At 37.6% G+C, this 144,179-nt stretch overlaps 1 long non-coding RNA gene across 2 annotated transcripts; it reads right to left on the reverse strand.

Annotated features, from left to right (window-relative positions):
- Nucleotides 1-11,920: 11,920 nt before the first annotated feature.
- Nucleotides 11,921-95,804, reverse strand: LOC109459784 (uncharacterized). 2 transcript variants are annotated; one of them, XR_012491776.1, is made up of 6 exons: nt 95,710-95,804; nt 82,304-82,361; nt 39,250-39,346; nt 23,624-23,709; nt 14,130-16,471; nt 11,921-12,195 (listed from the first exon to the last, which is right to left on the reverse strand). It is a non-coding gene; the product is annotated as an uncharacterized LOC109459784 (long non-coding RNA). The 2 variants fall into 2 exon arrangements; XR_002139438.2 differs by lacking the exon at nt 39,250-39,346.
- Between the last annotated feature and the right edge of the window lie 48,375 nt (nt 95,805-144,179).

Raw genomic sequence — 144,179 nt, forward strand, 5'->3', positions numbered from 1 at the left:
TATTCACTAACAGAACCCTGTGAAAATTGAAAAGGACCGAGCAGTTTCATTGTCTCTCTAACCCTCCTGCTATTATAGTTTTCAATTAGAAGTACCTTTTAATTTAGATCAGGAAAGCTCTCCTAAAGTGACAGCTCGCCCTTCACACTGCATATCTATTTATTTCGAAAGTCAACACACCATTCAATAACCTGAGAACAGCCCTGATTGCTATGCTAATCGTATTCAGAAATATGTCTACACCGATGGAAACAAGTAAACTAAGGCTAATTCATAAAGTGAATAATAAAAGGCAGAGGGAAGCCTTTCATACCTTCTACTACTTCAGCTGGAATCTTAAGCTTACAAATTTAATTTTTTCCCTCCCTTAGGGAAATGAACACTATATGATAACCAAACTGAAATTAGATTTTCCCTAATATTACAGCCTTGCCTATTTGACGCGGCTTGTTTTATTACATAAAGCTGCAGTGGGAAGCAGTGGAGACAATGACCATGTATGTTAATGCTCGTGTGATCCTGGAGATGCTTGCTTCAGCCTCAGCTTCCTTCAGCTCAAAGCTAAGTGCATTTCGCTTTTCCAGGTGGGGGGAGGAGAGGGAAAGCCATAAGAATTTTAAATGTCTGCCCACATTAAAACACAACAACACATGTTAGGTAACCGTGTTCTTCATAGTACAAGCCCAAACCACCAATATCCACAGCGATTCCTGCCAATTAGGACTAAATCAGATTGTATCAGCAATAAGAGATATGAACATTTACGTGTTGAAGTTCGAACTCTTAAAAAACAGAGAATCGACAAAAGCCTTTTGTTTCCAACTCTTACATTAGCATTAGCATCAGCAAAAAAAAAAGTAGATTTACCACTAAATAAAACATTAAAAGTAGATTAGGAATAAATTAAATCAGATAGTTTAAAAACTCCATTCATTAGTACATGTATATATTCCTGCATATGTGTGTGTAGTCTGAAATTGATTATATTTAATTCACATTAAAATTAGCCTTCTCTCTATATCCAAGTATGGGTTATCCAGAAAAATTGAACTATGTCTGCATATTTTACTTACTCATAAAATGACAATCACCTTTAACAATAAACATCATATTTTGCATCTTGTTTATACTTTCATTCATATGATTATCAATTAGTTACTCCACCCAATTCACTAGCTCCCTCCAAAAATCTATAGAGCATTTTCATATATTTTAAACTAAGCAAATACATATATATGTTGATAAAATTTAACAAAACAGATAACTGAAGATAATACGTTAATATTGCTAAATGAGTCAAAGAACTGTAGAAATCAAGCTATACTGAAGTCAAGATTTCATACGCTTGATTAATAACCCTTAAAAGCGACCATAAAAGCTTCTGAAAGCAAGCATAACCTAGTGTGTGCTTTTTGAGAATACCTAAAGATCGCTGTTAAGTAAGTGAATCTTGGGGAGGGTGGAGTGGGGCGGCGAGATGGGGTCAGACACCGAGGTCACCAGGGTGATTAGGCAAAGAAAGCAAAGAAAGTAAGTCGTTCAAGCAGCAAGCATATTACCACCTGGGATGTCATTTATTTCCTAGAGATAGAGTCTTAGTTAGGTCCCTGTATTGTAAAACCATGAATTAATTATATCCCTCCCCGCCACTCTCAGTGAGCATAAAGTGCTCAAATTTTCTTTTTGGGTGATAAGGGGAAAGATGACTTATCATTCACGGTTGGATGTTAAAATCCCAGAGGAGAAAGCCAATAAAAGCAGCTCCTAGTGACAAAAATCCAGGAGCTGTACCATCACTATCCATCAAACTGAAATGTTTTAGGATTCATATTTATTTGCACCACTTTGCCACTGAGGAAAATGTCTAGTCAACTAGAGAATGTATAAATTCATAGGTTTTGATGCTTAAAAGAAAGGTGAAAAGACATTAGTGCCTTGGGATTTCCTTCAGTGCAGACTGGGTTCCTTTTGAGGCTGGCCAATGGGACAGACAGGCTTACACACCCACACAGGGGGCCTCAGGTATAGTTCCCAGCCCCCTGCGTCAGTTCCCCAGGACAACACCCACCACACCCTTGACAGAAGGGGCCAGCCAGGCTCCCCTCCTTAGAGTGTCAAGGGTGAAGTAAGAAGATAATGTTTCTCTGGGCTTTTATTCAGTGACCCTTGGGCAGTGGATCTTTTTCCAGTTTAATTATGAGAAATCAGAAAAGGAAATAGATGACTTGCTCCCAGATTAGGAAATAGCAAGTAAGTGTAACAGAGTGGGGCCAGATAAGAGAAAATGGATTCTGATCCAACTGAAAAAAGATGTTCCAGGGAGAAAAGTGTAGGAAGAGGAAGAAAACAAGGAGAAATTCAGCTAAGCAGCTGCCACAAACAAAAAGTATTCACCTACTCTACTCCTTCTAATACCTTCTTTGCTGATTTTTCTTCCATGTACAATTAACACAGGCAAATGTGTTCCTTTTAACTGTCAGTTGCCAGGACTCGATAAGCACTAAGTTTCTGGGCAGGACTGACTACAAAAATAAAGGAACAAAGGAGTCATTCCTGCAGTAGATAAAATGTGATCACTACATAAGAGGAGATCAAAGTATTTTAATGTGTTTATTTTTTCTCAAGCTCTATGTGTTATTTCAGTAAAATACTATATTGCTTATGTTTGAAAAACACAAATAATTCAAATACTTTAGTTTCTCCAATATAAGCATATAAAAAAGAATATAATTCTCTCTCTCTCTCTCTCTCTCTCTCTCTCTTTCTTTTATTTTATCAGTGCATCAGCAAAACACTCATTCACTCTGGAAAACACTCATTTCCAGAGGCTAATCAGCAATGCTTATAATTTGTTTCGTTTTTAACACTACTTGAAGTTTAAAAATGAAAAATCACCAGTACCAACACATGTTTGTTTGAATCTCCCTGTCTGGCTGATAGAAAGAATTCCTTGGAGACTCCACCTATTGCAAACATGGGCACACGTGTTCCCCACTAGCAAGTGGCTTACATTCTGTTCCAGAGACAATGCACTTTTTGTTGTTGTTGTTTTTTTTGTTTTTTTTCTGTTGGGGTCACTGGAGCTCAAGAGGAGCTGTCCAGGCCAGCGCTGTGCGGAGATCTACGCTTCCTCACTTGAGAGGTGAGCCAGCGTGGTGAGCCAGGCCCAGAACGCCTGTAGCCAGGCCTTAGGCCGAGCCTTCTACCACAGAGGAAGAGGATGGGAACCCCAGAGGGAACATACAAAGCCATTAAACATACACGGTGCTTACTGCAAAGCAATGTGTCAACCAGTAAATGCTCTCAGACTCAGGTAAGGGTGGGGTGCTTAGTGAGGGCTGGGATTACCAGTGGCTTGAACTTGGACTGCAAGGAAGGGTAGGTTTCACTCATGGAAGAAAGATGCAGAAATATATTTGACAAATCTGAAAATTATGGTCACCTGGATTAGATAGTTTATATAGATGGGAAAAAAGCAGGGAGACTAGAGGGTGTTGACTGATTGACTGAGTTTGAGATTATTGTATTGTAATAGGCATTAAAAAGTACTTCTAAATAAAAGATATGGCTTGTGTTTTAAGGAAAAAATAAGTTGAAAATCATGTCCAGAAGACAAAAATGAGGAGACTTTGGCAAAAAAGCCAGTTAGAGACTCTTATACTCCTACACACAGGAGTTTTATACTAGAGTGTTCATAGAGAGCGGAAAAAGAAATGAGCATATGAAAGAGAAATAAGAGGAACACATTATGTGAGGAGAGGAGAAGAAAAAGGGTGAATCCAAGCGACCAAGTTAAAGTTACAAAGTCACCAATGATGATGCCTTGGTATAGTTTTTTTGGGGGGGAGAGGGAGTGAGAGAGAAAGCTTGATTGTTGACTTATTGTTGGAGGCTGCGATGAAGACCAGCGGGCAGTAGGACTAAAGATCAGCAAATTATCTTAAGATAATTTTAAGGTCCTTAATTTTTTCTCATGGTCGTGAACATGGTTATTACTTTGTATTTCAAAAGAGCAAGTAGGTGAATGAGCACGAACGAATAAGAAGAATTGAGCTGTACATGTGATATTTGACATATAAGAATGAATAAAACCTACAAGAAGATGTAGAAAGAGAAAGGTAAATAAACAAGAATTGAATCTTATGATTGTCATCCATCTATAGACAAAGAAGGAAGCAAAATAAGAAAGAAAGGAAATAGGAGTCACAAAAGTGAAAAGAGAACAAAAACAATAGGATGTCAAGAAGAGAGAAAAACAGAGGTATAGCCTAAGGTGAGTATCAAGGCTGAAAGTTTAGTGATGTTGAATGTGTGTGTGTGTGTGTGTGTGTGTGTGTGTGTGTGTATAAAATAAGAGAAAACTGAGCACCTCTGAAGTCACAAGAGAAGACACCAATGAGAAAAAGACAGATTAAATGTTCTACTGTGAGGAGCATTAGTTGATGCTCCCAGAGGTGAAAGCAGAGGAGGGAAAGTTGGGAGAATGTCAGGAAAATTTTAGACTTAGAAATGGAGGGCCCTCTTTCTTCTTCTAAAAAGGAAAGGAGACAAAATAGGTGATAATCCCACAGATATTTCGAGGTTTAGACACAATATACCGGGGGTACCAAAAAATGTACATATTTAAAGAGATGTTATCTATGTATTACTTTTTGAAGTTTAATTGAATTACAGTAGCAATGTGTAGTATGACAGTAGCTCAAAAGATGGCGTTCATGAAATGAATGCTAGCGTCATTCATTGTGTTACAATTTTAGTACAGTTTTTTCCTTTCTTAAAATGTGTATACATTTTTTTGGCACCCTCTGTATATACAAAGATATAAGGAGGGAAGAAAGAATACATGCCAGATCGCTTTAAACCAGAAACAAAATCAGTGAGTAAACCAGGCTTTAAAGAACCGACTCAATGAGGCCAAAAAGTAAAATTAATGTTGAAGAGCAAAGGGTCAGGGGCCTAGTATTGCTGCTGTGAAAAAAAGTTACTTGGATTTTTACTGCCAAGTAAAGCATTCGTCTGCAAATCTTGGAGGACTACCATGTAGAAACAGTCAGGCAAACAAAACTGTCAGAAAAAAAGAACGTGACGGGGCGGGGGGGACCATCTTAAAACTCAATTTAATTAAAAATATATTTCTCGAGCATTGATTACATGCCAGGCACTATAGTAGCTATTAGCAGGAAAATTTAATTGAATTCCAGGACCTGGAAGCTTGCAAAAAAGTGAAAATAAAATTTGTGCTAGTTTCTTAAAACTAAAAATGAGCGTCTTCTAATCAGGATGATTCTGATGACGTGCCACTGGCCGCAGATTGTCCCTCCATTCTTTTCCATGCTAGCTTATTGGAAGAACTCTGTATTTCCAGCACAGGAAAAGAAAAAAATGGAAAATCGAGGATTAGACAAACAAAGATGCTACTGCTAATACTATTAGTGTGCCACCAAAAGCCAGAGAGCAACACTCTGGGTCCATTCCTGGATGTCCTCCCTCTCTCACCCATCCCCATGGCTGTAGGTTTCCTCATGTCCTGTCACAAAGCATCCACAGGGAGCACAATGCATGTCCTACAATAGTTGACCCCTTAAATGACCACTGGGTTTGCAATGGTATCTACGTCATCTCATTTAATCTTCGCATATTTATGAAGCAGGGATCATCCTCATTTTACAGGTGAGGAAACTAAAGTTAAGAGACAGTAAGTAACTGTCCATGGTGACTAAGTCAGGAAGCAAACAATCACAGATCGAATTTAGTTGCATCTTTTCGCAGTTCTGTAAGTTTTCCCTATGCTAGTGATACTCAGTCCTGGCTGCATATCAGTATAACGTGGAGAAGTTTCAATGCCTGAGCCTCATACACACCACTTAAGTCAGGATGTCTCTGAGTGTGGGGCCGGCACCTGTGGGCTGAACTATTCCTGAGTGATTTTAAGATGCCTTCACTATAGACAACCACTCTTCCTCATCAGGCTGCTGTAATTCAGTCACCTTTCATCCCTGTTTTTTTCCTGACTTCCTCAGTCTGTCTACTTTTTATATTAGTGTTTACACTGGACAATAAGAGCAAAAACTATGCCTTAGTGAGCTGATATTTTCAAATTCCTGGTTTTCTTGTAAGTTGTTGTCCTTTCTAGATGAGAGTTTATGATTCTGTGATTGATATGTATAACATGTCTTTTCTTTTAAATCTAAATTGAGTTACATATATATTATACACATTCATTATTCTTAGAAAATCATTTATCAAGTGCCTATTATTTTTCAAGCAATTTTCTGCGGCAAGAAAAAGGTAACACAGGAAAATAAGAGAAGTCAGGATTTGAATCCAACCTTTTAACTCTAGCTTCAGTCCTCTTTTTACTCCCTTATACTCATATAAAATATATTTATGTAGCTGAAATTATTAGGGCAAAAGCTATTGTAATCCTAGGGTTGCCTAGAATTACACTTTATGCAAACACAATGTATGTTACATTATGTATTCTGCATATGACTCCATCTGACCCCAAACATTGATCTACTATTCTGGCTATTCTAGTTCTCCTTCCAACATAAAACTTGAAATTCCCACTACTCTTTTGAAATAGACATCAAATATAAAAAAGATGACTCTTCACTAAGGATTATTATTACCTGCCAGTTAATAGGAGGTGCTTAAGAGCAGCTTAAGCAAATCAGTTCTTTCCTACCAATAAATCTGAAGACAGGTGGCTATTAACATTGGTTCAGTGGGTCACAGATGTCAGAGTCAGTATCTCTGTAATTCTCGTGAGCAGAGTGGCAACATGGCTACAAGAAGGGTGCTGCAGTGCCATCGCTCACATCTACATTCAAGGTAGGATAAAAGAAAAAGGGCTGTCCATGCCAGCTGTGTGTGCCCCTTCGATCAAGAAAGCAAAAACATACCCTGAATCCCCTGCTCACATCAGCCTACGCCTCCTATAAACCGTGTTCCCCAGTCATCCTTAACTGCAAGGGAGAATTGAGAAGTGTGTTCTTAGCTTCTCTTGTCTCTTTAGAGACAACATCTAGGCTTGTCACACAGTCTTTGGAAGCCATATTTAAAATGTACCGCATGTGGGAGTTGATGTGAACCATAAGAAGTTCTAGCCTTTTCTTGTCTTTCATCCAGATTAGTTTATTAAATAAACTGCATGTTTTCTTTGAAAACACAGAGCTTCACACCAAGGAAACCAGGAGTTTTTAGATAAGAAGAGGTCAAATGCCAATGATAGTTCTATGCATCTGAAACCATCAAAAGGGACTAAGTAGTAGGAGAGGCAGCTGCTCCTGAAAGGAGCTCCAAAGAGGTCTGGAAAGGTCCTGGAAACAGGAAGATACAGTTTGGATGAGGCTGGCCCTCTCTCCATGTAAACTGATTCTAATATTGTGAAAATAATTTCATTTTTAACAACTTTATTTCGCTGTAATTTAAATACCATGTAATTCACAGACTTAAAATGTACACTTCAATGGTTTTTAGCACATTCATGGATATGTGCACAGACAATTTTAGAACATTTTTGTCATCTCAAAAAAAAACTGCATAATATCACCTGTCTATCCTCTATCCCCTCCAGCCCTAAGCAACCAGTAATCTTCTTTGTCTCTCCATAGACTTGCTTATTCTGGACATTTCATTTAAATGGAAGCATTACATATGTAGCCTTTTATGATTGACTTCTTTCACTTAGCCGTATGTTTTCAAGATTCATTTATGCTGTAGAATGTATCAGTAACCTATTCCTTTTCATGGCTGAATAATATTCTATTGTGTGGACATACTACATTTTGTTTATCCAGTCATTAGTTGAGGGACATTTGGATTATTTCTACTTTTCGTCATTCTGAATATATTGCCATAAATATTTGTGTACATGCTTTGTGTGAACATGTGTTTTTATTTCTCTTGGGAATATATGTGGGAATGGAATTTCTGGGTCACAGGGTAACTCTGTATTAATCATTTAAGGAATCACCACAGTGTTTTCCAAAATAACTGCATCATTTTTCATTTCCACAAGTATTGTATGAGGGTTCTGATTTTTACACATGCTCTCCAACACTTATCTGACTCTTTTTCATTTTCGCCATCCTAGTCAGTGTGAGGTGATATCTCATTGTGATGCTGATTTGCATTTCCCTGGATTTTAATGCCATCGAGTATCTTCTCATGAGCTTATTGGCCATTTATATGTCTTCATTGGAGAAGTATCTATTCAGGTTTTTTGCCCAGATTAATTGGGTTATTTGTCTTTTTATTATTGAGTTGTAAGGGTTCTTTATATATTATTGTACATGTCTAATGTTACACATATGATTTATAAATATTTTCTCCTATGTTTTGGGTTCTCTTTTCATTTTGTTGGTAGTGTCCTTTGATGTACTAATGTTTTTAATTTGTATCTTATCCAATTTATCTGTTTTTCTTTTGTTGCTCATGCTTTTTTAGTGTCATAGCTAAGAGTTTACTGCCAAATCTGAGGTCATGAATTTTACTCCTATGTTTTATTCTAAGAGTTTTATAGTTTTAGCTCTTACATTTGAGTGCTTGATCTATTATGAATTGATTTTTGTATATGGTGTGAGGTAAGGGTCCAACTTTATTCTTCTTTATGTGGCTATCCATTTGTTCAAAAGACAATTTTTTTGCCCAGTCAATGGTTTTAGCACCCTTTTTGAAAATCAGTTGACCGTGAGTTTATTTCTGGGCTTTGAATTCTAGTCCATCAATCTACATGGCCATCCTTGTGCCGGTCCCAGACTGTCTTGATTACTATTGCTTTGTTGTTAGGTTTTCAAACCAGGAACTGTGAGTCCTCCAATTTGTTCTTTTTCAGGCTTGTTTTGGTTATTTTGAATCTCTTGCAATTCTACATGAATTTTATATATAATGAATTTTAAAATCAGCTTGTTGACGTCTGCAAAGATGCCAGATGGAATTCTTATAGGGATTGCACTGTATCTGTAGATCAATTTGAGGAGCATTGCCATTCTAATAATATTAAGCTTTCTGATCCATAAACTGTTTCTATTATCGTAAAAAAAAAAAATTCTTACCAGCCTTTTTTGCCTTTGTTCAGTCCATTTTCATGTTGTTGGTCAAGTGTAATAAAGGAGTACATGGGGAAATAGAGAATTGAAATACAGTGGTATGGACAAGGAACCATAATTAAGGAACAGAACATGGTTCCTGTGAAGATATCCAGGTAGAACAGTTCCCTGCAAGATCAATCTTTTGTGTTAGAGGGGAAATCCTAAAGGCATTCTATTCCAGCGCCTCATTTTGGGTGATATCTTTCGTCCACAAGCTGCAGCCCCCTGGGGTTCCCTTCCTTTTTATTGCTGTGGCTGCCATGGCAACAGTTCATATGCGCCTGAAGAGAGAAGATGAGGCCTCTCTGGAGCCATCATTAGTGCTACTCTGGCCAGCAGAGGGTGCCAAGGGGAGCAGCCACTCCCACCTCCTGTTTGTCACTATTCACACCCACCCCCACGAAAGCCCAGGACCTGGAACTAACTGAGAGGTAGTGTGCAAACTACTACAAAAGGAGATCATGGACTCTCCAGAGAGGTTTTGAAGAATCTGTGAGCATTCCACTAAGAATTCATGTCAGAACACAATTTAAGAGTGATTAACTGGATTGGAAAATTGAAACATTTAAATTCTAACTACAAAATATGATCTTTCCAGAAATCAAAGATCATCCTGTTATTTTTATTTACTTATTTTTGCTACACAGATTTAATTTTTACGTTTCTGCCCTGAGAAGATTCACACGTTAGCCTCTCTTCTCTTCGTGCACAGTGCATTGAACATCCTAGGGAATTAATAAATGTTTATTAAGTTGAATTCAAATGCCCAGTCTCTAGATGCCAAAGCAAATTCTGATTCCATTCAGTGTATAGCAGTGGATCACCCACCAATAATTTCCTCTCACCATGGTATGAATTTCAAGAGGACACAAAGTTCTTATTTTACAATTCTATTTCATGTATGCATCAGAATATTTTACCTCACACATATGCGCAGGTGAGCACCTAGTAAATTAAAATGTGCCAAATACCCTTTAAAAGAACTATGGAGAACAAGGTAATGGCGTCCTATCAGCCTCCCAGCATCGTGTGGATAGTCATGGATTTATACGTCTGGATTTATGATACGTGGAATAATTCACACATCTCTGGCTTGTGAGCTTGAAATCTCTAGATCTTTGATGCCTATGACTGGCAGTTTTCACCTTTGCAAATTTTTTTGTATGCAACCAATGCTACATGATACACATAGTTGACTAAATATTTATCAAATATTCGTACAGTTACTCAGTGGATTAATTATTGAACAAGATTCCACTGAACTATCCTTCTTTTTGCTACAGCTAATTCTCTGTTGCTCTGTTGACATATGTTCTGGGGAGTCAGGGAAATAGCCAACTCAGCAAATTTTATTGCTTTCAAGGTTATTCATTTAAGTCTGAGAAAGCAAGACACGCGTGAAAGCCCACATCACTGATTTAGCTTGCTTAAAAGATTATTTTAAAATATGAATGAATCACCTCATGCTTTGGGTTTGTTGTTTGTTAGTTTTGCTTTTTGAATAAACTTAGTTTTTAAAGTATATCTTTAATAATCTATTAACTGGGGAAAAAAAGATACCCTCTAATAGCTAAAAATTATTTCCATAGTGATTTATTATACAATATTCTCCTGTGCATTATTTCATTTGATTTTTTTTTTAAGATTGTGTCTATTCCCATTTAACAGAGCAGGTAAATGAGCTTCTAGGTTACTCACTGATTTCCCCATAGTCACACAATTGATAAGTGGCCAAATTGGCACTGGAATTTGTGTTCTGTTTCATCTAATATAGAATAACTATGAAAGAAAAAAATGGAAATATTTTGTTATTTAGATAGTTTTTTTTTTTTTTAATTTTAGCAATGTTTTCATCTTTCTCTGTGTTCAGAATTGGAATTACACTATACACAATTTTTCCCTTGTTTTTGATAGGCTATTCCAAAAAAAGTTACTGTTTCCATGCACCAGGTAAGAAGAAATGGGGGCTGGGAGGGGAGGTCTTTGGCCTTTCATAGAGTAGCTGTGCTATGGCATTGGGATAGTCAAAAGCAGGATGAGCTGGTCTCCAGTGATCAAGTGATCACATCGTCACCACCAATCAGTCATCAAAACTTGATAACTTTAGTGAGGATGGTAGAAATAAGAAGTGGGGTGGGAAAGGAAACCAATGTTTGTCACTATCCAACTGTGGCATAGTTTTAAATAATAGGAACTTTGGCTCTTTATATAGGATTTGCACTCCTCAGAAGAATATCAGTTCCTTTACGGAGTTTGAGTTCTGCTTTCAGTTAGATCTAGGTAATTTATGTCTCCTTCATAGAAGCACAGATCCCAAGCTACCATATATCATGCATCTCAGCATTTCTGTTCTCAAATCCAAAGCAGCGTTCTCATTTCTACTCCTTTTAATAGGGTCATCAAGTGTTTTGTTTTGTTTTGTTTTGTTTCATTTTGTTTCGTTTTGTTTTTCCATTAAACATTCTCAACAAAACATTATAGTTTACGTCTAAATGCGACATCTCTTAATTTTTCCCTAAAAACATCATTATCATAATCTGCCCATTTGGCAGTCTCCTTAAAACCTTAAAAATAGGAATTTAAACAATATTCTTGGTATCATAGTAAATCAATATATTGAAACAAAACACTTTTACGTGCTTCCAAATTATCCTTTTGTGAAGAAATGTTTAAAAGTAAACCCTGTTTAAAAGTAAACTATGTTTAAAAGTATATATGTGATAAGTAATATTTATTATTCATAGGTCAGGGTTTCAAGGTTGCTGACCAGCCATTAATTACTAACGTACTGTTTCAAATAAAGAAAAATACAGGTTGCACCATTATCAGCAGATGTGTTCATGTTGTGAAACACGGATGCTATATTTAATTAATTGTAAGTAGTACAAATACTTGGCATAAACTCTTGAGACTTAAGATGTGGTGATGTTTTGTGAAAAGCTTTGAAATCCACTGGCACACGCCATTCTTTCATTCAAGACAAATACGTGGGAGAATCAGCAGGAATCCATTCTGGCTTCCAGAGAGTGCCCTGGAGCTGTCCACAGGAAGGTGCTGGAAAAGGCAGTCGCAGATGGTCCAGGTACACAATGATTTCAGCCTGAAATGCAGCAGAATAATCAGACTCATGTTAGAGTATTGCTACTGTGTACCTGACCCGGAAACTGCTTCATGACGGTTGCAAGGCCACCTTCAATGTCCTTTGATAATTATAAAGATGTTTTCTCTACGAAATACAGACAGGATTCAAATAAGACTATGAACCATTTATTTGGTCTCAGAGATATAAATGACATCCCTAAAAGGCACTAGGCTGAATTGCTAAATAAGTGGCATTTTATCCCAGCGTATTTAAGTTCTTTATCAAAGAATGTAAGTTCCGACTTTATGGATTTTCCTAGTATTTCCAACTCCATATTGGAAAAGCAAACATCATTTTAAAAATCAGCTATTTACCCCCAATAGAACTACCCTCCTAGGCAAACTGAAAGGAAAGAGGACAAAAGGATTTGTAGGTTTAGCAATATACAAGAACTGACGTTCAGATCCGTGGTAAAGGTCAGGTGTAATATTCAAAAACAAATTAAAAGACAGCCACTCTATTGGACTCAGAAGATTTCAGCAAGCATTGGGCACCCATGGGCATTGGCTCAAAATGTGTTTATTGTGATCACACCCCAGATGATGCAGCAAGCACTATTAAGGACCCTATTCACTACCATCCTTCTTGCATTATGTATGCAGTTATTGTTTTGCATTATGCACTATCTAAAATGATACAAAAACATTTTGCTGAAAAATAAACCACTGGTTTTATGCTTAACACCAGGATTACAAAATGTGATGTCATGAATTATTCATATGATTCGATTTAATGTAATCATTTTCTCCCCAGTGCTAAGCCTCTGTGAATGGTTGTCCTATGCAGCCACTGTTTTGAAGAACTTAATACTAGGGGGAGAAACACCTGGCATTAACTGACAGTGAATTAGAGTCATTGTCACTTTGGAAAAAAATTGCAATTTAATCTTTGATCTTCTGTACATCCTAATTCCAAGGAGCATTTGTCAGCACTACAAAATGAGCCAACCTTAGAAATTTATAGAAATATTGACCTCAACATTTAGACAGAGACATATATACAAGTAAACACAAAAACATTTGAAATTTGAACTATAGAATGGAATTCATCTTTGTTTCTTTCAAAGCAATAATGGGATATATTTTGAATGTGTTTACACTAATAGCAAATAGATTTTGATACACATTTATAATTTATTTAGATCAAATCTTTCAAAGAAGTACTGACCTTAAGACAAAGCATGTTGAGAAAGATAGATACATCAATGCAACTTAGCCTACAGATTAAAGTAATTTATCTTCAAGGCAGTCCAAAAAAAAAAAAAAAAAAAAAAAAAAAGAAAGAAAAATCAAAACCAAGAGAAAAAGAGTGCTTCTTCTGAATGTTTGAAACTCTATAGAGAAAAGACAAGCATTGGCTTAAGACTCATAGATAGAAGCGACTTTTAAAAATCAGAATCCCCTTCTGGTGGCCTATTTTTAACTTTCAATCCATGTTTTAATATGACAAAGTTATACCAAAATGTTCCCGTTACCCTTAAATTAAAGGAGGCTTCATTCTGAGATTGAATATATGATCATGTTAGTGAGAAAAGCAGCAGAGATCCAGCAAACCTGATTTCTACTCTCAGTGCTTTCAATGCCCAGCTCCTGAGCTTCTAAAAGTGAGGATATCATGTACCGAAGCCCCCTCAGGATGGTGTAGGAAGACTCAAATGGCGTAAAGTGAAGTAAAACATCAAAAACTCCACAAACATGAGGAGTTATTATTTAAAACCCAAAATGTCTATGATCCATACAACTGTAATCTACAGAAGTCTTGGAATGGATAAGTAAAGAGACTTATAGGTCAGACAGGTTAAAAAGAAAAGGAAGGAATTCACTTCATGTGAAACAAGAACAACATGGCAATTTAAGAATTAAATGGTGCCCAAATCTATATGGAAAACTCACCCGTATAATTAGCGACAGGAAGAAAATGTGGACATAGTGTCGGGAAAGATCACAATTACATTCCAGAACAATTTTTCTCTCTCACGGCACCTACCACAGCGTCTTGCACTCAATCGGGTCTCAGCCACTGGGCCTGTTTGATAAAGAAAACAGTTACCGTGGCCAACCCGACAATGTTGAATGTTCCTTTTCTTATAAGATCAATGTAAAATCTGTCAACTGCTCCTCTGTGATAACCAATGTCTGGAAAACTTGAAACTCTGTCTTTCCCAAATAATAACAAATTGACAATGCTCACCACTTTCCCAAGCAGCAATGGGATTTTTTAAGTGGTGGTGATGGTGGGGTAGCAAGGGAAGCAAATCTGTGAATGGAAGCCATTCCTTAAGCTAATGACTTATTCAATTTACTTCTATACCAGACTGTCTTTTCCACTTAATAGCCTAGGTGAAGGCACATTTCTCTCCCCTAAATAAAAATTATTAGGTAGTCTGTCTATTAATCTTAAAAGCAGACTCCAACTAATCTCATTAACACTGTGAACTGGGCCAGAAGAAACAGAGTCATGTGATAAGATCTGCCTTCCTCTCATTTCAAGAGCACCTTGACCTTCTCCAACAGTCGCCATGTACTCTTATCATGGTTCTCAGTGCTTCCCAGGGTGGCCACCTGGTCTCCCAAAAGCCTGTAGGTGCAGGGTGGTCCCCAGAGACAATGGGCTGAGCTTTTCATTTGCTCCCTCACACTCACTCACAGTTTCAAAAAATGATCATGTATTCAAATCCAAAAAATGTTGGTGCTTTAAAAATAAATTCTGGAGAACCAAGAACACCAGAGCCGGTGCTTTAAGCCTCTCGGTGAAGCTACAGTCTAATTACTGCCTGCTGAGTGGCGCAGTTAAACACAATCAGTCAGAAAGCCTTAAAGATACAATATCCCTTTTCACAAACTGTCTGCTTGTCAATTCCAAGTCACCCCCCCTGCTTTAAATCAACCAACCACAGAGCTGTTATGAACAGCAACTGATTTTCCATGCAGTGCTGCAAAACAAAATCACACCGTATCCTATTTTTAATGGCCACAGTTTTTCAACTGCATAACAAGAGTTAGCTGGCACTGCTGAGCTGAACGGTATCAAAAAAATGGGTTCAAGTGGAAATAGCATGGAACCCTTGAAGTGAACAAGTACAGACCCAATTACAAGTGCATTGTGATGCTCAGTACCAATTACATCCAAATAACAGTGGAACAAATTTCCCCTTATTGTAGACATCAACTTCTTTTATTTTTATTCCTCCAGGATACAACTTAATATTTAAAGGGGAAAAGAAAAGGCTGACTCATAAATATTATTTTATTAACACACAGTCTATTTATGCACAAAATCTTTCCTATGATGTCAGCTTAGGGACCTGATACCTGGGTCACCACAGAGAGAAGACTTCTGCTTCTTTCCATAGAGTTCATGGGTTGTCAGGCATTTCACTCAGGAAAATCAGATTTTCTTCCTCGTATATTAATCATTAGAAACTACATTTCCTCAAACAATAGGCTTTTTAATTATTTGAGCCTTAGGGATATAAACAGGCAGTACCAGGATTTTTTTTTTTTCTTTTTAAGGAAACCTGGCCTCATCTCCAAATTAGTGGCTAAGTTAGGCATTCCATGACTTCAGAAAGCTGCCACTTGGGCCCGTGAGGGTTGACATATGACAGGTGCCTTAATAACTAGAAGGAAAAAAAAAGAGAAAAATGGGAAAATAAATGAGGCAAAGAACTGGAAAAGAAGGTGCATATAACAAATTGATCCCTCAAACCTGGGATCAAGATATGGGAAAAGAAGAGGCGAGGAAGACCAAATTAAACACAGCAAACATGTAGTCATTGAATATGTGTTGTGTTTTGTTGACTCTCGGAGAATCAGAGAAACAATGGCCCTTCAATGGCATCCTAGCTAACCCTGGGCCACACTCTACCCCAGTGGTCACTCTGCTGGGACATTCTGTCAGGCAGCCAGCTGCCATTTGTTCCGTGGTATTAGCTTCACTTTCAGTTTTTTCCAGGCCAGTGTGGGCACTATGGTGGTAGGACAGTGCCACATCTTCTCAAGGCTGACCACTCAAGTCTTGAGGAATGTAGCAAGAAGGATTAATGATGTCTCCAGGGCTTTATCACACGCTTCAGAGGATGGGACCACAATGTGAGCCAATACATCTTTAGCTGCCCCTTTGCTCTGACTGTTCCTCCTTATCTGGACCCTGAGATGGTGCCTGTGGTCCAATAGTTCTAGCCAGCTTCATATCGTTTGCGCTTTCCTCTTCTCCAATGTTGCGTGTGCTTCGTCTGGAAACATAATAGAACAAAATATCTTATTTGAGGTGCAAGATAAAATTTAAGTTGTTGAAAAGTGTTCATTTGGACTAAAAGATCAAGAGATCTTTTGCCATTGATTGCAAATAAATGTTAGAAAACTATGAACCCTCTGCATAGTTGAACCCTCGTGCAACCCTCTGATTTTAGAGGTGAAGAAACTGAGGCCTCAGGTGAACTTGAATTCTCCGCCAGGTTTCTCGCCAGCAGGCGGCGGCATTACCACCCGCCACAACTGGCCCTGATTCCAAGACTCGTGGTAGCAGTGGGAATGCTATTTATTGTACACAGTGACTCACAAATCTAGGTTATGTGAACTATAAAAAGCCTGATTCAGAACTCCGGAGAGTAAGGAGCTAATACTATTTGAAATATAGGCCATAGATTGCAGTATGAGGATGTTTGTAGATTATTTTTCAAGGCAAAATTATCCAAGCAGCGTTAGATATAGTCGTGCATCCACTAATCAATATCTGTCTGGAACTTTATAACATTAACCAAGATAACCTTTGATGACAATAGCATATATGGTGCTGGTGGGAGGAAGGGAGAATCAGAGGAATGGTTGAGGTGGGGGGAGGGGTGTGAGGTGAGGGGACAGAGTCCTGTAAGGAAAGGAAGAGGGACCCTGAGAAGGGTATGGACCTAGGGGAGGCCAGTGAGGGCAGTGGGAGCCCAGCTCCCAGAGCCACCAGCAACCCAGGACCAAGTCTCTGTCAATCTCTGCTGACTGTCTCTTTGTCCTTCTGGAAGGTCAGGGAGGTTCTGAACCCATTCACTGCCCAATTTCAACATGACCCCCAAATATTAAATGAAGTGCACCTTCAGGACCTATGGATGATTTCAGTCCATCCTGCCTTGCCTCAGATTTCCCCAAGCTTTGTCAACAGCTGACATTCCATTAGACACTGAGAGCTAAAATGACCTAAAATGCAAATGTGTGGATGAGGTAATGGTTAATCAGTGAAATAAAAAATAGAACCAATCCGTCAGACGGAAAAGACTGATGTGCGATCTTTTCCAATTTGGACCCAGGAGAGTGTCTGCAAACAGGAGGAGGAAGGTACTGGATACCTCAGGAGAAATACATTTTAAAAAAGAGGGAGCTGAAAACACAGAGAAAACTTAGAGGACATCACAACTCAGCAGGGGTGTGGAATGAGCCTTAGCATCAAGTGCGTTTTTATCTGCAGCTAAGAAAATGGAGTTTTATCCTCAGATGATTTAGGGAGATTTTGGGGGGGCAGAGAGGGGTGTCTGTAGATGTTATGGGGAGTTTTTTGTTGTTGTTGTTTTGTTTGTCGCTTCCGTTGTTTTTAACATCCCTTGCTTCCTGTAAAGAAATCCCTCCCCCCAGGGAATTCTATCCCTGTAACTATATTGACTTAGTTCTGAAGAACCAGTGCAATTAAAAGACTGTCCTAATGAATAGGCAACAGAATGGTTGTATGTAAAAGATTTCAGCAGTTTATGCTGTGTGCATGAAACAAATCTGAACAAAGTCACAAAAGGCATCAGGACTCCATTAGAATTTGTCAGCTGAGATGCTGGGAATATTTTCCACACCGTGTAGTCACAATGCTCCCTACATTTGGGATTGGGCTGAGAGAGAAAAAAGCTCAGCATATTTTTCTGTACTGGTGGCAGTAAAATGCCTTTTCATTTCAGCTGAGAAATGCCAACCACCAGAGCAAAAAAAAAGCATGTTTACTGCATGAATGGTACTCCTGACCCACCATAGGGACACCTGGGAGAATAAGTGTGTTTGATGTTGTAAACAGGCAGCTGAGCTGAGTGGGTCAGACTGCCAGGCTTCTAACCTGGCTCTGGCCACACACGAGACATGGAACCCTGGGTGGGTAACTTACTCTCTGTGCTTCAATGTCCTCATATGCAGAACAGGACAAAAACAGCCTTTCCTCTAAGACTGTTGTGAAGATTACATAAGTTAATTCACAGAAAACACTCGGGATGTTTTCTTACAGTGCAGTGAGCATTCAGTGAATTTTGTATTATGATGATGATCTAGGTCCATCATTTCCAACCCATGACGGTGTAAAAAAGCTGCATGACTCAGCATATCCCATATTCCATATGATTACATGCTGTCCCATGGATCTGGTCATGCATGGTCAGGGCTGCAGGGTGAGAAGACCTTAACTGTCATCTCCCAAAGAAATGAAGCTCTGCCGTGAGGTGCTGTCCAAACTGTGACAATTCTACAATCTCTTCTGTTAAGGCCAATGATTTCTGAGCACTTGAATAAAAAAGATGACCTCTGGTTAGCCACAGAGGCTAAACACAGTTATGGCTTAAATAAAGGTGTTGTCATTATCACTTACTTTTAAAAACAATATTCCTGATATTCTGACTGCTGCATGCCACTTGTATGTAAACTACCAAGAAAAAGGATTATTTGAAAACTGAAATATTTAACTCCCCACCTACCACAAGCCATCTTAGAAAACTAACAGATGTAGTGGGAGTTGGGCTCTTCGCATGAGTCTAACAGTGAGAAGGTAGGAAGGAAGGAAGGAAGGAAGGAAGGAAGGAAGGAAGGAAGGAAGGAAGGAAGGAAGGAAGGAAGGGGGCACCGACGGTCATTTCCTTAGTCTTGTTGGCTGCCCAGCTTCCAAACCCTCTGCCTAGAGAATCCTGCCCTTATTCAGCACCGCGTGCCATTCTCACAGCTGTGGCGTGGACACGAGACCTAGCCCTGCACCGAGCTTCAACGGGAAGGACTGGACAGCTTCTCGGCAGCATCCAGGCAGCGTTGGTGGCTGTGATCCTAGGGGCAGCTCCAGGCTTCAAGTTCTATGGTGTAGGAAGGCAAGTTCTGGGTTACAGTGCCCGGTGGCAGTGGTTTCCTTCACCAGGAACGTGACTTTGGGCTCCATTCCTGATTGCAAACATTCTCAGCCTGTTCTCTGAGCATTAGTTCTTTGGCCCTGGTGGAAATTTTGTAAGCTACCCAATGCCTTTTAAATAAATTTCTTTTCTTCATACATCAATCACAGTTGAGTTTCTGTTGCTTACAGCTAAGAACTCTGATTGACTGATAGAGTGACCACTGTGGGATTTTTAGAACTAGGTAGTCTCATCAATTTTAAAAAGTATGAATTGAAGTAAAATGACCTAAGCAGTATTCCCTGGACTCTTCTGATGGGGGCACACCTGCAAATTGCATTCATTTCTGGTTTTGAAAAAGATATTGTCAAACTAGAATTTGATCCCAGTGGGGCAAAGCTAGGACAACAGTGCTGGAAAACCTATGATAATAAGGAAGGTACTGGGGTTACCACTTCAGACTGCTGCTTCCAGGCTGGAATGACAGAGTAACTGCAAGCCTCTTTTTCCTTCAAGAATCCAATATGACCCTTTAAATGTTATGTTTCCTGGAGTGAAGGTCTTTGGGATTTCAGCATGGAGTAGCACGTTAGATTAGATTACATCTAAGATCTCTTCCCACTATATGATCTATTCATGCTTTAGAAGACACTGCCTAGGTATGTTTAGAGAATCTTCTAGCAATGTCCACTAGCAATGACTTTGCATCATCAGTGCCACCATCTTATATAAAGGAGGGAGACTATTTGACATCACAGGTAAAATATCATGGGTGTTCCCCATTTTTTCTTTCTTATGTTTTCAAAATTATGGGTGGACTCCATTCAACACCTAGCAGAAAATCAATCAGTACTGTACTGAATACAATTGAATTATGTCCAGGGCTTGATTCAGCCAAGGACATCTTTTCCAATTTCTCAGCTAATTACCCTCAGTGGTTCCCTGACTACATTCACCTTCTTCCTGACCCTAAGTTCATTGGCATTGCTTTAATCACTCCGTTTTCTTGTTCAATCCCCTGCAGACAAGCTCATCTCGGCTTCATCCTGACCCTGGATCACCAGCTTTCTTTGCCAACTTTGTTTTCTTTCCTTCCAATCCATCTAGTCCAACAACCCCGTCATCTCATACAGATGCCCAAGTACCTTTCTCAGGATAGAGGCTCAAGAAATATTTGTTGAATAAATGAATAATTCACTATCTCCTAATGACTTTTTAAAAACACTCATTAGCAAAAAAAAAAAAAAAAGTTTATCATTTTTCTGATGTTTCCTGTATGTTAATGAGCACATATTTTAAACTCTTCTCATAAAAGAAGATTATTAGATTTCAGGGCTTTCAAACATCACTTACATTTGTACTTATTTTTACTCTGGGTCAAAGAACATGCTTAGAGATAAGGCTTAAAAGGCTGTCTGTGGTAAACATTCTATAAACTTTGAAAACGATAGCTCATTTTCAACGCTATTGCTCACGGCTTATCATATTCTTAAAATTATGTGATATAATAATGATAATTAGCATTGCTGTAAGCAAAGCTCACAAATAAATGCCTCTTTCCAGAACACTAAATAAGTGTAGAGGACTGTGCCCTTTATTTAATGAACCAGGACCACTTTGACCTTATATAAAAAGGTACTGATATTAAGTGATTAAGCATGAGACTCTCCCAGTTTGCAGAGTCTTTCACTTTAAACATTTCATCAGAACATTTGGGGAAATAATGCTACTTCCACTTTCCTTACAACTGCCCAGTTGTTTGTTAAGATACAAAGAGCTGGATTCATCAAAGGAATGACAGTAAGTAGCTCTTAAAAATTTTAGCCACTAAAAAAGCATTTCTATTAATTTTTATCTTCCTTCAAATATTAATGAATAGTTCCAGTGATAATTAGCAATTTTCCCTAATTACAGAAAATTGGCACTTCACAAATAACAAACTCTGATATTATCTTTTATTGTGCCAGTTTTCCTATTAATTTGGAAATTCAGCAATTATCACCAGAACTATGTAGGTTAAAGTGTGTCAGATTCTAGATAAACAACTTAAAATACCCAGCAATATGAGGTTCAGTGTCAAGGAAAGTTAAATATCAGCATTCAAAGAAAAAAAATATTAGTGACCACCCATAATGCTACTATGCAAGTTTGTCATATTTCACCCCAGCCCCTGCAGGTGACATCAGATGCAGAATCTGGACAGTTTGACTCATTGTGAGCTCAAAGTAAACAACAACAAAAATGCAAATTCTCAAATTGGAAAATAGCATATATAAAAGTGCTGTTATAGATTCTTAAGTGGACATTAATATTAATTTTCTTCTAAACCCAGCAAAATTGAGGAAGAGAGAATTCTCCAGTATCCTTGTTGGGAGAGAAATCAACAACACATTTATGTACTTATCAATTCCTCTCATGCAAATATTTTTACTGAATGCAAAACAATCTATATATGAACTGTGTTCTTGAGGTTCACCTTGATGTTAAGAAATCAGGAGTTGGAAAAATGCTTATATCTTCATTCATTTTGGCATAGCTTGTTTAATGTTCACCCCAAGCCCATAATTAACTCTGGTTAACACCAGAAATCACAAAATCAACTATTATCTTTTTTTTTTTTTTATCTTAATATCAGGATTACTCTCAACACAATGTCACGTAGTTTTATTTGGAACAGATCTTCAGAAGTTCAACAGCTGAAAGCAAATGCTTGACTAGGCCGCCCAGTTTTCAGAAATCTTTCCTGATCTCAGCAATTCTGAGACCAAAATTCAGGCTACATTTGCATGTCACCAAAATAGCTGGTTTTCTGAAATGTATAAAATTCAGTCAACTGAATCAATCCACAGGAAGCCAACTCAGTTTGACAGGCTTTTTTTTTTTTCATTAAATTGATATGTGGTATGTGTGCTACTCAACCCTCCCTCAAAAAGGAAAAATGAGGTCAGGTGACAAGGGTGATCCGATTTCTATTACCATGATAAATAAAACTAGAGTTTCTAATAATGCCATTTAGAAATTAAGAACAGATTAAAAACCAAACTCTGACTATATTGAGAAATATTGCAATTGATTTTCCACCTTCATGGAGGAAAGACAAGAGAGGAAATGGCCTTAAATGCCAATAAAAGATACTTAAGTTAAACCAAAACAAAATATTCTAGTCTTTGGAGGTTAGGAAACAATGAAATGTATTAGAGAGCGGTAAATAGTAGAAAATGTTTTTTCCTGACATTGTTTCCAATCCACCAGCATTTAGAAGTGAGGGAGATTATTTTCTGTGTCATTTCCCTATGAAGAAAAGAAAATCACAATGGTTCTCCATTTTCCCCTCAGGCCAAGTTCAAATCAAGACCTTGACACCATGTAACCCATTCAAACATGCTTCCCACAGTTCTCGGCACTCCATCCACTCTTCTTTCCCCTCCATAGACTCCACAGCTATTCCTATTCATAGCACCTTCAACCAAGATGACCTCTCTCCTCTTTTCTCTACTAAATCCTGCCACATTTTCAGTCTACCTGTTAAAGTTATATAAAATATATAACCCAATTCTTCATTCAGTTGGACAGCCCAGCTGAACATATCTGAATCCTATCAGCATGTATTGTTCCATTTCAAATCCCACTTTTCTTGAAACTTTTTCTGATAACTGCAAGTAATAACGACCTCTCCTCTCTGACAATCTCATAATATCGCATACATTGTACCATAAGTTTCACACATGAATTTTATGTTGGAATTTTATTATTTCACTAACTAGTACCATTTTCTAATCATTGTAGCACATGAGACATGAATTCCTAATATGATTACAACGTCACTGAGAACAGGAATGAATCTCACATTTCGTTTGTGTCATCCACAGAGACTAGCAAGCACTTGACAGAAGAGGGTAATGATTTAGAGCAAGGTCCTGAAATTGGACCAAAGGTGATTCTAGTACTTTATCCCTGACCACCTAGGTTAGGTTGTACAAGTTGCTAAGCATGTACTAAGTATCATCAGTAAAAGGGACATAATTTCTACCTCAGTTATTTGTTAAGACAATTGAATAAAACAATCTCTAGAAATTCCTAAATGTAATAGAATATAGTGTATAATAGAAAGCTATTATTATTTCATCATTTTCTATGTCTTACATTATAATTTACATTTCTACTATAAATATTTGTGGTCTTACCTAAAAAGCAGAGGATTCAACCTGAAGTGTATTTTTTAAAAAATAAAAACCTAGAAACTCTATTTTATTGTATTTTTAAAAAATAAACACTTACCTCTGGTTTTTCCCTGTAAACCACTTTGTTTTTCCATTCAACCTCTGTTTTCCCTTCATTTAGTATGTGTAGTCACCCTGGTTTGTCTGGAATAGTGGAAAATGCCAGCATAATTAATCAACTTTCTCTAACTGTACTCAGCAATAGAGAACTCACCTTTTTTTCAAGGAAACCTAACACATTTACAAAAATTGATTATCATTAAGCTTATAAAGTAATAGTCAAAAACTTCAAAGAATTAATACTCCAATCATATATTCTGATCACAATTCTATTAAGTCAATAACAAAAAATAAATAAACTTTGAAACAACATATATTTGGAAATTTCAAAGCAATCCTGAGAAAAAAGAACAAAGCCAGAGGTATTACACTTCCTGACTTCAAATTATACTACAAAGTGACAATAATCAAAACAGCATGGAATTGGCAGAAAAACAGACACACAGACCAATGGAACAAAACTGAGAGCCTAGAAATAAACCCACATATATATGGGCAAATAATTTTTGACAAAGGAGCTAAAAACATACAACAGAGAAAAGAAAGCCTTTTAAATAAATAGTGCTGGGAAAATTGGAAAGCCACATGCAAACGAATTAAACTAGACTGCTAGCTGTTACCATCCACAAAAGTTAACTCAAAATATAAGACCCGAAACAATAAAATACATGGAAGAAAATATAGGTACTAAACTTATGGACCTCGGTCTTAGGGAAAATTTTATGAATTTGACTCAAAGGCAAGGGAAATAAAAGCAAAAATAAATGAATGGGACTATATCAAACCAAAGAGTTTCTGCACAGCAAAAGAAACCATCAACAAAACAAAGAGGCAACCGACTGAATGGTAGAAGATATTTGCAAACAACACCTATTAGGGGCTAATATACAAAATATAGAAAGAACCCATACAACTCAGAAATGAACAAACAAAAACCAAATAATCCAATGTAAAAAAATGGGCAGAGGACCTGAACAGACACTTCTCCCAAGAAGACATACAAACAGCCAATAGGTGCATGAAAAGATGCTCAATTCACTAGCTTTCAGGAAAATGCAAATCAAAACCACAATGAGATACCTCCTCAAAACTGTAGCATGGCTATTGTCAACAAGACAAGTAATAACAAGTGTGGAGAGGTTGTGGAGATAAAAGAACCCAAATACACTGCTGGAGGGAAAACAGTATGGAGTTTCCTAAAAAAATTAAGAATAGAGTTACCATATGACCCAGCAATCCCTCTTCTGGGTATCTACCAGAAAATTTTGAAAACATTTATTTGTAAAGATATATATACCCCTATGTTCATTGGAATGTTATTCACATTGGCCAAGATATGGAAACAACCAAAGTGACTTTGATAGATGATTGGATAAGGTAGATGTGGCACATACATACAATGGAACACTATTTGGCCATAAGAAAAGATCAAATACTATTTGCAACAACATGGATGGATATGGGATATAAAACTGAAAGCAACAAACAAATAAATAAGACAAACAAACAAACAAAAACTCATAGACACAGACAATAGTATGGTGGGTACCGGAGGGAAAGGGGAGTGGAGGAGAGCTAGAAAAGAGTAAACGGGGTCAAGTATATGATGATGGAAGGAGATTTGGCTTTGGGTGGTGAACACAAAATGCAATGTACAGATGATGTATTATTATAGAATTGTACACTTGAAATCTATATAATTTTATTAACCAATGTCACCCCAATAAATTTTTTTAAATGTTTAAATATAAAAAAACTATTAAATAACTCATGAGTCAAAGAAGAAATGATGATGGAAATACATGAAATTATCATAATTAAACTGTAACTAGATTTTACAACTGGAAGATAATAACGTATATAGTAACAGTGTCCACGGGAAAATTCAGAGTTTAAATTAGCATATTACAAAAGAGAAAATAATACTAATAAGCATACAATTTTTAAATCTTTAAAGTATAACAAAATATAATACATTTTTAAAGAAAGAAAAATAAAGTTAAAAATATCAATCAGTGAATATAAGAAAAGGAAGATTCAATAGAGATCAACCAAATCACATTTTTAATAAATACCAATAAAGTAGAAAAATCTTGATCTAGGTTGTTCAAGGGAAAAAAAGAAATAATAATGATAAACTGAATTAGAGTTGAAATCGTATAGATATAACACAAATTACAAAGATACTAATGCTTAAGAGAAAATTATGAGATTTTTTTGCCAGTAAATTTGAAACTATTGGTGAAATGAACAAAGTCCAAGACATATATAATGTACAACTGATTTAGGAAGAACGAGAAAGCCTGAAGAGTCCTGTAACTATTAAAGAAGTTGACATGTATATTTAAAATCTTCACGCAAAAAAGTACAGTTATATAGATTAGTTCCACCAAAGTTTAAAGATGAATACCTTTTATATCATGTTTGCTCTCTGAGAAGATAAAAAAGGGGGAACGCTTCCCAACTCATTTGTGAGGTTAGTGTAACCTTCCTTAATATCAGTATGAGAAATGCAAATTACCTGCCAATATCATTTACTGTGTAGATAACCTGTGTGAGTTAAATTTTTATCTTGTATAGTGCAATATCATCGGACAGTGTAGTATTTAAAAATCAAGAATAAGAGTATAACAATATTATCTAAGATTCTGGATATACAACCAATAAAGCTAACAGACACAAAAAGGTCACCTCTGGGGAGTAAGAGTAAAGTTGGTGGGTGGGAGAACTTCTTTATAAGCACTTTTGAACTACTTGACCTATAACCAAAAGATAAATTAAAATGTGTATCTTACCAAAAACAAAAGAATAAAATCTGTGGTTAAAAAGCAAAGATAGCAAATGGAATATAACATTTTCAAGAAGAGAAACGGGTATACCAGGCTGCTTTCTTCACTGTTGGCTGGGACAGGGGTGACCATGGAACCAGGGCCGGACAATTAAGTTTGCAAGCTCATCCTAGAAAAAGTGCTACACACCTTATTGCTGAATATCACTACAGTCACCTTCAAAGTACGCCCCTTGGGAAGCTACGCACCGATGCCAGCACCTAGTCTACAATTCAAAGCAATTTTGGAACTCTTTTTCTGGAATGGCCATCAGAGCTGTCGTCATATTACCCTTGATGTCCTAAATGTCACCAAAATGTCTTCCTTTCAATATGTCCTTTACCTTCAGGTAAAGAAAGAAGTCATTGGAGGCCAGATCAGGTGAGTAGGGAGGGTGTTCCAATACAGCTATTTGTTTACTGGCTAAAAAACCTCACAGACAGTGCCGTGTGAGCTGGTACATTGTCATGATGCAAGAGCCATGAATTGTTGGCGAAAAGTTAAGGATGTCTAACTTTTTCATGCAGCCTTTTCAGGACTTCCAAATGGTAAACTTGGTTAACTGTTTGTCCACTTGGCACAAATTCATAATGAATAACCCCTCTGATATCAAAAAAATGTTAGCAACATCGTTGCAACAAGTTCACGAACTTAATTGTCACACTTCGTATTATAAACATCATGTGGGTCAGTGTTCATATCTGTCATCTTTTTTCAAAATAGCTTTCAAGGTTTTGTCACAAATTATCTCCTTTCCCCATTTTGTTTTATGGTTTTTTAATTACTGGGATTAATTCATACAGTTCCCTCATTTGCATGTAAGTGATAAATATAAATGACCTGATATATGTAAAGTACCTAGAACATGGTGGCTTAGGCTTCAGAACTCACTCACTACTTCTCAATGGAAGATTTCAAGAGTAAAATATAATCAAATTGAATTTTGTAGACTGTAATGAAGCACTGCCATTTAAAAAACAAACAAACAAACAAACAAAACAAATGGCCCTTTATTACTGGAGCCCATAACTGATATTTGCTATTCCAGAATTTTTATTAATACATAATAAGTATTCCATTTTGTTTGCATATCCTCAGAGCACTAGAATGTTAGAATTATTTTAGTATATAAGATTCTGGAAAGCACATTGAGTTTCTGAGGAGTATTTAAGTGAATATCAAATTTGAGAAGCATCCAAATAATTACCATCTATTAAGGATCAAAGACACCATCATTATATTAGGACATTTGAGAAAACAAGGGGTAGGAATTCAGAGTTCTTAATACCTTTGTTCAGATGCTAATCTTACGGTATGCAGTGAAAAAGAAATTTTATTATTCAAACATTAATAAAACATTCTAAATAGCTCTCAGTGTCTTCAATTATGTGTATTTCTGAAAACATTGTTATTGTAGCTATTTTCTGAGCTATAGAGAGCTTTCTTTTTTTTCTTTTTTTTCTTTTTTTTTTTTAGCTACCAAAGCTAACAACACTTTCTTTTTGGCAGGAGATTAGGTAAATCCAATGGGTTCTGGGCAGAAATGATCCCTGCAAATATTTTCTAACATAAAAAAGATACCTCTCTTGCCCATTTATCCTTGTGGTAACAAAGTGATCTTAGTTTCCTTGAAAAATATTTTAAGAACAGCCAAGTTGAGGCTCAGTAGAGGAAGAAATAACATTGTATGTTCACATGTAACACTACAGTTCAAAATAAAACAGCAAATTTTGAAGCCAATACCCACTGGTCAGATGAATGAGGGCAGAAGATCAAAAGTGATGGTCTCCTTTCTTGCTAAAATTTGGCTATTGCGAAGGTTTGGAGGTAAGACATTAAATTCTTTGTTGTAGTTTATGACTGCTGCATAGCGTCCCAGAGACTCATATGTGAAGAAAGCTCATGAAAATAAAATATGCATACAATGCAATATACAGATGATGTATTATAGAATTTTACACATGAAACATACAATTTTATCAATGAATGACATCCCAATAAATTTACTAAATAATAAAATAAAATAAAATAAAAAGGAGACAAATGTGGAAATGTTGAAACACTTCATTTGAGTTTGTTTAAACTACTGGCCAGAGAAGTGATTACACATCTAGAGTTTATTGCAACCTTACGATTCAATGAATAAAGACATTAATGCATATGCTTTAGTTACAAAAGTACTAATAACAGGTGAACAAGACATCAGGATACTTGGCAGAATTTTTCTCATTTCTTCAGGCTTTCTGGAATCATGCAGATGTTGAAATAACCCCTTTGAATCAAGTTTATTCTACTCTCTGACAAGTGATGAGTTAGCATCTCCTTAAGAAGTTTACTTGAAAGAAATTTGATGAAAGATGTGATGTCTTGATCATCTCCTGTATCTTTCAGACTATACACATTTGGCAATGGATGGTAAAGCAGGGTCTTCACAGAGCATGAATCAAGCATCTGTACTATTTTTCACACCCACCTAAAATCTGAGCCCTTTGAAACATATTAAACTAATTTGATAAAACAGCTGATCTCAGTAGATCATAATCTAAAATATGTAGGGAAATAATAATAACTCTGAGAAATAAAAAGAAAGAAAGAAAGAAAACACACTCCCCAAGGCATTAGCATTATACTTGGTTTCCTTCAGTGTCATAGTTTATAAAGTGGGATATCTCTGCTTACACAGAGGTATTTCAATAAAGTTGTTGAAATTCAGATTGTGAACTTCACTAGTCACTTCCTTATGGAATTTTTTATTTATGTGTTCTGCTACAAAGGAGCTTTATTTGTGGAAAAGTGAGTGTGGGGACAGAGCCAGAAGTGCAGTTTCCAGGCTCTCGGCCTCACGTGGAAAGGTGCTGGCTCAGGTAGTAAATGGCCATCAACTGTGATTGGATGGCCATCCGCTGTGGCTAGTTGGCCGTCAGCTATAACTAGTGAGCCATTGGCCACTAATATAACTGCCGTGGCTACACTAGCAGAAAATGGGGGCTAGCAAGAAGATGGTGGCTGAGCTAGCAAGAGCGGATTGCAGCTAGCAAGTGAGGTCGGTTGGCAGGCAGAAAAGCGGACAGCAGGTCACATGACGTGTGAATCCAGCCTCCAGTGAGACTATAATGGTATGACTGCCCTACCTATGGCTCCGTGGGTGTTCCTTTTTGGCCTCACCATGTCCTGCGTTCTTATGCGGGGAGCGGGAGCTGAGACCCCACACGCTGCCCTGCAGGACAGCGAGTGCTGCCTATTTGTAAAGTCCCAAATGGATCTTCTTGTGCCAGAGTGTATTATGCTACCATTACAATTCCATGTCTCTGAGTCCTGAAAACTTTCTGTGTTCAGAAGTTCCTTATTATACTTGTACGCACAGCTCCTCAAGCTTGTGTTTCTAAAATTGCAGTAGATGTACCACCTGGCACATGCAGAACTGTGTCAAGGGAATGAGAATATATAATAAATATGACAACTCCTCCTGGGAAAAAAATTTTACTTGAAAAGTTTGAAGAAGAAAGTTAATTTAAATGAAAATTTAAACATGTTTTACATATATATATATATATATATATATATACATATATATCATGTTTAAATTTTCATTTAAATTAACTTTCTTCTTCAAACTTTTCAAATTATATATATATATATATATATATATATATATATATATATATATATAATGTTAAGTGTGAATTGTTATGCTAAATCCAAAAATTTCAGATAATTTCAAGGGTGTAGAGTTTGAGTTAGTGAATCAGTAAAGATTTTTGTTTGTTTCAAATGGCAGAAAGTGCCCAAGTGGCTTAAACACAAAAGGAATGTATTTGCTTGTACCTGTACAAGTGAAAAGTCCCCGGATGGGACTGGCCCTGGGTGTAGCTTGTCCAGAGGCTCAAAAGATGTCTCTGGTACATTGTTTTCCTTCATCCCATCTCACAATCTTCTCTCAACCATACTGACTTCATTATTATAACCAAAAGATGAGTGCCAAGCTTCAAATTTTGTATCTTCTCTATTTTAAATCACAGTGGAAAAAGCAAGAGCCTCTTTTGTAGAAGTCCCGAGGGGGGGCGGGGGGGAGTCTTTACAGGCTTCAGTTGTGTCACTGAACAAATCACTGTGGCCAATAATAGAACATTCTGATCGGCCAAACTTCACACCCACCTGGAACTTCAGAGAAATCAATACATTGAGAGTGGGGGCATCCCCTCCCCACTAGGTAAATCATGTTAATAGTATGTTAGGTAAATTGTAGTATGTCAATTCCAGAATAAAAATGAATAAGGCCAGGTGACATGCTTCACACACACACACACACACACACACACACACACACACACACTACCCTATGCACACACAATGCTTCCTAGGTTTAGTTCCATGTATCAGGGATACACTGATGGAAAAAATGAGAAACATTCCAGTACAACTTTACTCAGGATTGTAAGTTTGTAGAACCTAGCACCGCTCACTGGTAATAAGGCTAGAAGTACCCAGCTGAGAGGCTTTAGGGTTGGGCAGCGGCACACTAGAGGTTCCTGATTTCAATGAGTACCTGCCTCACCTAATGAGTTGCTGACTGGAGGTAAACCTAGCTGACTTAGCATAGGCAGAGCTGGACAAGTGTTTGCAGTATGAGAGGCTTTTTTTGAACCTGTCTTCAAGGTTGGCCAAGACAGTGGCAAAGAGTACAATGAACCATAATAATGACACTGCAGAAACCTATAAAACACAAGATGATCAGTGCTGAGGTCAGAAAGCATCTGATCCTCTGGGCAAACCACACAGCTGGGGAATTCCTCGCCAATGAACTTCATTTCTCTTACAACTTCAGTAGTAGCAGGATTTGTCACATGGGATAGCACTGCACCATAGTCTCCCACACCCCCTTTTCCCAAAGAGCAGAAATCCTGCTCTGCCTCAAGAGCTTATATTGAGAATATAGGTATGTAATTCATTGGCTACTTGTTACGTGTAAGCCAGGTAGTGGATATTGCTAGTTGTCTATCCATTATCCATTCTCCTCTTCTCCTTTCAGGAGAGAATCCAGATTTTGTTTAGGGGACCAGTCTGCCCAGAAAAATAAGCCCTCAATGGTCCAACATCAATCATATATAAGGGTGGCCTAGGAGCACACTTCTGGCCAGTGAGATGTAAGCAGAAGGTGTCTGTGGATTTCGGAAAATATTTTGATAGTGCGACCCCTTCATTTTTCCCACTTCTATGACTGCCTGACACACAGGTTGAGCGGAAGCAGCCATCTGTGACCGTGCAGTGACAAGCGTGAGGGTGAACACACACTAAGGATGGTACAGGGGAGGAAAGAGCCTGGAACAATAAAAGAATATGCTGGACAACTCTGGGTCCAGGCTTAATTGTTATATGAAAACAGTAACATATACAGAGGGCGCCAAAAAAATGAATACACATTTGAAGAAAGGAAAAAACTGTATTAATATATATCATTAACAAAAGATGAATACAAGTCACGTTTGACTTCTGCATTTACAAGAGGTGCTCAAAGTTTTTACCCTCAGCATCAGATACTTCTGATTATGACAAACTACTGCTTGAGCAATGTTGACCAAAGTGTCAACATCTCTTAAAATGTGTATACAATTTTTTGGCACCCCCAGTATTGTGTTAAGCTACTATTAATACATTTGAGTTCCCTTCTGCTGCAAGCAGCCAAACATGTTCTTAACTAATAAAGACCGCTTTTCAAAATTCTGCAAAGTCTATTGATTTCTCATAACAATAGCAGAATATTTGCCCCAAATAATTCATTCCACAGGAAGTTCACCCTGTAAAAGTTCTACCTACTTCTTCAAGGCCAGGTTAACAGCGGCATTTTGGACAAGTCCTTAACCTTTCTAAAACTCACTTTCTCCACCTCTAAAGTGGGATGAAAATATCACCTACTTCATAAGGTTGCTATGAGGATTAACTGAAATAATTTGTAAACATTTCTTGGCAAAAAATAAGCACTAAAACAAGTGAATCCATTGTTGTTTTTTTTTTAATTGTATAATCTTGACTGGAAACGACCATATCAAAGGCACATTGTAAAGTACTAATAGACATTAATTAATGAATAGCTAACAGTGGTTCTCTAGTTGCTGGGATTACGTTTTCCTCTTCTGAATTTTATAAATTTTGTTGAATAAACACATTGATTATTTTATAATGAAAAATCAGTTTTATAAAAAAAGAAACCTAAATGAGAGCTGGTGCTATATATTAAATATAAGAAAACTGTTTATTTTATTTTATTTTTTAATTAAATTTATTAGAATGACATTTGTTAGTAAAATTATATAGGTCTCAAGTGTATATTTCTATAATACATCATCTATATATTGTATTGTGAAAACCCTTATAATTAAAACCCAAACCTTATAATGTACATCTTCCCAGGTACCTCCTGACAATTGTATATTGATTACTTGTTTACAAGTACTATTATAAGCACTTCACATATTAACTTATTTAACTCATCCAATGCCCTTAGGATATGGGTACTATTAAAACCTCTTTTTATATAGTTAAGGATACTGAGGCACTATGAAGTAAGACAACCTGCCATGGCTTCAGTTGCTGGCCTGGGATCCAACCCTGACAATCTCCTCTGTGTTCCAGAATTTTAGCCCTTATTCTCTGCTACCATATGAGGACTCATATATGACCATGGTCCAAGATGGTTCATAATAAGTAAACTTTTTTCAAATAAATTATCTACAACAAATGTTGATCTGTTCCTTTCCCTTATAACAGTTCTACAATAAAAGCATCTATGTATTTTTTTGACACTGCAAGTATGATTAGTGGCATTGAGCTTCTTTTCATATGTCTATTGGCCATTTGTATGTCCTTTTTTGAAAAATTTCTATTCAGGTATAAAATCAAAATTGATAAAAGACTTAAGTAAGACCCAAAACCATAAAACTCCTAGAGGAAAACATAGGTAGTAAACTTTCTGACATTGCTGTTAGTAATATTTTTTTTCTGAAGTTATCTCCTTGGGCAAGGAAAACAAAAAATAAGCATTCATTTTAAAAGTTAGTTGAACTGTGATTTTAAAAAATTTTCTTGTAGTTCAGCTTACTTATTCAAACCAGTTTAGATTTTGTAAAAAATATATATATATATATATCAAAGTCAGTAATAATTTGGATTATGATGTTCACCCCTCCTTTCAATCCCAAATCCCTATTAATCAATATATTATATTATATTATATTATATTATATTATATTATATTATATTATATTATATTATATTACTTATTGTATTTATGGTATTATATTACATATTATACAATACACATATTACATAATAACATACATTTAAAGTATAAATTTATAATTGATTTGGGGCTCTATTTAAAAGACTGAGAATGTTAGAATGAGGGGGAAAATGTAATGATGCCTGTGTGAATACAAACACATATGCATGTATACATATATACACACAAACAAATTTTAACAATAAGCTATTTGAAAAAGGCATACCTAAACCACAGCACCAGAAGTTTAAAAATAAACATGTATTCTACAAATAAAGTAAGTGTAACAATAATATTATCTGACATATAATTCAAGGTGACAAGTATTACACAGGACAAAGATGAATATCTCATATTGCCAACACTGTGTCATCCATTATAAAGAAATAACAGTTTTGAACTTTTATGAACCTCACAGCATAGCTTTGAAACATATGAATATAATAGAAAAAAAATGTATAAAAAAAGTAATGGAAAAATATACATAAAGATTTATTATACCTTTTTCAAAAATCAACTAATCAAGGAGAAATCAAAAGATATCTTGAGACAAATGAAAATGAAAACACGACAACCCAAAATCTATGGGATACAGTGAAAGGGGTCCAAAGAGAGAAATTCATAGCATCGCAGGCCTACCTAAAGAAACAACAAAAATCACTAATCAACAGTTTATCTTCACATTTAAGGGATCTGGAAAAAGAAAAGCAAAATAAGCCCAAAGGGAATACAGGGAAGGAGATAATAAAAATCAGAGAGGAAATAAATGAAATAGAAACCAGAAAAACAACACAAAAAATCAATGAATCCAAGAGTTGGTTTTTAGAGAAGATAAACAAAATCGACAAACCTTTAGCTAGACTCATTTAAAAAAAGAGAGAGAGAACCCAAATTAATAAAATCAGAAATGAAAGAGAAGAAGTGACAACAGATTCCACAGAAATACAAAAAAATTTAAGAAATTACAAGGAGCAAATATATGCCATCAAATTTGACAATCTGGAAGAAATGGACAATTTTCTAGAAGCATAAAACTTTCCAAGGCTAACTCAAGAAGAAACAGAAAACCTGAATACACTGATTACCATCAGGGAAATTGAATCAGTAATCAACAATCTCCCAACAAACAAAAGCCCTGGACCAGATGGCTTTACAGGTGAATTTTACAAAACATTCAAAAAAGAATTATCATTTATTCTCCTCAAGCTCTTCCAAAAAATCCAGAAGGAGGGAAGCCTCCCAAACACTTTTTACAAGGCCACTTTGTCTGATCCCAAAATCAGACAAAGACACCACAAAAAAAGAAAACTACAAGCCTATATCTCTAATAAACATAGATGCAAAAATCCTCAACAAAATATTAGCAAACAGATTCAGCAATACATTAAAAAGATCATACACCATGATCAAGTCGGATTCATCCCCGGTATGCAAGGGTGGTTCAACATCCACAAATCAATTAATGTAATACACCACATTAACAAAATAAAAAATAAAAATCACATGATCATATCAATAGATGCAGAAAAGCATTTGACAAAATCCAGCAGCCATTTATGATAAAAACCCTTAAGAAAGTGGGAATAGAGGGATCATATCTCAACATAATAAAGGCCATATATGATAAACCCACAGCTAACATCATACTCAATGGGAAAAAGCTAAAACTATTCCCCTTAAGATCAGGAACAAGGCAAGGTTGCCCACTTTCTCCACTTCTATTCAACATAGTGCTGGAAGTTCTAGCCACAGCAATCAGACAAGAAAAAGAAATAAAAGGCATCCAAATCGGTAAGGAGGAAGTAAAACTGTCATTATACGCAGATGACATGATACTATATAGAGAACACACTAAAGACTCTACCAAGAGACTATTAGAGCTGATAGATGAATTTAGTAAAGTAGCAGGATACAAAATTAATATTCAGAAATCAGTTGCATTTGTATATATCAATAACAAAATATCAGAAGGAGAAATTTAAAAAACAATCCCATTTACAATTGCTTCAAAGACTATAAAATAACTGGGAATAAATTTAACCAAAGAAGTAAAAGATCTGTACTCAGAAAATTATAAGACACTGAAGAAAGAAGATACAAATAGATGGAAACACATACCATGTTCATGGATAGGAAGAATTAATATAGTTAAAATGTCCATACTGCCTAAGGCAATATACATATTCAACGCAATTCCTATCAAACTTCCAATGACGTTTTTCACAGAAATAGAACATATAATCCTAAAATTTATATGGAACCATAAAAGACTCCGGATAGCCTCAGCAATCTTGAGAAATAAGAACAAAGTGGGAGGTATAACGATACCTGACATCAAATTATACTACAAGGCTACAGTAATCAAAACAGCATGGTACTGGCATAAAAACAGACACGTAGATCAATGGAACAGAATAGAGAGTCCAGAAATAAATCCATGCATATATGACCATTTAATCTATGAAAATGGAAGCAAGAATTTACGGTGGGGTAAAGATAATCTATTCAATAAATAGTGCTGGGAAACCTGGACAGACACATGCAAAAAAATGAAGCTGGACCACCTCCTTACATCATATACAAAAATAAATTCAAAATGGCTTAAAGACCTAAATGTAAGGTCTGAAACCATAAAATTCCTAGAAGAAAATATAGGAAGAAACTTTACAGACATTACCCGGAGTAAGATTTTTACTGATATATCCCCTCTCACAAGGGAAGTATGAGAAAAAATAAACATGTGGGATTACATCAAACTAAAAAGTTTTTTCACAGCAAAGGAAACAATCAATAAAACAAAAAGGGATCCTACTGAATGGGAAAATGTATTTGCCAATGATATATCTGATAAGGGGTTAATATCACAAATTTATAAAAAACTCATTCAACTCAACTCCAAAAAAACAAGCAACCCAATTAAAAAATGCGCAGAGGACATGAAGAGACATTTTTCTAAAGAGGACATACAGATGGCAAACAGACATATGAAAAAATGCTCAACCTCACTAACCATCAGAGAAATGCAAATAAAAACCACAATGAGATACCACCTCAACCCAGTCAAAATGGCTATCATTAATAAATCAACAAACAACAAGTGCTGGTGAGGATGTGGAGAAAAGGGAACGCTTATGCACTGTTGGTGGGATTGCAGATTGGTGCAGCCACTATGGAAAACAGTATCTCAAAATTCTGAAAATATAACTACCTTATGCCCCTGCAATTCCACTCCTAGGTATCTATCCAGAGAAATTTAAAACTCCAATTCAAAAAAATTTATGCACTCCTATGTTTATTGCAGCACTATACACAATAGCTAAGACATGGAAACAACCGAAATGCCCATTGGTAGACGACTAGATTAAGAAACTGTGGTACATTTATACAATGGAGTATTATGCAGCCATAAAGAAGAAAGAAATTTTACCATTTACAACAACATGGATGGACCTAGGGAACATTATGTTAAGTGAAATAAGCCAGACAGAGAAAGACAAATACCATATGATCTCACTTATATGTGGAATCTAAAGAAAAGAAAAAGTGAATGAACTAATCAGAAACAGTTTCTGAGACATAGAGGAAAAACTGAGGGTTGGTAGATGGGAGGGGAGGTGGGGATAAGGGGGAAGGTGAATGGATTAGAAAGCACAGTCAGTAACCACAAGATTGCCACGGGGATATGAAAGTTAATTTGGGGAATATAATTAATAATGTTGTAAAGATTTTGTAGGGTATCCGATGGACACGTCTCATTAGGGAGACCATCTCAGGGATGATGTAGATGCCTGATCACTGCACTGTACACCTGAAGCTGAAGCTGAACAACAATGAATGTCAACTACAAGTTTATATATACAAGAAGCAGAGTACAGCATTAGGAATAGAGACAGTGGAAATGTAATGGCTGTGTGCGATGCCAGAGGGATAGTGGATGGGGGGAGGTGGGTGGACACAGTGTGAGGGATATAAATGATAAACGTCTAAGTATTACTTTGTTTTGTGCACCTGAAACTAATAAAAAAAACTGGAGAAATATTCTAATTAAAAAATCAACTAATCAAGTAAGGAGGCAAAGAATTTTAATTACATAATAATAACGTGATCCATTTTTATATAGTAAAATATAGCAAGTGTGTAATTATGTTGCTGTGTTGGGAATTAACATTTTTAATGTATGAAAAGAAAGTATAAAAATAATATGAAACAGCAAATCTTGTAACATTAAATTTAAATTGGGAACAGTACTATATCATGAACCCTTTAGAAAAAAAAAAAAAGTATGTATTTCCTAGTTCTGCCCACCAAAAGGACCTAAAAGACATGACTACCCAGTACAGTAGCACTAGTGCTCCTATACACAGGTTGTGCTCCATAAATACCCAGCTTCTTTGGAGATGTGGCTGATTACAAGTCTGAAACATAAAATACAGATATTTCTGAGACACCTTTTCCAGAACTCAAAGGTGTCCTTCCGGACACCTTTTCCACAAACTAATGGAGTTATGAGCAAATGATATAAGAATCAACATGAAAGAAGAAGGGACACATGAATAGTGAAGAGAACAAAATCTACATCTTATTCAAATCTATTGAATAGAAAAACCCGTGAGTATAAAAAAGAAAAAAAGAAAAACAAAACAGAAATTTATAATGATACTTAATAAAGAGAAAGCTGAAATAAAACAGATTCAAATCTTGAACATCACTGCAAATAACTATTACAACAAAAGACATGTAGCTAATAAATGTGGAAGAGAAAATAGAATTTAAAAAATAAGTGGACTTCCAGTTTCTGCTTCTGTAGGTAAGGAGCTTGGAAGACAGCACACCATCTTGACAAGTGAAAAGCTGAACAGACTGAAAAAGCAACAATTCTTCATGGATCCATCAGAAAGGTGAGGACACAGGACAAACCACTAGCCCAGATATTGGTGAGACAGACAGGCAAAACCTGGGAGTCACAGCTTATTGGAACAGAGTCAAGAGCAGAAACTGCCACAAGAACAGTGCCAGGGAAGGAAAACCTAAACTATAACTAACAAATTGCTGGAAGTTCAGTGTAGACAAGCATGAGAGTTAAAAACTTCAGGGGGTTCTAATCACAGAGAGACCCCCCACACACACACACACACACACACCCAGGAGCTCAACCATGTTCTCACTGTAAATATCAGAGAAAAATCCCCCTATGCTTCCAGCGTGGGGCAGGGAAAAAGAACCAGCTGGAAATAAACCACAGCACTCTGTTCTACTTAACAAAGCCTGCTGGGGGGGTGGGGGGGGAAGGGTGGGAGATGAGGGTAAGGGGGATCAAATATATGGTGATGGAAGGAGAACTGACTCTGGGTGGTGAACACACAATGGGATTTATAGATGATGTAATACAGAATTGTACAACCTGAAATCGATGTAATTTTACTAATAATTGTCACCCCAATAAATTAAAAAAGCCTGTCCTAAAGAGAAACTACTTAAACAGAGCTGAACCTACTGAGGTCTTCCCAGAGCCTAACTGACCTGAGAGAGGAAAATAATCAACTCCAGTCAGTTCCAGACTTTCACATGGGAGAAGGGAAATATCCATCTCTAGCCCATTCTAGTCACCGTGTTCCATCTAAGGGAAGAGAAAAAACAGAGAAACACTTGTGAAGTGCACAGTCCAGAGGCAGGGGCTCACTTAAAGACTGAGACCTACTCATAGCATTGTAGAATAATTCCCATTCCCCCACCCTTACCACCGCTTTCCTAAAGGCCTATTTACAGCAGTTGCTTTTACCAGTTCATTATGTCTGGCTAGCAAGAAAAAATTACAAGGCATACTAGAAGGAAAAAAAAAGAAAGAAAATGCACAGAAAGAGCCTACACTGTCATATATAGAGGGTGCCAAAAATAAAAATGTATACACATTTTAAGAAAGGAAAACTGTATTAAAATTGTAATACTCAATATACACCGATGACAAAAGATGAATACAAGTCACATTTGACTTCTGCAATTACAAGAGGTGCTCAGAGTGGTCACCATCAGTGTCCAGACACTTCTGATTGCGGCAAACTAGTGCTTGAACAACATTGACCAAAGTGTCCACTTGTATACATTTTTTGGCACCCCCGGTGTGCCAATGTCCTTAACAAAATTATTTTAAAATTACAACCAGCAATATAAATATATGAAGGATAAATATTCTGATCTATTTGGATTTATCCAAGGAATGCAAAGATGGTTTTACATCCAAAAATCAATCAACATAACTCACTATATTAATACACAAAAACAAAACAAACCATATAATCATCTCAATATATGTTTAAAAGGCATTAGACAAAATGCAGCAGCTGTTCATGGTAAAAGTCAGGAATAGAAGAGAAATTCCTTGAACTGACAAAGGGTATTGATGAAAAACCTACTGCCAACAATGAATTTGATGGAGAAAAATTGAAATCTTTCCCTCTAAAATTGAGAGCAAGGCAAGACTGTTCATTCTCACTATCTGTATATTAACTTGGGACTGGAGGTCCTAGGCAGTGTAATAAAGCCAAACAAGTATATGAAAGGCATAGAGATTAGATGGAAGAAGTATAATTGTCTTTATTTGCATATGACATGGCCATCTATGCAGGAAATCCTAAGGAATCTACAAAAAAAGTTAATAGAACAAATAGGTGAGTTTAGAAAGTGAATAAATGTCAATATACAAAACCCATTTCTATTTCTATGTGCTAGCACAAACAGCTAAAAATTCAAATAAAAGTTGAGTGCCATTTATTATAGCACTCAAAGACATGAAATACTTAGGGGCAAATTTAACAAAGAATGTCAAAGACTTAATACTAAAAACTATGATTGTTGCTGAGAAAAATTGAAGGCCAAATAAATGGGGAGAAGTGGCATAAACATGCATTGGAAAATTCAATATTGTCAAAACTCCCAGACTTATAATGCGATTCAAGAAAACTTCAATAGAAATGACAACAGATTCTTGGAATAGAAACTGATAACGTGATTCCAAAATTTATGGAATGGCACAAGACCCAGACTATTAAGGAGAATTTTGAAGAACAAGGTTGAATTATACTACCTGACTGCAAAATTTAGAATAAAGCTAGTGTAATTAAGATAGGGTGATATTGGCAAAAAGATAGATGTATGGATCAATAAAACAGAATGGAGAATTTAGAATTGAACCACACATAATCAATTGATTTTTTGCAATGCACCAAGGTTATTCAAGGTAATCCAATGGGAATAAAATAACCATTTAAATAAATGATGTTAAAACAATTTTACATACACATGGGAAAAATTTAACCTTGACTATTACTTACCATCAAATCCAGAAATTAACTCAAATAGGTTATAAACCAAAATATAAAAAGACATAGAAGGAATCTTATGAGTTTGGGGCACAAAGCACAAATAGCAGAAACCATTAAAAATTGACAAATTTTATCAAAATTTAAAAATGTTTGCTCTTCAAAACAAATGTTAAAAAATTAAAAGGCAAGCCACAGACTGCAAAAAAAAAATATTTCAGACACATATATCTGAAAAATAACTTATAAACCAGAATACATAAAAATATATGAAAATATATAATATTTAAGGAGACAAATCAATTGTTAAAAATGAGCAAAATAGTCAAACAGATTCTTCACTAAAGAATATATATGAATAGCAAATAAGGACACGACAAAGATGTTTAAACTTATTAGTAATTAGTAATTAGGGAATTGAAAACTAAAGCCATAACAAGATATTACTGCACACTTGCTACAATAGCTAAAATGTAAAAGTGATGGAAAGATGAGGAATGTGTTAGAGGTCTCCAAAGAAACAGAACCAATAGGAAGGGATATATCATGAGGGACTGGCTCTCAAGATTTTGGAGGATAAATCCCACAGTCTTTCATCTGTAACCTGGAGGATCAGGAAAGTTGGTGGTGTAATTCTAGTCCAAATCTAACGGCCTAAGAACCAGGGACCCCAATGTCCTAGGGCAGGAGAAGATGGGTGTCTCAGCTCAAACATAGAGCAAATTCGCCCTGCCTCTGCCTTTTTGTTCTATTTAGGCCCTGAATGAATTAGATAATGCTCACTTGCCTTGGTGGGGGTGATCTTCTTTACTCAGTCTATTGATTCAAATGTTCCAGAAACACCCTCACAAACATATCCAGAAATACCAGCTACATATCTGGGAATCCCTTAGCTCAGTCAAGTTGGCACATCAAATTAACTGTCACATGGAACAACTAGAATTCTCATACATTGCTGGTGGGAATGAAAAATGCTATAGCCACTTTAGAAATATGTTTGGCAATTTTTTATAGTTAAGCCTACACTTAGCATTTAACCCAGAAACTCCACTGCTTTGAAATTTAAAGACAAAAAATGAAAACATGCATCGACCTAAAGACTTGCCAAATGTCCATCAACTAGTGAACGTATATACAATTGTGCTATATCCATGCAATGAAATAGTCCCCAGCTATAAAAAAAAAAGAACTAGTAATACATAAAATATTATAGATGAATGTCTGTCGCGTCCCGCACGATGAGGGTTGTGGGGAGCAAGGAGGGCTGCACAGGGTTAAGAAAGACAGCAGCCAAGAATAGTGTGCAAGCGGGGCCAAGGGACTCCAGCCTCAAAGACTGAGGGCCAAATCGGGCCTATGCATAGCTTTTATTAGTTAGGTGGGAAAGTAAAGGAGATAAAGCTTGTCAATCTCAAGATCTGTGAATCCCATACATTATAATAGGAAACTAATTCAAGCCAATCACCCTTGCCTGCAGGCAGCTGAATGGTAAGTCTCAGGATGTACGTACTTCCCCAAGAGACAAAACCTTTGTGCATATGAATAGATGGAGAGCACATCATTGAGTCACTTCCCTTGCAGGTTGTGGGAAGAAATGCAGCCACAGAGGCAGAGGCTCTCCTTAGCCGGGGAAGGTGGGGGGCTGTGCCCACCTCTATCAGCCCCGTGGATTCTCTTGTTGGTCCCCACGTGACTGTGCCTGGCTTGGGTTGTCGCCCCCCACCCCCTGTGGGGAATCTTACTCGTCATTGGCTAACCAGCCATCTTTCTGGGGCCAAACAGGGAGACAGATACCACTGATATTTAAGCAAACTACACTGACAGGAAATGCTTATAGAAACACGCCATTTCATTTTCATTTTCAAGCAAATTACAAATTCCAAAAACTTCCTCAGAAAGGACCAACATGAATTCTCATTCATTTGTTAGGTTTGATTGCTCCTGAGAAAATGGTTAAAAGTTTTCTGTTTTTTTAAGATATAAACATGTGCCTACCTATATAGACATAATTAAGAAAAGTGTGCATAGTTAAGTGACTTTGACAGCTTAATAAAAGATATTTTTATTTAAGGGCCTTAAGGTAGAATTACTATAAAATACAGAGCTAATGACAACATTTCAAATAACCAGGAGCAACAAAAAGAACATAGAAAACTAAGATCAAACAAATATGAAAGCAATAATATACACACACACATGTTTTGGGGGGAAATCTATTTTAAAGGAGAATTTTAATACTGCATAGCACACATTTAACAAAATAAAAATTTCACTGTGGAAATAAGAACGGAAATCCTAAAATATGGCTTTCCACAAAGTTTGCTTTGCTAAACCTGGGCTTCACACAATTCGTGTGCAGCCAGCCTTGGATTACAGTCTCATGGTAAGAGAGGTGAGGCCATTGTGGGGAGGAGAAGACCGAGTAAGCCCTAACACACATGGTCCACAGCAACCAGCAATCCCTTTTCCTGCTGCCACCTGCCCACAATCATCATGTAAAACCCTCTCATGGGCTCACTCTGCCTGCCTCCCATGACATCTGGGAACCTTTCCTGGCAGTGCCTCCAGAATCCACCAACTCCACCTTTTTGAGTCAACAATGCCATCCCTTTTCCTGAGCTCTCCCTGCTTCCAGGAACCTATGGCTTCAGATTGTTCTTTTCTTCCTGCCCCATGCACACCTAAAATACCATTGCATTTGCGCTCTATGCTCTATAAGGAGCTGGTTTAACCCATTTCCTACAACTCAGCTCACATTCCTGGAATCCCAGAGTGGGAAAATGCTGAAAGGCAAGAAAGTCAAACATAAAGTCTGAGCTACTTCACTTAAGCAAGAGTAAGACTTTACACTCCTCCAAGAAATAGGAAGGGCTTGTGACCGACTTTATTCTCCCTCAGTGAAGAATCCTAGGAAACATCAAGAACCCGCACATTGGAGTTCTATATGAATGCTAAGGATGGTAAAACAAATGCCAAACATAACTGACAGGAAACATCCAAAGGCTGTGGAAATACTGGCAAAGACAGTCACAGATATCCCTGTATCTCTTAGAACATTCTCTGTCTCCACCCTACCTTCCTGCAAAATAAAATATCTGTAGATATAAACAAAGTTCAAAGTAGCCTGGAGGGGCCCTTGAGATGTTTAGGTCCTTGAGAGATTTGAACTCCAAGGGCTTGTGGAAGGAATTCCAATGTCGAGGTCCCTGGGTTTCCTGAGACCATTGGTTAGGGGAGGTGGGGGGGTAAGTACAAGTTTTTCTATGTCACGAGTTTCAAGGAACATAGTACATCCCAGTAAAAGGACAAGCTGGGGCTAACTGCTTAGGATTTAGGATTTACTCTAGTAAAGGTATAGGAGATGTTTGAGTTCCTTTTTATGCTGCTTCTGCTTATCGGGAGGCAGACTTTCAAGGCAAGAGTCCTGCCTATAAATTAAGAAGATGCTTTTGGGGGGAGCATTTACCACGTTGCATCTCTTGGGGTCTAACCCTGTGAAAGAGACACTGTTCAGGTGCAGTTGGCACTTTAATAGTTTCCATGAAAATTCTTGAAAGTTTCTAGGGGGAAATTACCTCCACCACAAACAATGAAAATGCATCCTTTCAAGGCCCAGGGAAGACACACAGTGTGACAAACTTACAATTCATCAAGTCCCCTCAAAATATCATGAAAAGTGGGTATAAATAAGTTTATAGTATAAACAAAGTCACCTCAATAAAAATATAATACAGAATATTAATTAGTGGCCATTAATCTGGTAATTCTTTCAACTCTCAAACAAACCAGCTTCCCAAATGTATTGCTCTTTCTGGAAAATATAACACTTGGAGTTAGAATCCTCATCAAGAGGTTGGTGATGACCTGCAAACGTCCTTCTAAATTTTAAATGAGATAATACAGTGACTAGATAAAGAAAATATTAAATAGATGATTTTTGTTTTTCTGTAAATATCTATCCCCCTTCACCTTGACTTCTCCTGTTTGCTCATGCTGCCGAAAAGGCCCCCAAATTCCTGATCCCATCACAAACCAATGTCAGAAAGACCCGTCACTGGATCATTAGAGAATAGTGGCTTCTATACTGCCCTTAACATGGTGGATGTGAGCTATGGATCAGCTGTAGTTACACTTGCATAGAAATGGAGATTCAGAGCACAGATTTAGCCAGTCAAGGAATATCTACCAGAGCAGCTTGTTAATTACATGTGCAAAACACTATAATATCATAGCATCTATCCATCCAGGAAACGTTCCTTTACTTGCTGTTTGAAAGCAATGATTTCCATAGTTGACTTGTGTACAATTATTTCTTCAGTGACTGAATGTCTGCTTAAAGTAGTTCAAGAGTTCAGAAAATTCCCTCTGGGGTGACTATAAGGCAGGCATAGTATTTAGGATATTATAAAATTACCTTTAGAATTCAGATTAACAAACATTTAACAAGTGCCCTATAAAGTGTCACACACTGCTGCGTGCCCGGAAAATAAAGACGAATAAGACAGGGTAGAGTATGCCTTCAAGGAGCTCAGAGAGACAAAGAAGCAGCTGATTCCTGCATCGTGTGAAACCAAGTGTTATGATAGAGAATGGTCCCAGATCTAGCCATCACGGGAGAGAGAGGCTGAAGAGGTGATGGCTTGGAAGAGGTGATGTAAGAGCGTCTTGGACAGTGAATGACACAAGCCAAGAAAAACAGTTTGGAACAGAATAGAGTGTCTGAGGTGGGAGCTGGGCAGAGAGTGGAAATCAGGGTGGGTCAGAGCGTAGAGAATCTTGCTGATATATTATATGAAAGAGCTTAGAACTCAAACTAGGATGCACAGGGAGCTGCTCAGAAGCTTATTCAGAGGGATGTCATGGTTAAAACTGTCCTCTAGAGAGAAGACTCTAGTAATCTGTCTAGACAGATAGGGTGCTGCAGTTCAGAGGTTATTGCCGTGGCCCAAACAAAGGATAGTAAGGCCAAATCTCAGCTAGGAGCTGAAGGTGTGGATGAGAGAAGAAAGGGTGAAAGCACATAGGCAGTACAAACCGTGATCCTGGATCATTCACCACACCTATATGGAAGGTAAGGTAGAGAATGAGTCCCCGTTTCTTCACTTGAGTGAGCAGCGATACCAACAACATGACAAGAATACAAGATAATTCTCTTAACCAATAAGCTGCCACATAGCATCATGGGCACTGCAGCACATGAGCTTTTGAGCCAGAGCTCTTGGGTTCAAACTCCATCCCCAGTGTTCAGAAGCTAGGTTAACAGACGAGCATGTCGATCTTTCTATGGACATTTCATCACCCATAGAAAAGAGATGATAATGGTAGTACTTATTTCACAGGGTTTATGAGGAATATATAAGTAAATATATTTAATATTCTTAGAATAGTTTCTGGGACACAGCAAGTAATGAACAACCATATATATATATGAAAAACACTCAAGGTGAGAAGATGAATGGTACAAAACCCAAACTGCAGGAAACCCAAAGTTCAAGAACATAGAGAGTAAGTGGAACATGAGGTAGATAAAAAAAGGAGAGGAGTACAGTTTCCAGGAGGAGGAGTGAGAAATTGTCAGATGCAGCAGAGAAATCCAGCAAAATAAAAGATAATAAAGGGTGTTAAAGGTAGCAGGTGAGTATACAATGAAATATAACTTCTCATATTCTTCTTCAGATGGAGCTCTAGTGTGTGTGTTTTTTTCCTATTGTGTTTTGAAAGCAGAAAGAGAGACTACTTCTCTCTCAGATGTTGTCAGTTCTATTTCACCAAACCAATAAAAGACATAAGAGCAAATGTGATTTGAGACAACTGGCTAACTATTTAGGAAAAATAAAACACAACCAAACTGGATCTGTACATCATTCCTTACCTCAAAATAAACCCTAGGTATGTGAAAGATTGATATGTAAAATATGAGGTCAAAATATATGAGAATAAAATCATGAACATTTTGTAATTTAGGGGCAAAAGACTACTATTTTTAAACATGAAAAAAATATGCAGACACATTAAAGAAAGTGATTTACAACTTCTTTGTAGAAAAAAAATATCAGAAAGAAACTAAAAACCTACTAAATATAAATATCTAAAAGACTTATTTGAACAATCGCGTGGCCAAGATCTCCATATGATTGCTCAAATAAGTTGAAAAACTGTAACAAGTTTATAAGAAAAGTGCAATACCCCAGTAAAAAAGTGGTCAAAGGCCATGAGTAATTCACAAGAAATAAAAACAAATGAATAACAAATTTTTGAAAATATTCTTAATGTAAATGTAAATTAAATCCATAAAGGAATTTTATTTATAACCATTCAGACAGGCAAAGATTAACAAAACATTTATATTTTTTTAATGTCAAGGTTATTAGAAAAAAACAGTCACTAATATTCACTAGTATTTGGAGTTTAGATTATTAAAATATTTTGGAGGTCATTTAGCAATAACCATTAAATTTCAAGTGCAAATATCAGTCAATTCATCCTACAAAATACCTGTCCAGTATACTTTAGAACCGTCAAAGTTTTGGGAAACAATCAAGATATAGTCACAGACCAGAAGAAACAGGAAAATGACGACTAAGTGTGATTCGTATCCTGGATTGGATTCTGGAACAACAACAAAATACATTAGTGGAAACATCCTACTGCAATCTGGAGTTTAGTGTGTAGCAGTAATGTACCAATGTTGGCTTCTTACTTTTGACAACTAAACAGTTTATTACATTACCGTGATAACATAAGATGTTAATTTTAGAGGAAACTTGGTAAGGGGTATATTATCTTAGCAGCTTTTCTGTAAATCTAAAATAATTTCAAAATTAAAAGTTTGTTATAAATTCATTTAACCATCAATTCCATGTCTAAGAACTGTATCCTATAAAAATATAGCAACAAATATGAAAAAATTTGTATATAAGAATATTCATTGCACATTAATTATAATTTAAAAAAACAACCGTTGTAGAAAAAGAGATCAAATAATTGGATGAGGCTATAACCATAAAATGTACTATGTATCCATTAGAAAGGATATGTTTTGGACTTATAACTACTAGCAAAAAGTTGTCTATGTTATAGTGTATAAAAAAAAAGAAAGTTGTTATATACAGATAATAAAGAGGTAGAATGATAGAAATAGATATTTATAGCTAACACATACATGTGTGTATATAATATGCCTAGAAGAAATCTGGAAAAAATACATATAATTGGTTTCTGAGAGATAGGAAAGTAGATTTTCACTTTCCAACTTTTTTGAATATTTTTCCCTTGAACACTGTTATTTTAGTTATTGGAATTGTACAGTTGACATGCTTCTTTTCAAATATTGTAACAGAAAGAATGATAGACAGTGAAGAATCAGAAAATTTAGAGAAAAGTTGCAGCTTTGCCATTGGCTATATGATCTTGTGCATGTGACTTAATATAATTGGCCCCAACTTTTTTCTGGATAACGGGAGAAAGTGGGATTTGATCCCCTCTAAACATCTTTCTCAGACCGAAAATTCTATTAGTCTATTGTCTTGAAGACCGGGTAATCTTTCCACTCTAACATCTGTAGAAATTTATGTATTTGATCTCACAATGTCTCTGTTAAGAGGTAATAAATATTATCTTTTAGCTGATGGAGGAGGAGGTATGGGGTAAAAATGAGATATTAACTCAGTCACTAAAGGAGGGTTATGAAGCCAATTTGGGACTCTTGTGTCTGATTCATAATGAACACAGCTGGCTTGTTGGAAATACATTCAGTTACTTGACACATTCATCTTTTAGAAAATGCTTTTGACCCAATAGCTGGACAACATCACCCGGAGAGACAATATACTCTCAGAGGTGAACTGACATTTCAAAGTCACCATGGTTCAAACTGTCTCTAACCACTTTGTATACTTTAATGAGTTGCTCCTAGTCAACCTCGGGCACACACATTACTAAGGAGAATTCAAACACATTCTTTCCATTCCTAACAATTACATATTTTTCTAAAATCTATTCAGTTATTGTAGACAGTGTAGGTTTATCAATTACCTCTCCAAGCTGTCCATTATCTATTTTGAGAGTATAATTTGTTTCCCGCATAGAGTATGTGTTAACAGCATGATACATTTTACATTTGTAATTAATTTTGAACTGACAAAGAAGGTAGGAAAACTTCTCCCATAAATAAAAGTAATGAATGCAAGTATTTAAACAAAAGGTCCTAGTAATTTCCAGCAACTTAAAAAAAGAAAAAACTCAATCTGCTCTCTGTTTTAAACTAGAAACACCAAGATATCTTTTGTTCCTTCTCCATGACACTCAAGAGATTTTGAAATTCTGATATAAGAAAGGATAATAAATGACAGGGAGGCATACTACATTGAATCTGCAAATGAGAAATTGTTTATTTCTCCATAAAATTAATAATACCAGTTTTGCTGTACATGACTAATTGGCTAGCTCACGCAAAGTTTTATCAAAAAGTCATTTTTTGTAGACATAAATTCCAAACCATGATGAAACTAAATATTTTGCTACTCGTAGCACTTTTAAAATGATAGAGAGCTTGAAATTGAATTACACTAAATGCCTTTATATTTATTTGGCATTAAACCTTATTTTCCTTACTGTCATTCTGCCAGCGTGATATCATCGGTGTTCAAGAGGGATGCTAATGCTATTTATATTACACTGCACTGTCCTCTAATTGACCTTGTTTGTGCAATGGAATGGCTGCTTTTCTCAAGCTGCCAGCCCTTTATTGCAGCATTTTGACCATGCACTAGTGGCTCTTTGTGCTGTTGCTGAGTTCAAGAATCAATACTGCATTCCCCACAGCCAATAAAGGCAGCTGACAGCATGAATTAACTGAGTGTGGCCAGTTGCATGGAGGGCCATTGTCTTTAAGGAAAATCTGGACGTGATTACCAACTTCCATCTCTGAGTGAAGGTTTTAATGCAAAGTGCGAGGTTGCTGTAATTTAATTTTGGCCTGCTGCTCTGACACACTCCCCTTTGCCACTGCCTCATGGAATCCAAGCTATTAATGGCTGCAAACCAAAACACACACGGAGACAAAGGCAAATACTCACAGTCATACAATAGCAGAGGTTTCACCTGACTTGGCCATTCTTTTCCGATACTATTCCTATAACAGTTTCTATTTCTTTAAGCCAATCTTCCTGCCATAGTAATATGTCAAAAATTAAAATTGTTATGACCTCTATTCCTAAATAAAGTTTTCATATATGGTAGGGCTGAAAATATCTGCATATATAACTCATGGCTTTCTATTAGACTGTCAAAATCATGGGGAGGGGGGGATTAGTCTGTACTGCCTCATCTCCCACCCACAGCAAGGTGATTTTCATCCACTGTGTTCCACTGAACTTATTTTCCCTTGAAACAAAATCAAATTGATTCTTTGCCGTCCTTATCTTCTCAGCAGTATTTCATACTGAACTCTTCCTCCTTCGTCAAACAGTCTCATCTCTTGGATTCTGGTTCCCTTATCCTGTGTCCTCAGTGTTGGAGTTCCTCTCTTCTTATCCTAGGCCACTTGTCTTCTCACTTTAATATGGCCCTTCCATGTAGGACCTCATCCTTTTTCATACCTGTAAGTACTTTTCTCTTCCAGGCATTGACTTCCAAATCTTTGTCTCCACCCGCCCAACCCCATGTCTCTCAATAAATTTGGTTGTCCCAGCAATATTTTGAACTCCATGTAACTCACACTAAATGCATCATTTCCTGTTGGATTTTCTAGTTCTGTAAACGATCACTCATCTGTTACACATGCAAGAACCGGGATCTGATCTTTTGATCTTTTCTTTCCTTCACTTCCACACCCAATCAGTTATGGAGTTCTTCTAATCTACTTCTTAATCTTTCAATCCATCCATCCATCCCCTTGGATCTCTACTGGATCTTTCCAAACCACTCTCCCTGACGCCAAGCTTGTCCCTGCCCCCACAATTGAAAAATCTCTATTCTACAACAAATCTTATCTCTCTGTTCATATCACTTTTGTTTAAAACATTTCAAAGTCTTCACAGTGAGACATTATTTACCTCTTTAGCTTCAAGTTTTACAGGGTTTTGTTTCTTGGCTTTCCCCAATGGCATACATGTTGTTGTACAGCCACTAACTCAAGGATTTAAATATTAAAACGACTCCCGCAAGGGATGGTGGGCTGTGCCCCCCTCAACTAAGATTGAACACGGCACCTTGATCTGAGCTGCCGCTGAGCTCCCGGATGGCTCAGTTGGTTGGAGCGCATCCTCTCAACCAGAAGTTTGCCGGTTCAACTCCCGCAAGGGATGGTGGGCTGTGCCCCCTGCAACTAGCAACGACAACTGGACCTGGAGCTGAGCTGCGCCCTCCACAACTAAGATTGAAAGGACAACTTGACTTGGAAAAGTCCTGGAAGTACACACTGTTCCCCAATAAAGTCCTTTTCCCTGTTCCCCTTCCCCAGTAAAATCTAAAAAAAAAAACAAAACAAAACAAAAAAAAGAACGTAGACCGTGACAGAGACTCGTAGTTTGTAACCAGAACAGAGGAAGACACCTATTAGACAATCATTAGCCTCCATGCTTGCAGTTATTGCCTACGCTTCTGCAAGTATGTTAGACACAGAGAAAATCCACAGACAACAAAGTGGGATTTATGTAAGCCTTTAAAAGAGGAAATGACATGTCATTTCTTGCTTTATCAAAAGACCTATATTTCTGAGAGAATCGGGGGATTGAACACATCAGTTCTGTTTATAACAGGCAATGCTTTGGGTTGAAATTAATTCAAGCAGAGTTATTCAAGGGACAGTGTATTATATACAAACCATTTAACTTGAGCTTTAAAACGATTTTTCATGTCTGAGAATTATCAAGAAGATACCAGTCTTGATCAACACTTTCCATAAACTGGAATAAAACCTGTGGCTTTAAAGGCTTTTATTTTAAATGCAAGCATTTGTGAGATCCTTAAAGGCACAGTATCTGATGTAGTCCTACTCAAAAATTTTGTTATTATCATTACTCGTTTTCAGGAGAGTTTTATTTTACCTCTATTGTCCCCCAACATCCTACCCTTTAAAAAAAAACAAACAAAAAAAAAAAAACTAAAGTGCATAATTCTTACATTCCTACTTCCAGAAAAGCTGAAATGAAGATAATAATGCTATAGCTACCTCAGCTGCCTCATTCTCCCCAGAATCTGTAGCCATAAGCTAAGAAATAGGTGTGTTCAACTGAAGTCAGCAGGTGATGCTCCTCCCAGGGTATCTGAAGAAAAGATGTTTGTTGCTTCCCTACTTTTCCTCCCACCAGCTCTTCTGTCTTCCAGGTGATACAGTTCCCTGGCCTGAGAAACATCAAGGCTTTGTGGCTTGGCCACTCAACGCCATCTGAGTGTTCTGCAGACAGTACAAGAGGCAGGTAAAAGGGAAGCATGCACAACTCTCCCTCCTGCTCCCTATCTCTCAAGGTTATAGCACGGACGCAGACTCAGGTTACCTCCAACGAGACTAGTTTGCTGGTCTTTTAATATGTGGTGAGATATGGGGCAGGATGGGAGGGGCATTTCGCACTACATAGATACATTCACTCTCATTAGGAGACGCGGACACTTAGTTCAAGGAGCCGAGGAAGAATCACCGAGTACCTATCTCTACCTCACGCTCCCTTCTTCTGTCAGGGGCCTCCTGGCATGCAAGCATGGCTATTAGGTTTCTTGAAAACAAAGTGGACATGAAGAAGGAGAGAATGTCTTACCCCCTCTATTCTTGGGAAAGTAGAGGTGTGTACCTGCTCCCAAGACTTCAAAGTGACTAATTAAACCCATTAAATATCTTTGCTCTTGATTTATTTTACCGAAAATGATTCTTTGGAGTAACAGGTGATTTTCACCAAGTTCCCTTAATCAATTCTCCAGATTCAGTCTGCCTTAAAATATATTTCATAGGGTTTAGCGTACTTTACACCTTCCTGAAATAACCCTAAGTTGTTAACGACAGTTGTGGTTCTCCGGCCTCTTGACCTGACAGAAGAACGCTAGCGGCCCAGCTCCCTGACACCGTGCAAGTCTGGATGGGGGGTGGGAGGTGACGGGCCACTCATCAAATCCTCACTATGGACATGTCCACAAGAATCACTGGACGTCAAAGCCTGAAAATATATAGGTTTTTTCTCTCTCTTTGGTAATGTGTAAAACCATGCTTATTTGTTCATCTGTTCTCCAACCTCCACCCAAAAAGTGATGTCTCCACGAATAAGAAAATTTGGCTGCTTTTTGTTTTTCGTGCCAAGCCACAGGGTGAATTATCTGGCCAAAGCAAAAGGCCAGGGAGCCTTCTGGATGCTTGCGATGATATACGAGAAGGCTGGATGGCATCAGCTGGGAGAACTGCAGCCAACATTGGAATAATCAAGAGTGACCTACATGCAATAATAGCCTGTGTGACAGTGAAGGGGGGACACCAGGAAGCAGGTGGTCTAGATGACAGAGGATCAATACTCCCGGAGAGGGGATAAAATAGATTCCAAATGGAAAATAAACTCGTAGAGAATACATACAAGAAGGCAAGGGAAGGGGAGGGGAGCTAAGGCAAACCTGCAGGAAACAGCACAACAAAGAGAAAGTGAGGGTGTGTGTGGGGCCCACAGCTGACGTGATGATGAAAACTGACTGTTCAAGAGTGTGGGAGAACACAGTCAATATGAAATTGCCTCCACCGCAAAGAAAGGGGGCAACACGAACACGCAGAAGCTTGAGCTACCCACATCGGCCAGCATCGTCTCTATTCTAATTTAACATGCTTTAAAAAATGTCATCATTTGTAAGAAGTGTTGACAGCCTCAAAACCTTGGTTTTGTTTAGTGAGGCCTCGTTTTTAGTAAGAAAACAAGGACAACACATATTTCATTTCTTTTGAAAATATATTTCAATGAAAAGGGAGATGGAGAGAGGTAAACCTAATTTGCATGATTTAGTTCAAAAGAAATGTTGCTTTGACGCAACCGTGTATATCTGCCGTGCTTCCTGGCTCCCTTGGGAGTTGGTGTGTGTTAACATTCCATTCCTCTTTTTCATTACTGCTATCACATATATTAAAACAGGCACGCACGCACGTACACACACCATAACAGCCACCTCCAATATGAGAACTTGCCCCAGAATTCAATGCCAAACAGAAATAAAACTAAATTCTCTGACAAATGTTAATACGATTTCATTACATTAAAAACAAAACAAACAAACAATAACAACAACAACAACAAAAACAGCTTTGGAATCTCATGACTCTGCATTCCTTTCGTGGGCTGTGGGAATCTGCAGTCAGGGAGTCACACCCCTCTGTAGTCAGGCCCGGAGAATATTTCAGATCTCATCCAAGCATTGGAACATTGCATTATCTATAGCATCATCTCGATTTCTTCCTTTTATTGTTTATAATGGAAACTTGCAGTGGGTTGTTGCTCCTATGCCAGGGGAGTAGTAGGGTATCTTATGTCCCATTGCTTGCTCAGGCACAGGGAGAATTTTCTCCCAACCACTGAAAGCCTATGTGGGAATCAGAAATCCAGGACTGTGATTTTCCTAAAGAAACAGCTTTGAAAACCTCTAGCTATTCCTGCAATGCAGCAGATGTGCGGGTTGCTGCCAAGCTCCGGCTAGCTCTCAAAAATGCTGACACAAAGGCTGAGACTCCGTGAGGAACCAAAGTCATGTTTGCACAGAGCTGTCGGGTCCATGATATGGGCTCCTAGGCATGCCCTTCAGGCACACCTTTTCATTCCTGCAACTCCATGCCGCTGAGAAAGGTCTTGCTTTCCATGTCTTTCTGCTTACTCCACCTCGACTGTTAGTTCCATGAGGGCAAGTCTGTGTAGTCCTTTCACAGCCAGCACAGAGCCTGGCACATGGTAGGAATTCTACAATTCCTTGCTAGATGGATAAATGGAATGAATACCTCGAAGAAGGTCCCCTAAAAGCCGAATCACTTCCTGAATCTGGCAGGTAACCCTTTGTACCTAAAGGAAGATATGTAACTAATTGAGACTCGCACACTTCCCTTCTGCCTACAACAGAAGAAAAGCCAAATGTGCCCTTGAGGCCGAGGGCATGCTCCTTTCCTGTTCTATGATCTGCTTGGGCACTCAGCCTGTGTTTCTCAGAACAGCCCTCACTTACATGCTGCCCTGGGCTGGTCTTCGTTTTCTGACTGGAATTCTTTTGTCCTAAAGATGGATTTCAGCGGGGGTCTGAGCCGCTGACGTGTCTCTAACTCAGACAGGGATGTGATACTGCTCACCACATCAAAATCAGCCTGCTTTGTCCACTTGACCCTGTTATTTGAATTTGGGGTGAGTAATAAAAAGCAGATGTGATACCTGGATTATTACAGCTCCCCCTCAATGCCAGCTCCAGCTCCAAGTTTAGTGCAGGGCTAACCTCCATGCCTGACATAGAAGGGCTGGAGAGACCGTGGCTTCTCCTGCTACTGCCTGCTTCCTGCGTTCCCAGCCCTGCTGGCCAAGCTGCCCTGCTGAAAGGGGGCAAGGCGTGATTCATAGCTGTGTGTATTTGAGCGAGCAGGGCTTTCGCTGTAGTCTGTACATCTGCTGTATCCTTAGAAAAGCCCACGTTTTATCAAGTCTTTCCCTTAGGAAGATCACAAACCACTTTATGCACAATCATCTCTTCATCTGGCCCCATCTCTTGGGAAGCGAAGGCTACAGGAAGCCTCAGATAAAGAGGCTGTAATAACTCTAACTAAAATTTGGCTGGTATGTTGAGGGTTACTCCGTCCTCCCACAGAACGTGCCATATGTTCTCCTGGAAGCACAAATGACTGAATCCTTGAATTTATTCTTTATCTGAAAGATAGTTAAAATGAGTTGTCAAACACTTTCAGTGCAGTACCATATTCAAGGCTCTATTTTTTTTTTCAAATGGCTCTTTTGGTAATTAGGACATTCTTAAATATACAAAAAAGACCTTTAGTCTGTTCACCTATTCAATAATTTTCAAATTTAACTGTCAGAGCCGATCAAGGTAGATATGTAATATAGAAATGCCTTCTATATTATGAAACAATGTGTTTAATCTCAAGCAAATATAAATCTGGGGCAGGTGTACAATGATAGCATCCCTCCCACAATGCACAAACATACACACACACACACACACATATGTACACATATGCATGCACACACACACTTTTACCTTTCTGAGAATTGCTACAACCTATTTTTATGCTACATGCTATAGGATATATAAAAGTGAGAATTAAAGTCCTCTGTGGTTTAATAATGAGTTAAATGAAAAGAGTCAGAGTTTCCCTAATTGCTCAAACCCACGCCTCTATTTGTTCACCCTCTCTGGGTTTTAAACGACCTCACTTCCCAAAGACTTAATTATGTAATGTCATGCTCTGTGAACCACCTGTGAGGGCCTCGCTGTGGAGACTCGAAGACTTTGTGAGAAGTGTCAAATGTGTTTTACAAGGAAAACTAGTTTTTGCCTTTTGAGGCCATCAAAGATAGAAAGGAGCACTTTTCTGTGTCATTCTAAGATAGGGAAGTCGGGATAATCCAATTAGCCAAATACGGGAGTTCGTCCGACTTGATTTCTGTGCGGGCTTATGTTCGCTTGAACCCATCCACCTGCTGCTATATACAAATGGTAACTTGGGAAATGTTTTTCTGTTCATTAATTTGTCAAATCCCAACCTGATTCCTGAAAAAAATAAATATTCTAAGGAAAATTTTTGGAAAATGTCTGCGTATTTCTCCTTTTTGAATAGAGAACAACAAAAGACTTACCAAAAACAAGGGACTTATACAATGAAATTGTGGTTTAATAAGGGGTTATTCACAATTGAATAACAAAATTCATCTCCGGTGAAATCTATTCTTTAGAAAGGTGGATGATTTCATTGATTCTCCAAACTCAAATGATATGAAGACATTCAGGTCTAGCCTTTGTCTATCAACCTGGATCCGCTTTTGGATTCTGTTAAATTTATTTTTCTTCACTCCTAAAATATCATTTATTTTCTCATTTAGATCTTTAAATGGAAAAAGAAACAAAAATAAAAATAAAAATTACTAAAGAGGGAACATATCATTGCCTAAACAGTACCAGTGTGGAAAGCAGCCTTTCCCATCTACTAACTTTTTTCCTCTGAGTGAAAAACAAAACAAGTTGAAAATATTTTCCCTTCCCTTGAAAGCTGCAAAACAATTTGTAGTCTCAGAATTATCAAAATGATTTTGTGTTCTCAAAAGTATCAAACAATTCATAGGAAAAATAGAACTATTAGCCTATTACTAATGACATATTAAAAAGTGAAGTAAAGAAAACTGAGGAGAGACGTTTTCTAAAAATGTCAGTGCAAGAGAAGTAGAAGACTGAAACTGATCTGTCAATCTTAGAGTGAAATTTTTGAAATAATAATTTAGCAGCCCTGATCTCTAGAGTTTTGCCTTCTTATGTTAAATGTATTGTCTCTATTTTCATTTAATCTTCCTTTTTCATAAGATTTAAAATAAATTTTCTGATATAACTACTTAATTAGACAAATGACATTTGTTTGATTAATGTCTTTCAAAAGCAAGGAATCTATGACCTCTGCCATGTTTCCGTCATATGTCATTTAGGCTACATTCAAATTTGGGCTATAAGCAAGGAGAGATTGGATAAAGGCCTGATTTCACTGTGGTGACTTTCATAGTTGCAGATAATTAGCGTGAAATAATTTTTCATATATATGGGATGCCACAATAAAAAGAGGGGAGAAGGAACAGTGTCAACTCAGAGTATATTTTATTTCAAAAATAAAATAAGTTTGAAATAAGTTCCCCAAGACTTATAAATAGCTTTCACTCACCTATTTTGCATCTATTTACTTGCATTTAATTACCATACTTTTATTACTATGTGACCCGTAGTAAACCAATTTAGATTGTTGTTGGGCGGGTTGAGCTGATAATATTGATTGCCACAAACATTATTTCCCTAATGCAACATGGTTGACCCCTGGTATCCCTGGATTTTGTATCCACAGATTCAACCAACCACAGATTAAAAACAGTATTTTCTCTCTGTGGTTGGGAATCTGCAGATGTGGAGGACTGACTATGTGTTGTTCTACACCATTTTATACAAGAGATTTGAGTATCACAGATTTCAGTATCCACTAGAGGTCCTGGAACCAATACCCCGCAGACACTGAGGGGGTGACTGTAGTTTATGGGGAGTCAAAAATTATACGTCGATTTTCAACTGTGTAGGGTGTTAGTGTCCTTAACCCCCCACATTGTTCAGGGGTCAACTGTATTTTTAATCACTAGCTAATTTAAATGATTACAGTTAAGGGTGTAGTTATAACCTCTCCTTTACCTATTCGAATGCATTTATGTAACTACAAGTAACGAAGAACTAAACTGTAATATCTTAACAAAATAGGTGTTGGCTACCCCCTCGCTCCCCCCAACTCCACCCTGTCTACACTGCACACACACACAAGTCAGAAGGCAGCCTGTCTCTGGTGTGTGTTCAGCAGCTCTTTGATGTCAGGCCAGGCATTTCTGGTTTTTCTCTTATATTCACAAGATGGCTGCACAGCTCCAGGTACTATATCTGCATTCAAAACAGGAAAGTGGTGAAAAGTGGTGCAAACCGTGTCTGTTCTTTTTCACAAGAAGGGAAAATCCAGAAACAATCTTAACAGAATTCTCCTTAGATTCCTTTGGCAGAACTGAGTCTCCTGGCCAGGCCTTATGCTGTGGAGACTGGGAAAGCACGGAAAATGAGTGCGGTGATTGGCTTTGACTAATTACAATCTGTAGCAGAGCCAGGGTGGTGCAATCCATCGCCATTCAGAACAAATGCATTGCCGTTCTGTTAGAAAGGAAGAAAGGAGAATGCATGGCACTCACATTATCTGTCCTACATCCATAAATATAGATCAAGGGTGCTCTTACTGATTTGCCAAAATGTGCAACCTGGTATGTGGGCTTCCAGCTTCAAACCCAGAGTGCTTGTACACTAACAAGAGTCAAGCACATCATCTTGGTATGGAAAGAAGCATACTTCCTACTGCTTTCCACTGGGTTCTTAGCACCTATCATCAGAACTGATGTTACGTGAGAGCAGAACTTAACTGAAGTACAAATATAATGTTTTTATTTTTCCCTTGAAAAAGGCCTTATGTGGGTCTGTCTATGTTTTCAGGTTCCAGCTTCTTCACATTTGCTCTCAAAGGCAATACAAAACAGGTTGTTTGGTTTGATGCAAGTACCCCCCCAATGGTTATTAATTGACTTGACAGAGCTTAATGGAAAGTTTGCACTTTGGCGTAAAACAGACGTGGGTTTGCATCCAAGTTTCTTCTCTTACTTGCTGCCTGATCTCTGATAAGTTTACCTTTTTTCTACCACTTTTTCCTCATTTGCACATGAGCATTAAATGACCATCCCTAATTCACAAGCAGCCATGAAGATGGAATAAGTTATGCAGACAAACCTTCAGGGCACATGTCGCTCTCTCTCCCCTAAAAGTGTAAGCCTATCATGGCATGCAACCCAGTATGAAGGAGAGCCACGGTCCCACTTAGGATTTCAGTATTGGTTTTAAATCTGCGCTTAAGTGTGCAGACAAAACCTTTCATTTCCTATATGCATTACAAAAGCTCTTTTATTTTACTGAGAAAAAGAACTGATTCACACCCTTCCAAGTTCATATCCACAGTCCTAGAAAGTAGAAAACAGACTTGACAGTTCATGAATTTGGAGTTTGGAGACCTATGAAAACAGATCTCCAAGTTGCTGGGATGAGGGAGGGGAACTGAGTTACTGTAAGGGAGAAGGCGAGCAGGTTCTGAAGTGGGAGTCGTCTTTCAAGACTTGCTTAAGATCTCTTTTCTGACGTCTTCAGCCCCCATTAAAATAGTTGATCTTTCCTTTTTATAACCTCTTTCTTCCTCTAAGTTTATTTCATATTGAATCTAACTTATCTGTTGTATGGTTATTTCTTATATGTTGTCTGCTTTCTCAACTGTAAATGTAGAAAAATAATAATACTTTTCAGTGACATTATGTGGGGATTAAATGAGATAATGTAAGTGAAAGCCCCTTGCGGAATACTTGCCTCATTTTCTTTCCTTCAAATATATGCATCCTGTGTGTGTGAATGTGTGCGTGTGTATTTTCTGACTACCTACTCATCAGAACTTTACAAAGTAATTTTCATCATTGTTTGAATAATTTGACAGTTTTTATAAATTTCCATCTTTCTCCATCTTATTCATTATAGTCTTTCAGAAATCTTCCCAAGGGATATAAGGTACTAACATATGCTCTGCCTACACTGAATAAACATTTCCAAACCATTACATTTATATTAAAAATCTTTTTTCATCTATCTGTAAAATTTGTCTACAGCAAAAACTGCTACAGATGAAATCAATGGGGAATAGACTTGATGTGACTTTTGTCTAGAAATGTTCCCTAAAAATAGCAAAAGTCACTTTCGTAAAAGTAAGTTTTGGTGAAAAGACTTACAGGGTGGAACTGATTCTCATATTAAAATACTAACACCCTGCATGTATAATACCATAAGTCTTTCCCAAACATTCACTTTATGATGGGTAAACACAGCCTTAATAGCAAGTTAAAACTGTATTTCAGAGATTGTTTTTGAAAATTGGAGACCCATTAGGTATGAATCTCATTTACGTAGAACTAGACAGAGCAGTTATGCTACTGACGTAGCATTAGAACAAAATCCTTATCAGAAACAAAATAAAAAGTCAGACATAGTGTTTTAGAGCTAAATTGATTATACTGATTTGGGTACCTTTTCTTCCCTCTTCCGAAAACTATTTAAGTAATAAAGTTTTAATTGCTCTATGTACCAATTAAGAGTCCTTGGCATAATGTTGGCAAGGAAATAATACATGATTCAAACCCATAAATAAAATGAAAATATGCTAAAGTAGGAATGATGGACTGCACATACAAATGAGCACACTGGGACCCTCCCAGCAGAAGAAAGGAAAAACCTACTCCTTTTAGTATTGCCATTTTTTTTCTGTAGCAAGGGAAAAGGCAGCGTTAGCAAACAAAAATTGCTTTTCACTTTGCCAACAAGATAAATGGAATGAAATTTCAGTGAAAATGACTGGAAGATGTACATGATTGATGCTAAATTTACAAAAATTTCAAAGATATGGGTGCAGTTTGTCATAAAAATGATGTCAAAACCTTTTTGTTTTGTCAGAAAAATTATGCAAAGAAAAAATTGCCAATGTTCCTCCTCCAGCTCTTGTCCTTGCCTGTTCTAGAATCTGTTTGCTTTTTGAAGGAAAGAGACAGGAATATTTTTACTTTTAAATATTTTATTTTGCTATCACTAAGCGTATGTGGCAGCCATGTTTTTCTGGGATGATAATGGGGCCACATCTGTCCTTCACAGCATCAGAGGTGGACCAAAGGGGGAGCCATACATGAAAGCCCTTTGTAAACTTCAAAACGCCCCCCAAATGTTTATTTTCCTTATTAGCTAAATGCTAAGTTAGATACATTTAAACACTGTGGGGAAGAAAATGAGATTCTAAACTCTGACTCAAAGGGCAATTAGATATTCTTAAAAGTGGGGATGGGAGATAAGAAAAACAAAATGTGCTATTAGGAAGACTTATAGACCAGTCCACAGTCCTTATCTTTTATAAGTAACATTGTTTTCCACAGATCAGAAGAGCACAGACTGCTTTCTGTCTGAATCTTCTCCAAATACCCAGCCCTCAAAACGTAGAAGATATAAACACATAGCCAATGAATGAATGAACATTCACTAATGAACCAGGTACAGAGCTGAAGTTTTTGTTTGTTTGTTTCTTACTTGCAATAGCTTATTTAATCCTTGCATTAAACATATGAGATAGGCTTGATACTCAATTTTGATAAGAAAACTAAAACCTGGAAATGTACTTGCTATGTGCTAGGTACTGTCATGAGCATCTCACATAATCATATAATTTAATCTTCACTGCAATCCTTTTGGGTGAGCTCTATTATCCCCATTTAAAGATAAGAAAACTGACACAGGAAGAAGTAAAATTATTTGCCCAACAAAGGGTCCCTCTATGCAGGATTCCAACCCTGCCAGTCTGACCCCAGAGAACTTGCTAGTAATAGTAACATTATTCTGCTTTCCATGCTGAGGGAACATAGTCAGAATGTGGACAAGATATTGTATCCAACTTTGCTTGGCACCAAAGCATGATCTCTTTCCATTGCTTTTCCAGAAAAGTGTTTCAAAAAGTTGCCAAAACAGAGGCGTGAATCATAAAAGAGTTGTAGGATTGAGACAGTCTTGGAAAAACTGAAATTGATAAACCCTGCTTTGGGATCAATTCTGCCAAATGTGATAAAGAGCCTAAGAGGACTCATTGACCTGAAGGAAGTTTACCAGACCCAGGAGGCAGTCTAAAGTTTATCACTCATGAGGGATGACATTGAACTCTAACACAATTGATCTAGGACTCAGTTCCTTAAATGAGAGAATCAAGTTAAAGAGTGAAACAAATGCTGTCCAACTCGAGTTTTATACCAATGTAAGCTAGATGTATGAAGTTAGACAATACTATTAGAGAGGGGTAGTATGGTTTAATTCTTTTATAGGAATTCTTGGCAGTATTTGGAAAGTAAATAGACCATGTTTGGTTTGGTGGGAAGGAGCATGTGATGTTTAATCCCATTTTATTTAAAGATTCTTCTGCAAATCAACTATAATCTTCAACTGTCAGCTTCTTTTATTTTTTACATAAATACAGACTGCTCTAAAGATCATTAAAAATTCAATCATTTCATCTTCAAATCAGATATAAGATCCTTGTTAAAGAACCAAAGAATCATGACAATGTAAGAGACTTCAGAAACACATTAAATCCAAACCTGTGTCTTTAAGCCCTGTTTCCTCTCAATGTCTTTGAACTGGTTCAAGCATGAACCCCTTCAACCAACTACAGCCTACTGAATCCTCATTGTGTAAAAATAACGTTTATTAAACAATGCTGTGTGTCACGTGCAGTGCTAAACTTAACTTGGATTATCACATTTAATCCACAAAATAACCCTTAGGAAGGATGCTCTTATTATTACCATTTTACAGATGAACTCACTGGAGCATAAAGAGGTTAAGGGACTATCCAAGAGCACAGAGATCATAAGTAGTCAGGCCAAGATTGGAACTCAGTGTGTGTAACTCCAGAGCTCACAAGGCGAATCCCCAAGCCACAGAGAAACTGTACCTGGTGCTATGTTAATTTGTAAGATTTTGTTATTTGGAAACAATATTAAACTTATAAAAGAGTTAAAAGAATAAAAATAGTAAAAGTAAGACTAGTACAAAGAACACCCTTATATCCTTTACATGATTAACCTATTAGAATTTTACCCACTTGCTTTGTCACAGAATAAACAGGTAAGTGGGTAAGTAAATAAAGAGAGGTAAGTAAGTAAATGGATGGATGGGGGAGGAAGAATGGATGGGTATAAATTTATAGATGTAGATACAGATATATATCATTTGTTTTATAAATCCCTAGAGAGTGACCAGCATATGTTAGCACCATTATCCAGACATACTTTACTGTCTTCTAATTCTTAAGAATAGGGCATTTCCTAACATAAACTACAGTGCACTTATCAAGCTCAGTAAAACATTGATCTGTGATATGATACTTTCTCCTGATCTGCTGCCTACACTACGATTTTGTCAACTGGCCCACTAATGTCCTTCATAGCATTGTTCTTCCCTGCAGTGCAACATCCAGTCTAGAGTCAGGTAATGCATTTTATCATTCTATCTCTTTAGCTTACTTTAATCTAAAATATTTCCAAAAGTTTTTCTTTGTCTTTTATGACATTGACAGGTTTAAAGAAAACAGTCTTTTTTTTTTTTTTTTTTTTCCTCTCATTGGGATAGTCTTCTTTTGGAATTTGTCTGATATTTCCTCCTGATTAAACTCAGCTTATGAATTTCAGACTGGGATAATACATAAGTGATGTAGCAATTCCTTAAGTTATGACATCTGGAGGCATCCCTAGTCAAGGTCTGTCTGGTTTCACTACTATATGGTTAATACTATACAGTTACTATTATATAGAAACAAAATTATATATAACTATATATATCTACATATATATCATATTCAATATAGCTATAATATCGTTACTGTTACCTTGGTATTGCTTTTTCCCTTACGACTATAAACAATCTGTGGGGAAAGACATTAACACTATGCTAACATCTTACTCTTCATCAAAATTTCCCTCTGGATCAATGATTCTTGGCTGATCCATTTGCATGATGGTTGCAAATGCTGGTTTTCTGACTTCACCACTTCCTTTATATTTACCCACTTGGGATTTTACTATAAGTAAGAGCCCTCCTTTTACCCCCATTTATTGCTTTCTCGGTGTTTTTGACATGAATTTATATTTTTTAAGAGTTTATTACTGTACTTATTTTGGTGCTCAGATTGTCTTAGATGTGGCCAGTAGGGGTTTCTTAGAGTTGTTTCTGTGTCCATGTATTATGACCCACCTTTTTTTTTTTCTTTCTCTCTTTTTTGTTTTTTGTTTTTTTTGTGTTTGTTTTTTTTTTGAGCACTTTCTTTGTGGAATAATAAAATAGTCTCGATTCATCTTGTATTTACTCTGCCTCAACCCTGAAATCAGCCATTTCTTCAAGGAATTCTAATTCTTTTTTCATAGGAAATAGAATTAGAGACCAAGATGAGAGCATCTTAGCTTTCTTTTTCATCTTTGATTATTCCTTAATGTAAAATTTCTAAAAAACCTTTAGAGCCATCAGGAGCCTTATTCAACCATATACTCTTTCTCGTGTGTGTGTGATTTTAGTGGGGTCTTGAAGGAGCCATGGGGGGATAAGGGAAGGGGAAGTATGGAAATGAGAAAGTGATGAAGAGTTTTCTGGATCCCATTCACTTGAAATTTTATTTCAGCTCTGAAGTTGCTCTTCCCTCACTTCTATCCCTATTCAGTGAATTGTCCTTAAATTAATTTTATCCTGGAACCACAACAATTACTCCCCTTCATCCTTAAAGAATAGTGCCCAGCAGAAAAAGAAAGCAAAACATAACCAGTGAGTGTTGAAAGTTCATTTAACCACTGGGAGCAATGGAGTTTTAAGTGATGGGTGAGGCCTCCACCTCCATCCAGCCCATAGACTAAGCTGAATACAGTACGCAGAGCAATTTGTTCTTCCCTTCATAGCCCTTTCATACTCTTCTAGGTGCTAGAGTTTCTGCAGTGAATATGACAGCAAGATCCCTTCTCCCGTGCAGCTAATACTCTAGTGGATGAAGACAAATGCAAAACAAGTGAGAAAATAAATAAAAAAGAAAATTCCCCAGAGCCCTAAGCATTTGAAGAAAACAAAACAATATAATCAGATAGAACGTAAAGCAACTGAGGCTCAGACTTCAAGGATGAGAAACAGCCAAACTTATGACAATTTGGGGGCTGAGAAGCTGAGCAAGAACCAGCGAAGTCCAAAGCCTTGAGGCAGAAAGCAGCGTGGAGGGCTGAACACCAGAAGTGGCTGGTGACAACAAGCATAGGCATCATATGGCATTCTATTGCTGCAGAATGAAACTATTCTTAGCAACATCTGGTGAGGGAGGAGTGGGATGAAAGAGTAAATGATAAAGAAAGGTCTGAGAGCTGGAACAGCAATAAATAAAGGAGGCAAGTTCTAAGTTAAACGATTGATGATAATATACAGAATCTGAGTGAGCAACACGGTGAGAAAATTGTGTCATTACCTTAGCTGTTTATAACTTAAGTCTCCTTGCTTCCTCTTGTTTTGTTTCTTTGTCTTCTGCTATCACTGTCTTATCTTCTGTTTGCCCCCGCCCCCCAGCCTGGGATAAGGAGGGGTCAGTGCCTCTAAGAAAAATCAATAACTGCCAGCAGGAGACAGAAAACTAGTGAACCAGAATATGGAACAAACCAGCCAGAACCAGCCAAAACCAAGATGGCAGTGAGATTCACTTCCGAGTAAACTCCACCTTTATTATAGGGTCATTGTAGCACATTTCCATGTTAAACGACAACCCCCACCCGCCACCCCCACTACCTCCCACCCACCCCCACCTCTTCCCCACCGGCCATGACACTTCCGAGAAAGACCACATAAGGACAAAACGGGGGTGTATCCCAAATTATCTCCTCCCCCTTATTCCCATATTAAAAAGCTTGACTAATAAAAACCACTGCTGTAAGCAGGATCAGGGTTGACTCTAGTCCTAGGGCAGCCTCCACTCTGGCTGTGGTGTAGACTACCTCTCAATAACCTGCCTTGGCTTTATTGATTGGCTCACGCTTGAATTCTTTCCCGCATGAAGCCACAAACCCTCCTCCTGCAACAAGTCCACCAACTGATCTCTCTCTTCTTTTCTATTTTTGCTCTCTATCACCTACGTTCGCCTTTGCTTATTCTTCCTGTGTCATAGTGCCCCTTCAGCTTACTTTTCTCACTCATATTCATTTATTTGATAAAACCTCACCAAATCACATCTATAGACAATCACTCTTCTGAGTACCTGAAGATTATACTAAGATGAATTGGCTTTAGTGCTCCCTTCCCTCAAGGAACCTGTGGGCTTCGATGGGAGACAAATGAACACATTATTACAATGCAGCCTGTGCTATGTGAAGGTATATATACATAGATGGCCCTTCATGGCCATGCCCTTTCCTCTCTCTGCCTTAAGCAATTTCAATATAGCAAGAGTCTCCTGACATTCTGCTTTTAGCGCTCTGCCCTAAAAATCTATTTCACATGTTGCCTTAAAATTAATCTCCCTGAAACACTGTTCTCGTGTATTTTAGAGTAAGACAGACATGGGTTCAAAGTATGTCACCCAAAATAAAAACTAAGTGCAATGTAGGACCCTGGATAAGTTCCTGAAACAGAAAAAGGACATCAGTGAAGAAACTGATGAAAATCAAAGAAGTCCACAGATCAGTTAATAATACTGTACCAGTGTTAACTTCCTACTTGATGATTGCACTGAGTAACGTAAGATGTCAACATTAGAAGAAGCAAGATAAGAGGTCTGCAGGAACTTTCTGTATGATTTTTGCAACTTCCTGTAAGTCTAATATTCATTTAAAACATTAGTTAATATCAGTTAACTAATACTAGTTAATATTAGTTGTTGTGTGTTTTTTAAAGAAAGAATACACATCATTGAAAATGTTCAGGGACAGGAAAAAAAGTACAGTATTTCTAGTGGTATTGTTCTTAATAGCAAAAAAGCATAAAACAACCCAAGTGGCAAACAGAAAAATGTCAACCAAAACAATATTCATACAATAGAATTCAGTATGGCAGTGAAAACTAGTGGACTGCAATGAGACTCATCAACATGGATGGATCTCCTAGACATATAGCGAGCAAAAGAAGCAAACCACAGTGGAATACATGTGGTATGAGTCCATTTATCTCAAGTGTGAGAGCCCACGAAATTAAGTAAAATACATGCATGTGTGGCAGGGGGATGACAATCACAAAAGCCAGAGTGGGTTACCTCTGGTGAAGAAACATGGAAACACGATAAGGGAGGAGTCATGCCTTTCTCCTGGTGGTGCGCAGACGTGTATTTGTTTTCATTAGAATTCTTAAATTGTACTCATGCATTCTGTTATCCTTCTGAGTGAGTATTGTGCCTAACGATGTCAAAGAAATACATAAATTATGTATTATTCAAAAATAAACGTATGCTCCCACACCAGCAAGCTGTGTGACTCTGGGCAAGTTACTTTTCTTGCTTATTTGTTACTTGATTGGTTGTCATGAGAATTAAATGAATTTATGTATAAAACACTAAACATGAGTTTGGCCAATAGCAAACTCTCTCTCTCTCTCTCTCTCTCTCTCTCTCTCTCTCTCTCTCTCTCTCTCTCTCTCTCTATATATATATATATATATATATATATATATATATATATATATACATACATATATACACACATATACATATATATGTATATATACACATACATATATGTAAATATGTTTGCATACACATATATATAAAACACAAAATAGTAAGAAAAAATAATAATAAAGAGGAGAATGGTCTTCTCAAAGCAGAAGTAAACCACTTTTTATCATTATTATTAGTACTATTGTTGTTATGATTTTAAAGTAATAATAACTAACATTTATTGACCTAATACTACGTTTCAGGAGCTGTGCTAATTCTGAAGGGGCCCAGAAATCTGGATGTTTAATTTTTTAGGTGATTCCATCACAGGTGATCACTGGACTACATTTGGAGAAATAGAGCTTCTAGCAGCCCTGTCCCATAGAAATATGGTACAAGTGTTTTAAAATGTAGGTTTTGTTATTATTCAAGTATGGCAAAGCCAACAGATGAGGAAATGACTGCCCTTGAAAAGATAGTTTGTTATATTTACAGATCCCAAGAGGAGAGAACACACCATTCCATGGGGTGGGGGGACACATGGGGACGTACCAAGGTCAGTTAGGAGGTGGGAGGGAGATGTGGTGGTGGGGACAAGTGGGCAAGAGCCTTTATTGTGGTTTCCATAGGAAACAATGGGCGAGGCAGCGTAAACAGGCTTAAAATTGGCTAGCACAAATAAGTTCAGCAGGCTCTAGGGAATAGGGTTTGTCCCTAGTTGTCTGGTACCTGGCCTCGGGATGACTAGGGCAGGTGGATAGTGGCCAGGACTATAAGAGCCCACTAAGGGGTTAGTTGGGGATATGGGCTCTGGACTGGTTTTTGGATATGGAAGTGTCTCTCATATGCAAGTCCTTTGCTGTCTCTAGAAATTGGCTAGCCCGGGGAGAGGTAGTCCCTTCAAGGTCAGCAAGGCTCCAAGATATCACAGCATCAAATATACAAACTAGAAAATGTGATTATTAAAACAAGCCGCAGGTGTAATTTTACATTTTCTAGTGGCCATCTTTTAAAGAGTAAACAAGAAATATATAAAATGAATTCTAATGAAATAAATATTATAATTTCGACATGTAATTGATATAAAAATGATTGAGATGTTTTATGTTTTCTAATACCTTTTAATACTAAATCTTTAAAAGTCAAGCATGTATTTTACACTTAAAGTGTGTGTCCATTTCAACTAGCCACATTTCAAGTGCTCAGTAGACACATGTGGCTTGTGACAACTCTGTGGGACAGTGCAGAACCAGAGAGCCATAGGAAAATTTGCTGGGGTTGATGTACACTTAAGAGAAATCTCTGAGCCGCCATGTGGCTCATTAGAGTAATCTCTATCCTCTCACCCGCACCCATCTCAGCATATTATCAGCACTGCTCTTGTCTTGTGCTAGCCCAGGCCTCCTGGTCTCTCCCTCATTACCTTGTGCCCATCATTGCTGTCACCTCCTCCTCCCCTGTCTCTCCCTATTAGTGGTCTCTCCTGGGTTGCACAAAGGAAAGACGCTACTATGGCTTTTCTCAGGTTACTATCATAGAAATCACTGCTCCTGGAAGAGGCTGGGAGTGATCTTGGTAGAGAGAAAGATGCCAGAGGAACTTCGTGAACAGGATTAGGACCCCAAAAAATGAAAATAAAAAAGATAACTATGGGCCCTATATTAACTGCTATGAGCACAAACAAAAGCTACTTAACAGTAAAATTTCTTTCTTGGTGGTTTGGATATAAAGAAATAAAACATAGTTTTTGGTGTTTTTGTTATTGCAATGTATGTGTCAGCTAAAGGATCACAACAGAAAAACTGGAAAAAAATTGTATTATATTATAAAGGGTAAACATTTTTTAAAACAAGCAAACAAGTAGCTTGCTAGTCTAAAAATAACTTCAAATATGTCTGCTTTTTATTTTGATGAGATACTTTTGCCTCTGATCATTTTGAAATTTTACCAGTTTTCTTGGTGAAATTTAATATAATTCCAGCAGTTTGAATGCCCAAATCAGCAAGGTCCATGTAGCACTTTCCAACCTAGACACCATGTGACAAGCTAAGTTCCCCCAGAGAGTTTTCCCTTGGTTCCAAGCTCACTCATCCTTGATCTCTATTTTTAAGGTGTTAATCTGGCACCCAGGAAAGTGAGAAATATGTAGCTTTGACCTGAGCCAGGAATCCTGTGACTATGTCTCAGGCAAGATAAATCCACAGACCTCCGTACACACCCTGCGACCTGATACATGCTCCTGTCGCTGTGTTTCCTATAAATAGTGGTTGACTGCTGAACTACACAGAAAATGTCAGCTCCAGTGACACTTGCTGGGGCTAAGAATTTAGGTATTCAGTAATATCTTCTTGAAGTTTCAAAAAAGATGCATGCAAAACATGGCTATGTGTGGTAAGGAACAATATAACGCTGGCGAGCATATTGAAACAAATTATTTACATTGTTATTTTCAATTAAGTGTCTCCTCAGAACACCTCTGGTAAAATGCCTTAGGTACATGGAATGATCTTGAACTTTAAATGGTCCTAGAAAATATGCATTGTTTTTTTTCTTATAAAGTATTACTTAAAACCCACACTGGTTGTACGACAATGCGAAGCAACAATTACGGCTTAGTTCTCACAATTACTCAAGTGATACAGAACAGGGTGCTTCAGATTTCTCAGAAGTGTTCCACATCCATGATTTCAAGTGAAATCACTAGTTTGTCTTCAAAATACTAGTTTGCACTGGTGGGATATCTCTCTGATAAAAGACCATGACCCAGCACAAGGTAATCATTAGAGAGACATTATTATTATTTTGTTAATTAGTCAAAAATCATTGGATTTCCCGTGGCTTCTTCCTGCTGAGCAATCATTTGATCTTGCTTATGTTGACAAACACACACGTCACCAACTCTGCCTCATTTATCATTTGACAGGGACAGTGTTTGCTTCTTCATGTGTGAAGAAAGGAAAACTAGTTGTAAGCAAACAGGCAAGAGGAACCAGGCAAGTACTCACACTCATCTTCTTGCTTAAAAATAAACAAACAAACAAACAAATATATAAAATCATGCAACGCCTTGTTTTCTAACAAATTGGCTTTTGTGTGCTCTGGCAAGTGCTAACATAGATTGCACATCCCTTAAGAATAAACCAAATCAGAAAGTGAGGAAAACGGGTGTTAATATTGCGAGAAGGAGCAACTGATAACCTAACAAAAGACTGGGGGGAAAAATCTTAACTAGTCAAAGATGTGAGATGTTCTTTTTTTCTGTTTGATTTAATAATAGAGAACATACGTTTGGCTAGAAAAAAATAAGGACCTTCTCCTTGCCTCTACTTAGTTAAAACATAAGAAAAATGTTATATTCTGTGTAAGACAGACTTTCAAATTCAGTGTGACAATCATTTGAAATTCCAATCAGCCTGCTTAGATTTTATTGCTAAAAAAAAGGTAACTAAAATAAAGTTTCTAATAACTACTACTTTGGGAAGAATGCAGTTGCTTCTACAGAAGAATGCATCAGATACAGCTTAGCAAAATTTTGTGGTTTGGGCAGCCCTGGATAGTTAATAGGATCAAATGGTTGGTTGACTCATTATTTATGCAGAAATCATCATGATGATAAGAAAAAAGAAGTCGATTCCAGGATTTCAAGCAAGAGGGCCTCTGTATGTGGCTAAGAGGGCAGGCAAGACAAGAGTGAGGAGAAAAGGGAGCTCTATTGATTTCAGGTTAAAATGGGGAGATTATCCAAATTTTTGAAGTGAAGACCTGGGTTGGGAGCCTGATGTGCCTAAACAGTGCTTCAGTTCTATATTGTCTGTAATCTCAAGTGGATTAAACATGGCTTTCTTCATCAGCAAAACCAAATAGAATTGCCATTTCACCCAGATATTGAGATTTAGCTTTAGGCTGACCCCAAAATTCTTTAAAATGCCAACGCAGTAGCCCCTATAAAAATCTTCTATAAAAGATTAAGGAGGTTCTGAGATGTGAAAAACACAAGGCAAGGAAAATTCCCTTTACTTTCCTGCATTTGTTTTTAAAGTATATGTTCAGTGATATGGATGCAATAAATCTCTTAAAGTGCCTAGTATCTTTATTAGCCATTACAACTTCACTTATGTTAATTCTTTTTATTTTTTTCTAAATTTTGCTCATGATTTTCATTTGTGATATAATTTATATTAGAGAAACAATACCAAATTGCATTTTAAAACACCTTGCCTACTATTTAAAATTAACATTTTACAACTTATCCTATGTATTCATTAACAGGCTTTCAGAAGTCAATAGCATAACCCCTTTCTTGACTGGCATCCCAATCAGTATTAAATTTTTCATCAAATAAGAAAAAAATTATAGAAGAAAAAATATTAGTTCACAGATAATTTGCTTAGCAACTTCCAAGAGGTTAAATACACTACTGCCTTTTTTATGTAGGAATTTTAAAAGGTGAGATAATTTTCTAATTCATGTGATATTGACATCAACAGATTCAAGGTGGTCTGGACATCCTGCTTTAAGTTAGAGAACAGTTATTAGCTTAAAAGAAAAAAAAAAGTTAAATGTGGCACTGTATAAATTTCATTTAAAGTGCTTTTCTAAGCTATTTTAATAAACCAAAGAAAATTTACCACAATAAAAGATTAAGCAAAAACAAAAACTTCTTTCTTTTATTCAGACAGTGATTACTTCAGAAGACACTAAATATAAGGTGTTCAGTGCTATCTCAAATGTTTTTGTTTTTTATTAAATGATGGAAGTTCACTTATCACACAATTTGTGTATGTATTTACTGCCACCCAAAAGTTTTGCAAGAAAAACAAAGTTCCAGGACCTCCCTAGATGATTCTCTGGGAAATATATATATATATATATATATATATATATATATATATATATATATATATATATATATAATTTTTTATCCATATTTTTAGAGTTAAGATTAACCGCTTAAGAATAAGACACTGTCTTCAGAATGTTTGACAACTTTACAAAAAAAAAATCTGTATTTTATTCACTACTTGCAAATACAATATTATAATAAAATGCTTGCTCTCATTTTAAATGGATGCAAGATATTAGCAAACAGAATATTCAAGGCTTAACTCAAATGATTAAAAACTGTAGCTGTCTCATTAATATAGGATTTTAAGTTAATGGCACAACGGCTCATTGGTTCTTTGTGTGAATAATGTGATCAAATGAAGGGGGGAGGGGAGAGAGGCTAGAACACTATGAAATCATAAGAGCTTATTTCCATTGCCCATGAGGCAAATATATAGACTAGTATACCCAAGCCCTTTTCTCTCCTGACATTGATTTTGAAATGTTGAAGTACCCCTTTTTGGCTATTGTTTGTCAACACTGATGACTGAAATGTACCTGAAGGGAAAAAACAAACTGTGTGCTTATTAAGTTGGATTGTTAACAATTGGCTGCCTAAATTTGTTTTCCACTTGAAATTGTAAGGGTTATATTTTGATTATAAGTGTTGTAGGAGTCTCCAGGTATGATGAGAAAAGGACACACACACACACACACACACACACACACACACACAACATACACGTGACCTACTGCCTTTAGTTTATCTGTTATCAACATGTCATCTCACGTTTGCCCATTTTGAATAGCATCATTGTTCCAGACCTATGAAATTATTTCACAAACTATACCAATTAAATCCCATCACAATTGTTCTTTTATTAGAAAATATCCTATTTTCCAGATCGACCAGTGAAAAATGAGTAATTCAAACAAGAACTGAAAGTGAGTTTAAAAATCTAACTCCTTACTCATTATTTTTTCTCAAGTTTTGAGACCATTTCTGATCTCTTTCAAGAATGCTGAAAATCTACACATATGCAATAGAGCCTTTAAACTATGTTATATGAACACTGAATCTACTATGTAAAAAAATACCCCATTCATTTATAGTAATAACTTCACACTTTGTCAGCATGCCATCTATTATCAAAATTGAGGACAAATATCCAGATTAATTTGTTCAGCAATAGGGTATTAGTGCATTATAATACAAAGCTTTTCTTTTCTTCCTTTGTATTCCAAATCCCATAAAATAGAGCAAAAATAGCCCCCAAAAATGCACATGATATGTGTACAATCTATGTATTTAAAGAGGCAGAGTTTGTCACATAAAGGTAGCCAGTGTTTTACTAGAAAAACTGACTCAAAGAAAACCCAAATCAATTTTCAGGAGACAATGGAACGATTAAAACGAGTCATGAATGTGCCCCTCGCATTGCAGCTTGGGATGTGTTTTTAGGGTTAAGTGGGAAGCAGTGGAGCCTCCTGTAATCTGTGGTTCTGGAAAGCAGTTGGCTCCAGGGCTCTTCTTCGCCAGGCTTGGGCTCTGCCACTGCTTCGCCCTGCCTCCCTGTGTCCAACGTCAAAATCACACACAGGCAATAAATAGAAAGAGAGCCCTCTGCTTCAGCAGTCATTGTGAGTTATGGCCGCACACCGGGACGAAGGCGAAAGTGCCCAAGAGCGGGCTACCTCCAGTCACTGGCAATTATCCGAGAGGCCCCTGCATTCCGCCCTCAGTCCCAGGCCCTGGGAGGGAGCTGCCGTGGGGGAACAGAGGCATTCTCAGGAAACCATTTCATCTGAAGATTTCTATACCATGCATTTTTAGCCTCTATTTCCTGAGGACTAGAAAAATACCACCTCACATTTGTTCCCTGTGAATGTCACAAATCTGTTCTCAGACTAAAGGATATCCTTTTCAAGAGAGGATGCTAAAATCCCAAAGCCGACAGTTAATATTTTTGTTCCATTTTAATTAAATGCCTAAGACCCTGAAGGCATCCACCGTGTTCATTCTAAGAGTTATTTATCTAGATAAACTGTGTATTAGTGTAGGTGAGAGATGATCATTTTATCACATTTTATAAATTACACGTGGCTACATGCCTACATACTAGTCTCTGCTTCCAGCAGATACCAAATTTGTTCAAAAATCGAAGATGGCGTTTTATTTTTTCATACTGTGGCTCTCAGAAATATGCACTATCACATATTATTTACAATCTACGTAGCTTATGTACTTAATTCTGCCATGTAGAGGTATTGTAGGATAACAGTGTGATAGCTAATCCATCCAAACAGGCTTAAAATTGCAAAAAGATGGACTTGTGCTTAAAATTCTTGAAAATGACCTAAATATATTTTTGCAGCCTGCACACATTCCTAAAAGCAGATAGTGCTGTGGCCGCCTCTGTCTGCAATGCAGCAGGTGTTGTGGGACCTGCATAGAATGCCGCAGTATGCCCAAGTGCTTGAATCATTTCCAGAAGTAGGGAGCATTCGTGATTGGTCCAATTGATCATTGCAGTCACTTGATATTACATAAAAGGTTGGTGTTGAAGCATATGGATTGGATAATAATCAGAGTTGTTCTGACATGGTCTATTTAATAATTCAAAAAGGAAAATTTGAAAATGAGTCTGCACAAAGCTGCAGCACCCGGTTGACACTTTATTTATATCACATGCTCTTTGTGGCGTGTGTGAGCTGTGCGGATTGCCTGTTCGATGCAGTTCTTTTTCTGAAGCATCAATATTCCAAATCACCATCAGCAAACAATCAGGCACATCACGTGTCACTATGGAAGGGTTGAAACATTCAGCTTCTCTATACATTGATATAGGGAAAAGCAATCCGTAGAAAAATCATCATTTAGGAATGTATCCAAAATGCAACATAGGGCAGGGTTAGAGGCTCTGGGGATGTGGTTTACCAACCTGGAAACAAAATACTTCTTGATAACATTCAGATGTGGTCAGAGTGTTTCTATGTAATATACTCTTTATGTTGATGCACTCGACAAAGACAGGTGGGAAATGCGGCTGAATTAGTGATACTCACCTCCTCTCAGGTAAGCATGGAGTGGAGCTGTTTTATAGCTTGGAAATAAGAGCCAGATGTTCATGATTCCATAGGCTAAGCCCAACCTTATAAAATCTCTGAGCACGATGGGAGAAGGGCAGGCAGATTTTCACATTCCCAACTGGTAGCTCTTCCCACTATGTTTGAGACGCCCCCCCCCCCATTGGTGGGTGCCCTCACTGGTCACCTTTTTGGCCCCCATAGCACGTCTGCTCTCTCACCATCTGTGCACCACATTTTCCACACCTGTGATATGAAAATAGCACTGCCATATATCACAGGCTTTCTTTCTGACTAACCAAAGAGGTAATTCAGATGGCCCTGTGAAATTTTTTAAATACATTTTGTAAATACTAAGTGGTAACAATTTAAGTTATCAAAAGCAAAGCCAATCATTACTGCAATGTAGGAAATATATTCTTGTCTTACATCATTCTTGTATATTTATATTTTTAGTCTCTAAAATTAATCGCAACATATAACCCCTTCACATATATGCAAATTCACAATACATAAGAGCAACCCTGGCAAATAAGGTTTTGACACCATAAACAAGTGCAGGTCACATGTCACAATAGTCATATGCTGTTGTAAATGCTAAATTTGCCTCCTAATGTTTTTCTCATTAAAGAAAAATATCTCAAAGATTTTAATCTTAGAGAAAAGCTGCAATCCTTAGTATGTCTTCTAATCTTTTGTATTTCATCCTAATAAGAATTGATGCATGAAATGCTGACATATATCCAGCCTCAGAATGAATTAATTTAAATAGACATGGCCCATACTTCTCAGCAGCAACATCAAAATACTCATCGGACACCTGGTTGTCAAAGGTAATGTTTCTTAAGGTACAAAATAATTTTAGGAACATTTTCTCTTTCCTGTAAATGAATCTGAAAAAGACAGATGACAGTCAACATGCAAGGGACTTCTAACCTGAAAATAAGACAAATTAACTAATACAAAAAAAGGCAGTAAATTAAGATCAGGCACACTCAAAAAGATCCATCTTTCTTGGCCTAAATGTCCTTGATTCTAATCACTTAACCAACACTATTGTTATCTGCTACGATCAATATTTGAGATGAGGCCATCTGAGGTGGGAAGCTGTTTAACATTTCCCAACGTTATTGTCATTGGAAATGATGCATGCATATATCTGGTTTACATATAACTTGAGTAGCTTCAGAGCATCCCAGAGAGCTCCCAGGGAGAGGAGGTGAAATCTGCTTCTGAATAAAAACATCCACAATTTTCTTGCAAGTATTTCCTACCATGATGAAGCAGTGCCATGACTCCCCATCACCTCACATGCAAAGCTGCACTCATGGACTTTGATTTTCTGAAGTACATTCAGGGTGAATTTAATATACAGGAAGGGTAGGGACACATGGCATTAAAATAAGTTAAAAACACCTGGGGCCTGAAATCATTGATTCTACCTTTCATTTCTGATCAAAACTTTTGACTCTTGCAAAAGGGAGTGTAATCAAGTGGCAACAGGAAAGTTCACAGACGAGGAAAAGAACCACGGCATCTGTTTGCAGGTCACCTTCATCCCAGAATCTGAGTCTAAATATCTAGATGCTAATAAGAGAAGATGATAATATTCTTTCTGGGTCCACCCGATGCATACTGTTCCCTGGCCATGGACAGCACCCCTAATTTGGTCTGTTTATCTCACAGATGAATTAAAGAAAGAGACAAAAAGCCCTGCATTAGTTTATTTCATATTTGAAATTTAATTTCATCCTAAAAAAGTATTTTATAACTTAGGTATCAATAACCCCATTTTATTGATGATGAGCCTAAAGCCTAGAAAGCTTAAATAACTTACCTGGGATCAGACCTCAGAGAAAGTCGTGAAGCTGGGCTTTAAACCTTAAGCTTGAGAATCCAAGCTCAGCGACTTCTCCCCTAACTAAACTACAGATAATAAACAATAATAAATGAGCAATGAACGTGTGGAAACCTTGGCTAACCATCATATTCTACTTATACAAAGGACAGTCCACTCGATTATCTGTTATCTAATAATTGATTTAAATAATGATAAGTAAGTACAATCATGCTGTCGATGTGAGTCATAGAACTGAGCTTGGACCGTGAAATATTAAACCCAGGAATATGATGGAAGAGACGGGATTAGTCAAAGGCTTTCTAAACCACTTTCCCCCGAGACAAAAGTCAACACCACAGAGATTATGAAGGACACCATCTATTTCTCTGTAGGAGCTTATCTCAGGGACAGGGCTGTTGTCACTCCCCTCCGCCTCCCAGTGTTGCTGCTATTTTTAGCCTGGCTTCTAAAGGTAGGAATCTAGAGGACGCCCAACCCCCAGTAAAGATCTCATCCCATATCTTGCTGCTTCCAGGCCAATGAGAAGTATATGGGGCAGCCCATTTGAAAACCCTTGTAGTCCTCTACAGGCCACAAGTACAGAGTCTCTAGAAGTAAACTTGAATGTATTCAATACATACAGTTCTAGAAATTTAAATGAAATGTGCTTTAAAAAAAAAAATTTGAGCACTCTTTTATATTTATTGAAGCAGATAACTATTTAAAGAAAAAACACTGCTGAATGCTTTTACAACTTAAAATACTATGCTATAAAGTTAATGGAAAGAACAGTGTTTATAAGGAGAAGACATCGATTCAAGTTCTGCCTTTGCCACTTAGTACCGACTAGCTGTTATCAAGTCACTGAATGTCAATTGTCTCGTCCTTAGTTTTTCATAGGATTACTCTAAGGGTTTATTAAAATAACTTTTATTAAACTATAATATAAACTTTAAATTTATTATACAATCTAAATTGTGATCAATATTTCCTAATTTAACATTTTTGTAAGCTCAAATATTTTTGCAATTATTTTCTCATAGAGAAAATAAGAGCTCCAACTCTTCTTTTAAAGTGAAATCAAGTGTCCTCTAGATCTGAAAAACCAAGAGGTCTCAACCCCAATCTAAACTAGAAACCTTAATACTCTCTGAAATTTATCTTCACAGCACTTATTGAAGATTCTTTTTCAAAAAAAAAAAAAAAGAAAGAAAGAAAGGAAATTATGAACTATTGGCTTGAGCCTCCAAGTTCCTAGCCTATACTTGGAGTATCCAGAGTATTCCCATACTTTCTGCCAAACCCAGAGCATTTAACAAACCATAGCCCCTCTCTCTCCCTGTGCCACCTTGATTTAATTTCTCATTGAACTGAGCATATGGGACCACTCTTTCACGGTTTTTTCATAGATGATCCACTATCAAGGTTTTCATGAGTCTGAAGGATTGCAAAACACCTCATAGCTTTCTTCCTCTGTTTTGGTTCTAACTCCAGTACGTCTCTTCTCCCTCCCCCTACATAGGACAACTGGTAACCCCCCCACCCCCACTTGGTATCCAAACAATGGTCCCATCTCCGACCCCCCATCAAGCCATTTTCAGTATTTTTCCAAATAACTACACTTTCACTCACAGAATAATTTATACTGTCTGCTGCTAACATAAACGTTTTCCTCCTTATTATATTTATTTGTATAATTATTTGTTGGTTGTCTCCCCATTTGGATTGTCAGTTCCATGAGGGACCATATCTGTTTTCTTCATCACTGACTTCCCAGAACCTATACATATAGTCTCAATAAATACTTATCGATTGAAATTAATAAATGAGAATGATTAGGATCTACAGGTAAGATGGGAAAGCAGAACACAATGCAGGTAACTATAGATTTACATTGATTTATGGTGAAGTTCTCTTTGGGTGTCTGTGTTTCAGAAGGGGTTTCCTCCCCATTTTCCACCCTGATTAAAGGAGGAGGGAGGAGAGGAGCAAAAAGAGGAGGGAGAGGGAAGGAGAAACAAAATAATGTAATGGTCAATATTTAGATTGCTTTGGATTTTTTGATGAAAGAGCTACTATTTTCCTCAGAGAATTCTTAAACGGTATTTCTATTTACTATACGTAGGTAGATAAGCAATGAATAGGCTCCATGATGCGTGTACATTGGTAAGAAATCACTGGAAAAAAAACTAAAATAATTTTTTAAAGTGCTGTAATTTCTGAAAATGTATTCAGATACTTTCATCATTTTGTGTTAAGCTTTAACAAATAGAAATGCTCTTTACTGGCCTGAATGTGGAAATCCATAAAATCCTTTTTGATCCCTGTTGTGTTTTGAAGAATTTCCCAATTTCTGGTTGGAATGAAATCAAAATCTGGAGCGGGTGGTGTATGTTCTTTTTCTATATATATGATAAGGAAACCTACCGAATGGCACAATAGATTTTAATATTATGGGGAAACGCATCTGCCATTTGGTCTACTTTCATTCTGATGAAATGGCTGGGGGTCAGCGCACAGTTGCAGCTCTTCAATGCAAATCACTGCGTGATCCTAGCGCATGGAATTACATCAGCGCTTTTGATGAGAAGACAGAATCAATACAGAGGTCAAAAGTGCACAACTGGGAGGAGAGCCGCAATCAGGCCCAGGGATTCCCCACGATTACAATTCCCCTAACGAGGCAGCGCAGTGGCCAGAGCCTTCTTAATGCAGGGGGCTACCTACGGACCATGCAAAGGACTGGCTCGTGAGGATTTATCTCCACCTCCACTCATCTCTGAACCGACTTGATTGGATTATGTTGCCAAGTTTGCCAACAAAATGCTGACATGTAAGACCAAACTTTCAGAAAATCAATACCAAATAATTGCCCCGGCCACGCTGGAAGATAAACTGATCCTGTACATTATGTACCTTCAGTTCTAGAAGGTGGGAAGCTACAGGGCCGAGGGAACTAAGCTGTTCTTATTGTGCATAATATACCTTTATATATCAGCAGGCAGCACAAATCATTTCCTTTCCTGCTGCTCAATACCTAGTGATTCCATCTCCTCTATATTCATTTTTTGTAGCAGACTGGTGCCCTTAAATGCTATGCTGCTGTCAGTTCTTGAATATCCCTTACCTGGCAGCCAAAGGGAGTGTTTAGGAATGAATCTCTTGTCCCCACAGCAAATGTCTCCTGGTGGTGATATAGTTTGATAAGTTTAAGAAATAGACCGCAAAATCAACGGCACTGTGTTTTCCATAAAATTCTGCCCTTACAGAATGCACTTCTCAATTTATTTTTATACTGGCTGGGTAAGTGATGAGGTGAAACAGATACCAAAGGCCCTTTGTTATTGCCATCTTTCAGTAAAATGATTTTGGTACCAAACAGTAATGAAAGTCAAGATATCAAACCAATTATAAATAGAGCATATATGTTTGTTTATACTTCAGTGGCCAGAGCTGTTCCGTTACAGAAATTAGAGCAAGGACCATATAATCCTTCAGAGTCCTATACTTAATTTCCCCTCCCCCATTAAAAAAAAAAAAAAAAAAAAGATTTATCTCTTGGGTCATAGCTGTGTGTCTCCTATATTATTGGCTCCAAAATGTGATTTCAAGCTTAGACAACAAAGCAATGACCTAGGAAAAAGCAGTTCAGTTGCCAAATGCATGAATTCGTAATTCCTACTCCATACACTGTCTTTTAAATCATTGTGTTAAGAAAAATAGATAGCTGAAAATATTTCAATAAAAATAACAGACATGTCTGTTCAAAACTCTTCATATGCTACGGATACTAAATTCCTGCCAACCTTGTTCATCTCAAAGATATCATATTCCCATTTATAGAAAAATATACCACATAATATAATTTGGAGATGCAGGCATAGAACAGAGGGGCAGGCCAGGAATAAAAAGAAACTATGTCAAGGTATTTTAGCATGAAATTGGCTTGAACAAGAGAGAAAAAGAAGAGAGAGTTCATAATAACTGACGCTGGAATGCATATTCACCTTTTTAGAAATATATTAATTTTACATGATTGTTCCTTTGCACTTTATGACAGAAAGAAAGACCCTGTTAACATTAGTCGAGCTTCATCTTTAATCACATTAATTCAGTAACATGTTGTAATTGGAAGATGAAAGACTAGTGCTTTATTTACATAAATATAAACGATAAATGAGCAATTCCTGAATTGAACCAAATCAATACACACTGCATTGTCATGTTGACCTCACTAGTATTGGGGTCAATAAATGTGCGAATCCTGAGAATAATATCCCATCAAAACCAGAGGCAAATCTCTGAGTCTCCAGGGATGTTTCCATCACTCCTTTATCCACCAGTCTGAGGCTAGCTGATGAATATGTGACAATGTTAGATAGATGGAATGCAATATTTGGAAGGGAGAAAAAAGACCAGCCTTGGTGATGCACTGTGACACGTGGCATGTATTGTTGGCTGCAGCTAGTAAGGATTCGTTAGCATGCTCTTACTCACCAAATTAGTGAACCACTGAGGGAGCGCTTACACCGACATTTCAGTTTAGCATCCTGACCTGAAGAACAAGAATGTAATTTATTAACAATTGGAAATCTGGCAGAAAGATGCCATGTTTACGGAAACTCACTACAATTTTCTGTTTTTCCACCAAATTGTGCCTTTCTGCCAGGATACTGCAAACCTGTGATGATTATGTTTCTTATCCTTATTAACAAGTCATGATGAAATCAATTACTTAACATTATCTAGGACTGCCTTAAGAAATTGGACCAGCCCAAGGTGAGAGAGGGAGAGGTGGAGGGATGGAGAGAGAGAGGGAGAAACAGAGAGAGAGAGAGAAAGAGAGAGCGAGAGACCAAAACTACAGCTTATTGAAAAATAGGCAAGATTACTCCTATATAACAACTCAAATTACTATCAAACTCCCTATTATCCAAACACCAGAATAAAATAAAATCAACAAATACTTATTGGCTATCTACAAATTCAGACAATTCATTAGACAGAGTTTCAGGATCATGTACTCTTTGGAAGCAATTTATCATCTGATGGCAGATTAACAAAATGAGAAGACTGAGAGGGATTAAAAAAAAAATCATGGGAAAACACAGCAAAAGAAATAATAATGCTGTATAATAATGTTTGGCAATCTTATCCCTGAGACAACTTAAAAAGCAGTTCACTTTTGAAAGCTAAAAAATGTTCCAAGTTAAGAAAAAAAAAACAGCCACTATTTCTAACTACATGGAACTTAAGAATCAAAAGTTCATTTGAAAAAAAGATGGGATGTGGAAAAGTGTTCTAGAAAAAGTATTTTAGATTAAAAAAAAAAAAATTTAAATACACATTTTGAAAACACTATATATTTAAAATATTAAGGAATTATTAAGTGTTATTATGGTTGGTTTTATGTTTTCAGAGTACGCATTCAAATTACAAGAAATAATACATCTGGAATTTGCTTTACAACAATCCAGACACAGAGAGAAGTGAGGGATTCTGTTCATGAAACAAGATTAACCATGAATTGATAACTGTTAAAGGTGGTTGATAGACCCACGGGGGAGATTCATTATACTCTTCTGCCTACTTTTGTATATGCTTTATATTTTCTATAGTATTTATATGTGTATAAATAAATATATCTATACACATTTTTAAATATGTATAAATGATAAATAGATCTGTGTATGCATATGTAAGTTTGCATGTATATCTATAAATTTATGTGTATAATACACATTCACATTAGTAAGACCGTGAAGTAAGTTTATCTCTACCCTACACTGAACATTGATTCTCCAGCTGTTTTTTGATGAAAGTCTTGATGTCTGTCATTCTTGCTGAAATGTTCACAAGTTCATTCTACTGGGGGTGCCAAAAAAATGTATACACATGACTTGTATTCATCTTTTGTTATCAGTGTATACTGAGTATTAAATTTTAATACAGTTTTTTCCTTTCTTAAAATATATGTACTTTTTTTTTTTTGGGGGGGGGGGCACCTTCTGTATAGTCACTATATGTCCGTCCATCCTGTGGTACTTTTTGAAGATACAGTCATCACTTTCAAGGTTTCTACTTTCATGAAGCTTACATTATCGAGGAGGAGACAGGCATTTACGAAGTACACAAATGAATAAGCAAGAGAACTATGAAATTGGGCAGGAAGAGAGTGTGCCATCCATTCCCAAGGTTTGTTCTAGATTCTTCTCCGGGACATGCTCAGAGAAACTTGCCTTTGTTCACCATGGGTGAAGCAGCCCTACTAAACACTTAAAAGCAGGGTACACACTGACATTTAAAACAAAACGTAGCATTTTGTGAGGACCAAACCGACTTAATGTTTGTCATTTGACACAAAGTTAATTGAACTCCTCAGGCATGGACTAAGGATTTAATTATGTATTTACACCGCCAGCACTCTCAATAGACTGTGAGTTCCTCAATGCCGGGGCTGTATTTTATTGATTCTTCTTTCCCCAGCACTCTGAAAGGGTCTGGCACAAAGGGTTACTAGAAATATTTGTTGAATAGGTGATTAAAAAATAAATGGATGAGTAAATTTCATGGTACAAATTATTTATAGTATTTATAGGGTATAAAGATTAATATTCAAATTCGCAACTTTAGATTAAACTAGTATATGTAAAAACTGACTCACTACTTCTGTCACTGTGAGCACGATTCATTGACACAGAGAGGCTCCCCAATTGTCTTTACTTTAAACCATTTAAATGCACAAACCTATGCTTACCTTTTTGTGACTCTAAATTTCTCTATAAAAATATAAATCATTGTACAAAATTACCATGCTTATTATCTCTGCCTTATTACTTCAATAATTTACTTTGAAATCCAAAAACATTTCCTCAAATATCATTTGCCATAAACCATTTGACCTTTTGAGCATTAAATAATTCTGATTTCTTATTTTCAAGTTGAAGGTTTTTTTAAAAAAAATAGGTAGGAGCATTTCTCGATTACTATTTTTGTCTCAAAACTTCAGGTCATATGCGAAATGAGAATGAAAAAAAAAATAATCCACTTTGCTTTTGGAATTATTTGTATATACGAACATTCTAATATTCCATCTTTTCTTAGGTAAAATTTTCTGTTTTGTTCAGAGGGATGACTTCTGCACTGCAGAAAGGTTTTGTTTGGTTTGGTAGGTCCCTGATTTTTCTTTTAAATGCAGGAACTTAATCTCTTATAAATTTACAGCAAGATATTAATCTCCTCCACTACCCAATAAGTGACCCCCACTACCACCCCATAAGTCACTGCTTAGAGTAGAGTGTGATATTTCCTTCTCCCAGGAATGTTTGTTCTCAACCCAGATCTGTATGTCCCACTGTGAAAGCTTACCTTGGTTTTCTATTCAAAGTCAGAGCATTTCTCAGCAACCCCCTTTTAAAAATCACCAGTGCAATATGGGCCATTTTATTTTTAATTCACGTTTCCAAAATTTCACAGCCCAAAGATGAAGAATGCGTAGACTCTTTGTAGTTGCAGGAGCAAATTTATTACATTTGTAAATGTGGCTAACATTTGAAGTTTGGCCTTCTATCTTTTCCATATTTAGCACAAGATGATAGGTTTCCAGTTCAGTTATACCCCCAGCACCAGGAATGTACACAATACTAAATGCTGCTGTATGGTCTGAGTAAAATCCTATCAGCCTCCATGGTCCAGCTCACCATGAAGGCTTCTTTGACTCCGAAGGAGAGGTCAGTCACTGGTCCCCTATGCTGTGGAGGTGCGCATGTGTCAGTTTGGCCATCTTGCTATCCCTGCTTCTTTCTCATGATGACTGCATCCTGGGTGAGCATTCTCCTCCCACTTTCTAGTCCCTGTGCATCTTCTGGAACCCCTCATATCCCTTCAGCAGTTCATGACACAGGCCCACGTCATCAGTGTATTCCATTCCCAGGGCCTCAGTGATTGGTTCAGGAAGGGGCGCAAAATCTAAACCAGGCCAACAGGTATCATTTTGGGAACTTTTATTGGAACTGGTGGGAAAGATGTGCATTTTCATTGGGATTGCTGAATTGAAGAGGATAACATCCTCAAGCTGCAGGGGGCTTTGTTACAAAGAATGCTAGCTGGATAAAGAAGCCAAGATAAAGGAGAGAGAGAGAGAGAGAGAGAGAGAGAGAGAGAGAGAGAGAGAAGCTGACTTGCTTAGTAGTCCTGATACTGTTACACTTGTCTGCTATAAGTGTTAGTGTTATTTGTTAGCAGGTGAATCTATATACTGCACTGTGCGCTCCTTCAGAGTAACTCAGGATTTTAAATTTGGTGTTTTTTTCATACTTTTCTCAACCAGGGTTACTTATATGAACCACAAAACACATACACAAAAAATGATTTCATGACTATTTTTTCAATTCACCAAAGGATGCTGTGATGGTTACCTTTATAGCTTAACTTGACTAGATCATGGGATGCCCAGATATTTGGCTAAATATTATTTCTGGCTGTATCTGTGAGGAGGTTTCTGAATAAAATTAGCATTTGAACTGGTGGACGCAGCAGAGCAGTTTTCCTTCCCCAATGTGATGGGCATTACCCAATCCCCTGAGGACCTGAGGAGAACAAAAAGGCAGAAGAAAGAAGAGTTTATCCTTTCCTGCCTGATTGCTTCAGTTGGGACATCCATCTTCTCTTGCCCTTGACACTCCTGGTTCTCAGGTCTTCAGACTCAGACTAAATTATACTGCTGACTTTCCTGGGTCTCCAGCTTACAGATGGCAGATGGTGGGACTTCTCAGCCTCCATAGTCATGTGTGTCAATTCCTTATAATAAATCTCTTCATATATATATATATATATATATATATATATATATATATATATATCACATCTTATTGGTTCTGCTTCTCTGGAGAATCCTGACTAATACAGATTTTATATAACTAACACCATTCTAGATGCAGAGGAATGAAATTAAATGCAACGGATACCTAAGGGCATTCAGAATTAATTTCCTCATAGACCCTCTCCCCTTGAAAAGGTCTTAGTTTTTTACTGTGGTTTCCAATGATTTCTATATTTTCAGACATAAAAACTTTTCATTTCTCTCTATAATATCGAGGTCTTGTTTCTATACTCCAGACCCTAATAAATACACCCACTTGTTCTTTCAAACACGATATGTGCAGATGGGGAGTCAACATAGATCTCCCCAAAAGGGCTCCTCTCCCTGGATTTCCCTTCCGTCAATGTCACCAGAAAATGGCAGTCATTCTTGACTATATCCTCATCCCATAAACCTTAACAGTATTTATTTCTATAGATTCTGTCAAACATCTCTTAAATCTATATTCCCAAGTCAATATTGATTGCCATTGCTTGAGTCAGATACATTATTTCATATCGACTGTTTCAAAATCTCCTAAAAATGTTCCTTTCTTCCCGCCTCATTCCTTCACACCCATCCCTCATAGCCACCAAGACCATATTTCTAAAATACAACTCTCAATATGTGTTTTGATCTCCCCACACTCTGTCAGAGCTAGAGTTAGAACTCAAACCAGGTTTGTCTGTTCCAAAGCCTATCTTTCCCTGTATGTCATACTACACTTCCTGAGTTCATCTAGAAAAAGATTTTTCAAATATTTTTTTAAGCTGTGTAGCACTTGATTCAAAAAAAATCAATCATGGGCAAGTTAAAAATAGAAAACAGAAATTGGAGGTATTCTTGTTAAAGCAGGGGGAAAATACCATGCTTCTCAGCCTCTTCATGGCAACTTCACATCTCCACACAACTTAATTTTGCAAATCACTGATCCATTTTACAGATGAACAAACTAAGGCCTCTCAAGTTTCAATATCCTACCTTGTTACCATCTTTCCTACCTGTGATTCAGCTCTCTTCCTATTTTATCAATCTGCTTTCTTGAAAGATAATGGATAAACTATTATTTTGAAGAACTCATGTCATATGTTCATGAATAAGGGGAACTCATTTTATTAAATTGAAACTACTGGTGATCTTTTCATAAAGCATAGAATTCTTTGGTAATGCCAAATACTCATCTTTTGATTCATCTGTTTTGGAAGTTTGGTTCGTAATTATCAAATTTTCTCGTGGCCTAGATTCCATTGTCACTTAATCTACATAGAGCTTGCCCCTACGTTACACCACTTTGTGACAGCCTGCTTACTTGCTGTTTTGTTTTCTTTTTATTAAAGTTTATTAGGGTGAGAGTCGTTAGTAAAGTTACATAGGTTTCAATTCTGTAATACATCATCCATATATCACATTGGGTATTCACTACCCAGAGTCAGTTCTCCTTCCATCACCATGTATTTGATCCCATTTGCCCTCATCTACCACCTCCCTCTCTCCTTACCTTCTGGTAACCACTAAATTATTGTCTATGTCTATGAGTTTTTGTTTCTTTATTTGTAACAGCCTGCTATTTGTGATGAGCTTATTTGGCCTCTGTCTGTATTATTTGTTATGGATAAGTATCCTGGAAAAAGCAGAATTTGTTGGTGGCCTTTACCTCTAAATCTCCTTTGGATAATTGTGATTTGTTTTTATTGAGGTGCAATTGACATATAACATTATATTAGTTTCAGGTGTATAACATAAATTATATATATATATATATATATATATATATATATATATATATATATATATATAAATGATCACCACACTAAGTCAATAGTTGTGATTGTTTTCATGGCTTTCCAGACCTTTTTCTAAATTCAACTAATTCTGCCTAACAGGTTGTATTCCACTGCATGAATCTTTAAGAAGTCTGAATCAACTATAGTTGCCCATAAGACTTGAAATGGACTGTGTGTTTATAGAGAGATAGATGGATCCCCCACCTTGTCTCTTCCACTCCCCAAATCCAGTTCATAAGCAGCAATTTTCTGTGTTTAAAATGACCCTTGTGTAGTTAAGGATGATGAGGTACCTTGAGATATAAAACATAAATGCCAGACAGTGTGGTTTGTGTGGAGAACTGAGGAACAGAAGACAAGCTCCCAGAAACACAGGACCCAAGGACAAGAAAAGGGAAATGAGGACTGTAGGTGAGGACGATCAGGGACAGACTGTTCAGGAGGCAGGGATGGTGTCAAGGAACCGCCAATCCAGGGTGAGAGAGCAAATGAGAAAGAATCCAGAGTGTGGAGCTAGTAGATTAGGTTAAAGCAGAGAAAGACCTTGGCCATGATGATGTCCTTGAGACCTGTCTCTGATGTGAATGTAGCACTCCATGTATCGCCAGTTTGGGCCAGTATAAATGGCTATGCTTTTGTGTCCTCTCCTTCCTTACTCCTCCAGGTCCATCCACTAAAACTGAGGGCTGGGTCACATAGGACCACTCACTCAGACTGGGATACAACTTCAAAATCACAACATTCTTAGGTGAAATGATTACATTTCTAGATGTGACTCTAAAGCAGTCTTTCATTAAAATGATGTTTCATTCCAATCTTGGGTTCTGAGGAAATTTTGCAAAGTTCTTTTGCTCACAAAAAGAAAAACTTGGCACATATTTTTCTGTTCCCATTTAAAAAGCTACATATTGCAGTATTTTTTTTTTTTCAAAATTGACTACCGTATGATATCCATCTTGTTATACAATGACATAGAAAACCGCTGTAACACATTTTCTGCATCACCAACATTAGCCATGATACCCATGGAGTCAGACATATAGGAAGGAGGTGTTGCAACAAACAATTCCAACACTTTCTTTAGTTCTGTGCCTTTGATGTCTGTAAGTACCAAGCTGCAATCACTGAGAAATAGCCTGTCATGGCACCTGTTTCAAACTTCACGGGGGTGGGGAGGATGGGGATTTGTAATAACCCTTGATAATACTGTCCCCAATTTTCTATACAATGCCTTTATACCCAGAATTTAACTAAAAACCCATTGAAGGAAAGACAAGCCTTCAATGTCTGCATAGCATAGGAAATCAATACATACTTCTTGATACAAAATTTAAATTAATTCACATTTTTTTCAAGACCTACTAAAATCAAATGAGAGAGAAATCCAAGCTACAATTTAATCCCAGAGTAAATCTTCAACTTTTTTTCAACCAACAAAAAGAGCATTTGAGAAGAGGCTTGTTACTAATTATATTTTGCTGACATATGCCAATTATATTCAGCAATATTGTTCTCCCAGCCTGTTGGGTCACGTAACAGCCTGAGAGAACAATGATGCTGAATTAACAATTGCAATGAAAGCTTTCAAGAATCTCTTACTCAATTAGATGCTGACAAATTTACCTGTAAGTCATAAAAATTTTATGAAATTTAAATAGTTTCATAAAGTGCGTGTACTTCACACAGCGCAATTGCTCTGAGATATGGAGTCCATTTTTATATATTTATAATGTCCCTTTCTTATATTTAAGTGACTTAGTAATTGTGCATTTTTTTAGCCATTTTATCACATAATGTATGTATTAAGTTGTCGCTGCCAGTCATTTGAAACTAATATAGAAAATGTAATTCAACGATTCAATAGCCTTCCAGTGATGTCCAGTTGTTTTACGATGCTCGACAAATCATTTAACCTCCAGAGGTCCAGTGGTGGTAGGTGCTAAGAAAAGACTAACCACAAATATCAAAATTAAGCCCTAAAATAATGTTTTTAAGCACTCATGATTCCTAGAAACAGAAATAGTCCTATTGAGGTACCGCAATTGACCACCACCATGTGCATTGCTGTCTCATCAGGAATGAAGTGTTTAAATTTATAAAACAACTGTTTTTATTAAATTATTATTTTAGAAAACTGGAAAATGTTTCCGCAGCCATTGTATAGACAGAAAGGTAGAGGTACAGAGCTAGGATTGCGCGACCCAAGTATCACATAAACGGTCTCGCCCAGACTGAAATGGGCTCCAAGAGTTTCTCTGGACTCCATATTGATCTCCCTGCTTCTGTGGGGACTTCAAAGATTGTTCAAACCTTGAGAATGCACAGTGACAAAAATCTTCAGGAATACAAGATCACGATCTTATATATCTATTTCTTATTCTTTTGATTGATTGATTGATTGATTGATTGACTTAATAATCTATCTGTAAGTAGTTCTATACATATAGATATATAAATGACAAACTCCTTGAAAACAAGAATGATGCAGTCCCTCACTGAAAGTCCTCAGTAAAAGTCATTGATATGTTCTTGGAAACTGCAACTTTAAGCAAAACAGCATATAACGAAACCAATTTTACCACAGGCTAATTGAGATAAACAAGAGTTAAATTTCTATGGCATATTTATGGTCACAAAAGCATCACCAAACTTCTAAATAAGACCCAAAACACTTCTAATATTAAACATTGAAATAAATGTGAGCTATACATACATTTAAGAAAGATGAATAAAAACAAGTAAGGTAATTTTTGTCCAACCCACTTATTCCAGTTCAAAGTCATGGGTGGCTGGAGCCTCTCCTGGGAGTTCAGGGCCCAAGACAGGACCCACCCTGGACAGGATGCCTTTCCGTCGCAGGTCACACACACACATACTCACTCAGACAGGAATGATGTAGACAAGCCAGTCACCTCATGTGCACATCTTTGGGATGTGAGAGGAAACCAGAGCACCCAGAGAAATCCTACACAGATACAGGCAGGATGTGCGGACTCCACACAGATATGGCCCTGCCTAGGAATCAATTTTTTTTCTTATCAACGTTATAATGAAACGACGTGAAATGAAATAACATTAATTGAGGATCTGCTATATTTACTTGCTTATATTACAGACAGCTCATATTACAAAAAATATTATTGTCTTTACCTGAAGCAAACGTGACTAATTCCATGTGAAAACGATGATGGCAAACTTTTGGTACCTCACCTATAAGCTGACTTGACTTAGCATAAACACCATGTTGAGCAAGACAGATTTTGACCTTCCTTAAAATTTTATCTTTTCATTATTTTTTGTTATCAGAATTAGCCACCTTTCAAATAACTTTCATGTATTATAAGACGTGTGTTTCACACAAGAATTATTAGGACAACATTATATATAAAGTGTCCAGAATAGTATGGAATGCCTTCCTAAAGCACTCCTGGGCTGTGCCAGGAGAAACTGAATAATTTAACAGGAAGTTAAAAAAAAAAAAAGGAAATCCAAGATAATGATGTTTCCCTTTAAAATAAGCATATTAATATATTCCCCAGTCTTATAAGCCCTTGTAAGTTTATAAGTTTCCCTTGATACTTTCTATTTTAAAAAAATATGTCAAGATCAACTGAGATTTCCTTTCTATAACCATTTCTCAAAACATGGATTCTGGCTACTGGTTCAGAAGTCAATTAGAACATTTATGTGGGTTGTGGGTACCCTACACTTAGTCTCATTTACATGATCTCTTTACACTCTGGTAGCTAAATAGCTTATGGAGCCTTTACTTGGGTTTGTATCTGACCTTGACCACTGAGGTTTTTCTAAAATGCTTCTTGCTTGTGCAAGGCAGCCATTGTTCTAGCAGTTCTTCCTTTCAGCTTGAGAAGACTTAAGGTCATGAGATATGGCCCCTTCTCTGACCCAGTTATCTTTGTTTGGCTTTTTCTCTTGAAATTATCTTGTGCTGACTTCCATAGTTGCACTATCATTCATTCTTTCCCTTCTCTCATCCCCTCCCTCTTCCCCTTACTTGCACATACACACACATGCATGCATACGCACACAGAGGAAAATCTATATGTGTCAGACATTCAGCAAGGGAAAGACAAAGGCACTGAGTTAATTACCCATCATTTACTGCTGCTGAGAAGAGCAGATGGCAGCAGACGATATGTAAATGGCAAGGGGCAGTGAATTATTCGATTTTTTTAGATTAATTGTCGATGACAAAGGAAGTGATTACAGGGTGTGACATTTATACAAATGTATACAGTACATCACACTAAAAAATAGAGCTTAATATTATTATGAGGATGTCAGGCATATGAACACTATTGTCACAATACAAAGCAACAAATTTTACAATAACCCAAGAATATGCTCTCCCTTTACCTTAAAACTTTAGGGACTCCAGACTCTGAAACATAAGATGAACTCTAGTCTGAATTAGCCCTCCCAAACCTAAGCAAATTAAATAAGATACAAAATATAGAGAATGCACGATGCAGTAAAATAGTGTTTACTGGAACGTGAAACAAAACCGTATTATTTGCTCACAACAGATCTGATGCCATATCGGTGAGTAGACTGTAAAACAGAAAAGGTGCTAATAAAATACAGGCTCGAAATAGAAATTAAAATTAAAGGTGCTGTTTGGCTGTGAGGCCTCTTTAGGTGGTGTAGAGGAAGAACAAATTAAAAGAGAAAAGAAAAAGGACTGTTTCTATTACATCGACATACTACCCTAACAGACACACACACAGAAAATCTCCCAGTAATTTTCAAGGTCAAAATGAAGAAATTTCTGGCCAAGTTTTCCTTCTAGGTGATATACACATATGTATAAACATGAGCCCAAGAGCACAGACAACGGGCCACACAACACACACACACACACACACACACACACACACACTCACACTCACACTGCTGCTTCTTTGCAGGAGGGAAGCACAGTAGCCTGTATTTTCTGTTGCTTCAATAATTAATTGGTACATGAACAAATCAGATGCTTTCCTTTGCAGATCAGAGAAACTGCCTCATCACTGAAATGTTTTCAATCACCCCGTTATTAAATCTATATGGTGTAATACTATTGAAAAAAGAGGGAGCCATTGAGCCATATTTGTTCCCTGAAAGCATTCCAGCCACTGTGATTTTGTCCCTTTGGATGAGAGTTTAGCTCCAAATATCAGCATATAAAAAGATTGAAATATTAGTGAAGGTCAACCAGTACCTGGAAAAGTTATGTAAATACCTGGATCCCATGACAAAAAAGGGACACTTACTTTAGCAAAGATTACTGTGGAGATGTACTCCCTGTGTACTGTGTCCTGCACTTCAGAGTATAGTGCCTATGACTTTCAGTTCATCGTTGACAAGTAAAAAGAAGCCAAACAAAGTCATTTTTCATATATGTGAAAGGGGAGGTATTCTAGAAAAATTTACGTGTAAAAAAAGAATTCTGGGAATACAGGTAAAATCCTAAAATATTAAAATAGTAGCCTATAAGTAATTTGGATTTTATTAGAAGTCTCTCTTCCCTAATTTATAGGAAAAGAAAACAAAAGACAAGGGGAAATATAACTGTTAATCAAACTCTACATGAATACCCAAATTGTAATTGTGTTTAAAGTGTTCTGTTCTAGCAAAATGTTTTGTAAATTAAAAAAAATTGAAAATGCTTTTATAGATAATCACACCTAATTTTATTTACTTGGTAACAAATTATGGTAAGGACCTATGTTATAAACATACTATTCAAAATAAACAAGGATTTGTTTATTAATGTTATCAGATCAAAGTATGATACATAGAAAAATGTTAGCATGTCAAAGCCATTATAGTAAAAATAACTGCATGCCTTTTGAAAAAATATAGATTATAAGTATAGAATGTATTAATATGTATTACATGAAAACATAAACATAAAATGAATTCATTTTACATAGTTTATATACTAATGGTTTACCCAGAATGTTAAATTATAATCTGTATTTGTATTCAAGAAGATCTAGAAGGAAACATTTTTTGTTAGTGAATATAGGTGTTTATGAAGATGCCAATATTTCTCAATGACATTTAGAGAATATGTTAAAAGGATAATTTTGGAGTTTTAGGTAAATATATCTTAGAAAATATATCCAAACTTCAAAATTATTTATTTAAATTGAATATGTTATGCCATCAAAGCACCTCTACATCAAATGAAATAAACATTTTCAACTAGACATAATAAGGGGGGGGTTAAAATTTTTAAAAGCTCTGTGCTCATAGATATAATAAGCCCATGCATTTCAAAGAACAGTGAAAGCAATCAGATAAATCATTCCTTAACATCAGAAGACTAAGATCTATAGTCCAAAAATAACTTATTCTTTTAGTTTATTTTTTGCTTATTTTAATGCATATGTTATAAGCTTCTCTGATCTGAAAATAGAATAAATGACTAGGCCTAACATGAAAAAGTATGCTGCATAGCATGCATAGGTAGAAAAATAAATTTTTACTAGAGCGTATTCTTATGCCTTTATATAATACTTCACCTTTTTAAACAGTATCACTTATTTTTGTAAAATATTTTAGTAACATTTTGCATTATGCATGCACACAAACATATATTTTGTGTATTAAATATTTACAATGCATTTTATGTACGTAATGCATCTCTTTACACCAACACTAAGTTATTTGCCAACAGCAAAGATAAAATATCTCCAAAGAGAGAATGGATGCAGCAGCTCCTTTTTCAGGTCCTTTTTTTCTTATAAAATGTAACCGAATGAGGTAATATTAATAGCACTTCAATGCATGGAATATCTCTAATTTGCCTACTTTCTTATTTTGAGATGGTGAGATGTATTTTGTCTTTTGAAAAGAACATTAATTCAAAGAATTAAGAAATTCCGTCTTGTAAGAGTAGACCTTCCATTTAATCTTTGGATGATTCTCCCAGTTCAATTCAACTGACTCCATTTTTATCAGTTCTATTTTTAAGGATAATACAGAATTTACTATAGCAACCTAAACCCAAGTAGTTTTCTCTCATTTTGTTTCTTGCTCTAACTCAAACCCATAGAGCCCTCTATTGGAAGGATTTCACGTTGCATTGCAACTATTTGGAGCACAGAAAATGTTTGGAATGCTAAGCTTTTTGAAATTTTCTGCTAACAAGTTTTATTTTAGAAGGCATAGGTCACCAGGTCACATGTAACTTCCCAAGACAACAGAAAACATTTGGTGCCAAAATAATTAAATACATAAGCACATGATACCTTTGTTCCAGAAGCTCCAATCTATGCTGCATTAGTTCAGGGAAGGATGTTAAACTAGCAGATTCTACTGCACTAGGTTCTTCAGTCAGTAAAACACTTGGATGCTGTTTTCACAGAAGGGAATTAATACAGGCATCGCATCTTTTGGTTTAGCCCATAAGAGTGATCTAGAGACGAGCGATACACTCATCAGACAGTAATCATTTAAATTGGTTCTAGGAGCTTTTAAAGTTAAAATATTTATAGATTCATTTGCAACAACAATATTTTCCTACATTTAAAAAGATGTAAAAAAAAGATGTAATCCTAAAGGAAGATTCCTGAACTCTTAAGGGTTATTTAAATTTATATATATATGAGGCTTTTTGTTTAGCACATTTTTAATATCAAATTGAGGAGAAAGACTGTTGACATACCAGGGTGCCAACACTCTTGGACAGCTTGGGGCTCCCATATGCCGCAAACATCCCTCTGGGTCTCCTGTAGGTTTCCTCAACTTATCCAGACTCCTATCTGGTTTCAACAGTGGCAGGTTTCTTATCACTTCCCACCATCCTTATGGCTGGTACCCTGAGCTGCAGCCCCATCTTCTCACAGAACCATCGTCGCGGATCCAACACAACCCTGCTTCCTCTCACATGAACATGACACATTTAACTTCATCTTTTATAAAAAGCATTGTCGCTCTGCATGCTAACTGAATGACTTTTATGGATAATGTGGCTGACTTCTTGGCTGGATGAAGACGCACCTTAGTTGACATTGAATACATAATTTTTAATACATTGTCTTCATGGAAGTTCCCTCTCAGCGCGTGTGGCAGACTGTTAGATCTGGAAAACCGTAAAAGGTTACCCAACAACTTAGAGAATGCTCAATCATATGAAAATGCCTATTTCAATCACATTTTTGGCAAATATTGATGGGTCATCTACCCGCCCCCCCAAAAAAAAATAGCATGTACATATCAGCTTGTCTTCTCCCAAGGACCCTTAACTTATATGATATAAATTTTCTTAAAAAGTCAAACTAATTCACCTCAAAAAAGGCACATGGCGCGTGCATTCGCCCCAGGCAAAGGGCACTAGGTCTATTTTTTAAAAGATTCAATTATCCCACATTATTTAAGAAGTTGTCAGAAATTAGGCCTCAGAAACCTTCTCTACATGAAAGGAAATGCTGATCTTCTTACCCCTAAGCCAAACCACAGCTTTTCTTTTTCTCTTTTTGACACAAAGAATCTCTTTTATCCAGAATCAGCAATGTTTTACATTTTGGCACATTTGCTGTCTCTCTGATTCTTCTGAACCATTTGAGGGTAGGCTTCATATATCATACCCTTTTATCCTTAATACTTTAGTGTATGTTTTCCAAGAATAAGGCTATTAAAGCTTTTCTTTAGAACTTTTTTGAGTGCAGTCTCCAATAAAACTGGTTGAAAGTTTATATAACACATTATCTATCTATCTATCTATCTATCTATCTATCTATCTATCTATCTATCTATATTTTCCTGAGGGAATGAAGGAATAAACATAAGATAGGGAAACAAAACTAAGGTAGGCATGAAAATAAGCAATGGCCCGTAAGTCAAAATTTGGGAAGGAAAGTTGGGAATAAGCTCTCAAATAATCAAGAGGATTGCTCTGCTTCACCTTCTTGCTTTAGCTTTCAGGGGAATCTGTACTGGAATGACTCTCAAGTTCATTTGCTACAGGCCTTTATGTCTATTATCTCATTCAGTAAAGAGAAGGAGAGAAGGTAGTGGGAATGACGGGGTGGGAGGATTTGACATTGGTAAATATAGGCAAAACCAATCCAAGGTGTTGAGACAATGAAATTGGAGTGAAAAGGTCAAAAGAGTGAATGGCATTTAAAAAGTAATTCCAAGACTAATCTATAGAATTACAAATGAGATTTGGAGGGAAGGCCAGCTTTCTTAACCTTGAATTCATTTGCATAATCCTCAAGAATTTTCTTCAGTAACTGTAAGGTAAGGAAGGATTTCAGTTATACAGAGAATGGTACTCAAAATTTCAACCGAAGGACAGAGCAAAAGCTTGAACCAAAATTAAATTCAAGGGTTTGGTGTATATTTACCAGCTGATCCTGGCCACTTGGTCTCAATTTCCTGAGCTCAACCCACAGAAACTGGGAAAGGTACATCTCTCTGGTGAGCGGATTCACCCCTGCTGTCTCCTGGGTGATGCGAGAGTCAGGTCTCTGGCCAGCATTCAGCACAAGAAAAGTCACTATGGCAATTAGAATTGCATCAGCATCTTGACAGACTTGGACGCCCTCTGGTATTTGGATCTCACGTTCTGAACTGGTGGACCTTCTGGATTCATCCTCTAGCATGAGTCTCTGCATGTCCTGCATGGGATTTTTTACTTGTCAGGTTTCCTGGGTTGATGCCTTTCTATCATTCGCATTTTTGCACCTGAATGCTCTTATTTCAAGAAAGAACATCACCTTTGAAAGATAAAGTAGTTAAAGAATAATGACTCTTTCAGGACAGAACACTAAGTATTTATATGTGAGAAAGCATGGCTTGCTTAAAAATAATTTGCTTAGCACCTCACCAAAGTTCTGATACTGGAAAGCAAAGACGGCTGTCAATAATCAAAATAAGAGTTGCCAGTGTTTCTAAAGAAAGTGGTTGCCAGGTGTATATGCACCTAGTGTCTTCATTAAAATATTTGGAGACAAGATCTCAACTGACCATAGTATCAGAACATCTGGTATTATTAGGTTGGTGCAAAAGTAATTGCAGTTTTTACAATTATTTTTAAGCTTTTAAACCACAATTACTTTTGCACCAACCTAATAATTTCTACCTGTCCTTATACCAGGTGACAAAAGTAAGCACTTGGGTTGTCTATATTATAAATAGGATTTTGCAAATACAAATTTTAACTTATTATTTAATTAATGAAAAAAGAAAAACACTTTCATACACATACATATATTCAGCACATTCTGAAATCAATTTCAGGATTGGAATTGTTGCCTGGGCCTTTTTTTTTTCAGTGAAGATATTTAGTAAAATCATTTGAGGAAATAATCAAACCATCAACAAGATGTAGAATACTATTAGTTTTTAACAGGCTGAATTTCAGCACATTAGATCAAATTTGATAAATTTGATAAAATTAGATAAAGAGAAATATTCATTTTGAAAATTGTCTTAAAAAAAAGAAAACCTAAAGATGTGTTTTCTTCTACCAAGAAAGTAGTCATTCAATATGGAAACCTGATTTTAAATGGCAACCAGATAAATCTCTAAAAATGAATTAAAGGTATGTCCTAGTGTTTTCTAAGTTTTTCTAAAGAAATATACAAGGAGAACATTCCTATTTAAACTTCTTCCTTGCCTTTGCAGATTCTAAATCAAAGAAAGTAAACATGTCCATCACTAAGATTCACTTACAGTATTCTGGAAAGAGCTGGGGGTTGTCCCCCTCTGCTGATGATATATGATATGATACCGTGTTTGGAGCTTAGATTAATGTTCATTAGAAACACCTTCCTGTTAGTCACTAAGCTTTCATTCAGCATCCTCATATTCCATAATTTTCTAAATTGTGGAAAAAACAAATGTATCTTTGGCTTATAAGCTGTTAGGAGACTATATATATATACACACGGGAACAAGTTTTTAAACTGGGGAAAACATGCAAGGGCCAATCATCCTCTAAGTTCGTTCTCTCTCTTTCTCTCTCTCTCCCCAAACCATTCTGGAATTTCATCAAGTTGACCTCTGTTAAAATGCTTTATTCATCAATTCACTCCTCTTTTTAAAACCCTCCTTGGTGATAGGAAGTAAAGGGCAGAATCCCTGGCTTGGCGGTTAAGGTCAGATTACCAGACAAAATGCAAGATGCCTAGCTAGATAAAGCTGTATTTTCTTTAGTCTAAGTATGCAATACTCAGAACATACTTAGATTGAAAAATTACCCATTGCTTATCTAAAATTCACATTTGACGGGGCATCCTAAATTTTTACTTGCTAAATCGGGCAAAGAGCCAGTGTCCCAACACCTTTTATCAGGTAATTTTCCCATCATTACAGAACCTGTCAAAATAGGGCTGCCATGTTCCTCACACACCTGCACCTTCCAAACTTCACACATTTGTTGAGTGTTGCTTCTGTCTACCATGCCCACCTTTATCTACTCTCTGTCTATTGAAATGCAACTCATCTTGAACATGCAGTTCAAATTGCGTCGTTTCCATAAAATGTTTCTTGATCATTCCAGAGTGAAATTCTGTAACACATTCTTTCCCACTAATTCATCAATTATCCCTGCCTTGTGGTTTATCGCCCATTGTTCATTTTTCAAATTTTGTTTGAAACCTGGATGAGGTCTTAACTTTTCTTCCACCTGGGCTCACACCCTCAAATACTTTGTAAGCCCCATGAGGTCAGATTGCTGTTTCTCTTGTACACGTGCGTACTAACCCCAGAACTTTACCTTGAGCACAGAGTACTTTCTGGAAGGGAAGCACAGGGGAAAACTGATGTGAGAGAGGCCTACTGTGTACTGGAAGTTTTACATGTTATTTTATTTCATCCTTACAAAAGACTGACATTATCTTCTCTTTACAATGGAAAAAACAGGTTCTCGGAAGGGTTAAACCGCTTGCCTACGATAAAAGCAACAGAAGCAGTATGTGAGCCCAGGTCCGGCTCCTCAGCCAACGCCATGCCACCGCCTCCATTAATGCTGTTGTCACTTGCTGCTGCTGCTGCTGCTGCTACCACTCAATTTTCAGAGTTGGGAAGGCTCAGGAAATGAAAACTCTAAGCAGGGCAGCTGAGGTCAAGTAGGCAACAGGAACTTCATAGGACGCACAGATTGCAGCTGGGGCGGACTCCGCCATCCTGGGAAAAGCAAGAACAGCTGGGGCAGCAGAAGAGAAAGACCCACTGCATGGGGTGAAGAAAATTAAGTGGAACAGGAGCAGAGCTGACTCCACATTTCCTGGTAACTGAATGTTTGCAAGCAAACAGCAGTATGGAGCCAGCCGGGGCCCAGAGGCTAGCTTCGTGCTTTCCCTATGGGCTGAAGCAGTTGGGGTTTTGCTGCTGAACATGGTTGCTTGGAGAAAGGAAGAAGGAGAGAGGCAGCAGGCAAAAGCCCAAAGTTGAATTCCCAGCAGAAGCTAGGCATTTATGTGCAGTAATTGCCTGTAGGTCAGTAGATTCTTAAGCTGCATGAAAGCTCCCGAAAGGTCAGTGAACATTTTTTTAAAATTTCAGTGCACATTTGTGCACCACTGCATGCTTCCACCCACCCCCCACCCCACCCCCGCCCCAGCTCCAGGCTCAGCAAGGGAGAAATGTGGTGATTCTAGGGTCTGGGAGTCTCCCCCTGCCCTGTGGAAAATACCATCTACCAGAGAAAGACTCTTTCACCAGCCTAGTCTTTTGGAAGGCTTATCTAGTGATAAATTTCATTTATGCCTCCCTACTGTTCAGAGACCTCTGCAGTCAGCATGAGTGAGATAAGAACAGAGGAGTTGGATTTCATCCCTCTTGCTTTTGTGGGTTTGTGATGTGGAGGCCTATCATTTTACCATATTTTGTGTCATGAAATAGGAAACATTTGGAAGAAGATTCCAGAGAACTTTCACCTGCCCATTTGGTAGCCTCCGTAGCAAAGACTACAAGGTTGTCAGGATAAGCAATGGATCCCCCACAATGCCAAAGACATTATTATAAACTCAGATCAATAGGCATTACAAAGCAGTGTTGCTTTTATTTTCAGTTTTAACCTTTGAGAGAATCAGGGCTTCGGACTATTGAATGGGATCAGTGCGTCAGCAACTGCAGACACAGCTACAATTAGGGCATCTGGGTGCTGCCAGACAACTATCACTCTTCTTGGTGAAGTCCCTTAATGTCCTATGCTGTGTGGATAGCCACACCAATAAAACATCTCCCGGCACAGAGCTGCTTTTGTCTTACCATATATATCCAAGCGCATTTCCAGTTCACAACTGTGGAATAGTCCAGTTTACATATGGGAAAAACCAAAGTCAAATAGTTCATAAACCCTAGATGTTGATTAACTTGTCAATGGTCTAGCCAAGATGAGGAACGAAAACTGAATTAAATGCGTGAGGTATTATTAATGCCAAAAGGTGTATAGTCTGTAAAAATCTCAACCAGCTAAACCATCCTCTGCAATTGACAAAAGCTTGATGAGCCAGATCCTGTTCAGTCATATAATGCTGTGATGTACCTACGAAGGACCACTCCATTTCTGAGGCACCCAGGATCTGGGATACTTCCCCACTAATGTTGATTTTCTGCCCGTTTGTCATGATTCCCAATGACCCAAAGGTTCAGACTTGGGGCATGGACATGGGATATTTTGGAAGTAGGACAGAAATGAATAGCAGTGATAGGAAGCTGAGCTGCTTGCATAAAGCTCCAGCTTGTTATCTATTTTGGAAACAAATCCTTCAGACATTGCCAGGGCACACAGATAGCCTGAAATACGGAATCTTGCTAATAAATGGCGGCAGCCGGCTAACCACACTTGCTGGCAAACAGCCACCAGAGGTGAAGGATTCTCTTGGAGCTGAACTGTGAGTCAAGCATGCTCTCTCTCTGTCTCCCTCTCTTTGGTTGTACACACACACACACACACACACACACACACACACACACACACACACACACACACACACACACTTTTAGTGTGCATATACCACTGAGGTCAGGTCTATGATAGAATCTAAGATCCAGAGAAATTCATTCTTTGCCTCTTCTAAGTAAAGATATACTCATGGATTATAAATATCATAAAAATATCATGTCTGCAAGGTGCAAGAAGGCTTAGAGAAGACCATCTTTACTTAGTATGCCATCTTCATACACACGAAGAGGGTAAAAGAGGGACTTTTAAGAGAAGATGAAAGGCAGCAGTATTGTTTGTCCTAAAGAGGAGCAGGTTAGAAGGTGATCTGATTACTAGTCTCAAGTACACAAAGGGCATTTTATGAAGATGATGGTGATTACTTGCTCTCCTTATTGGCAGAGGACCTGACAGGAAGAAATGGGCCTAAAGACACAGTTCAGTTAAATGTAAAGAAAAATGAATTCAACTTCAGGTGGAGCAAACACAGAAATGGCTGGCAGGGAATGTAGAGAGTTCATTTCTGGAACTCTTCAGAATAAAATAAGTGATTATCTTCTGGGTATCTAAAATCATGCCTGCCTGAAAGAATTTGCCTAATGACCACTTATTACTTATTCTAGGTTACTGGGTAGGAAACAAGAATGAAATGTGGAAACTCAATATTGTGGAGAAATTATGTTACAATGCCTACAGTATTTACAATATATTTGGTATTCATTTAACACCGAAACACATCCTGTGCGTTACCATTTGAGCTCCATGTTGTCATTTGCCCAATCAGCTGCATTTGACACAGCCTTTCACTCCCTCCTTCTTGAAATTTACCCTTCATTTGGCCACTGGAACACCACTTTAGTGGTCCTCCACCTTACTGGTTCCTCCTTCTCTTCCCAGCCTCCAAATGTGGACTTACACAGGCCCAGTCCTTAGATAAATCTCTTGTCTTCTCTGGTTATACTCATCTCATGGATGATCTCATCCAGTCTTGTGGTTTTAAAATACCATTTACATTTTTAACACTCCTAAATTTATATCTCCAACCTGGACTTCTCCTGAACTCCAAACTCATACATTCAATTGCCTACCCTATACCTCCCCTTGGATCTCTAACAGAGATCTAATAAAATCAAGCTCCCAATGTCCCTCCTCCTTTGTCATCAAATATGTCCCTCCTACCATCTGCACCATCTGTCTAGATGGCAACTGTATTCTTCCGTTTTCTCAGGCCCAAGATTGTGGAGTCATTCTTATGTCCCTCCTTTCTCTCTACCTCACATCTAATCCATAGCAAATTCTGTCAGTTAAGCTCTCAAAAGCTCTGCATAATTTAACCCTGTCCACTACTACCACCCTTCTCCCAGCCATCATCATCGCTTCCCTCAGTTCTTGCAACAGTGTCTTAATTCATCTCTCTGCTTCCACCTGCCATCCTTCGTAGTACAGGGGGATCCCTTAAAAATTTGTTAGTTCATATCACTCCTCTGCTCAAATGTTTCACTGGCTTCCAATTCATTCAGAGTAAAGCCAAAATGCTTATTGACCATATTAACTGTGGCACAGGACACAGGGGATGGGACTTCTCTGACCTCATTTCCTATTGTTCTTTTTCTCATTCACTCACCTCCAGCCATGCCAGCCTCCTTACCAGTTTTTGATCATGCCACACGTGCTGTCACCTCAGGTCCCTGCACTTGCCTGGAACTTTCTTTTCTCAGACATACACATGCCTCACTTCCTCCCTTCGGATCCCTGCTCACAGGACACTTGAATGGTGACATCTTTCCTGACTAACCATGACAAATTGGTAATCCCCACCCCAGACCTGTACCAGCATTCCTTCTCTCCTTGCCCTGCTCGGTTATTCTCTATATCTGTGTGGCCATATAATTTACCAGCCAAAGAGACATTTATGCAACTGAAAGGAGGCACTATTAGGGACTGCTACAGTGACACACAAACCAGGGCTCTTCCAAGCAAACGGGGCATATGCTTCACAGTACCTATCGTCACCAACATACGATTTACTCATTTGCTTGTTCGTTGTTTGACTTTCTCCAGTGGAACGCAGCCTCCAAGAAGTTAGAAACTTATTGTTCATGATTATATCCCAATGCCTAAAAGGTCACTGGCCAAAGTGGGTGCTGAATAATTTAATTGAATAGATGGCTGGATGACTATGTATTTCCTGTACTAAATTTAATCCATCCCAACCTGTAGATGCATCAAGAATAACAAAACTACTAGCTAAAATTCTAGAATGCTTACTAAGTAAGTGCCAGACACGATGATGACTCCTTTATATACATTGTCGTTTAAAACTCACACCCATTCTCTTAGTCCCATGTTCCAGGCTGAAGAATGACACCTAAACGTCAGTGATCTGCCCACGCTACTAAATTCTAGAGCTGCAGTTTCAACTCAAGTCTCTTAGACTCTCAAATGTTTTCAAAGGTCACCCCCATGACTTATTGGCCTGTCGCTCTGCCTATAATTTATGTCAAGTCCACACATCCCTGTCCTCAGAGATCTCTTCCTAACACACACACCGCTACTGAAGGTTCCATGCCTTTCTTCCCACTGCATCCCAAACAAAGCTCCAACTCTTCCACCAGGCATTCAAAGGCCCTTGAGGAAGCATGTGCCTATCCTGCCTTTCACACCTCACCTGATACCGTTCTCTAGCATCTCCCCCCACCCCACCTGAGACTCTCAAGTCCCTGTAGAAGTTGCTGTTCTTGTTTCTCTCCCTGTTCCTCAGACAGAGCTAGGTTTTCCGCCTCCTTTTTATGCTAAAGTTCCCCCCACCCATTTTCCTCCCCCTTTCACCAAATCTGTCAAAGTCTGACCCTCTTCCATCCTACTTTTCCAGTGATAATTCTCACCCCTCCCCCAGAATGAAAGTCAAGTTCTCTCTCTCCCAAATGCAAGAATGCTTAGTTGAACTCCTTCATTGTTTATTATAATATGCCTTATTAAACTATTGATCTGTAATTATTAGAGATTCGTGAAGACAGGAGCCATGCCTAATTCCTCATTGTAACCTAACCGGGCCTGGTAAAGGGCTTGGCTCATAGGAGGAGCTAAAATGGTATTGATTTTGCTGGATGTGTTGTGTGTGGATCATTTCAGAAGCAGTTGGAGAGGCAGAGTTGCAGCTGAGATAGAAATTGTAAAACATTCACATCAAAGTGAAAAACACATGTGTAAGTGAACATGAGAATTTTAAGAAAACAAGTGACAAGTGAAAAAGCCTTAAGAAATGCTACATTTAAGGTGGAAGTATAAGAAGTGTGAGTAAATTTTAAGAACAATTTGCTATTCATAATGTAACCTGTAAACATAATGTAACATAATGTAACATCCTATGTAACATGTAAATATATGAAATATTCCATTGAATTGAATGAATAAATTGCATAATGATAAAAATACCTTCTCTTTTCCTAGCATTCCTGGGACTTATATCTTGGTCTTGATCATTTCGTCTCCCATGGAATCAGATTTCAGAGCAGATGCCCTCAGAATCCACATGTAAGAAATATGTGTGCTATTATATGTACCTCTATACCAGCAATTTTAGGGGGAAATTAGACACTTGATAAGTGAAATCATTCCTTTCAGCTACTATACAAATTTATTTGATCCACAGACCTATTTTGGGGTGAGGGTGGGGAAGGCTGGGCCTAAAACAAATTAAAAATGAAAATTTAAATAAAATGTTAAATTGCAGCCCCACACAAAATAAATTAATTTCTTTGGTATTGTAGTGGTCATTGACACAACACATCGCAATAGATATAGATTTGAGATAAATTGTAAAAATCAAGTACATATATTTGATTTGCAGCTTATTTGCACATCAAACATGAGAAAAATTTCAAACTTTTGAAAACAGACCACACAAATCTCCATTATTCCAGGACACTAGGCAAACTTTCCAAGGACGACGAACCACTTTAGCCTGACTTGCACCAATGCCTAAGCTATAAATTACTTCACAGGCAATTATATCACGGAGTTAGCCCGTCCTTTCGCAAGGTGACTGCTAAAGCATTGTCCCACTGAGCAAGCAAAGGTGTAGAGTGGGAAATGTGTGTGTTAGACCAGGTTGTTAAAAGGCATGTTCAGGTATGAGCAGCCTTCTCAGTATTATCATCACAAGCGCAGCCGGTGCTTCTCTGGTGTTTCTGTGCAGACCCCGACTCCTGCCTTTTGTTCTATGCTCCGCTTTCATTAGGGAGCCGATGGCAGCATTTCCCAGGTGTGTTAATGTACAAAGGGCATTCATTCTACTGGTGCCCAGGCATTAAAGATAAAGGACCCAAATTACAGTCGGAGCTGTGTTTGTGGATAAATGAGGCAGGGAGAAGATGGTTTTACTGTGCTTTCTGGGTAATCCTTCTATTCATTCCTGAAATATAGAAGTTTTGGCCGAGAGAGACATAGATCGTTTGTTTCTTTGCCTTGAGAGACAATGGGCAGCCCCATGAATGTTCTGCCTTCTTCTGTAGGTAGGAGCGCCCTTTAAAATGCTGACTTCCCAAGCAGTGATGCTATTTAGAAACATACCTATGTGGTAGATGTTATGGGGCAGAATCACTTATACTTTCCCACCCCGGATTATTACAATAGTCTCCCACCAGAGTCTTGGGAGTGAGTAAGAGGTAAACTACTACAAAAAGCCAGCCTGGGGTAAAAGCTTATGGTGGTCCACACACCATCCCAAACCCTCTGTATTCATTAACTCATTTAACCATAATTCAGTTATTATCTCCAACTTTATAGGTGAGGAAACTGACACACATCAAGGTTATGTAAGTGACTCAGGCTTATATAGAGGATGATGGAGCTGAGATTTAAAATGGGGGTAGTCGAATTCTAGAACCCATCTCCTTAGAAAATATACTCTGAAGATAGGGTTTCTCCCTACTAAATCAACAAAGGTTCAGTTAAAACCCAGTATGGTTTTTTTTCTGATGATTAGTTTTTATTTTATTTTTTTATTAGTTGCAGGTGTACAAAACACAAAATAATTAGACATTTACACCTCTCACAAAGTGATAACCCCCCCAAGTCTACTACCCCTCTGACATTGTATATACTGTGTTTCCCCAAAAATAAGACCTAGCGGACCATCAGTTCTAATCCGTCTTTTGGAGCAAAAATTAATATAAGACCCGGTATTATATTATTATATTATATTATGTTATGTTATGTTATGTTATGTTATGTTATGTTATGTTATGTTATGTTATATATGACCCGGTCTTATGTTATATTAAAATGACACTGGGTCTTATATTAATTTTTGCTCCAAAAGACGCATTAGAACTGATGGCCCACCTAGGTCTTATTTTTAGGGAAACATTGTAGCTATTACAATACTATTGATTATATTCCCTATGCTGTATTTCACAACCCATGACTAAATAAATATATATTTAATTATAGTTGACATTCAATATTATTTTATATTAGTTTCAGGTGTACAGCGCAGTGGTCTGGTATTTACATAATCTATGAAGTGATCCCCTCAATTAGTTCAGTACCCATCTGACACCCTACATAATCTTTACAACATTATTGACTATATTCCCCATACTGTATTTCATATTCTCGTGACTATTTTGTGACTACTAATTTGTACTTTCTAATCCCTTCACCTTCTCACCCATTCCCCCAACACCTTCCCATTTAGCAACCATCAGTTTTTTTCTCTGTAACTCTGAGTTTATGTCTGTTTAGTTTGCTGGTTTATTCTGTTTTTTAGATTCCACGTGTAAGGGAGATCATATGGTATTTGTCCTTCTCAAAAACAACCCAGTATGTTGATCTATAATAATAGCTGTTATTTCCTCCTTTAATAAACCATTTTACTCCTCCTACTTCTTTATGGATTATTTGAATTCTCATCTGACTGTGCTGGGGCAGCCTGACTCCATTAAAACATTTTTTACTTTTAAAGAGGGCTGAAGGACACAAAACTTGTTAGCAGCTGCCCAGACTGCAACACAGTGGGTGAAAGAGGAGAGGGAAGACCAGGAGAATTTAAAAGGTGCTAATATTTATTGAGTGACTCTACAAATTTAAGTAAAATGTTCAAAGACAGGATAATTTCCTAGGACTGCCATAACAGAGTACCACAAACTGGGGGGCTTAAACAATAAAAATGTATCGTCTCAAAGCTCAGGAGGTTAAAAATCCAAAATCAAGGTGTTGGCTGCATTGACTTCTTCTGAGGGCTAAGAAAGAATCTGTTCCTAGACTCTCTCCTTGCCTTGGAGACGGTTGTTTTCTCCTGTGTCTCTTCACATCATCTCTCCTCTATGTGTGAATGCTCTGTTCAAATTTCTCCTTTGTGTCAGAACACAAGTCATATTATGTTAGCCACCCCCCCAGGACCTCTTTTTAACTTTCTTATCTCTATAAAGACCCTGTCTCCAATAAGTTCACATTCTGAGGTACTGGGGGTTAGACTTCAACTTGTGAATTTGGAGGGACACAATTCAACCCATAACAAAGGTCACAGAGCTACTAAGAGGTATGGCTGGGATTCTAATTCAGATTCTCCTGATGCCAGGAGGTGTTCTGTTTATTATCATGCTGCTTTGCACTGAAAGATCCATCAGTAACTTCCAACACCAATTTCTGGTTCCCCCACTAATCAACATGAGGCTCTAAACTGGTAAAAATAGCCAAAAGATTTTCTTTCTGAAAGCAGACATCTTTAATCTTTGTCTCTCTAGCATCCCTTTCCTCTCACTGGTAATAGCACCCCATATCCCATTCCACTGGGGAACTGACCCCTTCACACACTAGGTGTTCTAGTTGGCTGCGAATCTCAGCATCTCCTCCCACACCCATAAACTCTCAGCCAGCACCTCTTTCCTTTGGGTCTGAGGGTTGTAAAGATGTGATCCAAGATTCTCCAAAGGTAATGTCCCCACCACATGGAGAAGCCTAAAATCTGAGTCTATGGTAAAAGCACTGTATAGAAAAGCCAAATGAAGAGGTTGACATGAAAAAACAGATAGAATAAACCAACAGATAGAGCCGACGAGGTCAGAGGTGTCTTCAGGGACTGGTTTTATCTACCCTGAGCCTAGATCTACCCCAGCCTTTGCATGTGTTGGTTATATGAGTCAATAAATGATCCTTTTCTTTTTTTCTCAAAATAGTTTAAAGGATATTTTACTCACTTGCCACCAATGTTGGCTGAAAGTAAATAAATCCTGAATCTCATTTTTACATACATAATTACACCTCAGAATTTATAATGTATGAAGTACCATGTTACAAAGAAACATTTCAGAAGTAGAATTCGTATAGTTCTATTTCAGAAACTAGTTTAAGTATTTGGAAAGGCCATAATTCTATGTTTTCCATTTACACCATAATCATTTTGACTCATAAAATCACACAGTAACCCCTAGAGCAAACTATCAAGATGGTTAATCCATTTTAAGATGAAAAAGTGAAAATTAATAAAAGTAAATATGTGGCCTATTATCAAACTTCTGTTACTAATGGGTACATTTTTTTAGCTCATCAGTACAAATCATTTTTTAGACCAGAGACTCAAACTACTCTATGTAACTACTCTATTTATTTTAAATAAAATTATGTTGCATTCTCTGGAATAAAAAAAAATTCAGAACATGTTGCCGAAGACAATAAAACAACTGTTTGTTACATAAGCACCTTTATTACCTGGTCACATTTTTCTACATTAATCTTAAGCTTATTTCCCAGACTCGTGCTTTAAAAATTAGTTTTATCATCTGTATCTTAGCAAATAAAATCAACAATAATGTCTACAGGAATAGCATCTTCCTCAATAATGAAAACCAATGCCTAGAAGCACCAACTTTAAGAAATTGAAAAGTTAAGATTTCTGGTAACAAATTGTATATCTCCAATATAAGAACACTTTATATTATGTAAAGTGTCACATATCTTCTCCCAGGAGTAGTCTTCCTGCCAATGTCATATAAAGAAAAAGTTAAATAATATGTGCATACTGTATGTGAAATGTTATAGAAATATTTCACCTGCTTTGAAGTAGCACATATTCTAATGGTTGAAAAAAGAGTACGATGTATATAGGAGAAGGACCATTTGAATTTGGTTTTTTATTGTTCTAGAACTGGGTATACTGTTAGTGTTCCATATTTATCTAATGGCTACATTTACACAGAGGGTGTCAAAAAAATGCATGCACATTATAAGAAAGGAGAACTGTGTTACAATTATAATACTCAATATATACCAATAACAAAAGATGAATGCAAGTCACGTTTGACGTCTGCAATTACAAGAGGTGCTCAAAGTGGTTCCCATCAGCGTCCAGACACTTCTGATTACGGCGAACTACTGATTGAGCAATGTTGACCAGTGTCCACTTGTATATATTTTTTTGGCACCCCTGGTATAATTGATCATCTTTAACAGAAATATGTTCCCAAGTGCTATCAAATAAACAACTGTTATATTATATACACATAGATGAAGATACAGATATAGACACAGACAAAAGCTTAGACATAGACATGAACACAGACATACGTACATCTGCAGATGCAGACATCTGTACAGGCATAGATATAGACCTACTTACAGGTATGTGGATACAGTTATAAGTATAGACTTAAAGATAAGGACATAGACATATAATATGCAAGGTATTTCTAGTTTTCTGCCTGGAGTAGACATCTGTTCATTCTATCTCTCCATCATCCCTTTCCTCCCACTGGAAATTGCACCTCTTTAACTTCTATTGGGGAACTGACCCTCTGACACTGCATTTCTAGTCAGCACCTCCTCCCACAGCCAGAAACAGGGTGGACTCATAAACTCTCACCCAGCACCTCTTTCCCTGGGGTTTAAGCATAGTAAATCTGTGATCCCAGATTTCCCACGGGTAATGTCTCCTTCACAAACGGAAGCCTGATGCTTCAGATTTTGAGCACCACATACAAAAGCCACATGACAAGACTGACAGATGGACAGAGACTGACAGACAGACGATGTGATCGAGCTCAATGCATTCATCTGTTACACCTCCCAGATTGTAGAAAAAGATAGGAAAAGCAAAGGAAAGGTGATGTCTGCAGTTGCCAAAAGGGAGTTTGAGTCTTGTGAGAGAAATGATGTTTTTCCTAAAGTTTGGATTCAAGAGTCTTCTGCGAAGCACAAGGGGTGTTAAACATTGAAATGGGAGACGATGGAATTTTTTACCAGGAAGTCTTTAAATAAAAATACACTCTCTTTTGTCCAGGTGATTTATATCTCAATTTTCTCAAAATGTATCTATCTCAATCAGATTTTAGATTAAATAAGGAACAAGTTTTGAAAAGAGAACTTAGAACCATAAAGATGAGATGGTTGGGCCAAGGCTAGATATACAGACGTGCCATCCTTCAGTATCCTCTCCAGAGGATTCCACATCCATACCTGTCACTCACTTATGCTATCTCCCAAAGAACATTAAGCTACATATACAATTAATTTTAAAGGAAGATGAATGAACGTGTGGATATCAACCTTGCAAACACAGGAAGCAGAACTCGTTTTCGAAACAAAGAATCTTTAGCATTCGATGTTGGTTTGCTAGATAGAAATAAGGAATTAGAAAAGGACCTTGATAATTCATATCAACTCTCTGGAATAACCCAAGTATTCAAGTAATTCAGGAAAAAACTTTCTTCTGGGAAAATCCTCCCAGATGCTCTCTGAGCCTCTGAAAAATAGCACTCTAATCGAGGCTATGAGCCTTCATTTTGAGATTTAAAGGGAATTCAATAATATGTGTGTGCATGTGCCTTTTCTATCAAATGGAGCAACATAAAAAAAATTGTTCAGATTTAAATCGTTTAACACAAGCTCATTCTCGCCCCCAACTCTCTTATGCTAAGTAAATTGTCCAGCTGGATAATCAGCATCATATATATCAATAATGCTGTGGTTTGCTACTGCCTAAATGAGTTAGACATATTAAAGAAACCTTGAAATATGTATGTATATTTCATACATATTGCATCTGGAAGGATTATACATATATATTTATATACATACATATAATATATATACCGTGTTTCCCTGAAAGTAAGACATAGCTGGACAATCAGCTCTAATGCATCTTTTGGAGCACAAATTAATATAAGACCCGGTTTTATTTTACTATAATATAAGACCGGGTCTTATATAATACAGTTAATATAATATAATATAATATAATACCAGATCTTAATTTTTGCTCCAAAAGACGCATTAGAGCTGGTTGTTCGACTAGGTCTTATTTTCAGGAAAACATGTTATACACACACACACACACACACACACACACACACACAGAGGGTGCCAAACAAATGTATACACATTTTAAGAAAGGAAAAAACTGTATTAAAATTGTAATACTCAATGTATACTGACAACAAAAGATAAATACAAGTCACGTTTGACTTCTGCAATTACAAGAGGCGCTCAAAGTGGTTACCATCAGCGTAATTTTAATACAGTTTTTTTTCCTGTCTTACAATGTGTGTACATTTTTTGGCAACCTCTGTATATATGTATGTTTGTGTACATATATTATATATGATGCTTAATTATAATGACTATAATTATCATTGCTTAATAATTAGTATTTTAAAGAATAACATGTGTGTTTGCTACATGGTTATGAAAGGGAGCCATTAACTAAGTCCCTCTTCTGCCACATCGATTGATTTATTTCCAGTTCAGTAGAGAAGAGATCTTTAAACTGCTTCAGATGACTTCGAGGGGCAACGACCCTTTAACACACTCCCCACCCTTCCTTCCAATCACAACACAAAATTATCAGAAAGAATAGATTTATTTTGAGGGAGACACAAAAAATATACACAGTCCTGACTTATGACGGCGAGACTTAGGATTTTTCAGTTTTATGATAGTGCGAAAGCAATATGCTTTCAGTAGAAACCATACGTCAAATTTCCAATTTTGATCTTTTCTGGGCCTAGCGACATGCGACATTATGTTCTCTCATGACGCTGGGCAGCAGCCACAGATCACAGCTCCCTGTCAGCCATGGGACCACAAGGATAAACAACCGATACCCTACAGTCTATTCTTTGTTAGATGATTCTGCCCAGCTGTAAGCCTAATGGAAGTGTTCTGAGCACTTTTACGTTAGGCTTGTCAAGCGATGATGTTCAGTAAGGTAGGTGTATTAAATGCATTTTCGACAGGATATTTTCAACTTACGATGGGGTTATCAGGGCATAACCCCCATTGTGAGTCAAGGATCATTTGTATTAGTGTTTATAAAATATTCATTTATACCAGAAATCAATAACACTATTTTCACATGATAAAAAGTTACACTATCAAAAATTGAAACATTCTCAGTGACCAAGAAGATTACTTAGGTTAGAGTTTCAAGAATCTTATGTTTATATGAGAAACACACACACAAATTCAGAAAAAAATTGTTACCCTTCAAATTATAGAAGCCATGTAAATATCACTTTTAATGTCACATATATTTTATAGGTTGATAAACCTACTCCCACTATTATTTTTCAGACATTTTTTGCTTACTTCACTCACTATGTTCTTCAAGATAAAAACACATAGAAAGATAAAGCAAAACAAATCTATTAGATTTAAAGAGGTAGTACAAAATATTCCCATCAAAGAAAGAACTAAAGTGCCTTAAGTAATTGTCATAAAATTGTTCTACCATTTTAATAAGCTTTCTTTCTAAACAATTTTGAAGTCTTCTAAAATGAATGCCATCTAAATCATTTTCAAATCTCCACCAAATTTTAATAATGTGCTTAAATGTTTAAGAACACTTGAATGTATTCAGGTAATTACCATATTTTGCTGTGTATAATACACTCCTGTGTATAATGCATACCCATGTTTTTGACCCAAACTTTCAGGGGAGAAAATCTTTCATTTTAATTTTTTAATTCAAACTTTTGTGCACAATTAGGTATGTGTTTTTTGCATTATAAAGAAATTTTAGCATTTATTTTTTAACATATATGGTACAAGAAATTTTATGTGCCAGTAACAAATTTACGATAGTTACGCATCATAGAAGGTCAAGAACTCTTCGTCATTGCAAGTTCATCATAAATTCAACAAAACTGATTATCGTATTCCAGGGTATTATTTTGCACACAGATATCATTATTGATTTCTAAAGTTACACTTTGAACTCATAAGCATAAATAAAAAAATTAGAAACATTTATATAGATATGGAATAGATATGGATATAGATATAGATATAGATCGGTGCATGTATAATGCACCTCCTTATTTTTCCCTCCCAAATCTGACAAAAAAGTGTGCATTATAAATGGCAAAATACGGTACTAGGATATGAAGAAAGGTTCATCTTTGCTTTAGGGTCAAACAGAGACATATGTAAGCTCAAAATCTGTATATCAAGTATTGGTGGCTAGAGATCTGTAAGTAACTTCTCTCTTAAAACAACCTCATTGTTCCTGCTAGAGATGTCAGAAATGACGCTACCATTCATGGAAGCTGACACACCTGGTCTGCCAGTACACGATATACCCTAGGAGAGCAACTGATAAATACCTACCACTTCTGAACCACACACTGAATCTCCAGGAGTCATATAAGAGTAGGAATCCCAACCACCCAATCATCCCCAAAACTTCTACAGGGACAAATCACTTCACACCACAGCTCTGAACATCCACCTATGAAAGTCTAATTAAATCCAGTCTAGCTTATATAAGATTAGAAAATATACCTTAACAGGGCTTAAACAAGACAAAAGCCTATTACTTTCTTAGGTAAACAAAGTCCAGTGGCGGGCAGTTTAAGGCTGGTAGGTGGGTTTCTCTGCTATCTTCAAGGTCTGCTATTTATTTTCAGTATATGACTTCACATTGCCACCCGAAAGAGCTGCTCAAGAGCCTGCCCTCCTATCTTCTAACCGAGAAGAAGGAAGAGAATTTAAAATGAAGTTTGACTCTTACCCACAAGGATACTTTACAAATGTTATATATGACACTTCTGCTTACATCTTATGAGCCCAAACATAGTCTTTTGGCCACACCTATCAAGGAAGCCTTGCAAATGTAGTCTTTATCTAAGGTAGCCAATCAAGACTCAGGGGATTCTACTGCTAAATAAAAATAAAAGCACTACTATTGAGGGATTAGCAGTCTTTCTTTCCTCTCTTCTAAAACCCTCTAGAATTAGAACAGTTAAAGGGTGCTATTACTCAAGCAGATATCAATAGCCAACTTAGAAAAGATAAGGATGGAGAAAGATCATAATGACAATAATTTCAGGTATCTCATTTGGTCATCACTCCCCACTGTAAAATCACCTTTAAATACACAAAATGTAAAATATGTCATGGCAAATACTTTACAAAACAAAGAATTATTCATGAATATAATGCCACTGGGTCTATGTGAGTAGGATAGATTTCTAAACATTATGTACCTAGAAAATTATAAATTATATCCCATTAGAAAAGACTCAGCCACACCTAATCCTATAATGGCAAACAAGGAATATCTCCAAGTTCTTTATTGAACTATTGCTTAATGTTAGATATTGCATTTCTGTGAAAATAAGTATATTTGAATTTTATCTGTTTGGAGATCAACTTAAGATCTGAGGCAGAGAGCAACACTGTGTTTAAAGAGTGACCAAACTGCAATTTTTCCAGCCTTACAGTTTGGCTTTCATTAAGGATAAAAAAAAGTCTCTTCAGAAGTGAACCATTTGAGCATATTATGATGTACGGGAAATGGAACACAATGTTGATGGCTTACGAGAAAATTAATTTTGCCAATCTATGTATGTTCTAAAATTCAGAGTTTAAGAGACAAAGATCAAAATACACATGACCCAAAGTAAATAAATATTATAATATTGCTATGGCTTAAATGGTAATACCATCTAAACTTAGGATCTCTCAAGATAAAATTTCCACTGATTTACTAACTTGATTTACTTCTGGTAAATGTCCCACAGATATGGTAGATATGGCCTCTCCTATCCTCCCTTCTGCATCCCTAAACTTTAATCCAACAAACAAATGCTCTTAGAAATAAAAACAAGTCATGGAGGAATTAATCTGGAAACTTTGATCAAAAAGAAATACCGTGTGTGTGTGTGTGTGTGTGTGTGTGTGTGTGTGTGTGTGTGGTGACTTTTTTTTTTTTTTTTTTTTTTTTTTTTTTTTTTTTTTATTAAATTTATTGAGGTGACAGTTGTTAGTAAAATTACATAGATTTCAGGTGTACAATTCTGTATTACATCATCTATAAATCCCGTTGTGTGTTCATCACCCAGAGTCAGTTCTCCTTCCATCACCATATATTCGATCCCCCTTACCCACATCTCCCACCCCCCACCCCCCACCCCCCACCCCCCTTAAGTGTGGTGACTTTTAATGTCTACACATCAGGAAGAAAAAACAAAATCCATGGCAGCATGGTAGATTGGGGTCAGAGCAGGTCAAGTTCCTAAAAAAAACAACAACCTCGAAATAGGAGCTAGCAATAAGAATCAGGAGCCACAATAACCAATCTTTGAGCCACTATAAATGAAAGAAGAAAATGCATAGGGATTCTGCTACTGATATCAGCTCTTCAACAGCTAGAAGAACTGTGTTGTGGAGACTTGAATAACTGACTTCCCAGCAAAGGCAATGTGTTTTGTGTATACGTTCCTATTAGTCAAGAAACACTTCTGGCTGACTGCTGCTCAAGCTGATTCACTCACACATTTATTCCTCTAACAAATACCTACAATTTGAACATTTATAATTCTAGTCTCCAGGGAAAGCACATGAATAAAACACACCATCTTTGCCTCTATGGAAATCACAGTGTATGTGTGTGTGTGTGTGTGTGTGTGTGTGTGTGTGTGTGTCCACACACGTGTGTGTATTTGTGCACACACACCACAGAATCTTAGAGATGAAATTGATGTATTAGAAATAATACTATATAAAGGAAAAACATGGAAGCTATCTACTCCCCCAAGGGGCACTTACACCTTCTTGGTGGTGGTAGTAGGAGAGGGCAGGGGCATAGGAAAGACTTCTTAAAGTAAGTGACATATAAACCAAGACCATAAAGGTAACTAGGAATAACTAAAGAAAAAGAGAAGATTGTTTCTTTTAACTTGAGTACAGAGAAGGAGTTTGAAATAAATTTATAGTCTGATGCTCCAAGTGGTCAATAGGATTATTTTCCCCAGTTACAGATAATTAAACATTGGAGGCATTATTTTCATTTGCTCAGCAGATAATTTCCTGAACTCTCATTTGTACTGGGCACTGTCCTGGACAGTGGGTGTATATAGAAAGGGATAGGAGGAGATGGGATCTGAGAAGTAGTGGATTCTGTCTCTAAAACATTTTTGTTGATTTTGAAAGGCTTAAATTAAAAACATTAAATATTTATATAAGGATGAAAGCATTCCATTACTATTCATTAAAGTCACTGCCTCACATCGGCACCATATCCCCCAAGAGACAATCTACTATGTTGGTTATGAATTTGGACTTGGGAGCCAGATTGCCTCAGTTCAAATCTTCACTCTGTCACTCATCAGTTATATGAGCAGAACCAGTATAATTAACCTCTTTGGAATTCAGTTTTCCCATCTGAAAATAAGGGTAACAATAATCGTTCCTACTTCACGCAGTGGTTTGAGGATTAAATGAGTTAATACATGTAAAGCACTTAGAACAGTGTCTGTTCCATTGTAAGCAGTCAGTAAGGGTTGCATATTATTAGAGCGACGATTCCAGTATAATCATCCTGGCGTTCAATTCACTCTATGTTCCTCTGAATAAATAGCATTCTGTCAGTCTTGGTGCTTTCATATAACCTTAGACAAGTCACTTAAACATCATTAGCCTGAGTTTCTCCTTTGCAAAGTGGGGGCAATAGTACCAGCCTCACAAGATTGTCTTGAGGGTTAAATGAAATGGCAGCTTGAAGGGCCTGTAGGCTGCAAATTGCTATGCAATTGTTGCTTGTTGTTATTATCTTGCTCTTTTTAACCCTCATCCCCAAATTGGTAAGTGCTTCTCTCCTTAGGAGGAAGACAAAAACGAACACACACACATGATTTTGACATAATGTTTCCTGCTCTCCAGATAGTATAAAGTGGATAAATTGAGACTGGAAATGAACTTGACATCAATTTGTAAATTCAAAAGCTGATATAGCTTTAATGATGAAGCATACCGGAAGCAATACCTTTTGTTTCTGCTATTGGCAAATGCTGTATTCTGTCTTATATGAACTGACTTAGGCATTGTTCTTTCTTCAAGCAGCATTTAGACAACTGAGAAATCAATGCATTAGCAGCCCCTTACCTCCAGGCTTCGTGTGAATCTCACCTTGAACCCTATCTGAGTTCCTTCCATGTGTTGGTATTCTGTAAGGCAGCCACACCTGCCTTTCCTTTGGCAACTCATTCCAGAGAGAGATACTTAGAGAAGAGGAGAGGTTGGCCTGATGGGCCCAGAAATTGACTTGGATTCATTTCACTGCCCATATATAACTATGTGTCTGGCAACATATTCGTCTTTATGGAGTTTGCAAAAATGCAGTTGATAAAACTGCAAGCCCCAAGGGAATCACAGATTCTAATGGGAGAGATGGACAAACAAACTACACAAGCCAAAATGTGGAATCAGAGCTAAAAATAAAAGTGTAAATGAGGAAATATAGAGGCTCAGAGATAGTGGTAATATAATCCGTCCGGATCAGTGAAGATGAGGCATTCAAACATGCTTCTGGCTTCCCAGAAGAGACGACATCTCGGTAGGAACGTGAAGACTGAGTAGGTTTCTCAGGTGGAGAAAGGGATAGGGAAGAATGCCAGGTGAAGGAACAAGATAAGTGGAGACATGTGGAAGAGCAGCTCATGTCCCTAAAACAGGGAGCAGAACAATGGGACTGAGACATGGGATCTGTGATGGGCACAAAAACAAAGAAGGAAATTAAGGTGAGGAAAGGTTGGGCCCAAAATAGAGAGTCATAGAGAGAACCATATGAAGATATTGTTACGTGGTTTTCTGGAGAGTTGAATAAATGAAACATACATGGGTCTGCATTTTAAAAGCTAAGTTCCTCTATTCTGGACACGAAGCACCAGGAATTCATTCCTTCTAGAGCAGAATCACCAACAGCAAACAGGACACTGTAAGTTTACTAGCTTGTCCAACGCCTGCAGGCAGGGTGTGCCCAAACGCTGCAGTAAAGACACTGCAGAACTGATTGTTGTGAATGATCCAAGATGGCAGAGTAGTAAATACTGTGATTGCCTCATCTCGTAAACACATCAAAAATACAACTAAATCATAGAATAATCAACCTGGATAACTATCCAAAGTCTAGCTGAACAGAAGTCTTATAACTAAAGATATAAAGAAGCCACGTTGAGACTGGTAGGAGGGGTAGAGACTCAAAATGGGCTAGACCCAAACCTCCATGTGGTGGATGAAAATTGCAAAAAAATCTCAGCCACAGAGGACCCTAGCTCCACACCAGGTGCTCCAGCCCAGAGTACTGGTGCCGGGAAGATGAGCCCTCCTAATATCTGGCTGTGAATAACAGTGGGGATTCAGACCATTTGGGTGGGCCAGAAGGCTGTGGGAAAGCCAGGCATCCTCCAAATGGCCCGTGCACAGACTCACTCACTCGCAGGCACTCACCTTGGGCTCTGGTGGAGGGACAGTGACTTAGAAGGCATCTGAGGCATACGAGGGGACAGACTAATGTGTGTGTGGTTTCAGGCGAGAGCTGAAGTCAGTTGCCATTTTCCCTAAGTGGGAATCATCCTCCCTTACAGACGGCAGGCAAGCACCATCTTTCCCATTTTAAGCCCTCCCCCTATGCTTATGACTAAATCTGAATCTGATTGGTCTAGTGAGCTCCACTTGCTCCACCCGGGTTATTCACTGGTACGCTGCGACACCCAACTACATATCAAATAAGGCTTTATCAGTGGCAGAACCTTATCGGAGCTGGCAGTTGGCAGCAGGCCTCCGTGTGCCCTGGCTTTTTGCAGAGCTACCCCAGACCTGGTACTGTTGGCAGACATCTTCAGTTCACAACATGGCCTCTCCCACGTACCTCCAGGTCCAGCACAAGCAGTGCAGTGACTAACCATGGATCACTTTGTAGCTTTTACCAGGTAGTCCCCAGATGGTCACACACAGTAGGTGACATGGACCTGCACCAGAGCCCCTCCCAAGAGGCCCCAGAACCAACATACTTGGAGTTTGGCTTCAGATTACAGCATAGCACCACCCAATTAGCCCCACAAGTGGCACACCCTTTGGGTGGTCTCAACAGGCACCAGAGCCCTCTGGGGTGAATCCTGCTCCATGTGGTAAGGCCCCTGTATAGCAGTCCATAAACTGTGGATGTGGTTAACCTTATAGCTCATCAGCCTGAGGGTCAATCCCACCTATTGATGTGCCAATAACAATAAGGCTCAAATATAACAGGAGGGCACACACAACCCACAACCAACGACACTCCTGGAGCACCCAGTACAGGTGACCAGGGAGACTGTACCACTGGGTCCCAGATGGCACCTTCTACATAAGGCCACCTGGCAAGACTGGGAGACATAGCAGATCTACCTTATATAGAGAGAGGCACAAACACAGAGAGGCAGCCATAATGAGTAAACAAAGAAATATATCCCAAGTGAAAGAACAGCAGAAAACTCCAGAAAAAGAGCTAAATGAAATGGAGGCAAGCAACCTACCAGAGACAGAGTTCAAAACACTGGTTAAAAGGATGCTTAAGGAACTTAATGTGAACGTCAACAAAGAGATAGCAAACATTAAAAAAAAGACATAGAAACCATAAAAAAGAACCAATCATAAGTAAAGAATACAATAACTGAAATGAAGAATGCACTAGAAAGAATCACCAGCAGACTAGATGAAGCAGGGATCATATAAGCAACTTGGAAGACAAGGTAGCTTAAAATACCCAGTCAACAGCAAAAGAAAAAAAGAACTTAAAAAAAAAAATAAGGATAGTTTAAGAGACCTCTGGGACAACATCAACCATAACGACATTTGTATCATAGGGGTACCAGAGAGAAAGCAAGGGATTGAGAACCTATTTGAAGAAATAATGACTGAAAGCTTCCTAACCTGGTGAAGGAAAAAGACATACAAGCCCAGGCAGCATAGAGAGTCCCAAACAAGATAAACCCAAACAGGCCCACACCAAGACATAATATATTAAAATGTCAAAGGTTAAAGACAAACAGAGAATCCTAAAACCGGCAAGAGAAAAGGCAGCTAGTAACTTACAAAGGAGCTCCCATAAGATTGTCAGTTGATGTCTCAACAGAAACTTTGCAGGCCAGAAATGATTGGCAGGAAATATTCAAAGCAAGGATCTACAACCAAAATTACTCTACTCAGCATGGCTATTATTTAAAATCAAAGGACAGAAGGAGCTTCCCAGAGACAAAAAAAGCTAGAGTTCATTACCACCAAACCATTATTACCAGGAATTTTTGAGGGACATTTTTAAGACAAAAAGAAAAAAGGATCAAAAATATGAATAATAAAATGACAATAACTACATATCTATCAGCAATTACTTTTAATATAAATGAATTAAATGCTCCAATCAAAAACATAGGGTGGCTGAATGGATAAGAAAACAAAACCTTTACATATACTGCTTATAAAAGACTAATTTTAGATAGAAAAACACACACATTCAGAAAATAAAGGGATGGAAAATGAAATGAAAAATGGAAATGAAAAAAAAAAAAAAGAAAAAGCAGAGGTATCAGTACTTATGCCAGACAAAATAGACTTTAAAATATAGGCTATAACAAGAGATGAAGAAGGACCCAGTAACCTCACTTCTGGGTATTTACCTGAAGAAACCCAAAATGCTACTTCAAGAGAATGTGTGCATCCATGTGTTCATTGCAGCATTATTTACAATGGCCAGGATGTGGAGGCATCCTGAGTGTCCATCGATGGATAAAGAGGTGGTACATATATACAATGAAATATTGCTTGGCCATGGAAGGGAATGGGTTCTTGCCAACTGTGATGGCACGGATGGACCTGGAGGGTATTGTGCTGAGTGAAGCATATCAGACACAGAAAGACAGATGCAATGTGATTTCACTTATATGTGGAATCTAAAGAACAAAACAAACAAACAAAACAGAAACACATTTATAGATACAAAGAACATTTTGGTGGTTGCCAGATGGAAAGGAGGCTGAAGGGGTGGGTAAAAACTGGGAAGGGATTAAGAAGTACAAATTGAATTGGCTGCTACAAAGTAGTCATGGGAATGTTGGGTATAGCACAAGGAATATATTCAACAATATTGTAATAAGTATGTATAGTGTTAGATGGGTACTAGACTTATTAGGGTGATAGATGAGAGGGTGATTGGGGGACAGGGTGAAAAAGGTGAAGGGATTAAGAAGTATAAATTGGTAGCTGCAAAATAGTCAATGGGATATAAAGTAAAGCATAGGGAATATAATCAATAATATGGTAATAACTATGTATAGTACCATGTGGGTACTAGACTAGTCAGGGGGATCACTTCTTAAATTATATGTCTAACCATATGCTGTACACATGAAATTAATATAAAATAATATTGAATGTTAACTGTAATTGAAAAAGTTTTAAAGGGGGTAAAGGGCAGAGGTTCCAATTTCCAGGTACAAAGCAAAGAAATCATGAGTTGTAACTTACAACATAGGGAATAGAGTCAATAATATTGTGATAGCAGGGTACAGTGTCAGATGTTTGCTGGATTTATCATGGTGATCACTTCTTTAGTTGAACAACGATGGTGTACATCTGAAATTGATATAATGTTGTATGTTAGCTATATTTTTTAATAAAAATCTTTGGGGAAAAAAAGACTGCAGGACTTGGGAGCGGGGGCAAACACAAAATGCCTACTGCTTGCTCACAAGGGACAGTGCTATGAAAAATCTGCTGGCATGACGACACCTGACTATTTGATTAAGTGCTACCTACCACTGCTTGATTTCTCTCAGTGCGTGCGTGTGTGTGTGTGTGTGTGTGTGTGTGTGTGTGTGTGTCCATGTTCTTATTTATAAGGAGGTCTGTGGTTGCATTAGAGTATTTGATTCCTTTCATTTCAGGTGAGGTATTTGTATAAAATGGAGACAATTTATTTCAAATGCCTCAGTCCCGAGGAGGAAGGCCATCTTCCTCTCATCAGCCCCACGGGACTAGCTATCTCCACTGTCGCATTTTATAGTTTATATTGTGCTTTCCCTGCCTGTCGCCACCCCCAAGAAGTTCTAGAATTTGCCTGTGATTTCCTGCCATCTATTTCCCAGATTCCTTTGAGGAACACACAGATAGTGGGGCAGGACGATAGGCAAGAAACAGATTGCTGAACTGGCTCATTCCACAGCTGTCCTATTTTTTTTTTTAAGTAGTTTATACAAGGGGTGGGGAAAGGCAGTTATAAACTAAACCACCACACAGCTTTTTATAATCCTCTGTCACACTCTCTTCAAAAGCAGGAAAAATTAAGGTCCCAGTGATTTGAGTTGAGCCCATTCCATTGGCAGATGTTGCCTCATCAATGGTGTTTTGAGGATTCTGCTTTGAATTTAGAGCCTCAGAACAAGGGTGGCCTCTCCCAATATTCGATGTTCTTTTCAAGTTTATCTGATTCCTTTTTGAAATTTGGGAAGTAGGAATTAATGTAAAGCCTGTTTTATAGACCAAAGCATCGTGGTCCTGGAAGACGCAGCCAGTCAGTGGAATAACGGTGATTGACAGTTGGTCTTCCTCACACTCGTTCTATTTTGTCTAAGAAATTGGCACAAACCCAGGGAAGTGAGAACATCTGCCTGGTCATCATCCACTAAACGGTCAGTCAGTATGTATTGAGCAGCGACTATTAGGGATTCAGAAAGACACAAATCACTGTTTGAAAAAGGCCACTGTATCTCAAGGACTTTTTATTCTAGATTAAGAAATAAAACATAAATTTATGAAAACGTCAGAGCTAAATAACAACATGGAACAACAACAACAAAATGCCTCTAGGGCCTTCATTTTGGTTTTGCTAATCCCTCCCATAGGATATTCTTGCCTCCATGGCAGCAGGCCTCCACACTGATACCAAGAGACGGTCCCATCAACAAGTTGACCGGGCTTTAAAATACCTGCTGTTCCCCACCTCCTGCAGCATGGGGGCCACACTGCTAAGCTTAGTGACAGGCCTCTTCACTCTGATTCCAGCTTACATACATACCTTCATTTCTTTCCTACTCCTGCTGTAACAAATTACCACAAACCTGGTGGCTTGAGACAACACAAGTTTATGACCTTGCTATTCATTCTGGAGGCCAGAAGTCTGAAACGGGTTTCACTGGCAAATAATCAAGGTGTCCACAGGGCTGCGTTCCTTCCTGGAGGCTCTGGGCGAGAGTTTATTTTCTTGCCTTTTCCGGCTTCTAGAAGTTGCCCGCATTCAGTGGCTTGTGGCTCCCTTCCATTTTCAAAGCCAGCAGCAAGGTCGAGTCTTTCTCACATCACGTCACTCGGACACTGACTCTTCTGCCTCCTTCTTCCACATTCAAGGGCTGTTGAGATTACATTAGGTTCACCTAGAAAGACCAGGATGATCTCTGCATCTCAAGGTCGACTTACAAGGAGGAAGATGTAAGACTCAATTACATCTACAACCTGAATTCTCCCTTGTGTAAACTAGCATATGCACAGGCTCTGGGAACTAGAACATGGACATCTTTGGGGGGCCATGATTCTGCCTACCACAGCCCCACATCCTTCCCCTTGAGGCCCATACATGTTTACTGCAGAAAATAGACCTTTACACTGACACACCAGCTTTTTCATAACTCCACAACATGTTATGATACTCTATCTGAAATGCCATTTCCTTCTTTCTTGTAGTTCCCCTAAACAACCCGATAGTTCCCCTTCCACAGATAATTCCACAGTGAAAATTTCCCCCAATTTTCTCTGGCAAAGCTCCCTATGAATAGTAATTCATTCCTACTGCTTTCCATTCAGTCAGCAAATACTTACTGTGCTCCTGCTATGTGGCAGTAACTTTATTACATGTTGAGTCAACAGTGATGAGCAAAAAGAACAAGATTTCTTCTTTCATGGAGTCAAGAAGTTAAATGATGAATCACACAAGTAAATCTAGATAATAAGTTGTGGTGATGCTGTGAGGACAGAAAGAACTCTGTGCTGTAAGAGAAGCTGAGAGGAAAACAGTTTGGAATAGAGGGTTCAGGAAAAGTGGCATTTAACCTGAGACAGAAAGGGAGTTTGGTCAGGGGAAGGGAAAGTAGCAAGTGTGTCAGCCAAAGGGGACAGAGATTGGTGTGACCAAGGAACTGACATGAGGCAGGCGTGGATCTGGCCAGAGAGGGGCTGAGACGAGAAAAACACAGCTGGACATGGAGGCTGGAGCCAGGCCATGGTAAGGATTTGCACTTTGTTCCAGTCCAATGGGACATCACTGTAGCGGTTTCAGCAGGGGACAAGTGAAGCCATTTTGCAATTTTAAAACCTTGGACTGGATGCTATGTGAACAAGAATGGGTCCAGACAGGGAGCAGAAATACTGGGCAAGAACTATTTGGGGAAAGAGATGGAGACACAATTGAAGAGAGCAGAAGAGATATAAGTGGTCTTGTAGGGCAAGCTTACTAGAGAAACAGAAATTTCTGGGCCATGTTAAGTACTCATTTGACATGGTATTGACACATTTGAAAGAAAACCTGGATGCCCAGTTTATAATTCTCACCAGCGACAATCAACTGCTCAGATGTAGCCACAGGGGAGACAGATGGTTGAATTTATCCCGGTTTGGGATTTTGCCAAGAAATATTGTGGATGGAAAATATGGTGGATGAAAAGAGGAGCAAGACAATTGAGGGCTTTTGCAAGGAAGTGATTATAATAATTTACCACTGAATCCTCACTGATAAGAAGGCAAATGGAGCCAGGAGAAAAGGGGAGGAAAATAGATGGTAGAAATCTATGGAATGATGCTTCCAGGGTACATTTCAACAAGTCAATTAGGGAAAAAACGGGCCATTTTGTTTTGTTATTTTAAACATAGTATGGTTTCTGATTGTGGAAACATCTAGAATGTGACTATGGGAGAGGATGGCTGATATGGAAAGCAAGAGTCACTAAAGACAAGTGGTCGAGGAATGAAGAGGTCATTTCCGTGGCTTTCTGTGTGATCCGGACTCATAATAAACAGGGCATTGGTTACTAAGAGATTACTGGCAGACCACATAATGAGGAGAGAGAGGGACAGGTGGTTTTCCTACAGAGTATAAGATTCAAAGGAGTAGGATGGAGTTGGATTTTTTTTTAGGTGGAGCAGAAATAATGACCACAATTGGATTAAGGATTGAGGAGGGCACTGACTCCCAACCTCAACCCTGAGTTATTGTGATTTGAGACAATGAACAATGAACCTGTGTTTAGAAAACCAAGTCCTTATGGACAAGTCGGGTGTCCACTAAGGATTCAGGAAGTGCAGACAGCATTCAGAGAAGAGTTTTGAAAATATAAGAAAGATTGATGAGTGTGGGCAAGACCTCCTTGTCACATGGCAGATGGCAAGATGTGGAGATCAGAAGGGAGACAGGATTGCATCAGATCAGAGAATGTATAGAGTAGAAAGAGGATACGTTTGAATCATAAGGTTTCTCTGTTTATATACTTCCTCTACTACCAGCAGAGAGTATTTACAGACCAAGAATTTTGTCTAATGAGGTCTGACAATTAAGTTTGCAAACTAACCCTAGAAAAAGTGCTACACACCTCATTGCTGAATATCATTATGGTCACCTTCGGAGTACTCCCCTTGGGAAGCTATGCACCGATGCCAGAGCCGAGCCCACCTTTCGAAGCAATTTTGGAACTCTTTTTCTGGAATGGCCATCAGAGCTGTCATCATATTACGCTTGATGTCCTGAATGTCATCCAAATGTCTTCCTTTCAATATTTCCTTTATCTTTGGGTAAAGAAAGAAATCTTTGGGGGCCAGATAAGGTGAGTAGGGAGGGTGTTCCAATACAGTTATTTGTTTACTGGCTAAAAACTCCCTCACAGACAGTGCCCTGTGAGCTGGTGCATTGTCGTGATGCAAGAGCCATGAATTGTTGGTGAAAATTCAGGTCGTCTAACTTTTTCATGCAGCCTTTTCAGCACTTCCAAATAGTAAAGTTGGTTAACGGTTTGTTCAGTTGGTACAAATCCATAATGAATAATCCCTCTGATATCAAATAAAGGTTAACAACATTGTTGAAAACAAGTTCACTAACTTAATTGTCACATCTTTGAATTTATTTCTATATTTTAGAATAATACTTGAAATATCGGTGCTCGGTAAACGTTTGTTGAGTGAGTAAGGCATGATTGCTAAACAACAACTACAGAGTATAACTTAGATGATATTCAAAGGAAACCATCCTATGGATTAAGAAGCCTGTGGAGCAATACATTGTACTGTGTGATTTTGAGCAAGAAGGCAACTCAATGAAACAATATGAGAAAGACTTTTGAGGGAGGAGTATCTGGATCTGGAATCAAAGAGAACGGAAGTATTCTATGGTCACTTAGATTTGTTTTTAAGAAGCAAAGTTATTCAACACTTCTGCTGAAATTTCCACATATTTGATGAAATTAAAAAAAATACACTCAGCAAATTCTAAATCTAAAACCACTTGAAACAGCATCTTCCTCCCAGGAGACTGGGTTAGAAAGGCCTGAGGATTTATTTTGCTTCCTTTTCCACCCTGGAAAGGCTGGATGCAACTCCCTCTGGCTTATTTCAGCGTCACTTCTCAGATCACTGGAGGGTTTGTGTAGAAGTGGGTTGTCCCCACCCCCAATGGAGCACAACACACTCAATGCCTCCGCGTCAGGCTGGAGGCTTGTCTGCCCCTTAAGACCTAACACGACATTTTGCTTCACAGGGACTCACTAACCTCAGGGATGGTCACGCAAAAGATAAAAAAGAAAAGGTCACTTGCTAGATTAGTACCAAGAAATTAGTGCCAGCGGGTAATTTGGCAAAGTGTTAAAAGTCATGGAGATTACAAAAGGGATGGGTGTCAACACTGAGACCTGTAGCCACACACCCCGGTGGCCACTGAACCGTGTGGGGTCTGTCAGCACCTACAAAGTAAGACGGGCCACATCTCTTCTCAAGGAGTTTGCACTCCATGTGGGAGAGAGCAAATGATAATAAGCTCTTATACGAAGGTCGGACAATTAAGTTCGAGAACTTTCTACTGTGCGCTTACATCGTGGAAAGTTCTCGAACTTAATTGCCCCACCCCGTATAGTGAAATAACAGGAGTGGACTATCTCCTATGGGGAGGGGGTGGGGACAAAACAGAATCGAAAGACCTATGTGCAGCCCTTGCTACCATTTAGCTCTTTCAACTTGGTCTTGACCAACGCAGATTTGACTATTTCATCTTCAAAATGAAGTGGTTGCATAGAATGATATATACATTCTCTTATAATTCTAATTTTTTTGAATGTATGTTAACCAGGAAAGTAATTGCTTAGTTATTAGGAATCTTTAGAGATGCAGGGGTTACTAGAGCTATGTGGGGTTAGTGGGGGGTCTTCAAGTAATGTTTTTTTAAGAATATGAGCTCATTAGAGAGAGCGTCAGAGAGTTTCACAGGGGAGGTCAGGCGTGAGCAAAGACCTAAAGCCAAGAAAACGCATGCATGGAAAGAAGGAGAGATTTGTGTCTGAAGAGGTATCTGCAGCCTGAAAAATTGTGAGACCAGATTAGTAAGGGAAAAGAGTAGCTTGCCTAGTCACTAATTCTGCAGACGTGATTTGGATTTTAGGTTGATTTTTGAAGCAATGGGGAGCCACTGTTCATTTTTGAGAAAGGAAGTGACATCATCTAAAAGCTACTGAGGCTGAGAACAGGAAGTCCCTGCTGGAGAAGCGCTGGGGTAGGACAGAGACATCTGGCCTCAAGTCTGTCTCTCACTCCTGCAGCCAGGCGACCTTCCTGGAGGAATACGCAGAGCAGAGGAGCACTTTGCACAAGGTCACAGGCTAGAATTCCAGTTTCCTGCCACCTGGACTGTAGCTCTTTCCCAGTAAATCCTGTCCCCCTGCCACTTTCCTCACTGAAGCTGTTTCCCCTTTGTTTTCATGTCTCCAAGAATAGAATGTCTAAATTTCATGGGTGCTGCATCCTAAATGATCCAAATAAAGGGTTGGAAAACGGGTGCATATCACAGCTGAAAAGTGTTCTGTGTCACTGGAAATAATAGAAGGAGAAAGGCAAGAAAGGTCCTATCTCCCCTTTCCCCCACCCACAGCCCAACAGAAAACTAACAGGGATTTGGGGGAGGAGAAAGGAAGGGAGGGTGAAGTCTGCAGTCGTCTTGCTGTGCTCAATTTGTATTCTAGCCACACGCTGTCCCATCAGGGGAAAATGCTTCCCGCACACACACGTGTTCAGGGTATCAGTGTGATGGATCTGAGAGAGGGCCTCTCCAAACACGGTGGCCATCTGCTAGGCAAAACATAGGGGTCTGACAAGCAGAAGCCATTCAGACCAGTTGTTGGGCCACATTATTACATATTTGACAAGGGTAATGAGGGGCTGTCATTAACCTTACATGACAGTTGCTACAATGACACACTAAAGCAAGGACAAAGAGCCGAACTCAGTAAAAAGGCACCTACCTCTCATTTAACCCTGGAATTATGTGACGCCATTATTCCTGATGGAGGCTGGCAGGCCTGGGGTTAATTTCCATTTCTGTGTCTGCTTGTTCTCTTTTTAAAATGTCCCCCTCGTGTGGTACTGCATTATTTATCACAGCACACTGAGTTAGATGCAAGAACAGAAAGGGTCTCCTAGAGAAATGAACAAACAGACAGATTTCACAAGCCCCAGCGATGGCCTGAGATAAGACTTCTGAACTACGTCTGTGATATTCAAGGTAACTATTACCTATGTATGACATTGCTTGGAATTTTCTTCTAGACTTTTATCATATGTAAAAAAAATAAGATTGTTTGGGAATATGAATATATACTCTACCTTTTTTAGGCCATGGACAAACCCAAGGGGGGAAAAGTTAAGACAATAGTTTTGACAATTCAACATTTAATTTTGGAATCTAATGTCGTGGGTCTTATTGTTGGAAACATCCTAGAGAGCTCCCCATGCTTTTGTTTTATTTTACAGAAGAGACAACCAAAATCATGAAATGGTCAAGTACTCCCTCCCACGACCCACCAACACCTACAGTTAAAGAGGTGACAGTCACACAGCCCTCTGCCCCCCACAAGCTGACCTACTTTCCAGAGCCATGCTTTCTCCCAACTTCCTCTTAGATTATTCAACTTTCATTCTAAAAATTAGAGGGTTTTTTTTTTTTTTTCCATTTAAGTATTTAAACCAGAACTCCTCTGAAAAACATACCTGCACAAGTATAGTTTGTAATGATTGATGCATTCTGTTTGCCTGTGACAACAGCCAATTGGGATGTTTGGTTTCAAGTTAAGAAACTGCAATCAAGATGGCCCAAGCCATGAAGAAGAAAACACTTAGAAGAAAAATGGAGAAATCTGGTTTGGGTAAAAGTTCTCATAGCCTACATCTATTTATACTTGGGTATCACCTGCCTAAATGACACCAACCTATGATAGTCTCAGAGGCTGTGACCACCAGTCCAAATACCGAACTATTGTGGTCTAAAATTCATTTTCTACCTTCTGTCACATGTACAAAATAGAAAGATCAATCATTTAGTTTTCATGCAAGGCACCTGGCTTTTATCTGGCTCAAACCTCAGGCAATGCAGTTGGGCGGACCTGTGGCTGTGACAAAGGAGTCTGGGGCCTTGCTCTGTCACTCAAATAACATATAATGCTGACAATTACGTTCATGAACTTTGTTGCAACGATGTTGCTAAACTTTTTTGATATTAGAGGGATTATTCATGATGAATTTGTACCAACTGGACAAACAACCAAGTTTACTATTTGGAAGTGCTGAAAAGGCTACATGAAAAAGTTAGACGACCTGAACTTTTCACCAACAATTGGTGGCTCTTGCATCAACGACAATGCACCAGCTCACATGACACTGTTTGTGAGGGAGTTTTTAGCCAGTAAACAAATAACTGTATTGGAACACCCTCCCTACTCACCTGATCTGGCCCCCAGTGACTTCTTTCTTTACCTGAAGATAAAGGAAATATTGAAAGGAAGACATTTTGATGACATTCTGGACATCAAGGGTAATACGACGACAGTTCTGATGTCCATTCCAGAAAAAGAGTTCCAAAATTGCTTTGAAGGGTGGACTAGGCACTGACATTGGTGCGTAGCTTCCCAAGGGGAGTACTTCGAAGGTGACCATAATGATATTCAGCAATGACGTATGTAGCACTTTTTCTAGGATGAGTTCATGAACTTAATTGTCTGTAGAATACCAAAAAAGTGCTAAACTTCTTTTGTCCTAACTTCCTCAGCTGTGGAGAGAGGAGATTAGATCCAATACTGTCAGAGGTCACTAGTTCTGTTTTGGCCCAAAATGTCCAAGTTTACAAGTAGAAGAAAGGGTTTTGCTGATTTTTTCCAGAAAATACTCTTTCTGAATATAATCAGCTCAAGACATAAATGAGTTTAGGTGATTTCGGACCTAGGAACAAAAGAAAATGAGAAGAATAAAAGACACCCCTTAAGAGCACATCTCACACAAGAGCATAAATCTCCAGATCATTCCTAAGCAGGCCAAGTCAGTCAAATGCATGGGCAATGGGAGTAGAACTGGCACATTCTGGCTGAGCTAGGACTGGAAGAGAGACAAGAAAAAGAAATCGGTGCGGTGCCCACGTAGAGGGTATTCCTGTGTACAGCCGCTCATGTTCTTCATTACCTGCTGCATAGAGCTCAATAAATGAGTGAATGAATGTATGGAAATTTCAGTTTGTGTTATTATAAACACAAACCTTCTGTTTTTCCAGATACGAAACTTAATAATAGCAGAGCATCATGTCTTCCTCCACAACCACCAGTTAAAAGTAGAAAGATATTTGAAAAAAAGACAAGAAAAAAAGAAAAAATCTCGAATGGGCCAATCTTTACATCAAGAAAAGAAAATATTGAGATTTGACCTTGAATGTCTGCTGCTATGCTAATATCCCCTGAAGCTGGAATGGTGGTGTGTTTTGGTAAGAACTTTGGCTTACCAAGTGTGGGGACAGAGCCAGGAGTACAGTTTCCAGGCTCTCGGCCTCACGTGGAAAGATGCTCACTCGGGTAGTAAATGGCCGTCAACTGTGATTGGATGGCCATCAGCTGTAACCAGTGAGCCATTGGCCACTAATATAACTGCTGTAGCTATGCTAGCAGCAAATGGGGGCTAGCAAGGAGATGGTGGCTGAGATAGCAAGCACGGATTGCAGTTAGCACGGCGGATTGCAGTTAGCAAGTGGGGTTGGTTGGCAGAGAAAAGCAGACGGCAGGTTGCAGATGGTGTGGCTCCTGCTTCCTGTGTCTCCAACCCAGCCACCAGCAAGACTATAGTGGTATGACGCCCCCATCTATGGCTCCATGTGTGTTCCTTTTTGGCCTCACCATGTCCTGCGTTCTTGTGTGGGGAGCGGGACCAGAGACCCCGCATGACGCCCTGCATGACACCAAGTTAATTATCATGGTTATTGATTTATCATAATTTCCCCATGTGGAATCCTGACACACAACTGCAATTTAAAAATCAAAAGGAAATAATTTGAAAACACTGGCAATGGAAAATCAGGACTTCTAAGATGTTCTGGTTACAGTTAAAAGGGTTATTTTTTTAGTATTAGGTTGGTGCAAAAGTAATTGCGGTTTAAAAGATTAAAAATAATTGTGAAACCTGCATTAACTTTTGCACCAACCTAATACAAAGGACACTTGTTTTTTACTCAATTCATAATTTCAGAGTCAAAACAAAGTGGCAACTTTAGAATCAACGAGGTTCAAATCTCATATAGAAAACCAAACCAGCTGAACACAACTTTTTATCCTCCATACAGGTGTTTAAGTGTTCACAATTTAATGTTTCCCTGAACTAAACTGCCAGTTTAAAAGTGTTACCTGACAGCCCTCAAAACGGGGTAATAACAGCTTTCCAAATAACATATTTATAAAGAACAATTATAATACCCTAGGACAAAATTATAATGAAGTTTAGCTCACACACTTAAACGTGTACACACATATACTACACAGTTAGATTCACACATCCCAATTGTATGTGTAATACATATGCTTTGTAAACAATTCATACAATTAATAGAGTGTCTTTTCACTCTATTCCATATCTTAAATGGGACAAATGTTATTCCCATATTTTGCAAGTGTCTAATAAAAGAATGAAAGCAAATCGGGACTTAGGTAAGGAGAGACTATTTGAAAGTCTGTTGCAGTGGGTGTGGGGGAGGTTAAGGGGATTCCTGCAACAGAGAGAATGATGCTCCAAGTTTACGATCTACCACCTTCTCAACGATCAGGAGGAAAGGGTTTTTCTTTTATAAGGAAGAGTAAACACAGCTAGAAAGAACTGGATGTGGGGAAGCGGAATAAGCAAGCGGCATGATTAAGAGTTGAGCAGGAAACGTCTTTCTTTGTGGTCAGCCCATTTTCAGGAGGGGTCACTCATGAAGGACTGTCCCACATGCCTATGCTCGATGCTTATTTAAGCTCAAGGGTGGGGCAAGGTCCTGGGGTCTCTGGAAAGGAGAGAAGCCTGGCCACATTTTAGTCAGATGGACCGGTATTTTGTTTGAACTAATCAGTATGGACAGAGACGTTGGCTAATCATTTATGAGGCAAAGAATGGGAATTTGGAAGATCTGTGTCTGGCCTTGTCACAGGTAAATAAGGGGGGTCATCCCTTAGCTTAATTACCTAATTTATATAGGAAGGAATGCAAAAGGATGGGGCATTTCTTGCTTTATTGTTTTAAATGTTTTCATGGTGGTAAAATATATGTAACATAAAGTTTACCTTCTTACACTTTCACTTATAAGTACTAGGGATGTAATATATAGGAAAGTTGTTAAGAGAGTAGATCCTAAGAGTCCTCGTCACAAAAATATATTTTTCTCCTTTTCTTTTTATCGTATTTATATGAGATGATGGATGTTAACTAAACCTATTATGGTAATCATTTCACAATATAAATCAAGCCATCATGCTGCATATCTTCAACTGATACAGTGATGCATGTTAATTGTTTCTCAAAAGAACTGGAAATACTTTTTCATTGTGGTAAAACCTACAAAACATTATATTTACCATCTTAACCATTTTTACATGTTTAGTGTGCATTATTATGCAAGTAATTTCCAGAACTCTTTCCACCTGGCAAAACTGAAACTTTACTAAACTACTCCCAATACCCCTATACCCCCAGCCGCTGGCAACCATCATTCTACTTTCTGTCTCTATGAATTTGACTACTCTAGGCACTTTATGTAAGTGACATCATACATTCTTCTTTTTTTGTAACTAGCTTGTTGCACTTAGCGTAATGTCTTCAACGCTCATCTATGTTGTAGCAGGTGTCAGAATTTCCTCACTATTTAAATCTGAATAGTATTCTGTTGTATGTATATACCACATTTTGCTAATACATTCATCCACTGATGGACACCTGGGTTGATTCCACTTTTTCCATAGTGTGACTAATACTGCTATGAACGTGGTTATACAAATATCTCTTTCAGAGCCTGCATTCAATTATTTTGGACATATACCCAGAAGTGAAATTTCTGAATCATATGGTAATTCTATTTTTTGAGGAACTTCCATAGTGTTTTCCACACCATTTTACATTCCCACCAACAGTGCACAACAGTTCTTTCTGTTAGATAAAATCAGAGCATGATACTAAAGTGATAAAACATAGCTTTTGTTTGGGAACAATTGCAATAGGGGAAAAGAGACCTCAGTATAAAATGGGGTTCAATTCCAAATACAGCATGGACAGGGGGGATTTGTAGCCAAAGAGCAAGGTGGGCATGAGTGAATGGAAAGTCACTGAAGGAAATATCAGGGGAAAGAGAGACTCTGGCTACACTGACTTGACAGGATTCTTGCTGAAAGAGGCCAGGGTGGTCAGATATCACGTGGGGGAACATGGTGACAAGGAATTTAGTCAGATATTGAGGGGGGTCTGATACAGAGGGTGAGGGATTCTAGCTGAACCGATTTTGTAACAGAGTGAAATGCTTGGCCTCTCTGACTCTGTCTTATTCAAGCCTGCATCGTTCCCATGGCCTTCAGACTAATAGCTTCTGCTTGGTCTTACACACAGACATGCTAATCATTACAGTGGCTTGTGGCTTGAGTTTGACAAAATCAGACCCTTACCAGAAGGTGCCTCTCCTGAGGAGACCAAGGAAGTATATACAAAAATAATAATTGTTCATCAAAGATATGCGTACGTAGGACCCTCATGACTAGACTCATATCAACTAGAGTCAACAGATTAAGAACAAAGAAGTTTCCCACTTTTCCTCATTTCCCTCTGGCACCCAGATGTCTGTGGTTGTCAATCATCTCTTGCCCCTTCTATTTCCCTACTTCCCCTTTCTCTTGGCATAAAACAAGCCTGAATTCTTTACTTTCTTTAGATGGTTCTTTAGGACGTTAGTTCACCATTTTTTTGTGTGTGCAGGCTTTCTAAATAAAGTTGCTTTCCTTGGCCCAACACATTTTCACGCGACTTATTGCCTGTTGCATGGCAAGTGGTTCGGTTACAATTTAATAGGATTTTTATTTAAAACTAGGCAATGCAAATACAAACATGGAAGCTCAAAGGTCAGGGGCCTGGCTGAATAGAGGATTCAGGTGAACCTGACTAAAGTTTAGTCCAGTAGAGACTTTTTATCAGTTACAATTTCTCCACCTCCTCACCAACACTTGCCATTTTCTGTTGTTGTTGTTTTGTTTTTTATAATAGCCACCATAATGGATGCGAGGTTGTATCTCACGGTGCTTTTAATCTCCACTTTCCCAATGATGACTGATATCGAGCATCTTTTCATGTGCTTGTTCATATTTATATATCTTCTTTGGAGAAATGTCTACTCAAGGCCTTAGTTTACTCTTTAATGGTGTTATTTGGTTATTTGTTGTTGAATTTTTCTTAATGTATTCTGGTTATTAACTCTATATCAGATATATGAATTACAACTATTTCCCTCCCATTCCATAGGTTGCCTTTTCACTTTCTGGACTGTGTCCTGTTGCCTGTGCTTTTGATGCATAAGTGATGGGGGGACGGGGTTTGGGTTTCTTAACTATCACTGCTTTCTAGGAACAAGGGGCTAAGGTAAAGTTCAACATTGTCAAGAATAATGCTCATTCTTAACTGTTATCATTGATTATCATGGGAAAATATATAGCAGAGAATCTGCAACCACTACTGTAATCTTAATATTGGAAGCGCAGGGTGACATGGTCCATTGCAGTCCAACATGAAGAATCTAGGAGAGCATGCAGGACAGTTCTTCTGGAATCCAGGACAAGTCCTTAATGTAATCCAGGAATCGGGAGCATCCATGGGGGTGAAGGGAAGAATGAGCAACTCACACTGAGTCTTCCATCTGCTGGCTCTTCCTGAGGGAAGGTAACCTTCTCTCTCAACTCTATGATGTCCAAGAGTCAACCTTGACTTCTTCAGGAAGCCTCTCCTCTCCAAGGAATCTTTGTCCCAATTTCTTCCTCCCCTCTTCCACCCCCAGACTACACTCCTATTCTCTACTCCTTCCCAGGCTTTTAATCACTTTTTCCACATCCCCCTGTCCTACCCATATCCATGGAGCTCTACTGTCTTTTTCGTCCTTACAGCAAAGTGCAGGGGGAATGAAGAAAAGCTACCTAACCAGTTTGTCCTGAGGTCCAGGAAGACAATCAGACACATTCTGAAGACTGACTCCCTCCCCCTCCACTTTCACAAGTCCCTTCTATGCCACGTTAAAGTCTCTTTCTTTTCCTGCTTTGGCTTTCTTTACAAAAAGCTTTCCTTTATTATTCATTTCCATCTGTGCTCAATCCTAGGAGGAATACAAATGCCCAGTAAGAAGATGAGGGACCTGTGAGAATGAGAGCCAAAGAGAGCAGAAAAGAAAGCACTAGCAAACATTCCCCTGTAAATCCACTCAAGAGAAAGAAAACACGTGGTCAAGAACCAGACAAGTAGTCAGGAGTCTAGGAAAGCACGGGATTTGTATGGCTCAGCAACAATCCAAGAAAGAACCAGGTGGGCAAAGAAAGCAAGGACCAACTGGAAACAAGAAGTCACGAGAGCAGCAAGATCTAGACAGAAAGCCAGGAAGTAACAAAAAATGGAGAATAAAGGAAGGTAGATAATGCAGGACATTGTCCTAGGACAGGGGCAGATGAGTAAACAAAGAAGAGGTTCCCAAATCTCAGGCAGTTGATGGTTGAAGCAGAGACCCAGAGAATCTCAGAGCGGTGTGTAACCAACCCATCAAGTCGTTTCTGGCGTCCCATCAGCAAACATACATCCTTTCCCTTCCTGTTTTTTAATTATCTTTCAAAATATTTCAGTTTTCACCTAGAAATTTTAGTAATACATAAACATGACTGTTTAAAAGGTTAAGAAGTCCTACAGATACTATGAAAATTAAATCACTTTCCCATCTCCAATCCAATTTCTGCTTCTGTAGATTCAATCTGGTAATAGATTCTTGTGCATCTTTTCAGAAAAATTTGAATGCATATATCGGTATTTACGTTAAGGTCACATTTTATGTATTATTTTGCATCTTGTTTATTTCTTGGAGAATTTTTCTTTATCAGCATATTTGAATCTACCTCATTCTTTTAACAGCTTCACAGTATTCCAGTTATCTATTGATCAACAATTACATTGTAGCCATTCTTTTGTTATTACTGTCCAGGACCAAGGTAGGTGACCCAAAATATTCCACAATGTCATACTGATTGTTTTGAATTAGAGTCACTTGAACAGGAGCCTGTGCAAGAAGGGTACATGGACCGTCCTTTGTCTCCTTGAACACAGGAAATAAATCTCCCATGTGAAAAGTAACGTCCTTGCTCTATATGGGGACTGAGAGAGACACCTTGATCTCTAGCGTGAAGGAATCCAGAGCCAAGAAGCCTGTACTTTTTAGTAATTTATGTCCCAATTCCTTTTTCTTTTTCTATTCTGCACTAATGAGTACCCAAACCTAAGTTTTCTTGTTCTGTCTATTCTTCACAAATAGTTTCTTTGTCTAAAAAGTATAAAAAGTTAGCTGGTTTGATCATTTCTTGCGTATCCTTTACGATTTCTTATGTGTACATGTTAAATTGGTTTTTCTCCTGTAAATCCATTCTTTTGTCAATTTTATTATTAGTCCAGCCATAAGAACTCGGGAAGGTGGGGCTAGCAGAATTCTCCCCCACCCCAATATTACAAAGCTACTGTCAGCTTATATATATATTTTTAGGGACACATGAAAATGTCTGTATAATAAATCCTTAGAAATGGAATTTTCTTGTTAATAACAGACACATTTATAATTTCCTTCAAAAACCATCAGTTTGCAGTTTCCTTAAAAGTGTATGAGAGTGGTTATTGTCCATCTTTGTTGACAGAGTGTAGTGTCAAAATTTTTGATCCTTGCAAACCGGATGTAAAAATCATCTCCTAGTTTTATTTTTATTATGAGTGAGGTTGTGCCTCTTTCATATGCTTATAAGATACCCATACTAGCCTCTGTGAACTGCTTTCTGCCCTTAAAATTAGATGTTTTATTACTGTGTGCAGGAATTATTAATATCACATATTAAGGAAGGTAAGCTTAAAAGTCCTATCTCACACATATCACAAATATTATTTCCTAGTCTGACTTTGTTCACAAGATTTGTTGAACAATTTTTGTTTCAATTTTATGTAATTGTTATTTTCTTTGCTTAAACAAATGGCTTTTAATTTTTTTATCTTGTTTAGAAAGAAAAACTTTCCCATTTTATTATTATATAAACATTCTTACATTTTCTTCCTGTATTTTCACAGGATTGTAAAATTTTAGAGGACACAGGGTGAAAAATAGGTTTAATTTTAACATTTGAATTGTGACAAATCTGAAATTCATTTTAAGAATAAGAATAAACTAAACATTCAGATATTTTTCCCCTCGATGGCAACTCACCAAAATTCCAATTGTATCAGGTTCTAAATTATCTTGTATATTTTTATCTATTCTGGACCTCAATATTGTTCCATGGGTCTGACTATTCTGTATGCCAGTACAAAAACATATTGTATTAATATATTCTTATATTTGGCAGTTTTAGTGCAACCCATTACTTTTTATTTTCCATTTTAAAATTCTATTTCCTTTTTGTTTCTTTATTGGATTTTAGAACTAGCTGAATTAGTTCTAACAATAATTCAAAATTAATACATTTTATTAATATGATTCTACTAAATTTATAAATTAATTTATGGAAAATTTAGCTTTTTATAATTCTGAGCCTTCTCAAGGGAAAATTACAGCTTTTTGTTTATTCAAGTTTTCATTTGTATAAGTAAGTAGAGTTTTCAAAAAATTACATAGGTCCTGCATATTTTTTGTTAAGCTTATGACTAGGTATTTATTTTTGTGCGTGATATTATGAGGGCAATGTTTTCTTCATATTGTCTCACTTGGTGGCTGGGCTCTGGAAAGCTACTGATTTTTATGTTAAAGAAGTAGCTAGTCTCATTAATAATTTCCCTCATTGTTTCTAATTGAATTTTAGATGATTAACTCAGGCTGTTCAAAAATACAATAAAGTCATCTACAGATAATTATAATTTCTCCTCTTTATTTGCAATTTTTGTACTTCTGATTCTTTCACCTCTTCAAGTTGTGCTGGTTGGTGCTTCACGAAAAATTTTAAATGAAAGCAGTGATAGCAGGTATTCGATTCTCAATATGTTGCTGGATTGTATTTGCCAATATTTTATATTAGACTTTTACATCAATATTTATAAGTAAGAATGGTATATTTTCTTTTATTTCTCTATTCCTGCCAGATTACTGCGAAAGTAGATCACTTTCTTTATGGTGACTTTTAATGAACAGTCTTGTATTTCAGTGTAAAAAATGCATCAATTATTTTCTTTTGAGGTTAGTAATAGTTGTGATTGCCTCTGAAATATTTCTCTGTCCCAAAGCCATAAATATAGTCTCCAATATTTTCTCCTAAAAGCTTTAAAGTTTTACCTTTCATATTAAATTTTAATCCACCTAGAATTGATTTTAGTGTCTAGTATTAGGCAGCAATCCCAGTTCTTTTTATTCCAAATGGATAACTGATTATCTCACAGCATTTATTAAAGGGCCCATCTTTTCCCTATTTACACTTTTGCCCCATGTCCTTGTGACATAGGATCCATGTAAGTACATAGCACTGGCTAGTTCTTCTAATACAGTGTTGAAAAGAATCAGTAATAGTGGGCATATTCTGTGCCTTCTTCCTGATTTTAAAGGGAATGTTTTTAATATTGTACCATCAAAAATGATGTCTGCCAACAGAATTAAGAAGTGGTCAGGAAAAAAAAAAAACAAGCAGTCAGAAGATTTGAAGAAAATTTAACCAAAAAAGATACATGAATGACAAAAAAGCACATGAAGTTTATCGACATCCCAAGTTATCAAGGATATACGAATAATACGAAATGATACACCTCTAGAATGTACCCTCTAGAATGGCAAATAACCATCTTACAAATTTGTTACATGACTATGTGGAACATTTAGCTCCTGTTATTATTTTTATTAGTGTAGACTTATTCTAAAGACAAAAGAGATCTAATAGAGGTTTTGGCTGAGATGCAACACAACCATAACTGTCTTTTAAAAGGATAACACTGGCAGCAACATGAAGGAGGTAATTTTAGGGGTGCAGAGGCCCCAGAGAAGGAAGCTCTTAGACACACTCCAAAGGACAGAATGGAAAGCTTGATCAACAGCAATGAGAAGTTGGGAGCAGATTAAAAAGTCATTACTGAGAGAGAAATTGATAGAGTTTGGTATATAATCATATGTAACTCGTCAAGATTCCAGAATCAAACTATTGATAATACTATCTTAAAATATCAGATCTTGAAATATACATTTTAAAATAGAAAAAAATTGTATAAATCACATTACTCTAACAGTAGGGGACAATATTAATGAGGTTAAGTTCCAAGTAATTTGGAAACTCTCTAAAGGATAATCGAAGGTTTTTTGTTTTGTTCTGTAGTATCAAATGTTAGGATAGACATCATTAAATCTATCAATGTTGTTTTTCATTTGTAGTATGTACCACAGGGAATATGGACATAATACACTTACACCTAAATTTGATGCATTGGCTTGGAATAAAATACAGGAAGAAAAAGAAATTAGAAGAAATAATTTTTCTGTCCAAACAGCTATATCAGCTGTGTGCAGATACCTTAAAAATGGAAAAGAAATTTCATACATTTTGAGAAGGAAGACTGGGTTTATTTAATGTGTTTAGAATATCTTGACAAGTTGAAATATGTATATATATAAACCATCTCTCCTTAAATTTAGTCTGAAAGACAAAGCATGTGTTTTCATGACAAGTAGCAGGGAATCGTTTTCTCCTTTATCTTGGCCTTCATCTTTGGTTCAAAATGTTTGCTTCTGCCATATTAAGAAGGATCTTCTAAACTGAAAGAAACCTTCCCGAACCATTGTTTTTTTGCCTTTTTAAAATATCTTCTTTGGTTCTGTGTAGACAAATATAACTGAGGAAAGAAGTTAAGGCTAATAATATACTCATAATTCGGTGCATATTACAAATGTTTGCTTGTACACCCCAACTTGAAATATCTTGGCCCCAATTTAAAAGGGAAAAGCATATTGAACACAGCTAGGGCTGCTTATCCAACTGCGCGTTAAATAAGCTGACTTGAACAGTAGCTCCCCCAATGCCATCATCTAGAAATCATCAGCAAACTTATCCCCAGTTTGTGTTTCTATTACTGGGTAGCACCTGAGTCCTTGGGACCACTGAGCTTCTTTCATCAGCTTTAAGGAAGACTCATGGAACACATAAGATCCTAGTTCAGCCTTCTGGAAACCACAGGCTTCCATCTTCCTGGAGAAGGAGTCAAACTGAGAACCAAATTCCCATGAAGATACTTTCTGAGTGAGGATGTCTTCACTAGGGCCCAAAGTCAGCTATTACAGTGAGTGGTGTTATACCTTTGGCTCTCCCTTTGACCCACTTCTTACTATTGGATGCATATTTAATGTTGTGGTGAGAGTTGTCACATTCTCATACTTCCTGTTTCACAGCTCTTGGCTTTCCCCATAGCAATTTAGAGCCCTACACCAGATTGACATGGTAGCACCTAATTTGGAGGAAAGGGGAGATTTCTGTATCTAAAGAAAATAGGCCTAGAGAGATAAGAGCTGAATTTGCCCTACAAAGACCTGAATTTCAGCTGATTCTGAACTTGGATCTGAAATTTCTTTTCTGAGTTTATGTTTCCTCTTATAAATAAGAATGATAGAACCCCTCTCCAGTACACACACACACACACACACACACACACACACACACACACACAGGATTTTTGTGAAAAACAAACAAGTTAAAATTTGTGAAAGCATTTTGAAAAGAGTAAAGCATTTGTAAAAGTAAGAAATGACATATAAAGCAGTTCTCCAAAAATCATGGCAACGCAGGGGTGGCTGGTTAGCTCAGTTGGTCAGGGCATTGTGCTAATAACACCAAGGTTGCGGGTTCAATCCCCGCATGGGTCACTGTGAGCTGTGCCCTCCTTAAAAAATTTAAAATTAATTAATTAATTAATTAGTTTAAAAAATAATAACAAAAATAGTGGCACCTCTATATGCATTTCCAGACTTCAGACTAGAAACTAGACCAGCTATTGGCATTTAATTTGAATGGATGTCCTCCTTTTAAAAGGAGAAACTATCAAGGGTGGTTCAATCTTATTTCCTGAGAACTTTTTCTTTTTCATCCTGCAAAACCATGTGATAAGACAGGAAAACTTGACAACTACCAAGCTGACCATGTACTGTATATGCATGCATGCCTTTAAATATGAGTTAAATTCTCACACACAATGATCATATTTCAATGAGAAAAGTCACAGTTGAGAAAATTTAGTCTAGATCATTTCCTTAGAGTATTCTTTCTGGAAATTCAAAGGTGTGTGTGTGTGTGTGTGTGTGTGTGTGTGTGTGAAATGTTCTCACAAACTGATGCTGTTGACCACTGTCTCTAGTTGAACATTAATTTCTTCTGCAAAACTTTCAGATAAAATTTGATGTTGTATTGCCCTGTAGGTACTGCCCCATATGAAGCCCACACCAGGTGAATGGAGTCATCCATCCAAGTGTTTTGACATCCAAAGAAAGTACTGTCCAGCTATTGATTATATTGTCTAAGGGATTAACTTTGTCCATTTGGAAATTGCCATTATGAAATTGCTCACTTTGGAATTTGGCCAGAATAACAGTTTTCACAATTCATCATCCTGCTCTTATAAAATCAGCCACCAATTTTGTTAATAAATAAAATAGGTCAGAACCTGGACATTAGCTCAAATCCAAATGCCAGAACTTCCAGTAACTCAGCCTATTCTTTATATAATTGGTCAGGATTTTGCTTCTAGAATTTCAACATCCAGTGTCAGGAC

This window comes from Rhinolophus sinicus, linkage group LG14 (genome assembly GCF_036562045.2).
Source record: "Rhinolophus sinicus isolate RSC01 linkage group LG14, ASM3656204v1, whole genome shotgun sequence".
NCBI classification, from domain to species: Eukaryota; Metazoa; Chordata; class Mammalia; order Chiroptera; family Rhinolophidae; genus Rhinolophus; species Rhinolophus sinicus.